Source organism: Vespa crabro, chromosome 21, assembly GCF_910589235.1.
Source record: "Vespa crabro chromosome 21, iyVesCrab1.2, whole genome shotgun sequence".
In the NCBI taxonomy this organism is placed as follows: Eukaryota; Metazoa; Arthropoda; class Insecta; order Hymenoptera; family Vespidae; genus Vespa; species Vespa crabro.
Window position 1 is genome coordinate 1,170,001 of NC_060975.1, and position 137,500 is coordinate 1,307,500.

The 137,500-nt window shown below is 32.7% G+C and overlaps 7 protein-coding genes, 4 long non-coding RNA genes and 2 other non-coding genes across 37 annotated transcripts; 3 read left to right on the plus strand and 10 right to left on the minus strand.

Moving 5' to 3' along the window:
* Window positions 1-16,086: 16,086 nt before the first annotated feature.
* On the minus strand, window positions 16,087-21,944 carry LOC124431301 (phenoloxidase 1-like). The gene is made up of 9 exons (XM_046979027.1): window positions 21,170-21,944; window positions 20,853-21,045; window positions 20,545-20,768; window positions 20,155-20,357; window positions 19,382-19,799; window positions 19,177-19,305; window positions 18,424-18,751; window positions 18,014-18,246; window positions 16,087-17,005 (listed from the first exon to the last, which is right to left on the minus strand). The coding sequence occupies exons 1-9, from the start codon at window positions 21,284-21,286 to the stop codon at window positions 16,760-16,762; spliced, it is 2,091 nt and encodes a 696-aa protein (XP_046834983.1). The 5' UTR covers window positions 21,287-21,944; the 3' UTR covers window positions 16,087-16,759.
* A 683-nt stretch (window positions 21,945-22,627) lies between these two features.
* On the minus strand, window positions 22,628-33,789 carry LOC124431302. 2 transcript variants are annotated; one of them, XM_046979028.1, is made up of 6 exons: window positions 32,500-33,789; window positions 31,952-32,364; window positions 28,161-28,364; window positions 27,787-27,865; window positions 24,922-24,995; window positions 22,628-23,520 (listed from the first exon to the last, which is right to left on the minus strand). In XM_046979028.1, exons 2-6 carry the CDS (start codon window positions 32,238-32,240, stop codon window positions 23,015-23,017), a joined length of 1,152 nt encoding a protein of 383 aa, XP_046834984.1. In that variant the 5' UTR covers window positions 32,241-32,364; window positions 32,500-33,789; the 3' UTR covers window positions 22,628-23,014. The 2 variants fall into 2 exon arrangements, with proteins under 2 accessions (XP_046834984.1, XP_046834985.1); XM_046979029.1 differs by having other exon boundaries at window positions 31,952-33,789.
* A 3,380-nt stretch (window positions 33,790-37,169) lies between these two features.
* LOC124431429 lies at window positions 37,170-37,859 on the minus strand. The gene is made up of 3 exons (XR_006944008.1): window positions 37,684-37,859; window positions 37,528-37,596; window positions 37,170-37,431 (listed from the first exon to the last, which is right to left on the minus strand). It is a non-coding gene; the product is annotated as an uncharacterized LOC124431429 (long non-coding RNA).
* A 2,705-nt stretch (window positions 37,860-40,564) lies between these two features.
* On the minus strand, window positions 40,565-40,727 carry LOC124431598. Its single transcript, XR_006944046.1, has one exon. It is a non-coding gene; the product is annotated as a U1 spliceosomal RNA (small nuclear RNA).
* Window positions 40,728-41,945: 1,218 nt separating this feature from the next.
* Window positions 41,946-44,464, minus strand: LOC124431381. 2 transcript variants are annotated; one of them, XR_006943981.1, is made up of 5 exons: window positions 44,230-44,464; window positions 44,050-44,141; window positions 43,148-43,811; window positions 42,765-43,030; window positions 41,946-42,444 (listed from the first exon to the last, which is right to left on the minus strand). It is a non-coding gene; the product is annotated as an uncharacterized LOC124431381 (long non-coding RNA). The 2 variants fall into 2 exon arrangements; XR_006943980.1 differs by having other exon boundaries at window positions 43,148-44,141.
* A 384-nt stretch (window positions 44,465-44,848) lies between these two features.
* Window positions 44,849-48,621, plus strand: LOC124431483 (protein FAM114A2). Of its 4 annotated transcripts, none has more exons than XM_046979458.1 (5): window positions 44,849-45,000; window positions 45,208-46,337; window positions 46,425-47,023; window positions 47,085-47,408; window positions 47,553-47,722. In XM_046979458.1, exons 2-5 carry the CDS (start codon window positions 45,323-45,325, stop codon window positions 47,625-47,627), a joined length of 2,013 nt encoding a protein of 670 aa, XP_046835414.1. In that variant the 5' UTR covers window positions 44,849-45,000; window positions 45,208-45,322; the 3' UTR covers window positions 47,628-47,722. The 4 variants fall into 4 exon arrangements, with proteins under 4 accessions (XP_046835414.1, XP_046835415.1, XP_046835413.1 ...); XM_046979459.1 differs by lacking the exon at window positions 44,849-45,000 and adding an exon at window positions 48,282-48,621 and having other exon boundaries at window positions 45,077-46,337; window positions 47,553-47,630; XM_046979457.1 differs by lacking the exon at window positions 44,849-45,000 and adding an exon at window positions 47,912-48,221 and having other exon boundaries at window positions 45,077-46,337; window positions 47,553-47,630.
* LOC124431486 (nucleoporin p58/p45-like) lies at window positions 48,235-51,231 on the minus strand. Of its 8 annotated transcripts, XM_046979467.1 has the most exons (9): window positions 51,002-51,230; window positions 50,566-50,882; window positions 50,281-50,488; window positions 49,827-50,200; window positions 49,525-49,749; window positions 49,381-49,455; window positions 49,231-49,253; window positions 49,025-49,057; window positions 48,235-48,427 (listed from the first exon to the last, which is right to left on the minus strand). In XM_046979467.1, the coding sequence occupies exons 1-7, from the start codon at window positions 51,070-51,072 to the stop codon at window positions 49,237-49,239; spliced, it is 1,287 nt and encodes a 428-aa protein (XP_046835423.1). In that variant the 5' UTR covers window positions 51,073-51,230; the 3' UTR covers window positions 48,235-48,427; window positions 49,025-49,057; window positions 49,231-49,236. The 8 variants fall into 8 exon arrangements, 7 of the variants coding, with proteins under 7 accessions (XP_046835423.1, XP_046835421.1, XP_046835425.1 ...); XR_006944018.1 differs by having other exon boundaries at window positions 48,496-49,253; window positions 51,002-51,229; XM_046979465.1 differs by having other exon boundaries at window positions 48,235-49,057.
* Window positions 51,232-51,648: 417 nt separating this feature from the next.
* Window positions 51,649-111,741, plus strand: LOC124431482 (RNA-binding protein 25). 10 transcript variants are annotated; one of them, XR_006944016.1, is made up of 13 exons: window positions 101,019-101,200; window positions 101,706-101,848; window positions 102,749-103,103; window positions 103,230-103,424; window positions 103,504-103,619; window positions 107,714-107,931; window positions 108,179-108,797; window positions 108,962-109,388; window positions 109,607-109,825; window positions 109,980-110,155; window positions 110,229-110,375; window positions 110,536-111,340; window positions 111,439-111,741. XR_006944016.1 is itself a non-coding variant. In XM_046979453.1 (12 exons), exons 2-12 carry the CDS (start codon window positions 101,741-101,743, stop codon window positions 110,626-110,628), a joined length of 2,673 nt encoding a protein of 890 aa, XP_046835409.1. In that variant the 5' UTR covers window positions 51,649-51,760; window positions 101,706-101,740; the 3' UTR covers window positions 110,629-111,741. The 10 variants fall into 10 exon arrangements, 7 of the variants coding, with proteins under 7 accessions (XP_046835409.1, XP_046835406.1, XP_046835407.1 ...); XR_006944015.1 differs by having other exon boundaries at window positions 110,536-110,913; window positions 111,030-111,741; XR_006944017.1 differs by having other exon boundaries at window positions 110,536-110,913; window positions 111,206-111,741.
* LOC124431481 (calpain-D-like) lies at window positions 58,460-66,606 on the minus strand. Of its 2 annotated transcripts, none has more exons than XM_046979446.1 (10): window positions 65,005-66,606; window positions 64,066-64,457; window positions 62,611-63,977; window positions 62,289-62,522; window positions 61,468-62,162; window positions 61,349-61,385; window positions 60,952-61,277; window positions 60,533-60,875; window positions 60,232-60,410; window positions 58,460-60,171 (listed from the first exon to the last, which is right to left on the minus strand). In XM_046979446.1, exons 1-10 carry the CDS (start codon window positions 65,541-65,543, stop codon window positions 59,991-59,993), a joined length of 4,293 nt encoding a protein of 1,430 aa, XP_046835402.1. In that variant the 5' UTR covers window positions 65,544-66,606; the 3' UTR covers window positions 58,460-59,990. The 2 variants fall into 2 exon arrangements, with proteins under 2 accessions (XP_046835402.1, XP_046835403.1); XM_046979447.1 differs by lacking the exon at window positions 65,005-66,606 and adding an exon at window positions 64,789-64,991.
* On the plus strand, window positions 67,077-67,149 carry Trnar-ucu. The gene has a single exon. It is a non-coding gene; the product is annotated as a tRNA-Arg (tRNA).
* LOC124431487 lies at window positions 72,360-78,610 on the minus strand. Of its 2 annotated transcripts, XR_006944020.1 has the most exons (3): window positions 78,218-78,610; window positions 77,928-78,124; window positions 72,360-72,927 (listed from the first exon to the last, which is right to left on the minus strand). It is a non-coding gene; the product is annotated as an uncharacterized LOC124431487 (long non-coding RNA). The 2 variants fall into 2 exon arrangements; XR_006944019.1 differs by having other exon boundaries at window positions 77,928-78,610.
* On the minus strand, window positions 76,696-77,577 carry LOC124431488. The gene is made up of 2 exons (XR_006944021.1): window positions 77,072-77,577; window positions 76,696-76,999 (listed from the first exon to the last, which is right to left on the minus strand). It is a non-coding gene; the product is annotated as an uncharacterized LOC124431488 (long non-coding RNA).
* Window positions 96,647-100,362, minus strand: LOC124431485 (serine/threonine-protein kinase VRK1-like). Of its 2 annotated transcripts, none has more exons than XM_046979460.1 (10): window positions 99,922-100,362; window positions 99,394-99,561; window positions 99,186-99,311; window positions 98,901-99,097; window positions 98,524-98,767; window positions 98,229-98,429; window positions 97,885-98,105; window positions 97,457-97,704; window positions 97,213-97,361; window positions 96,647-97,120 (listed from the first exon to the last, which is right to left on the minus strand). In XM_046979460.1, the coding sequence occupies exons 2-10, from the start codon at window positions 99,554-99,556 to the stop codon at window positions 97,044-97,046; spliced, it is 1,626 nt and encodes a 541-aa protein (XP_046835416.1). In that variant the 5' UTR covers window positions 99,557-99,561; window positions 99,922-100,362; the 3' UTR covers window positions 96,647-97,043. The 2 variants fall into 2 exon arrangements, with proteins under 2 accessions (XP_046835416.1, XP_046835417.1); XM_046979461.1 differs by having other exon boundaries at window positions 99,394-99,655; window positions 99,922-100,348.
* Window positions 111,742-137,500: the final 25,759 nt, after the last annotated feature.

Genomic DNA, 137,500 nt, shown 5'->3' on the forward strand with positions numbered 1-137,500 from the left:
GCAAACGAAATAACCGATATAAACCATCTTCTAGTCGAATGTAGGGCCAAGTTAGTGACCTCGAATTTTAATCGTATATGTTAGAACCCACTGTGAAAATATTTCAATCGATTCGCTTTCCACGTACCTGCAGTATGTATATGACTCGTGTCCTCGAACATCTTGCTAAATTATTTAAATGTAACTTTTTATATTCAACTTCGTATGCGTTCTTATACATTCATGTCGTTACATTACGTACATACGTATCGCCGGGATATGCAGAAAATAAAGATTAGCAATATCTTTCTCTCTATTTGATTTTCCCACATTTTCGTGCTTGGTCGAGCGCCCGGAAATATGCAACCGCACATACGGCTGGTGCATACAGACTTGCGTAAAGGGTTACATATCTGCAGGCGCAATATTTGCTTCATTTTCCACTGGTTCTCGCCGAACGAACTACAAAACTGGCTATTAATTTTCTGTAATAGAAAAGAGCAATAAAGATGAATCGATACTTCAAAAAAAAAAAAAAAAAAAAAAAAAAAAAGAAGAGGGAAAAAGGAAAAAAAAAGAAAACAAGAAGAAAAATAGAAAGAAAAAATAAAAAAAAGAAAAGGGGAAATAGCGATAAATAAAATATCACTAATTAAGATAATAAAAGATTATGCACGCATTTATGTACATATATTTTAAATATTGATTGGCTTGAATTCGAAGATGTTTTTATCGATTTCGCGAGAAAAAGCGAACGAGGTAGGTTCCTTCGAGTTTCCTGCGAGAATGAGAGATAAATTGGCAGATTCCCTGAATCACAGAACTCACCCGGAATAAAGCCTGGTCGATTCTCTTGTGGGAGTGAAAGAGAGAGAGAGAGAGAGAGAGAGAGAGAGAAAGAGATAGGAGAATGAAAGAGAGAAAGAAAGAAAGAAACGAAGCAGCGGACAATACGAGCGCTGACGCGCGTACCAACGAACGAATAAAAGGAGAGAAAGAATGGAAGAAAGAGAGAAAGGTGGTATCCTGTACATTCCTGCCTTTTTGCCGAGCGGTCGAACTGGCCGGTCAGTCTGCTCTATATAAGTATATATATATATATACACAGACATATATACAAGGTGTTCCTATTGATCGATTCACATAAACATTGAATTGTCAAATAAAAATCAAAATGATCAGCCATTTTCGTTTCGAATAAATGTCGACATACAAATCCTTCATTTTTAATAAAAACACTTTATTTCTTTTTAATGATATTCTTCTTGATCAATTAAAATGAACACCCTATATATAAGTATATATACATATATAGAACATTATATATATATATATATATATATATATATATATATATATATATATATATATATACGTGTCTCGATTCCCCTTCGTTCAATCACTCTTACTATTCTTTTTTATTCTTTACGTTTCGATCTCAAATCGAAAATGGACGAATTGTCTGTCGATCTTCGAAAGTCATTCGTAATTTACTTCGATCTAAAAGAATCTAAAATCTTTGACAGCCTTCTTTTGCGATATCCATTCGAAATACAATTATAATTTGAACGTACTATGATACATATATTCTCGTTATGGAGCTGAGAAGAATTAATTTTTTTCTTCTCAATGAAAAAATTGATTGTGATCTATAAAAACAAAACAATACAATTAATTATCTAAACAAAAAGTAATTTTTTCTTCATTATATATGCGAGTACATGTACGTGTACGTATGTACCTCTTTTTATACGTTCCTTTTTCATTATTATCAAGAAAAGATGGAGATCGATTGGTCGGTCCTATAAAAAAAAATGTACTATATTATGTGTGCGCGCGCGCGCGCGCGTGTGTGTGTGTGCGCGCGCGTGTACGAGGATTTTACTTAACTCCAGAGTGGAAACAACGAATACACGGTTCTTCTTCGATCGATTTTCACTTTCTTCAGAACGTCGTCGACGTAGTCTCAAGAGAATTTGCTAGCTTTTCTATAAGAGAGAGAGAGAGAGAGAGAAAGAGAGAGGGAACGAGGAAGAGAGAACACAAGCATTTGTTTTAATATTCATGCCGTTCGGTTGGCCCGAACTTTCCTAGAAGTTATTCGTTCATAAATATTGAAATGTAACAAGTGGCACATTGACTGACGGAAAAATTACGTATAATATGTAGTTTGTTTCGAAAATAATTGTAGTGGTTGTTGTAACCCCATCTTGCAAAGGGAAACTTTTCGATAACACGAATTCACAACGTACTATATGTATATACCTACTCGAAAATCGATCATTGTGTTCTCTTAGCTTTATTTCTATTGAAGAAACATTTCCGTGAGAATTCCCACCCCCCAGCCACCCACCCGCCGCTAGTGGTACTTCTCACGATGGATATTTGCTCGGTAAGAATCATTTTTCCGTTTGTTCCGAATGAACTTTGAAGAATCGTGTCGTACGAACTCTCGAAGATCTCGTAAATAGAGCGAAGAACCGCGGAAATTCTTCGCGAGTTGCGAACCACACGAGCAGATTTCTTCCGGCACATATTTCATGATAAAGCGTAAGCGAGAGGAAGAGAAGTAATAAGAGAAAGAGAGAACAGCTTGCACGAGAAAATTCGATGCGATCGTACGTCAATGTCGTTCCTCTTAAGATCACTATCGCAAAATCAGCGTTTAATATTCCAGGAACGAGGAAAAAAAGAAAAAGGACATTGAGGAAACGCATCACGCGATATGAATTGATGCGGTAACATGTCACGTTCCATCCTATTATCAGAGATATATTTTCCCTTAACATTATTATTGTTGTTGTTGTTATTGTTATTATGATTATCATCATTATGGTTCATCCTATTACTGACCACGTTTCTATCGTTAATTATAATATTAACTAATGTAGAATTGTGATATGTTAAGAAAAAGAAGAATAAAAGAAAGAAAGAAAGAAAGAAAGAAAGAAAGAAAAAGAAAATAAAAAGAAAAAACCGATAAAAATCTTGTTACTTCGGTTGAGTCGAGTAGTTGAATCGTAACAGGTCGTTTCATCCTCTCTCTATATCTATCGAAGTGCGACGACAGCTCGAAACTTCACCTTCGTGGAATTCGAAATCGGTGTTCGACATTGTTACTACCGAATTAACGATCCTCTATTTTTCGTACGTTTCTCAAAGTTCTCACGAAATATCTCGAGGGCCTGCTTGCTTGCTTGCTGCTGCCTAGTACTCTACTTACTCCTATCAATAGTTTTCGTCGTTCAAAGGAATGGACTAAAAGTAAAAGGAAAGAGAAAGAGAGAGTAAGAGAAAATTTCTAGAAATTCGTCCTACAAAAAGTTGGAGTTGTCCGTTTCGACTTTCGGCTATATGAAACTTAGTTAAGTTTGAAAAAGAAAAAAGACTTTAGAAAAAATAGACAAAGATGCAGATAATGTATATATATATATATATGTATGTGTGTGTGTGTGTGTGTGTGTGTATAAAAAGAAAAAGAAAAGTCACGTTTAATCCATGGGTCACTACGATAAATTTATGATCCATAGATAGGGCCGCCGGTCGACTCTAGCAGCATCGGTATAAATGCAAATCCTACGCCATGTTTTAACATCCCTTCCAATGGTTCCACGAGCGATGACCCGTGAGAAAATCCGATCGGCGAATCGCATTGTCGACGATGTAAATCGTAAAAGTACAATACTACTACCAGTACTACTATCTACCCACGACTACTATTACTACTGGTACTACCACTATTACTGGCGCAACTACGAACCATTTTCGAGGTATCGAGACCGAAGAAAAATATCCTGGAAATTCGATAACGCGGTATAACTGCTTCCTTCTCTCATTCTATTTTTCCTATCACATATTCAGTATGTGAATGTGTACATATATATATATATATATATATATATATATATATATATATATATATATATATATATATATATCAATGGATAGCTGTGTAAAGCAATAATTTCTTATGTCAATCGATGGTGAATATGTTAAACAGATACTTTCCTTAATCGAGTACCTCCATTCGAAAAAAGAAATAAATTCTGCAGAAAAGTAAAGCTATTTGATCTTATATACGGCGAGAAATTTCATTTCTCAAGAAATATTCATCGATAATCATTAAAAAAATTCCAATTAATTATTTTTTTTTTTTTTTTTTTTTTTTTTTTACAGAAATAGATATAAAAAAAGAAATAATTATCACTGACCTATTTGTATGGCTCTTTCTCTCTCTCTTTCTCTCTTTCTCTTTCTCTTTCTCTTTCTGTCTCTCTAAACTAAAATTCACTATTTCCATGTAACATAAGCTAGTAACATATGACACATTGCACATTATTAGATCACAAAACATATTAAACATATCGCTTACACGGAACGTTAATGTTCCTCCAATGTTAACGATAATTATTCTAATCGATCGAACGAGGAGAAACGTGTAATGCAAATAATTATTTCTTGCGATTAACTATTCAATTTCTTTCTTTCATTACTTTTTCGTTATTTATCGGCAAAACGAGAAATAAATAAAATACAAAATTTAGATAGAAAAGATCGTTCTAAAAGGGGATTCCTTTCATTGGAATAAGACTACTATGCTTTCTTTGATGATCAAACTCGAAGCCTCTATTTTCGTATCGTAAAATCCTCTCTTTCTCTCTCTTTCACTCTTTTCAGTAAGTTCTCCCTTTAAAGGAATGCAATGTTGCACTTTTCGGTGTATCATTATCATCGTAAGGCGTGATACCATCTATTTGGTCCTCGAAAAGAGGCAAGAGAGAGAGAGAGAGAGAAAGAGAGAAAAAGAGAGCGAGAGAGAGGGAGGGAAAGCTGCTATCCTCTTTTACTTTACCCTCGCTTTTGCCTCGTCCACGTCCTGATTCATTCCTTTGATCGTGAAGAAGGAGGCCAACGTTACGACAATGACGAAGGATGCTGCGTGACATCGCTTATAAAAGAGAGAAAAGTGAGATGCGAACCAAGGTACATATATATATATTATACATATACATAAGTTTATATGTATGTATGTATATATGTGTATGTATCTATGTATAATGTAGATACAACTTTTCTCATGGAGCTTTATAGAAAATTTATATACATTTATATACAGGACGACTTGGTATAATATTATCGTTCTACTAAACAACTTCATCTTGAATTTACCCGATGCAAAAGTATTTCTTTTTACGCATATAACATTTTTCTCCTATTTCTTCTCTTTATTGTTTTCATTCATTTTCTTTTTCTTTTTCTTTCTTATTATTACTTCGACTAAGATTGATTAATTCATAAATGTTCGATCGGAACGATCGGAAATAAATTTTTGTTTAAATCGAACCGAACTATAGTTTTCTAGTTTTCCTTTTTTCTTTTTTTCCTTTCGTTTTCTTCTTTTTCTTACCAATAATGAAATCTCACGAAATAGTATAATAAATTAGAGAAGACATTAAGAAATTCAAGAGAGGCATGAGAATCTTTCTGTAAAACTTTTCCTATGGCGAACAAAAGCATAGTCTTAGATAAAGATAAAAGAGAGCGTGAATGTTTCCGCTAAGATTTAGATCCGCAAAAAGGTATAAAAGGAATAATAAAAAGGGGCCACGAGCTCCAAAGGGAAAAGTGTGGAAAACTGTGCGATATGGTCGACGCTGTAAAAACTTGTCCGAAAGTAAATTCTCTCTTTCTCTCTCTCTCTCTCTCTCTTTTTCCTTTTTTCTCTCTCGAATACAATGTGCTACTCACCTTTTCCGGTCGCTTTAATTTTATCAACTTTTCATCATGTTTCCGTGAGTAACAACAGATATATAGGGTGAACCGATAACCTGAAACGATATTTTAGTTTTGTTATTTGAAGAAAAATTATCTTCATGATAAAAAACAATATTTCTATACAGACACATTTTCAACTTGACCACCTTCGTTCATTATATTCAACGTTTTAATATATACATTCTTTTTTTGCCTTTTTTATCTCATTTTGTTTTTTCTTTTTTTTTTTTTCTTTATTTGATTTTAAATGAAAACTCAAACTTTGTTTCAAATTTTCAGTAACTAATTAATAATTGAAAATTACTCTCATTCTATATATAAATGACTAAGTTAATTTATTTTATAGTAATTAATATTTCTCATATACAAGTGAAACGTTAATTAGAATTCAAATGATAATAATTGATTATAGTATCAAACATATGTGTATGTATATGTATGTATGTATGTATGTATGAATATATATATATATATTTTAGTAGATGTAAGAAATAATGTAAAAAAAGAAAAAAAAAAAGAAAAGAAAAAAAGAAGAAAGAAAGAAAAGAGAAGAGAAGAAAAAAGAAAAGAATAGAAAGGCAAAATAAATAAATTCCTCGGGTAGAATATTTATATGGTTGGTGGAAAAAGACATCTTTCGTAAAGAGACACAACCGTGTCGTGTAAAATATCGGGTGACGTACACGATTGTCTCCGCTTTCCGTCAAGCGTTAGAAAATGGAATGCGCACCCGTCGTCGTCGTGAGTTCCTACATCAATGCCAACCTGAAACACAGACATTGTTCTCGGCAACGTTTACGGCGTTATCACCGATGTTGGGCTCGTGTTGAAAAGAATAGAAAAGCTATGTGTATACGACGATGCAACGAGGGCCAAAGTTTTTCCATTATCCTCGCGAAAACTCGTCCTTGGTGACTCGTTTACGCGAACGAAGGGACAGGAAGGGAAGGAAAAAGGGAGAGAAGAGAAACGATCGTCAACAAATTGGAATGAATTAGAATGATTTAGTCGAGAATTCGATGAAAGGAATGAACAAAGAAAATCCAAAAGATATTTCTTCTTCCCTTTTACCTTCTTTCTTTCTCGTTTTCTTTTTCTTTTCTCTGTTTCAAAAATTCACAAGATTTTACATTTATTTTTCCTTTTCAACGGAACTTTTTCTTTACAAAAAAAAAAAAGAAAAACAAAAAAAAGAAAAGAAAAGAAAAGAAAAGAAAAGAAGAAGAAAAAGAAAAAAGAAGAAAGAGAAAAAGAAGAAAAGGAAAGAGAAAAAAAGAAGATCGTCTTAAATAAAAGGAAAAAGAGTTTCTGGCGGTCGATATAAATTTGAAAAGCGCCTTAAAGAAGAATGTGTTTGGATCGATAGTAAAAGCAACGTGGGAGGTACCAGCTCAGCTAACTTTCAAACGAGAACGATAAGGTGCTAAAGAAAAAGATGAAGAAACGTAGGCAGAACAAAGTAGAAGAAGAAGAAGAAGAAGAAGAAGAAAAAGGAAAAAGAAAAAAAAAGTACTGCAAGAAGTTGAAAAAGAAGAAGGTTAGCGAAAGAGCAGGAAGGAAGATTCTCGTTTTCTCCGCCCGTAACCGTCAGTACCGACGAGGTAATCGAATCGAAACTATAATAACTTTGTCCTGAACCGCGGTACCTGCGGACAAACTTGATTTATCTTCGACAGCATGACGACCGCAACGGAGTTCTTTTCTCTCCTTTTTCTTTTTCTTTTTTTTTGTTATACGATGGACGAAGAATAAAAAGTAAAAAAGAAAGAAAACAAAAAAAAAGAAAGAAGGAAGACGATCGGTGAACTTCGATCATGTCGAACTATTTTTCCTTCTTTTTAAAAGATTAATCGAAGATCAAAATCTTTCTAAAGAATTATTTGACGGTTGCGATTGCTCTTCAGCAAAAAAAAAAAAAAAAAAAGAAGAAAAAAAACAAAAAGAAAAGAAAAGAGGAGGAGGAGAAGAAAAATGTACTAAAAGAATTAGGTTGTTTTCAAAAAGAAAAGAAAAAAAGAAGAAGAAGAAGAAGAAGAAGAAAAAAAGAAGTAACCTATTCATCTCTATATTTTTCGTGCAAGTACTATGTCGAGTGAAAAAAACAAAAGTGCTGATAGACAAATTCTCACCGATTTTCCCTCCTCCCTACCCCTCTCTCTATCTTTTTTGAACTCCCACGAGAATCTTTTCCTTAGTAAGTACGAAGTCTTTTTCCTACTTTTGATTCGTTCCTCGTCCCAGGAGAAGGGTTGGGGAGTCCATGAAGAAGAAGAAGAAGAAGAAGAAGAAAAAATAAAAGGAAAAAGAAGAAAAGTCTGCTTGTACTACATCGAACGACCAATAAGCACGTCCACTCGAATCCAGAGTCACGTGGCTCAAGAGAGAGTGCTTTGACGTTTAGATATGATCTTTTCGAATGATCTCTCGATCCGTTCGACGATCCAATTTACGTTGAATCGCGGAAAGCTTTCCCCTTTGGTACATAGAAACTTCTAACTCTAACTCTAACTTCCTCCCTCCCTTTCTCTCTCTCCCTCTCTCTCTTTCTCCCCTATCATATATATATATCGTACCGTTTGTATGAGAGCTTGATTTATACTCATTCGGAATAAAGAAAAAGAAGAAAAAATATGGGATGGTAAAAATGGAAAGTCTTCAGAAGCATCACGAAATTGAAAGAAAAAAAAAATGAAAAAAAAAGTGGAAAGGAAAAAAAAATAAAAAAAAAAAAAAAAAAAGAAAGAAAGAGAAAAAGAAGAAAAAGGGAAATAGAAAAGTGAAGTGAATCGAGAGAGGACGTTTGACATGGATAACTTCTTTTCTATATATATATATCCTCACCGGTAATTACATACGCATGGCCCTCGTAACTCGTGGTAGCAAAGTTTATGCCTCTTTTATGGACTGTGAAAGATTAATTATCGTCCCCATTCGTTCCCATTCGTCGTCGTCGTCGTCGTCGTCGTCGTCGTCGTCGTCGTCGTCGTCGTCGTCGTCGTCTCTGCGTCTACGTTCGTCGTTATTTAAACGTCATCGTACACGTCGCGGAGCGTTTCGTTCGAGCACCTTTGCGCTTTAATTCCCTTTCCACCCTTTTGCAATTACGTTAATTAACGTAATTGGACAGGAAGTTGAACGTACGAGGACGAATCGAAGTCATGGAACGCGAACCGTTTTCTCCAAGGATGCTCTTATCTCTTGCGCGACTCCTCGGCAAATTATCCCATTAAAATTAGCATACCATCATCAACTCACCCCTCTTAACCCTATCATCCTCTAGCCACCATCCTTCATCACACCATCTTACTCGTTCTAGGAAAGCTATGAAAACGAAAAAGACTCACGACGTCACCAACTACTTCCTGCACCGAGAATCTTTCCTTTCGTTTGACCATTCGGCTCAAACATCCTCTCCTCCACCTTTTCCTCCACTAACTTTCACCCCTCTTGACCTCTCGCCCGTTAATCATTAAACTTATAAAGTTAAACTCAGCAGGTTATTTGCATAGTTTCTCACCACGAGACGCTCAATATAACTCGGGAATTTATCGTCATGCATACGTGTCGCGAGGCTATTAATTATGACGCCCGTTATTCAATACCGTGCCTGCTTTTTTGCTTCCCTTCTTTCTCTTTCTCTCTCCTCCCTCTCTTATTCTTTTCCTTTCTCCTTTTTTTTCCTCCATTTTTCTTTCGTTTTTATCCGGCGACCCCATGCCCGCAAGTTACGCGAGCTTTTACGGCGACCTTCGTTATTTCCTTTAACGTGGCTACGTTTATATACTATGTCTTTCTTTCTCTTTCTCTCTCTCTCTCTCTCTCTCTCTCTTTCTCACTCTCTCTTTCTTTCCTTTTCTTTCTCTTTGTCTCTCTATCCCTTCGTCCTTTACCTCCTACTCGTGCCAGAAAATTTCTTTCTGTCTCTCTTTCTTTTTCTCTTTCTCTACTTTAGTATCGATCCTGTGGTAGGCCGGAAGATCTCAATGATGACGACGAGATTGTCTTTATCGTGTCTATCCAAATAGTTTTCACTTTTTTCTTCTTCTTTTTTCTTCCTTTTTTTCTTTTTTTTCTTTTTTTTTTTCAAGGACGTTTCGGATAAAATATTTCGTAAAGGATGAAGAGTACAAGATTAGATTTTCAATGTTTCTCCGTTTTCTGTCGTTTATAGTCGATTCGTCGTTCGAAATAATTCAAGTAGGAATTCTTGAGGAGTCAAGGAAATGAATTAATTTTTAAATGGGCTGTTAAATTACACGGGGAGAAGAAGAAGAGGAAGGAGGTGGAGAAGGAGGAGAGGAAGGGTGTAAATCCCTTAAAATTCTAAATTAATTTCAAATAAGTTTAGCAGAAGTTCTTAGCTACTTCGACATTCTTTTCACACATACATACATATACATACACACACACACATATACTCTCTCTCTCTCTCTTTTTTCTTTTCATCTTTCCTTCTTTATCCTACTACGGCCCTTTGTGGACCACCCCTCCGTCCCCACCAACACAATCTTGAACGAACGAAGCAGCCATATTAAATTCTTGCTATTTAATTTGAAGACCCTTTTTTCCGCTTCCAGACTTTAGAAAGTCGTTGACCTAAGTAATTCGATTCTTTTGTCCTCGGGTTATCGAGCCTACGTTAGCGAGCGATATTGAAAAAGGTTTCCCATCGAGAAAGAAATTCTTTCACCACGAACTTCGACTTCTTACTTTAACTTTTTCACGATACCGAACCCTTACTCTGGTCCCTATCGTAAGATCTGACACGTATAAATGAATGAACGCGTTACTGCAATCGAAAGATCTCGCGCGTAGCTTTTATATATATATATATATATATATATATATATATATATATATATATATATATATATATATATAGGGTGTGCCTTTTATAAGATTCATTTCGAACATTACGTCAGAGGTAACAAAAAAAGAAAAGAAAAGAAAAGAAAAAACATGCCATAGAAAATATCGAAGTCTTCGAAATAGTCTTCTTAATTTCAATAAAACTTTGTTAGAAAAAAAATAAAGACAAAGAGAAAAACAGACTATGAGTCATTAATTTAATATATATGCATATATATATGCGAAGATGTACGGGAAGAAAAGAAGTTGCTCATTAAATTTTTAACAATTAAATATCGTCAGAGAATATATACGTAGCATGTTACTTACTCAAGCGCATAACTATATCAACATAGTATTATTACCAGTGAATAAAGATCAATATCTCTTTATATATATATTAGAATAACCAAAGAATATACTAATAACCTCGGGCTTTTAGAAATTACTAATAAAATTAATTGGAGTCAATAACTCGTACACGTCAATTACACATACATAATGTAACTAAATCGTGTTTTCCTTCGTTATCCTTATGTATGCAATAGTACAATTATATGTAACTATATACGTATGTATATATTTCAAATATAACACCATTATATAACAATAGACGTCGACTGTTCGTACTGTATTATTATACATAGATAATATAAACGGGCATGACCATTTATAATTGCTTCTAATTAGTAAAGGACTTCACTACTGATTTTCTCTTTCCCTTTCTTGCTTCATTCATCTTTCTCATTAATAATGAAAGAGAAATATTCCTCACCTTACGAAATTAAACGTATTAATGCAGTTATCAACCTTCGGTGAGCTTTCATTTACGAGAAACGAGTGACTCGAATGAACGCCCTGAATTGGGACGACACGAGAACATAAACGTCGTCATTGAATAATCGCCGCTAGAGAGAAAGGGAGATAAATAGAGCGAGAGAGAGAGAGAGAGAGAGAGAGAGAGAGAGAGAGAGAGAGAAAGAGTGAGAGGCTATAATATTCTTCTATGCTGAGGAAATAGATAGAGACAGAGAAAGAAAGAGAGAGAGAGAGAGAGAGAGAGAGAGAGAGAGAGAGAGAGAGAGAATGTGAATGCATATGTGTATGTACGAAAAAGAAAAGAATTACGAAACGGAAAGAAAGAAAGGAAATAAAAATAATTGAGAAAAGAAAAAAAAAAAGAAATGAAGGATTATTTCGCGAGGAAAATTTAAGTCGTGCTGCTGGTAACAAGGTATACCCATCATCGTCGTTGCGTCAAGTAGATCACATACATGCATAGATAGATATATATATATATATTTTTTTTTCTTTTTCTCTTCTCCTTCGGGCGTTAAATCCGTATTCGTCTGGTCGTCGTAGGACTTGCCGTAGAGAGAAACCAACGCGTGAGAATAAATGCAATCCGAAGGGAAGAAAACGTCGAGTAATGTTTCTCTGGATAACATCAGATATGTGCTTGGGATTATATTACGTCGTTATATCATGTTCTTACAAGAGGAAAAATGAAGGAAAATGGAACAATTTGTTTTTTCTTTTTAAACCATTAGGAAATAAAGAAAGAAAGAAAGAGAGAGAGAGAGAGAGAGCGAGAAAGAGAGATAGATAGATAGATAAAAATAGAACTCAAAAATTACGTCAAACAATCTGCATAATCATCACTGCTTTTATTTTATCATATTTCTTTTTTTTCATCTTATCATTTCTTTTTCTTTTTTCTTTTTCTTTTTTTTTTTTTTGTCTTTTTCCATTTGCTCAGTACAATCCAGTTCCCCGTGCAATAATGCAAGAAGGATGAGAAGCGAGAATGGAGATATCGTTACCACGAATAAACATAGAATAAAAAGATGATAACCGGCTAGGAAAGAGAAAAAGAGAGAGAGAGAGAGGGAGAGAGAGAGAGAGACGAAAAACGGATAACGTTTCGATTTTCTGCCCGGTTTCGATTTCCGTGTTTCTATCTAGTCCAACCGAGGATCTTTCAGTATTCTCCCTTAGAAAAATAAATCCAATACAATAAAATTTCCTATAATATCGAAAAGAGATTCGTGGATCGGATATACCAACTTTTAAACATACAATCATTGATTACGAAAGAAAAGAAAATTGTCTTCTTTTTTTACTTTTTTGTCTTCCTTACACATCGACTCGACTCTCTCGTACGATTACACGAACTAAAAACGAAAAAAAAAAACAAAAAAAAAAAAAACAAAAAACGTATAAAATCGGAAAGAAAAATGTACGAGGAATAATCATTTTTCCGTCTTCCCTTTGATTAGTTTCATCCCATGAAGATCGTGACGTCACGAATAACCCCATCCAATAACCCATAGAAACCAAAGTAGAACGAAAAGAAAATAATAACCGAAGGAGTCCAGTTTAAGTAAAGTTCCATGTGTTACTCAATGCTTACCGATTTAGTTTTTCTTTGGTACGATAATATCTTTGAAGTTTATGGTTATCGTAGTAGTAGCCATATCGACGCTAAGGAATGATTTCAAATAATTAACATCAGCATGTGCGTTGCGATCAAACAGGGCGTAGATCCGGATATTTTTTGTTCTTCTATCCGCTGTAATTCACGGCATCCTTGCAACTAGTAAGATCATCCTGTTCCACCTATAACGATCAAAGTAAATAAAATTTCTTTCAAATACAATCCTCCGATAGTATTTCAATAGAAACCGACTTAGCAAGAACGTTTCAACGTTAAGAGAGACAATTCAATCAAATTTTATTAAAGAAACGTGATCCAGAGATCCAAGTGATATAAAACTAGATTAAATTCATCAATAAAGTCGCTCTATAAACTTGTCCTATATTGCCATCAATTTAAAATGTTAAATATTTCAAATATAACTTAACGAAAGAGAAATAAAGAGAAAGAGATAGTGAGCATTTTACGAACGATTAAATATGCACGTTTGATGGAGCTGCACAAAGGGTTTTACCGTACTCCATCAATCAAAAGGATCAACGTAAACGTAGGGCTCTATTGTGCATGCAAAAGGTACGTTGTAATTCGGTTATTAATTCAATGATAATGATGCTGCGTTCGCTTGACCGCCTCTTATCGTTAAATAGCAATGGCTAAATATATACACACATACATAGATACATATATGATGATGTAACAATTATATATAATGTAACAATTAATTTACAATAAATGAATATTAACTTGGTAATTTTTCCATAATTATTACTGTTTAAATATATCGAAAATATTATCTATTCATTTGCGCAATAAATACGATTAATAAATGTTCGACGATAAGCATATTAAAAAAAAAAAAAAACCTACTGCATAACCAATCTCATCAGATATCATGATAAAAAGATCCATGGCGTATCTAGTTCTTCTTCCTTAGGTATAAGCAAATATTGTGGCCAGTCATAGCCACAGAAGATAATCTGACTTTTGACCATTTCATTCGGTTTAATGTTATTGTAAATGCTTTTGAAGAGAATCATTATCGAGGATTATGTCGAACTACGACCAATATTATTCTGGCCAGGTTGTATTACAAGCATACAATAGAATAATTAACAATAAAATACAATGTCTCATTAATATGTTAAGTGTTAAATACTAATGTATTCCATGATTTGATTTAAATAATATATTCATTGTTATACTTTTTATAATCAATATCTTCAATCGCGATAATTCAAAATATAAATAATAATAATTATTGTCTCTTACACATAACCGTGAATTTATTCATCTCTATCATCAAATTTTTTTCTTCGCTAAAATTGAATGGTATGTTGCCACGTAGTTCGTCTCTTTTATGTGAATATGCGAATGGTATCTGTTTTAGGTATATTATTGCTATTGATAAAAACGAACTTATAGGTGAATTCTGTATGATTGAGATAAGTGACGTTGACGGGGATTAGACCACTTGTCTTGAAATCGAGGCCATCAGTCAAATCGATATTGGTATTGTTCCAGAAGGTGTACAGATTATTTGGAGCATTATCCTCTGTAATCACTTGAATATCAGTGATATCTACTCCTGAAAAATCTAGCTAGAAAGAGTAAAAGAAAAAAGAGAACGTAAAAATCCATTGAAAAATGAAAAAATTTATTTCAATTGAAAATGTTCTCTAACTCGGGATATATTATTATACATATATTTGAAAAGTGTAAGAAAAAAGGATTTCAACCTCAGAAATATTATACCTTGATTTCTTAATATTTAACTATGTACTTGTAATTTTTAATGAACGCCAAATAAAAAGAGAGATATAAGTCGTGCGTGAAGAAGTAAATAATATTCTAAACTCGTTAATGAGCGTTCAATTTTACAACGATAGTGGAAACAAGACGATAAATATAAATATAAAAAAAATGATCAATAACTTTTGCTTGCTAGCGTAAATTGTAAGAATCGTGACTAAATCATGTAGGTTAATGGTGTGAACTGATTTTAAAAAATTTCTTTCTTCAGTTCCCCTTTAGGGCCTAAATTTTCTTAGGTATTATCCATCTTAAACATATCTATTGATTAGTATACGGTCTGCATTGGGACATAGAATCCAATTCGCATTGTTTAAGACGAGATTGTGACCACGAGCCCGACTCGTGATATTATACATTGGCATGAAATTACGATCACGAGTTCGACTCGTGATAATCATCGTTTGCTTCGAAATTTCATAAACGAGTCAAACTCGATAAAAGTAAAAGCAAGAAATTAAAAAGGATCTTGAATGATCCGTCGAAAGATTCATTGAAAATGAAATCTAATTAACGAATACTACATGCTAATTCAATAATAAAGTGTTACAGCATTTCTATTCATCTTCATGCTAGCTAATGCCTCATCTCGAAAGACAGAGAAAGAGTGTGTGTATGTGTATGTATGCGTATAAAGTGCATGTGTGTAAAAGAAAGAAACTACGAAACGAAAAGGAAGGAAAGGAATAAAAACGAGTGAGAAAAGGAAAAGGAAAAGAAAAAAAGAAATGAAGGATTATTCCGCGAGGAAAATTCAAGTCGGGTTGGTAACAGCGTATATCCATCTTCGTCGTCGCGGCACGTAGGTAGGTACATACATGCATACATATATAAGATAGATAGATATATTTTTCTTTTCTCCTTCGGGCGTAAATCCGCATTCGTCTGGTCGCCGCAGGACTTTCCGTAGAGAGAAACAAACGCGCGGGAATAAATGCATTCCGAAGGGAAGAAAATGTCGTATAATGTTCCTCTGTATAACATCAGATATGTACTTGGGATTATAATACATCGTTATATCATGTTGTTACAAGAGGAAAGATGAAGGAAGATGGGACAATTTATGTTTTCTTGAACCTTTACAAAAAAGAAAAAAAAAACAAAAAAAAGAGAGCGAGGGAGAGAGAGAGAGAGAGGAAGAGGACAAATAAGTGAATATGAAAAGAAAGGATAATGAGAGAGAAAGGGAAAGAGGGAAAGAAAAAGAGATAGAAACAGAACTCAAAAAGTACGTCAAATAATCTGCATAATCGTCTTTGCCTTTATTTCATCGTATTTCTTTTTTTTTTGTTTTCTTTTTTTTTTTTTTGTTTTTTCTTTTTTTTTGTCCTTTTTCATTTGCTTTCTACAATCTAGTTCCTCCAGTGCAATAATGCAAGAAGGATGAGAAATAAGAACGAGGATATCGTTACCACGAATAAACATAGAATAAAAGGATGATAACCGACTAGGAAGAAAAAAGAGAGAGAGAGACGGAAAATGGATAACGTTTCGATTTTCCACGCGGTTTCGATTTCCGTGTTTTCATCTTGCCAACCAAGGATCTTTCAGTGATCTCTCTTAGAAAAATAAATCCGAGATAATAGAAGATCCAGATAGTATCAAGAAAAGAGATTCCTAGATCGGATATACCAACTTCTAAGCTTACAATCATTGATTACGAAAGAAAATAAAATTGTATTCTTTTCTTTTTACTTTTTTTGTTTCCTATGAACGTCGACTCTCTCGTACGATTAAAACAAACAAACCAAAAAGTAAGAAAAATGTACGGGGAATATAATCGTTTCTCCGTTTTCCCTTTGGTTAATTTCATCCCATGAAGATCGTGAAGTCACGAGTATCCCCATCCAATAAGCCATAGAGACGAAAGTAGCGTGAAAAGAAAAAAAAAAATAATCGAAGAAGTCCAATTTAAGCGAAGTTCAATGTGTTACTCATGCTGCCCGATCTAGTCCTTGGTACGACCGAATCGGTGAAGTTTATGGTTACCGTAGTGACCGCCATATTTCCGGTAAGGAATTGTGTCAAATTATCAACGCCAGCACGTGGTCTACGATCAAACGGATAACCCATGGGACGTGCATCCGGATATTTGCGGTCCCTCAATCCGCAGAAACTCGCAGCATCCTTGCAACCGCTAGATTCTTCCTGTTCTACCTAAAACGATCAAAGTGAATAAAATTCAATTATGAGCGCTTTTTCCGTTGATCTCGTTATTCCTTTCAAATACAATCCTCCGATAATATTTCAATAAGTTCGATCTAGCAAGAATGTTTCAACATTAAAAGAGACAACCCCAATCAAATCTTATTAAACAAACGAGACACAGAGACCCAAGTAATATCCCCGGATAATACTAGTTTAAACAGGGTAACTCGCGTGACTATTCCAACGTTTCGATAACTACATATTCCCTTCGTGCACAACTCGGACAACGGAATGTTGTTGAATATCGGTTATCGAATACCCCGAGCGTAGCTTTCTCCTATAATATAGACATAGGAGGAGCAAACACAATAACTAAGATTCGAGCGATTATTAAAGCTGATCGAATTTTCGATGTATTCGTACAACTCCCAATTGTAATATCCATCAACTTTTCTCTTGATCGAAATGAGAACTGAATTAACCCTATCGGTAAATAAACTTATCTATACACCATATAAACTTGCGCTATATTGTCTACGATTTTAAATGTTAAATGTTTCAAATATAGCTTAACGAAAGAGAAATAAAGAGAAAGAGATAGAAGGCATTTTACGAACAATTAAATATGCACGTTTGATGAACTTGAACAAAGGATTTTGCCGTACTCCGTCAATCGAAAGGATCAACGTAAACGTGGAGCTCTATTGTGCACGCAAAAGGTACGTTGTAATTCGGTTATTAATTCAATGATAATGATGCTGCGTTCGCTTGACCACCTCTTATCGTTAAATAGCGATGGCTAGAGATATATATGCATATGTATATGTATATATATGTAGTGTCCCAAAAATCGAAATAATTACCTTACGATAAATGAATATTATCTTTGTAAATTTTGCATAATTGTCACTGTTCAAATATATCAAAAATATTATCGATTCGTTTGTGTAATAAATCCAATTAATAAATGTTCGACCATAAGTATATGTATATATATATATAAAAAAAGAGACCTACCGCATCACCAGTGTAATCAGATATCATGATAAAGAGATCCATAGGGTATCCAGCTTTGCTTCCTTTAGGTATAAGCAAATGTTGTGGCCACCCACAACCACAGAAGTTGAACTGTTCGAGACTGTCACCACTGATTGGTCTATTCTCATCAACGTTACGGAAGGTTCTTTCGAAGGGAATCGTTAGCGAGGATTGGTTCGAATTACGCTCAATATTATTCTGGCCAGGACGCACTATGAACATATAGCAGAATAATGAATAACAAAGTAAAAATTGTCTCATTAAGAACATGTTAATTGCTAAATATTAATGTTTTCCATTTGTTGTAAATAATGTATTCGTATTTTTACATTAAAATCTTCAATCACGTAAAATTCAAAGAATAAATCATAATAATTATTTTCACTTACGCATAACCGTGAATTTATCCATTTCCATCATCAAATTTTTCTGTTGTCTGAAAGTGAATGGCAAGCCGCGTTCGTCTACTTTAGGTGACATGAATATCCGAACGGTACCCCTTTTAGGTGAATTATTGCGATTGTTTGCAACGATCCTATAAGTGAAATCTGAATGGTTGAGATGAGTGAATCTGACGAGGACTGGACCACGTGGCGTGAAATCGAGGCCACGAGACAAATCGATATCGCTCTTGTTCCAGAAGGTGTATAGATTATTTGGAGGTTGATTTGCTGTAGTCACTCGAATATCAGTGATCTCTACTCCTGGAAAATCTAGCTACAAGGAGTAGAAAATAAAAGAACGTAAAAATACATTGAAAAATGAAAAAATTTATTTCAATTGAAAATGTTCTCTAACTCGGGATATATTATTATACATATATTTGAAAAGAAAAAGAATTTCAACCTCAGAAATATTAAATCTTGACTTCTTAATATTTAACTATGTACTTGTAATTTTTAATGAACGCCAAATAAAAAGAGAGATACAAGTCGTGCGTGAAGAAGTAAATAATATTCCAAACTAGTTAATGAGCGTTCAATTTTACAACGATAGTGGAAACAAGACGACAAATATAAATATAAGAAAATAAACTCGATCGAGAAATGATATCATCTATCATTTTCTTTTTCGAATAAAAGTTTGACGTACCAATTGGATATTAAATTAATGATATATATTGCAATGATAAGAAAACTTACTTGCTGTACGCTATACTCGGGCAAGGTATTTTTATGTTCTTGGAAGATATCATCACAGAATGCATGGAATCTATAAAATACTGGATCTCTCATAGCTGTAGCAGGTTCACCCATAACACTGAAAGATTCCTGAACAACGACAGACAATGTTCTAACTCATACTCATAGGCTAACATTCGTTCATTCAACAGGTTGTTGTCCTTACCAAATAACGATTATCCGGATCATGAACGTAAGAGATCAATACATGACCAAGATTATGAAGATCACCGTATAGATTCGAATTAGGAGTTAGTATACTAGACTCCATGATGTTTCCAAGAACGTCAATACCACTTTTTTCCGTAAGCGGTACTCTTTCTCCTTTGATATTGATAATCGATCCGGTATGAATGGCCTCATAAATGCGATCTCGCCATCTCTCCAAATCCTGAATGTCAAAGTCTAATTGATCGACCTGCCTGCTGATATCACGGAGAACGGCACCGGTAGGACGAGCTGGCCAGGTTCGACTTGCGGTCAATGAGTCCAACTTTGGGAAGTATCCTTCAGGAATAGGTTCTCGCCAATTTATCAATCGCGTAACGCGTCCCAATCGGTTGCACAGACGTTCGCAATTATATCTAGATAGATATATATGTATATATATATATCAATTCATTTACTATCTATAATTAGATTAATTTTCATAGACGCGTTTTTGCTATCTTTCCTTTTTCTATTATCTTTTTCGTTTTCTTCCTTTCTTCTCGAAAGTTAACGATCTTAGAAATCAATCGATCGATACAAATTTCTCGTATCATCGGACACAACCGATACATGCTCAATAAACCGAACAATCGGTTAGCAACGATCAAAGGGCTTTCATAGTGTAAGGGATGAAAAGTTAATTAGTTCAATGTGTAGAAGCTAGGGACGGTAGTAGTATACTATAGAGAACGTACGATCTATCCGGCTTATGACTAGCTACTGGCGCACCTGGCTTGGATCTGCTGATGCATATAGTAGAAGAGCTCCCCACGTCGATCCTTGTTAACGATCCTGACGTCGGCCTCGAATGGATATACCAGATGCCAGTGCCAGTGATGAAGATTGACCCCGATATCTTCCCTCCAGTAAGCGACTCTGTGCTCCTCATCGAGATCGGAAGCAGTATAATCCCGTGGGATTTCGATGGGAATCTAAATGCAAGGTAATACGAACTAAACGTATCTATGTATGTTGGAGCTTCGTCTTCTATCAAAATGAGATCAACTGAGATTACTATAGCTAATAAGAAACACGTTGCAGCTAATCTTCATGCTTCTCTCATTGATTGACCTTAACGATACAATTCGAAAAAAAAAGTCTAATTATTTTGATCCTTACCCTTTGACCAGCGGACGATATGTTTGCTTCTTCTCTAGCACGAGAAAAAATACCACCGTCTATATACTTATCAGGGAATACTTCGTGCAGTGGAGGAATCGGTAGATTCTTTGTATCCGGACGATGTAGTATAGCGACTGAGAGTGCGTAAATAAACATATTTGGATTCATTCGATCACGACAATAAACTGATACCGATAGGAAATCCTCGTAGGTCCTCATACCTAAAGTCCGTAAAGTACTACATGAATAAAACTACATCGATTCGTTCGATTTTATTGAAAAAGAAAGAAGGGAAACAAACAAACCCATGAATATATCAATCAGACGAGCAGCTACTTTACGATGAGCCGGAATGAACAAAGAAAAGGGTTCCCTACGTCCAAGTTGCAAGGGAATAGTAAGATCTGGTAAACTAATCTGCTTCACGGATATCTTCGAATCAGCTGTCTCGCCGAATCGATTGAATATGTCAACAGCAGCAGGGCGATATTGATCGGGCTATATGTGCGATATAAAAATGAAATATAGAAACACGTCGAGAAAAACACATGAAATAAAGATCGAATAAAATGAAAAAAAAATATATATATATATCATGTGATTTCTATCGGATTGTACGTACCAAATAATCAGGTGGTATGTCAAAAGCGACACGTTTGTCTCCTTTAGGCACATAAACTGGTTCGGCAGGCCGATCAAAAAGATAGAGAATTCCTGACTTAGAATCGTTGTCCGACATGTCGAAGCCGTGTAAAAGTCGAAATAAATTTTATATATAACAAGAAATAACGCTGACGGTACGTCGAAAATGATAATACTATCGGCAGAAATTTGAAGCAACTATTACTATATGTAAATCCTTCGATTCTTCGATTTCTTCTGAAGAAGTAGAACTCGGTTCTTTCCTTTTATATATCGTTCGTTGAGGAAAAAAGAAACCAACAGAATGGTACCGCACGGCACGTTGTGACCACAAAATCCTTTGTAAAAAATATTTTTCAAGCTTAAGAGCCGTGACGATTCTTATCCTATTTTTTCCTTTTTTCGTTCACTATCTCTTCCTGTTTTCAAGACTGTCCTGTTTCTATAATCGGTAACTTCTAAATTTGATAATACTGTGGTAATATTTTTTCCTTTTTCCAAAAATTAACATTCTAATTTCCTTAATAATCCGACAAATTGTAATTTCTAATAAGATTTTTCTCATTCTACATACTACCGCGCACATTTATTCGGAATAAAAAAAAAGCCTGAAATGCACGATCATTTTACAGATTCATTCATTATCAATCTTTTAGTTTCAAGATTAATGCATGATGTGTATACGACCGGATGAGGAAAAAAAGCAATTCAATCAAGGAGCAACCTCTTCGATGTAATGAGCTTTTGCTTTCAGTATCATCTCTATCCTCGCGGTTGTAGATGTATTGAGATCATGAGACGATTAAAAAATAAAAAGGAATAAGTATATATAGAAGAAAAAAGAGAGAAAAGTTTTCGTTACAGAAGTCGAATTAAAAGCGATACGAAAGTGGATATATATATATATATATATATATATATATATATATATATATATATATATAGAGAGAGAGAGAGAAAACTATGCGAAAGATTATAGAGAGAGAGAAAGAGAGAGAGAGGACATACACACGAGCTAGTTTCAAGAACATTTCAGTCGTCAAAATAATCTCGAAATGGTGCTTGCTGGTAAGTGCAAGTACTCTTTATTGACGGGATCTGCTTTTACATTTTGCTCATCTCGTCGTCGAGCTTTCTATCTATCTATCTATCTACCTATGTATCTATCTCTTTCGATAACGCGAGCTGGCGTGTATCGACAAATGTATATATAGTATCTAGTAACTTGGCTTACCCTTTCAAATTTTCCGAGAGTTCCTCTCTGGTCCAATCACCTAACCAAATTTCTAATCACTTTGTTCCATCTCTAAATTACAGACATCGTCTAAATCATTTCAACCTAATAAGAATTCATCACGCAACGATGTATTCGTTATCCCATAGTTTCATTAAAAAGAAGGAATACAAAGGAGAATGGTACTACGATGATACCTCTGTGTTTCAGGATCGTACATTCAATTATTTATTCATTTATTTATATACTCAATTTCTTCATAAATTTCCATATCGACAAAGAGATATCTTTATTTTAGTGTTCGTATCGTAAATAGTATTTTTTAGTTAATTAGAACGAAGGAAAACAATGACAATTAATTATTCTAAGGACAAAACTTCGTTTGGAATGGGAACTTTTAGGCATTCAACAAACACTGCTGGAGAGAATTAACGAGGAAAAATAAATATCACGAAGGGACGAAGAAGAAAGAACAGAAAGTGCGGAGGAAAGAAACGAAAATCACTTGGACAAAAAGAAAGAGAAATATCATAAAAAAAAAAAAAAAAGAAAAATAAAAAATCATCATCATCATCATCATCATTATCGTGATTAAGATTTAAGAAGTTCGTCGTTTCTTCTTCTTCTGCTCCTCTTTCGTCGTCTACTTCTCCTCCACCTTCTGAATCTTTCTCCGACTGGTTTGGTCCACCTAAAATCATCCTCCATGTCATCATAATCCTCATTTAGATCATCTCGAGTTTCCAAGCTTCTCCGTAGGCGTCTAGAAACTCGTAGACGCGTCGTCGTGGTTTCTCCACAACTTGGATCGTCGCAATCGATGAGGAGCCTTGAATCGCCTATCCATTTCCCGTGGCAGCTCGAATTCATCGCCGTTCTAGCAGCACTTCCGCCGTCGACGGACGTCGATAGTTTCCATCTGCCAATACCCACGAGCAAGTTCCCTCTTCTACCATCTCTTCCTCTTCTACCTCTACTAGTACTACTACTACTATCATCACCACCACCACCACCACCACCACCACCTTTTCCCTCCTCACTTTCCTCATCCTCATCCTCCTCGTCATCCTCGTGTTGTTCGACGCATATTCTCGTACCTGAAAAAGAAAAGAAAATAAAAAAAAAAAAAAAAGTAACAAAGGACAACGTATCCGACTATTTTACGATTGATAAGTAAATGAAATCGATAAAGAGAAATGTATAACTAAAATGTGATATCTCTTTGGAAAGATGAATTTATTAAGGGAAACAAAAAAAGAAAATTAAAAAAAGAAAAAAAGAGAAATAGAGAGAAATGAAAGAAAGAAAAAAATAAAAATAATAAATTGTTTTCAAGTCGAATTTTTTCACCATAGATTCGTTCTCTCTATATCCCGATGTGAGGCTTTACATTGATATACTAGCTTTTAAATCAACGTTTGTTATAGAATCAGCTAAAAGATCTCTCACGTAAAATAACATTTTTCATAAACAGAAAAAGGGAGAGAAAGGGAGAGAAAGAGAGAGAAAAAGAGAGAAAGAGAAAGAGAGAGAGAGAGAGAAACCAGTAAGAAACAAAAAGAATAATAAAAAATAAAATCATATCTCTCTGGTACAATCGTAATACACGATCAGCACTTTCGCGGTAAATCTATCGGAGAACGGGCGTACTGTTATACTATGTATGAAGAAAAAAAGATCGGTTATCTACGTTTCACCGCGTATCCGCAATATCCGGAAACACGACTCTGGTGTCCACGATTCTTCGATAAGGATAACGCCGCGTTCTAAATCGTCGTGGAGGGCCGATTTGGCCGAGATAAAAAAAAACAAAACTGTGATGTCGCTCGTTCATTCGACGGCTGTGATGAGAACGAGAACATACACCACCAGGACACACTACGTATATTGCGGGAGAGTAAAATAGAGATAGAAATAAAGAAGGAGATAGAAAGAGAGCGGGAGAGAAAGCGGGAGAGAGAGAGAGAGAGAACAAGTAGACGCAAGAGTTTATATTCAAATCGAGAAATCTTCCTGTTATTTCTCGTACGAGATTCGACGCGTTTTCCGTGACCGATATATTTTACACAAAGAAAAACATCATAGTGACATTGATGAAAAGTTTCGCTAAACAGAAATTTCACAAACAAACAAACCAAGAATAAACAAGAATACTCTATAAAAAATTCATCACGCCGATCGATTCAATTTCGATATTTTTTTTTTCGATCATTTTAATTTTTATTTAGTTTTTCTTTTCAGTTTTTTGTTTTGTTTTGTTTTATTTTTCACCTTTATTTTCTATTTTTCTCGTCGTAAACATTCGATTGCTTTGTTCTCCTTTTTTTTTTTTTCATTTGACGATAGTACATAATATGACGTCGTGTCACAAATACGTGGATTTTTATTTGTTTGTTCTCTTTTGTATCAATTTTTCTTACACATACACACACACATACACACATATATATACATACATACATACAACATACATACACGTCTACGATATCCATCCTCACCTTCGGCCAAGAAAGAAGATATCCGTTTGCAAGCTCTAGAGGCACGCACGATGGTGAAGGCGACACATCTCTGGCTGAAAGGTAGGAACGATTCGATTAGAAGTAACATCGTGATATCGTATCCGAGTTGACAGACGAGAAGGATCAGAAGTGAAAATGCAGAGAATGTGGTTTTCGAAATGGAGCTTTTAAAAATTTATAAACCTTTTACTATGACTCACTTCTTTTTCTGACAAATATATTATCAAATATTAGAAAATTTGAAATATTTTGAGAGAAAAGAAAATCTTTTTATTTCTTTTTTTTTCTTGTACATGCGAGAGAGAGAGAGAGAGAGAGAAAGAGAGAGAGAAAGAGAGAGAGGGAGAGAAAGATCTTTCAAGCTGTCAAATTTTAACCGAGTAAACTAACATTTGTATGTTAAAAAGAGAAGAAAAATTTTTTAAAATTAAACGAACGCGTTCGCATGAAAATTGTTAAAATATTTAATCATTAAGAGAAGAAAATGAATTCAAGAATTTCAAATGCAAACGAGCGACTATTTTCTATATATTTCGTATTAAATCATTAAAATTTAATATACGGAAAAAGAGAAAGAAAATATATGGGACAGAGGAAAATGATCTAGTCTGAATTTGCAAAAAAGAAAAAAAAAGAAAGAAAGAAAGAAAAAGAAAAAAAAAAAAAGAGAGAAAACGAACAAGAAAGTACAAATTCGCGGGAGTACTTGCGTACCATGAAGAATCATCGGTTTTTGTGTGACCCACATGTGTCATCGAAAGATCTTTTTAACTCTTTTAAAGGATGAATTTATTTCGATAGACGTCAATCACACCGATTTAAAAGTATTTCAATGACATGTATACAACTCGATCAACAACGAAATTATATATTTATACGTGTGTATGTAGATACATATTGCATGTCCATATCAATGTCGCTTATACAAACAACATTTTCCTCCTCATTCTCTCGAGCAATTTTTTTTTCTCTTTCCATCTACGTTCTGTCTGGAGAATGATTTTTTTTTCTTCTTTTTTTCCATTCTTCTTTTTTTTTTTTTTTTTTTTTTTTTATTTTCCGTTCACTACTTTCGTAGTTATGTATACACTTGAAAAATAATGTTTGCAATGTGTGTGACCGCGTATATTTCCAACCACTTTGAGAGTAAATTGCCGCCGGAGACACGCCCATTCACGTGTACCACAACCTTATTCGTTTATTATACGATGTGATATTTGAAATTGTTCTACCGTACGTCACGGAAAAATAAGAAAAAAGAAAAAAATGAGAGAGAGAGAGAGAGAGAGAGAGAGAAAGAAAGAAAAAAGAAAAGAAAAAGAGGTAAGAAAAAAATAAAAGAATTCATGTTATAACACAAAAAATTGATCATTCGTAAATGAATAACTATTACTGCTGTTCGCATTTGTCATAAAAAAGGAAAAGAGCTATTCTAAAATAAAAAGATTGAAAATAAAACGAACGAAAGGTAACATTTAACTTATAATGTATAAATTAATAGATAATGTATAAATAGGTAATATATTTCTATAAAACGAGTTCGATTCATTCGTGTTTAAGCTCGAATTAAAAACAATGTACAATCGATGAGCTTTATTAGTTATCAATAACTATAAACGTTTTGTTCACACCTCGTATCTCGGTCTGTCGATGGATTTTTCATGGAAAATTTTCCGGATGTGGTAGCTCGTATTTTCTATATGTATACATACATACATACATACATACATCTATACGTACATACATAGATAAATAGATAGATAGATATGTATATATAGATGAATATGTACATATGTATATGTTCGATCGATGGACTTGTAGATTTATCTCTCTCTCTCTCTCTTTCTCTCTCTCTTATTCTCTCGTTTACATCGATGTGGCGCGAAAATGTCCAAAAGCGTACGTACGTGCGTGCGACAATTTTCAGCGTGCTGTCAGCATCGAATTTCGTTTTGTCGACCTGTTAGACGACCATTGTAAAAAAAAAAAAAGGAGCGTATAAATTGGAAAAAAACAAGATTAAAAAAAAAAAAAAAAAAAGAAAGAAAAGGAAAAATAGAAATTGTCATCGGGAAATCTGATGAAATACCATGACGTGTAACCAAAGCAGAATTCGTTTCTTCTGACGTTTGAATAAAAAATGCAAGCGTAAATGAAACATTATTAAAAAATGTATATACGACGAAAGGGAATGTTAAGGACGATTTCATTGCATAAAAAAACGAATGACACGTGTCGGTTGATAATGATAAGATAAATTATTAACATCATTTCATTCAAGATTGCATTATTAAATTCATACAAGATAAATAGATATTGCTAATAGCAAAAAAATTTATGCTCGAAAATTATCATTCTAACGTATATACGTCATATTTATATACGTCGATTCTATTAATTGGGCAAATAAATAAATATGTTATCGCTTCGAAATCACGTAGAAAAAATTAATATAACGAAGGGAAATAAGTTTTCTCTCGAGATAAATCTACTTGCAAATGTTTGCGTTTGTATAAAGAGATAGGATTCTCGCAGCGAAAAGAGTCTCGTTTAACGGTATGCTCGTAATAAAAACGTAAGAGAGCGAGTGAACGAATGAACGAACGAATGAACGAACGAATGAACGAACGAATGAACGAACGAAAGAGTAGCTGTATAAATAAGCGCGTGAGTGCAAACAAGTGCGAGCAAATCGCATTTTGCAAAGAAGGTTAGAACGAGAAGGAAAAAAGAGAAAAGAAAAGCAACAAAAAAAGAAAAAAGTATATAAAGCAAAAGGGCGTATTTTTTCCTCTTTCTTTCTCTCTCTCTCTCGCTTTTTCTCTTGTTTTTTCTGTCTCTTACCTCATTCTGGATATTTCATTTCCAATGCCAACTTCTGTATCGTTGTAGTCGCCAGGTAAGAAGGAGAGTAGTGTCACACCTACGAAAGATCAATCGAAAATCGTCGATCGTCTGGAGCATGTTCGGCATAACCGAAAAAAAAAAGAAAAAATTAAAGAAAAAACAAAAAATAAACAAAAATCCCTTCTCCAGTCCATCCCATTCCAACAAACCTCCACCCACCCATTCAACCAACCAACCCACCAATCAAAAAAAAAAAAAAAAAAAGAGAACGATAAATCGAACGAGTATCGAGTAACGAGAGCAAGCGAGATGAAGCGAAAAAGCGAGCAAAACGAAAGCAATTTTCTCGTGGTACACACGTGATCACTCACTCCTGTCGTGAAGTAGAGGACGAAGAATGCCAGAGTGACAAGATTGAAAGCTTCGACAGCTCCTGATTTGATCCAGTCTAGGACAATGCTTCCCGCCGTTTTTCTCCGAGATCCGAACGCTGCGACTTCTTTTTTGCGTTCCACTACCGCATCCGGTGTTGCATGCCGACCACTCGCTCCATTCGTTCACTATGCAATCTACGACTGCAAGAGAGGAGAAATATCTACAATTTATATGCATACAGAAAATTCTCTATACAAGAAATTATGCGGAAATAATTTTATGTGAGTGGCCTGATTAAAATATTTGAAAAAAAAAAAAAAAAAAGAAAAAAGGATAATTGAGAAGAAAATATATTATTTTAAAATAGCAATAATAATAATAATACAAATTGTTATTATTCATTATAACGTTGATCTGCATTAGAATAACGTGAAACTGAAAAAAATAAAATATATAAACATATATATATATATTTATATTAGGCTATTTTCATTATGATTACCATCGTACACGTATGTGTCGAACGCAGATGAATCGAGATAAAAAAAAAAAAGGGAGAAGAAAAAAATGTTAAAATTTTAAATCTGAAACGAATATTGAATAGAAAAAAATCATGACTATAAAGATAGCTATACATAGATAGTTCGGCTATGTTACCGACAAAATGGCTATCGGCTTTTCGTATATCTTTTTCTCATTGTCGCTTGTGCAATATAATCTTCTTGGTGAAATGTAGCCGTTTTATCCCTTTATATAACTGACATTATTTATTGCATCGCGGTGCAACAACTCTTCCGAAAATACTCGCAGTTTATTTCATGGCATAAATGCATAGATGTATTTTTCCAAAAAGATTTGTTATTATCCGCATTTAAACGCTTTGAAATGAAGAACAATCAAACGATTTTTGTTTAAAAGAGGAACGTTGAAATATGCGTAAAGCTCATTTCACATGAATGCTTCGTAGATTTCTGTGTGATTTATAAATACAAAGAGAGACATTTAGATCGTTGGACTTGAAAAAAATAACGAGACAGAGGGGGGAGGGAGAAATAGAGAAAAAAAGAAAAAGGGATTATGAATACCAACTCAAGCCTATTTTTTTGACGTTGAATTCAATAGGAACTAATAGAAAAGCGTGTACATACATATGTACATACATATGTACGTATACGCGAGTAATACGATGCGTCGATTCATTCACGATGAATTTTTCGTTTCTTATTGTGAATGGATCCATCGAACTCGTATCATACGAGAATAATAGAAAGATTTCGCGAATATTCAAAGAGACCTATCCTTAATCAAATCGCTATCGAAATATATATATATATATATATATATAAAAGCTGAAAAGAAAAGAAAAAAATTGTAGCTATTGTTCAAAATTTAATAGAAAAATAAAAAAAGTAAACATATATATATTGAAATTCTATGATACGTGATATGTGAGAGAAAGATGTGTTGTGTTACGAACCCATCCATCCTTCGATAACCTATTCCCTTTATATTAACCTCGATCCCTAAACAGGGCGCGGTGATCGATCGATTCTGTATACGTCAAGCTAAATTATTTCATCCATTCGGGTTTTCAGAATTCGTTGTTAACAAAGAGACAAACACTATAGCGATAGCCACTAAAACTCTATTATATGTCGAAATATGAAGGTAATTTAAAAATCGTTTACCAGAACAATAAATAAATCGTTTCATTCATATGTATATATCTACATACGTACGTGCGTACATCGAGGTAAACAGTTTTTCACGTTGTTGTTTTCGAATTGTCACAAATTGAGAAGTAACTTTTGTGTGTTTGGAAAAAAAAAAAAAAAAAAAAAGAAAAAAGAAACAGTAATAATAAAATCAAATATAAATCGATAGATATCTTTTTTAAATAAAATGCAATTATATCTTGAAACATTATAGAATAAAAAGAGTAAAAAATGATAGATCCAATATTATAAGAATATAATCATTTTCGAAATAGATAAATGAAAAGAAGAATAAAAGAAAAGAAGTAAAAAGAAAAAAAAAAAGAACAAATCGAATCGATTTTTCTATTTAATACTCGATCTATCTTGGTTAACAGTAAGAACAAATAATACGAGGAACGTGATGGTAGCTTCTTATGTCTTGGAGATGACAGAAGACTCTTTACGTCCGGTCCGGAAGCAAGATAATCGTTTTCCGGCAGAGCTTCGCACCTCCTCGTTCCTTCGCAAATCACTATCGTTCCTTTTCCGTACTTATAGTCTCTCCCTTTCCCTCTTTCTATCTCTCTCCCTCTCTTACTTTATCAAATTCACCTCAGATAGTCGTAAAACGTCGTGATAAATCTTGAAGAAGAAAAATCCTCAATTCGGATTTTCCCTTTTGACGGAAACACGTCAACGAAAAGTAATAATAAACCTTTAGAGTAAAATTTTGAACTTTCAACTTTAATTATAATCGCTAGATGAAAAACCATTATCAGAATTACCTTATCACTTGTTCTTTCGTTTCTATTCTCATCAACTCGCTGGTTTAAAACGCGATTTCACGATTTTAATTAAACGATACAATTCTTTTTTCTTTATTTCTCCCTCTCTCTCTTTCTCTCTCTTCCTTCCTAAAAAAAAAAAAAAAAGAAAAAAAGAATAAAAAAAAAAATTAGGTCGAGCGAAATCAAATCCTATTAATTCGAAATATCGATTTCTCGTAGCTCTAACTCATTTCATAAGACACATCTGTACAATATAGACATATATCTAATAAAAAAAGTTTTATAGATCACTAGATGCATCATATTTTTACGTTATCTATTTTTTATGTATGTATATACATATATGCATACTATATATACAGTCGATCGTAAAAATCGTACGGAAAGCGTTAAAACTAGATTACGAATGAAACTTCGTACGCGTTGAAAACGTTCCACCACCAAATTGAATTTATCGCATTTGTCGTGTCAATTTCGAGCTTGAGTCTATCCATCCATTTGTTTGATGTCTATTTTATTATTTCTATTCCTCGACATCGTATGCCCTAAAGCAAATTAATGTGGTCGACGTTGAATCGAACATTGGAAATTATCTACTTTATTCTCTTACATCTTTTTTGCATTACGCTTTTATATTTCTAATATATATATATATATATTAGAAAAAGTTTATAACTTTCCTCTTTCATAAAAGAAAATCCAACAATTTTCTATAATTCATCGCTTTATACAGAATAAAACTTCCTAAGGTAACTACCTTTAAATTGCTTCGTAATTATACAACTTCGAAATAAAAAAATAAATTTACTCAAAATTAACCGGTATAATTTTATCTGAAAATTATTGGATATCGAAATAACTTTTATCGAAATAATTTACGAAGAATGGAAAATTTTCAAAGTGGTTCACGTTGGTTCATCAATGCATAACATACTATTGCTATATTTCATGGGGTTTTCATAATCCTTAAAGAAAAGGAAAAAAAATTTTTTTTTATATAGTCCATTTAAAAGTATAATAAAAATAAAAAAGCTCGTCGAAAGAAAAAAGTTTTAATTGGAGAGATCATATAAAGTTGCTACAAATTCGTCTTATCGTCTTATACTTCGTTAGTACCTATATCTATATTTAATGAATAAATACCTATAATTAAAAAAAAAAAAGAAAAAAAACACAGAAAAGAAAAAGCGAAGAAAATTCAAGAAGTCAAGAAGGAATCACGGAGAGAGAAAGAGAGAGAAAGAGAGAGAAAGAGAGAGAGAGAGAGAGAGAGAGAGAGAGAAAATTCTCGCAGAGACATACCGCCGCAAGTTTCCTTGAAATCGTCGCAACAATCAGCGAGTTTGAGACACGCGTGATCGCAATAACACGGTTTGTCTCGTGGACTCTCAATAATGGCATTAGGTGATTCCTTTTGTATGACACAACCGGAGTCTCTTCCTTGACAACAAAGCTTCGCAGCACTGCAACTTCCGGCCAGAGCTGTGTCCATATAAAAAATCAACGCAAATAGGACGAGCTTCAATTTAGGTTGAATCAGCTTCCTTAGGATATCCATCTTCACTGGTATCGTAATATTCTTTATCATCATCCCCTTGAATAATTTCAAAAATTCTAATCTACGCCGATTGATCAATGACTTTTCTTAATACTGTTTTCTCCGTTAATATCGTCTCCATCGAACGACAAGATAGATGATGATGATGATAATAATCCTGATAATGAAAAATATCTAATCAACATGATGGATTTTCCCTCGTATTATTGTATTTTCATTCGACGAAATACACTTTCACTGATAAAACGCGATCGCGAATTACGATATGAAAAAGGAATAATGTGTAGCCTACCGGTGTTTTTCATTCACCCTCGTGTCAAGAGAGTCGCGAATGAACTGAGGCGATTTCAACGAGAACGAGGGTACCACAGCATCGTATTGCGAGCACACAACTCCCTTTTAACACATCAGGGCTGCGCGCGCGTGCTTACTCGCTTTACTCTCGTCGTACTCCCGCCGCCGCCACCTTCTCGTCCTTGATTCTTCTTCCTTCGCCCTCTTGCGAAACCCTCACCAGGTTAAACCAGCCGCCACCTTACGAGCGCATGCCTGAATTACCAACGTACGACCACTTAGCGTTTAAACCTGCTTCTCATCCTCTCATTCCAAAGTCACCCCCTTCCCCCATCTCCCTTTTGCTCCATCTGATCCTAATCTTGTGATTATATGAAATGACGAACGAGTATTGTCTCAAGAATAAATGTCGCATGAAAAAGAAAAGAAAAAAAAGAAAAAAACCTAATTATTTTTACGACAACGCTTTCTACAATAAAATATTTCACATTTTATCGACTAAAAATTTTTTTTCTGCTTCTTCTAAAACCTAAACGAATTCATGGATAAACAGATAATCATCATAAATTCTTATAAGAATTAATCCCAACAGCCGTATAAAATGATAAGATTAATAATATAAAATATTGAATTCATATTTAATTAATTTATAAATAAAAATACCATTGTATTCTAATAAATTATAAAGTTTTGTTACAATAAAATGGCAATTATTTGTCAATCAAGCCAATAAATCAAACTTCGAAATATTGGCGATATGTATAAAGTGATTCGCAGAAATATAGATTGGATAAATATTCTATTAGGAAAAACGAATTTCTCTTCTCGGAACCGCCAAGCGATGATTAATAAAGATATAAAATCGGAGAATAAAAGCAGAGATTAATATTTCAGATGCGTAACTCACAGTTGTATATCTATTTCAAAGTTATCAATACGCTACAGAGGATTTCAATTTTATTGAAAACTTCCTATGCATTAGTAACAGCTGATAACCTTATCCCAATCCTATTTATTGCTATCACAATATAACTTTTGATGGAAATCATTGAAATTCTAATTATAAGATATCCAGTACGTTTAATTAAATAAGAAATTAACATTAACAATATGTGATAATTTAGAATTATAATTTTTGAATACAATTAAAAAGAAGAAAAAAGACAAACGTTTTAGAAACGCACTGAAATATGCAGCCATTCGCCCGGTAGTACTTGCGTCACATAATTTAGATTTAGATGATCGATGAATCGCAAGTAATACCGACCCAGATCTTACCACGTGGAGGTTGCTGCATCCGAAGATCCACGGGCTAAGAAAACATATTGATTAGTCAAGTTTAATGAACCTTCAGTCGAGCCGGTCGAAGTCGATTGAAGATGCATCAATCATGACTTTGTTGTCCTAACCTACCCGAGAAAAAAAGCGTGGACTTTTTTTTATTAAATGCCTATTTAAAAAATGATACAAAATTATCTCGACGTAATTGACGTCATTTTTACGTATAATTTGTATAACCTTGGTATATACAAAGTATATGCGTATCTTCTAATAATTACCATGAGGCTACACTTACTATCAATTTATTATATTTTTATATTTGTTATATTAACACAATTGAATTCAATTCGTTAAATTGAATTCAATGTTAAATTTAATTGAACAATTAAATTCACAATAATTAATACATTTCTAATAAGTTTTAATATATTACATTATTGCTGAATTAAAAGTTGGAGATTAATAAAAGTTAATGAAGCTAATCGGAAATATGATGAAAATAGTTCCACGCTTTATGAACTATCTTAATTACTAAACGGCAGACAATCGACCGAATTGCCTTTTTTATCTTAAATTAATCTTAAAAATAAATTAACCTTAAAAGTAGAATTCTTAATAGTACTATTAAGCTAAACATGCAAAAGCATAAAAATCTTAACATGCATCATGCCTTATAATTATATTCAAATAAATTAACATGCAATAGGAATAGGTAATGTTAAAACAATAAGTATCTATCATTATATTATATACATTATTATATACATATATATACATTATCAAAGATAAAACAATATTCACATTTTATATTAATTCTTACTGTGCAACTTTACATTTCATACATACAATCATACATTCTCATCGTTAAATATCTGGAAAATTCAAAATAGTATATTAACAAGAAATCACAAGAACAAGTGGAATAAAATTGCATTAATATGCTAAAATATGCAATTTTGTTCTGTTCCTATAAATATTAATAATAAATAAGCAAATCAAATTTATGTGCCAATTAAGGTCACACATCTGAAATATACATTTTCAATAATTAAATATTTTATTAATAAATATTATTATAGAGATAAATATAAAATTTATTATTACAGTAATAGGAAATGAATTTAATTAAATATAAATTAAACTACGATAGGAGGTTAAATAAATAATTCAATAGTATCAAATTTTTAAAACTTTTTAAATTCAAGAAATCTAATAAATTCTTCAATATATTTCCAATGAAATTATGTTCATCATAGAAAATAACGGTGAAGTCATTATATTTAATTTTCAATATTTCAAAAATTTCCCCTTTTCGGAAATGCATATATGCATATAACAGAATTTAAATAGCAGCCATTTCAGGCGCTTTAATACCCAAAAATCAGTCCTACTTATTTAAAATTAAGCAGACAATCGCACAGAAAAAGATATATATACTCTAATCAGTCTGCCTATAACCTATATTTGAAAAAATCACAAATTTGTACTTTCATTACTTTTACTTCCCTACAAATATATAATATATTAGATATTAGAAATTATTATGGGATATCACGAAAGTGTGAACTGTTAATACACTTAATATTAAATATCGAACATGTTGAAAAGTCTTATGCAAAGACTTTTAAACTGTTTAATACTGATATATCTCGCAATACAGAGTATCAGCAAAATATGGAAAAAGGCGGACATGTTGAAAAATTCTAAAATTTGCTGAAACTTTGTATAATATCCGGAGACGGAAATTTCCACTCTCGAGTGAAAATTATACCTTGCGCGTCTTATTCGGTCCTACCTGCTTAAAATTAAACGGACAATCACACAGAAAAAGATATGCTACCTGCCTGCCTATGACCTATATTTAAAAAATTGCAAAACATTCGTTCCAACACATACACTCCACGATTCTCTCACATACCGCCAGGGTGCAAAAGCCTACACTAGAGAGTATGCCCCGGGGCACCTCCGACACCCTAGCTCATACGCGTATAATTCATAATTAAGGGATACGTACCAATTGCTGTAATCGGCTGTCAAGGCTAATGATTATTAATTGCGTAAATGGTTAAAGCAAACAAAAAAAAAAAAAAAAAAAATACTAGTACATACCGGTATATCTCAACGGTATTAGTAATATATATGAGTATTTGAATATTTCAAGAAAATGTAGTAACTCTACTATGCAAAACGATATTAATAATGATATATTGAATTTATAGGATATGTAATTATTTAAAAGTTATCGCAAAACGATGTACAATCCACCACCTAACACGAGCAAGCACACACAGGTGAAAAGTATATCGTGCGCAAGCACTAACACATTGACAGCCGCCAATAAGGGAGAACTTAAAACTAAACCCATACTAACTCCGTTTCTCATCCATACGAGTACACCTGGGCACATGCATGGGTGAGAAACGCAGAAAGCATGAGGTGGAGGGGAGATAATTAGTTTGTTAGAAGCTGAAAATCCTGATCTAAAAATTGATTAATTTATTTTAGATTCTACGGGCTATGATTTTACAAGTCTCTTTTTTTTTTTTTTTTTTTTTTTTAACAATTACTCTACTCGACTTTTTTCTTTCAAAAACAATGACTCTATTGAGACTTTTCATTCATCAAGAAAATTCATTGAATATTTATTTAAATTTTTCATCAAAAAACCTCGGACGATTTCTTTTAACAAGTGGTTATTTTAATTATAGAGCAAGTATCATGAACATCTACCACTTGTTCTCCAGAATCTATCCGTCGCGATTGTCTTCTTGCTCATTTTTTGATACATTTATATCGATACATCGACGTGATAGACCGCGATTAAATAGATTAATAGTAAGTACGAAACAAGCAATGCATGTAATCTAAACCGTAATACATGTTTTTCTCTTGACGAAATCGGGTAAATGAATGCCCGATTTCATAATTAATATCGCGAAAGAAATAACTAATTTTATGCACTGATAATTAAACGGGTTGAACCGATTAAACAAGAAGACCCTATAGCCTAAGCTAATAAAAACAAACATGGACAATTGAAAGCAAATGGACGATTAAAAATAAATCTTTGTACTCGTGAGTAAATCCAAGAGGGAATTACTCTCGGTCATGCTCGTTAATAATTCATCTAAAAAAAATTACAACCAGTAACTCGTGCCGATTCGGACCATTCGTCCTCGGCATGATTGAGCACTGGAGGGACTTAAAATTTGTTCACTTACTACTTAAGAAGTTCTGCGATGGCTCCAAAACACTCGTCCGCGATTTAGGTCGAAATTGAGGGTGGATGATTTGTAGTTGGTTGAAAATGAGGTAGTAAGTCGACATCGAAGTTGGTCGAGATCCTCTTCAATGATGCACTGATTCTAAAACGCGATAGTTATTTTTTAACGAACGTTCACTGAAGTTAATGCGCGATATTCTACTGTCTTTTATAAATACAATCATGTGCGACTGTGAAAAAACTTCGAGAACAAACACTGATTCTAATGACTGCATTGCACGCAGTCGAGGCAAGAACACACACAAGTTTAAATCGCGAAACACGAACGAACAAACACACTGCTTCTACTTCGCGACTTTTTACTTTTTATTTTAGCGATACAACACTCGATTTATCCATTGCTTCGCGCACGATCGCAATGACGTTCTGAAAATAACAAAAACAAAATTATTACTATCATTGTTGTAATAAAAAAATCATTTAAATTATTGAGGAATTGTTTAATTAAAAAACTTTACTTACTTAAAGTCTTCATTGAGTCTTGCACGATGAGCATCCTGCCCCGTGATGATGATTCTTCTTTCATTTGAACTGAAAAAGAAACAAAAAACAAATTATTACTATCATTGTTATGTTAAAAAATTCATAAATTTATGGAGGAATAAAAAAGAAATTTACCGAAGCCCTTGTCAGTCCTTTGCACGATGAGCATCCTGCCCCAAGATAATGAAGAATGATGATGCTTTAATCCAAGTATGACTCTAATTCGCGAATTTCTATTGAATCTAATTATATTTGATCAGCTTATTTAACTATAAAAAAGTAAATTAAAACTGGTGCGAGCAAACACTGACTCTAAGACCGCTTTGCACACGATCACAAATTATTTCTAAAATCCAAAAAGCTGAAACATACAAAATGATAAACTTTATATACATATGTATATATATATATATATATATATATATATAAATATATATAAAATACAACATTTACAAAGCACATGACCTATGAATCATTTTTGATTTTGCACATTAAAAGGTATAATATATGAAAATATTAATGATATGTAATTAATGTATGAAATAAAATTATTCAAAGCTAAATAAAGTCTTTAGAGATAAATAAAATAATAATTGGACCAATAGACTAAATTATAAAGTATATAAATTTCTATAGTTTTTTGTGATATAATAAACTTTCTACGACATCAAATAAATAGAAATAAAACTAGAATTAAAATATTCTGGAATAAAATAAATTTAAGGAGGAAAATTGTAATCGACGTTCTTTTAATTACGTACGTACGTACATACCGAAAGATTCTATAAGACTAATGCTTGTACTATTGTCCTTGGACGAGCTCGAACGTTCGAATGTTTTCGTCACGCGCTCGATCGGGAACTTTCTTGGAAATTCGCAGATCTACGATTGTGTACTTTACCGAAAGCATTCTCTCTCTCTCTCTCTCTCTCTCTCTCTCTCTCTCTCTCTCTCTCTCTCTCTTTCTCATTCACTCTCGTTCTGTTTTTAAAAAGAAAAAGAGACTTACCTATACACAGGACGACGAGAAAGTATGTGTAGAAAAAGAAAAGCCAAAATATTCCGTCTGTTCAGTCCATAGAATTCTTGGAAACCTGGACAATACAAGATCGATTGGTAAAGAAAAAAATTCATTGTGTGTGTGTACATATATACATATATAAGTAAGGGGATATCCAAGGCATGCACGTACACATATATATATATATATATATATATATATATGAATATGCAATGATATATATGTTTATATATACATATATATATATAGAAACAAAAATCAAATATAACACGAAATACGATCAATGACGATTAATTAATGATAAATTATTATTAAAAGCATCATTAAAAAAGGAAAGAAATGTCGATATCGTAAAAATAAGGGCAGAAAATTCGAAAAAAAGGTATGACGTAATAACTTCCAAAAGGACGCCAAGACGCAGATTTTATTTTCGCGAATATCTTTTAAACGCGACAATGCCCCGACTTGCGAACATTCACCCGTGAAAATCGTGTTTTTCGCAATCGATTGATATATAGAAAGAGGGTGTACGTTAGAAAAAATGTACTAATTACCTGAAATTAATGAGGACGATACGGCTTCCCTGTCTAACTAGTGATCACCGAACACAAAATGGCGTCATATTCACCGGCAAGACGATTAAACAATTCGCGCCGCGCATGCGCAGATACGTTGCTAGTCAATTAATATGTAATTTTTCGATCTAATAATCGAAAATATAAAATTTTTATAAATACGATATAAAATTATACGAATCGTCGGAATAAATTACAAATATATTAGAATCAAATAATCGGAAGAGAAAAGTAAGATACGTAGAGAAATAATGCCAAAAAATACGAAAGAAAGAAAAGACGCTATATATACGGTTACCATTTTTATTTTCATTAATATTTCTTTTTCAGTCCCATTGTCACGATTTACGAATAATACACCATAAAAAGCACACTTTTAAGAATCGATTGATATATCGAAAGAAAATATATCTTAAAAAATAAATTCTAATTACTTGTAATTAAAAGAAGAACGATGCATATTCTGTCACTAGTTGATAACATTGACTTCGGTGGTAAAAAGATTCTCATCCTGCACGTACATTACGTCATTTTGATTAATGTTGTCTGGAATAAATGTAATTTCTCGATCTAATAATCGAAAATATACAATTTTTATAAATACGATATAAGATTATACGAATCATCGAAATACATCATAAATATATTAGAATCATATAATCAAAAGAGAAAAGGAAGATCTATAAATAAATAATGCCAAAAAGTATGAAAAAAAAAAAAGAAAAAACAATATACGATCACCACTTTTATTTTCATTGATATCTCTTTTTCAGTACCGTTGTCACGAATCACGAATAATATATCATAGAAAACACACTTTTAGGAATCGACTGATATATACTTAAAGAGAATCCACGTTAGAAAAATATATTAATTACCTGAAATGAATGAGAACGATATGAAATACGTGTCGAACTGATAACCATTGAATAGAAAATGTCATTACTTCCCTATTAGGAAGACATAAGAATGTAAATACGTAAAAGCGTAATATGTAAATAAATCCACCAATCAGAATCGATCATTTCCCTTTCTCGGTTAAAAGCGGTAAATAAGTCCCCGTTTGAAAAATTTCATAAGGATATAATTATTATCAATTTGTTTATTTATTTCTATTTTCTTAAAATGCATCAAAATAGAGAAATATTATTATAATATATAATACTTGTCTTTTAAACAAGAAAGGATATAAAATATAATATGAATAGAAAATCAGAGAGATCTTTTCATTAGCCTTTCCTCTTAATTTACATAAAAAATAAAATAAAAAGACTAAACTGGCAAATTAATATAAAGTCCAATATTTTTTTCGTTTTCTTCCTTCTGAACGATGTTTAATAAATATATATATATATATATATATATATATATATATATATATATTATCGTAATAAGAAATTAATTTTTGAAAATAAATTTATTTGGGATAGCGCGAACGCAGTCCCAACTATCAAAAATTTTACGCCCGAGATATCCGCATTAGGGATATTCGCAAGGGTCAGCTCAACCGAAGTGCAATGGAAGAGCCTCACCCTGGAGGAACCGCCTTTGTGATCACGGTAACCTCTGCGCCAGGTAAGTATGCTTTTTGCCGTCCCTGCAACATAGATAAAATCGTACCAGTGCCGTATCGCAAGCGGGAAACATCAAACCCCTATGCGTAAACTAGCGACGGTTTCTAGTACTAACAACTAATGTATCACGAGCAAATGATATATATACATACATATATATATATATATACACATATTCACATATGCACATCATACATATGTGATGTAACATAATTATAAAATCCTTTATGAAGTGACTATTATTATTATTATTATTATTATTATTATTAGATTATTTAATTAAACAATAAAGTACATTAGAATATTAAAACAAAAATTGCCAACGATGTTTTTCATTATTATATATATAATGATATATCTATGTGTTCATATGTATGTGTACGTATGTACATCTAAAGAAATTAAATTACATATGAATTAATTATATATGAATATAATAGGCGTAACGTTTCATCGGATTAAGTATGTTCCAAGTGTTACATTTTTAATAATATTTGGAGAAAGAGAACACAAAAGAGAAAGAAAAAGAAAGAAAGAGAGCCAAGCGTAGTAATGTCCATTGATAATTATACGAGTTAATTTCTTTTTGTCGAATAAATAAATGTTATTCCCATGAGTATACGTCCAATTATCATCTAGTAGACAATGAAAATGTGGAATGTCATGGGAGTTTAGAGCAATATTTCCTTGATATATTTGATATAAATGTGTATACTCAGTGAAAAATGTGTATATATATACTTTTTTATCTTATATATACATATATATATTTATATATTTATAAGTATATGTATAGAGGAAAGAAAAAGTTATTAGAAAGGAAAAAGAAAAAGGAAAAGTAAAAGAAAAAAGAAAGAAAGGAAGAAAGAAAGAAAAAGTTACAAACTAACATAGGACAATATTCTAAGAAGCTGGTTTGTAAGGCAGATATTGCAAAAGTTTCAGAGTACTTCATAATCACAAACGATATAATCTTACTTTTCCCTTCCTCCTCTAACCCGTCATGCTGTTATTTCGCAATTCTAATTTCTCATTGTTCAAGAGTAATTTGTTTCATTTTGCAATTTTTTCTATAGTTTTATTTACGAAACAATTAACAATCATTACTCATCAAATAGGATAAATTATATTAAAATTAATTTATATGTAATACGTGTTACGAGATATCTAATATTACGCGAATGTAATATTAGATTGTACTATTATTAAAATGGTAGTTTAGTATATTCCGTGTACTTATAGATTATTTGAATAATTATAAAATAATCAAAAGTATTATTTATTACAGCGTTTATTATAGCTAAGCAAAATGTCCTTGTCAACATAAAGTAAAACGAGGTATGAAAAATGACTTATGAAAGTTCCCTATCATTCCACACATTGGAATCGTTAAATTTTAACGAACTCTAAATGCCATGCTTCGTTACTTCGATCGATCAACGTACATATGTACGTACACGTTGACTAACGATCATTAAGAGAGATAACACGGGAATCGATAATCAAAATGTCGATTAAAGAGTTAAGAGAAAATTCGTTTGTCCTTTGATACTCGCCTATCGTACGAAATAGTTTCATAAATTTTCTACATGCTTTCAAAATCATAATAATAATACTAATAGTAATTTCCTGACGTTGTATGTGTGGTGGAAAAAGTTGCTCGTTATTCTCTACTTTCTTCTCATCCTCGTAATTGCATCGTCTATGTATATGGATATGTATATTCCTAAAAGTTAATTTTATTAATATCACGCGATTTTACTTCCAAAATTTCATTTCAAATATACAATAAAACTTTGAAACTCTTTCGTATATCTGTTACAACAACAAAAATAAAAGTAAAGTTATGAATTATTTAATTGAAATAATTTTATACAATAATTTCCAAGCGAAAATTGTTTCCAAAAATTTCTAATAATTAACAATGAAAAAAGTTAACGTGCCTTGGATGAAAACTTTAATGTTTTCTCACGAGTAATAAAGAGGAAATAATTTCAAAGTATTGCTCACTGTTAACGGAGAAACGATGGAAAAGATTATACGTACATATATATACATTGTCGCGAAATGAAAAAGACAGGTGCTTCCTTTGGAGAGATCTCATTAAGTTGTAACACGAAGTGGCAGGCTTACCAAGGACATCTTCCTAGTCGAAATTACATACGATATTTCATGAAACTAATCTCTCTCCCTTATTCATATATTTAACCAGAGATTCGTCTACTAAAGCCACATCGTTAAACAAACGCATTCTTTCTTCACCATTATTCTCTGAATATTCTTATTCACGAATCTCCTTCTTACTCGTTCAACTAAAAAAAAAAAATATATATATATATATATATATATATATATATATATATCAAAAATTCTCGTCTGTTCGTAATAATATATTAATATAATTTATTCATATTATTTCAAAATCATACTCATGTATTTACTCCGAACAAATTGCTCCAAAGCAATTTGAATTTTGCGTGCCATTGTTGGATAGTTCTGAGTAAATTCGTTGGTAGCTCGTAAAGGATTCGTCGAGGAGAAAATAGAAGGTTGGTGGGAAGAGTTATCTCCCTTGCGTGTGAATGCGAGGTGTAAACGAGAGAGAGAGAGAGAGAGGAAGTGAGTGAGTAGAGGTTGAGGAAGAAGAGGAAGAGAAAGAGAGGGAGAAAGAGAGGGAGAAAGAGAAAGAGAAAGAGACAGTGACAAAGACAAGACAAGTCGAATTGAATTCTTGCTCAACTCGGAACAACCGGATCGTTGGTATCGTTGATTAATCTTGCTTCTGTCAGAACAAGCAGTGTTTGTAATGTACCTCTTCCATATTGCTAACACACAGAAGCATTTCAAAGATTGAAGACAATCTGGCACCGAGGACGCAAACGACGAGGATGACGATGACGACGACGCATACAACAACGACGACGACGGCAATTAATTTACTCTATTCTAACTGTCCCAAGAGGTTTCACAGTTAGTCTATAACGATATTGACATGGTCCAATGGTTTCCGTTTAAAACTGCATTCATTTCTATCTACGCCATCTCGTTCCTCATTGGGGTTTTTCGTTATATTATCTTATCTTCGGTCTAACTCTAATCAAAATAATAATATTTGTGAAATTAATGGAACTATAACAATCGAATGCAAATTTCTTACTAATTATATTCGAATGTTTCCTTTTTAATTGATTATCGATCGTTGTATGACTCAATATAAGAAATTCAATTTACGTGGAATATAATAAAGTGTAGAATCGATTAATTCCACTATATACTTATGATGTATCCAACGATAATTATTAAAATAATCAGTTAAAAGAAAATAATTTACCTTTGATTAAAAATTTTCGATGTAAAAGATATTTGATCGTAGGGTCTCGAATCTGCTATCGCCATCCCTGATTTCAAGTGGCAAGTTTTTTTCTATAAAAGAAATAAATGTAATTAAAAAAAAATATTCTATTTTTGATTTGATTTTATATTCAAATAAAAGAGAATAAGTTTAACGTACATTCCTTTTTTTTTTTTCGAATATTTTTTAAACGTTGAATGGAAAATTTCCCGAATTAGATTCTGAAGAACGAAACAGTCGCAATGATGATCATTGGATTACACGTAAATTAGAATATAACATATGAATACAGATAAATCACCGTCTCTAACAATAGTTCAATCATATTTATAATTGCGAAAAGAGAAAACAATACAAAAATGAGATAATCATTTGTAAATTTGTTAAACTTGTCGAGTACATTGTCCCGCTTGATGAATTGCACGGCAACAACGAACGGCGGGAAGCCGAAACAAAAGACGAGCGCGCACGCATGCGCCCAACGATGTAATACCAACGTTTCATTAATACTTTTCTATAATGAATCATTTTCGACGATAATTAATATCAAAAGTAATAATACGTGTAATATTTCTTTGCTATTGTTAATAATAAGGATAATTAAGAGATGGTATAAAAGTTTATTGTGATAAATTTTCTTTTTCTTATAATATAAATCATCAAAGTGAAAATAGTTCGAGAAAGTATGTAATTGGTATTAATGCGCGAGGAAGACGTTGTTGATTGGCTGATTGAAGACTAACCTTAATATTAACTTCATACGATACGAAAAATATTTAATTGTACAATTTTGGGGAGAAAAAAAAAAGAAAAAAGGACAAGAAAGAAAGAAAAACCAATTATTTTCTACTTTTTATGTACTATTTATAAATAAATATATTAATCAATATGTTAAAGGACAATTAACGAAACTAACAAAATATGAAATAGGTAAGAATATGTTAAATGAACGAACTATTTTTCTCATTGGCTCTAATGGTGCTTGAATAATTTCCTTCTCGCATGCGCAGTTGAATTTAATGAACTTGTTACTGCCACGAAGACGTTATTTCGCGTTTTATGATCCTCTATATAGATATTTATGAAAATTTTCATTTGTCCACGTGATCAATTAAAAACTTAAATATTGCATTTCAGTATACGTGCACGTGTGTGTGTGTCTCTGCTGTGACGAGTATGTGATATCTAACGACAGATCAAATTAAGAGGATATATGAAAAATAAATAGTAAATGTCTCGATGAAAAATTAATATGGCAACGTCAGAAAGTGATGATTTTGAGAGTGCTGACGAGGAATTGGCTCATAATGTAACTTCGAAAACTAACGTAGAAGATACGAGGTGGTCTGGTATGCAATCGGTCGTTGATTCTGAATCGGACGACGATACCGAATGCATTCCACAGTTACCAAGAAAAAATATATTAATTTATGAGAAGCCTAGATTCCGTTCCTTTCGAGGAGAAGTTGCTAGCGATGAGGAAAAGCTTATTACCTTAAAGGATATATCTACTAAAGAGTGTAACGATGAAGAAAGTAAAGTATCTACTGAAAAAATTCAAGAAATTGTTCCCTCGACAGCAACAGCAACAGAAACGACAATAGTCAAAGACAATAAATTAGAAACTTCTACTATTAATCAAGAAAATTCTACCGAAGTTATTTCTAAAAGTATGAGAGCCATTGGTACTAAAGAGGAAAGATTGATTAGAGCTAAAAAATCAAGTGATGGTTCTAGAAAACTTGGTGCTCGAAAGCTAGGAACAAAGATAGAAAAAGAGTCTGAAATTACATCTAGTACGATTGATAATGTAAAAGAAAATATATCTACGAAGAATGTAATCTCTAAAGAATCTATAATGGAGATAGATGTTGCCCCTGATATATCTTCTAATGCAGATCTTTCAGAAGTTGATATGCCTGAAGAACTGAAATCAAATAAAAAATTTAAAGAGATATTTAAACCTCAAGGATGGGAAAAAATTGGTAATAATATAGAATTAGTTGAAGATCTAACGGAACAAAAAATACAACCAGTATTAGATAGATTATCCATAGACGATAAAGATACTGAAAATTCTTTGTGGGCCAATTGGGGTAGTTGGGGCGTAAGTTCCTTGATTAACACCGCTACTGCTGGAGTATCTACTTTGACAACTCATGTTAGTCAAGGATTATCGCTTTTGGAAGAGACAATAAATGTACCGGATAACTCACAGTTACAAATGATACAAGATACTACGCAGGAAGAAGAAGTTATAATTCCTGGTACTATATATTATTATTACATTACTTTTATATCACACGTATTATATTATAAGTTAATAAATTTCTAATGTATATTTGTGTTTATAGAAAAAGAGCTTACAGAAAATGTATCTAGTTTATCGCAAGGATCTTTTGGTTTAAGTAGTTTTCTACTTGGAGTTTCATCCATTACAAAACTAGTTGAATCAACTGGTAGCAAAGTTATGAGCGGTGGTTTGGATACTTTAGAAGCGATAGGTAAAAAGACCATGGAAGTTTTGCAAGAAGGTGATCCTGGTTTAAAAAAAAAGAGAGCATTTTTTATGCCAGAAGAAAATAAGCCAAATTTATCTCAAATACTTAGAGAAGCAAAAGATAAAGCTGAATCTGAAGAAAAAACGATCGAAGAGAAACAATTGGCAAGGAAGATCCATTTTGAATCTTTGTTTGATGATTATCAAGGCCTGGTTCATCTAGAAGCATTAGAAATGTTGTCAAAGCAGTGCAATATAAAGATTCAAGGGTGTCTGATAAATCTTGATGCAGAAGATTTGATTTCTCTGCAAGAAACATTAGAAGAAGTTAAAGAATTATGTGACTTGGATGATGAAGAAAATAAATCAGAAAATAAAAAAGATCTCAAAAGTCGTTTGGCTGATGCTTGCCAGGAATTAGAAATTATTATTACATATGAAAAACTCGAAGATGTAAGTATATATTATTATAATATAAAAATTGTTATTTACTTAGTAAGAATATCTTTTGTAGATTTGGAAAGAAGTTAGATCTAGTTCATTTGTTATCTCTCCCATGTCTCATACAAATCTGGAGATCTTTCAATGTGCTATTTCTACTATAGCAAAGTTTACTGCAGTTAGTATGGAAAGGTTTCATAAAACTGCAGAATTACTTTTAATTAAAGAAAGACGTAGTACCGCAAGTGAAGCAGAAGCACTTGTTCGTCTAACACATATCTTAACAGATGAAATTAGTTTATTAGCTACACATTTCTCCGACGTATTAAAAGAATTTATTAAAATGTCTAACAGTGCAGACGATATTAATGCTAATATAACAACAGTCTTTTTTGAAGTAAGTGTGTACATGTGTATATCTATACATATATATACATATATGTATATATTTATTTATTTATTTATTTATTTATTCACTTATTTATTATAAAATACTTAATTTTATATTATCATTATTAATATTTATTTTTTATTCGTTCAGGCTGAGAATGCAAGTTCGTACATTCAAGATGCTTTTAAATTACTAATTCCAATTTTACAAGTTGGTGCTCTTTAAATGGTAAATGCAGTATTTGTTACTAAATAAAAAATATGTAATAAAAGAGAACTATAAAGTACTCAAAGGATCAATAAATTAATGTAATGATTTTATCAAATAACATGGATCAAAATTATGAATTCATTTGTGAATTCTAAATTTGATCCTTTTTTTTTTTTTTTTCCATCTAATTTTCTAACTTTATAAATTGCATTGTGTTTAACCTATTAATGATTAATAAGTAGTAATGAGTTATTCTTATATATTACATTAAAAAGCAATAAAAATATTTTCATTTTCAGGATGATTATCTTGTGATAATGATTTGTTTAAATAAATCAATGCAGATTCGTATTTAAGCATTGATTTTTAATTGTAAATATGATATAATGAGAATTTATATAAAATATCTATTTCAATTATTTGATATATCAATCAGCATTAAGGTGATGGTTTATAAATATGTATATTATTTTTTAGATCTTCTTATGCACTTTGTATTCATTATTAACAAAGATAATCATGTATGAAACTCATATTCCAATAATGAAAAAGATATCTGAAAATTTATCTTATATTTAATATTTTTATGAACTATGAAAATAAAAAAGAAAAAATAAAAAAGTAAAATTAATGTTTCCCTCTTTTATTTCCGATCGGTGGTTTCTGCAGTTGGAAACTCGAATTTGATTCAATTGTTGACAAAGGTGCAGTAAGATTTGTCGGCGCGTTGAAGTTCAAGCTTGCTGTTGGTGGTTTGACAGACGAATCTATGGTTGCATTTATAGCAGAAGGGACTGGTGTTGTACTACCCCAAACTGCAACAACATAATTACTAATGAAAATGAATTCATTGAAAGATCATGGTAAACTTAAATGCACGTACATTAGTTGAAGCTGACGGATGTTTTCCATGAATTCATAGAATCATTAATGAGTGTTACACATTATCTGCAGCTTTAATCCATAATTGATATGTAATAGAAATAATCAGCAAAAATTGCTAATGTAACTACTACAATTTTTTCCTAGACTTGAATAATTCCTGAATGACATAAACTACATCTTACCCATAGTTGCACTTACGCTAAAGATTCTGCTAGCTAAAAGATACTAGCAGAAATATTATCTTTACATACAAATTTTACCACCACTTCTTGAATAATGCAAGTATTATTATATCAACTTCGATGATAAAGCAGGAGCACTCAAAGCATACATAAAATACACAGCCATTCCTTAAGAAGCAAAAGACAAAACTTTTCATTTCTTTCATTTAGTTAATATATATATATATACCCAAATATAATATTTTATATTTGACAAACACAAGTTTGCTCCCAAAATATTAAATAGAAAAGCTCCATAATTTTTCCCATAGTTTATAACACAAAAAAGAAAGTAAAATTCAATACCTCAATAACTAAAATACAGCCTCTACTTTTCCCCTGCAAACGCAAAATTAAAATCAAATAATAAAAATAATATGTAGAAACAAACAAAAAAAATATATATATATATGTATCATATATAAATAAGACAAATCACAGAGCAGATTCATGTCTTTTATACATTACTTCTACAGTACTTAATAAGGACGTTAAATGTTAGTAATTTCTACCTTACACTAGATCCACGCAAGACCTGAAGGTAGGACATGTTTATGGGAAAGTTGTAACAACGAGAACACACGTTGTCTTGGGAGTTTGTCTTTAGCGTGAAATTAAATTAGTATTGCAATATATTATAAATCAATCATTTAATTAGTTACCTAGAGGATTTCGCGCGTCATAACTGGTTGCTTGAGTAGAATTCAATGCTGTTGAAGATAGGAAACTTCTATTGCCTATTAAAATTAAATCATTAAAATTTCTAATATAATACGTATTTCTTATTATAGAAATGACATTCTAACCTGGACTAAAAGGTGTTGGCCCACTAGTAATTCTCCCTATAGTATTTCGCAATGATTTTTCATTTGTTTTAACATCATCAAAAACATTTGTATTATCTTTTAACACGTATTTTCTAAAATTTAAATATTGTTCCTTTTGTTGTTGTACTTTTGAATGTACACCTTGTAATTTTCCAGCAACAGCAACTAAAGACTCATGAAGTTTACTCATAGCCATAGTTAATTCTACAAAGTAATTGTATGATTTTTATCTTGTATTATAATCAATGTTATTTTTAAACTATTAATAAATATTATTATACCTTGCGGAGTTAAGGTCTTTGGTGTCATCATAGTTTGTATATGTTTTTCTGTTGTTTCAATTTGAGATCTAAATAACATTAAGTCGTGTTCAAAATTTTCAGTTAATTCCATGAAAAATAAAAGCGGCGCATTATTTTCATATTGCAAGCCAGGTGGTGTGTCGTTTGTTCTCTGAGCTATTTCCGCATTTTGTAATGCCTTTGCCGTATCTTGTTTTAACTTATCGGCAAAAGCACGATCTCGTTGAACGGATCCCGCTAATGTAGTTAAAATTTCCATTAATGATGCAGTATCCTCTGCACAACGGTTTAATGGTCTTGCAGAACCCCTTGCTATATCAGAAGATAAAACCTTCTGGGTTTTTACAAATTCTCTGATTAAAATAGAAAAATTTAAGGTTATACATATTTCCCTATAATAATATAATCAATCAGATAATTCATTTCTAATTACTTGAATTTATCTATGGTTTGCATCAGTTCATTTGGTAATAAATTTTCCTTTGCAGCTGTTGGACTATTGCTTCCTTGGGAAAGACCTTTATTATTAACAGAAACATCTAATCCACCTAATCCTCTACTTGTGGTCGAGGTTGTAGTCGTAGTGGTTGTTAATTTTGTACCAGCTAAACCACCACTACTAATAGAACCAAACAAGGATGCTGTAAATATTATTCGCCAATAAAGTACAGTTATTTTTTGTTTAATTATTATGCCCTAATTTATTATGCAATATTACGTGTACTGGTAGGATTCCCAAACATTAAACCTCCCGTTGCAGGTGTGGTATTTAAAGGTCCCTTTAATGTTGTATTTTGAGCAGGTGTTCCAAAATTACGCCCTGTAAATAAAGGGGCAGAAGTGGTTGGAGTTGAAAATAGATTAGGTGCTGCCGTTGTTGTAGCTGTTCCAGTTCCTAACAAAGTGGTAGCTGGTTGACTAGGTGCAGAAGTTGCTGGTGTTGCCCCAAAACCAAAGTTTAGGCCAGTAGTAGTAGCTGGAGTTGATGCTCCAAATGTTAACCCGGTTGCTGGAGTCGTTGAAGTAAAGGACGTGCTATTTAAGCCAACATCATCACCGATATAAATTGTAATATCATTAATTTATATGATAATACATAAGAATTTCAATGTAAAAAAAGGTTATAATATTAAGAGGTTAATTAAATCATATACCTCTGAGTTCCTAATCCAAAACCTGAACTGCTCGACGTTATAGTAGGCGTTCCAAATGTAAACGAAGACATTTTAAAATATTAAACTTACATATAATGTATAAATAATTAATCTTTCTTATAAATCTATAATATAAAACACTTTGTCACTTTGAGTAGTTTGAATTCTTTGAAAACATGTGTGCTTTCATTAATCTACAGTATTGCCCTCTACAGGAAATTCATAGAAATAAAATTTTAAATGTTACTACACACTAAATACGTATTATCAGCGATTTTAAAGAAAGGATTAATTATAATAAATTATTTGTATATATGGAAACAATACGATTACAATAATTTCAAAATAATATGATTATTATCTATATTTTTGCTTGTTATTCGCGAAAGTTTGCAAAGAGCCAATCAGCTTTTTTCTTTTGCGCAATAATACAATTTTATCAAGGAACTATTTTCAATTCGAGAATCAGTTGAGTCGTTTAATACGTACGGAAAACATACAGGTGAATGATTTTAATTTTTTCTTCTCCCGATTGTAAAAGGTATAAAAAGATTATCCCACATAATATTTCTATATAATAAATAAATGCATAATACTAGTCTCAATGAAGTATAAAAAAAGTAAAATAAACGTAACAACGATTACAGAAGCGAACGATCATCAGATCTTTTGGCGGTTTGTCCTGGACGCCATTATTACGCAGTTAGATACAACAAATTATAAAGCAGTTACAAGTTAATGTTTTCATCATAATTAGAGGTAATTAAAATAATCTAATATACCTATCTACCTTTCTTCGACATTATATACAATGATTTGAAAGAGAAAAAAACGATTTATAATAATTATAATTAGTTAGATACATATATATACATATATATGTACATGTATGTACACAATTTTATATATATATATATATATATAGTATACCGTTAAGAGTTGATTAAACGTAAGGGAGACATACGATAATATAAAAAAATATAGATAATATTTCGATTTATTATTAAACGTGCCTACGTGATACAAATCAGGGGACAACACAATTTCATATTATCATCTTTAAATGTATTAAATATGTTTTTTTTTTCTTTTCCTTTTTTTTTTTTTTTCTTTCTTGCGTGTACGTGACAAAGTTCTAATTAATTATACAGCTTATCTATAGGAAATGGGGTTATTTCAACGAAGTTTACCAGATCGGTACATAGTAGACTATCACAAAGTTGATTGCTGGTTCGATTTCGTACGTGGCGTTGAGTTCGTACGTGGGCGTTTCTAAAATGATCACAGTCGTGTGTTGAACAAGACTAAAAGAGCTCTCTCTTTCTCTCTCTCTCTCTCTCTCTTTCTTTTTATTTCTTTCTATTCCTCTTTTCTTTATTCTTTTCGAAAAGAATTTCGCCAGATTATATCCGATGGATTTTTTTTTTTTTTTTTTTTTTTTTTGACTTATACATTATTGTAACATTCCGGGCTCTCTGACCACTAATAAAATCGTTTCCAACTTGTTTATATTATACAATCTACAGTACAAACCATTATAAATCACTTTCATTCAACACGTCTCGCACATAACTCTTTCTCTTTCCTTTCTCTCTTTCATTATGCTTTTTCATTTCTTTCTTTTTTTTCTTTCCTTTATCGTACCCCAAGAAATAAAAGCGTATAATACGATCCCGTTTGAAAGAAACAAAAAGCAGGAAAGATTTTTACGCAGTTTTAGAAGACACCCGGTATAATGTTTACGCTGTAAAACATTTTTACAGAGTAAAATGAGTCGCTCCGGTGATCACGAAATATGATTGATACGACAATATTATTCTCTCTATCATACAAATACAATGAGACAGCGTGTGCGCGAATTTTATGTATGTATTAATATTAATGTATGTTATATGTTTATGCATGTCCTGTTTTTTTTTTTTTTTTTATGTACTTGTGTCCTTTTTTTATGGGGTTCATTTCTCTCTCTCTCTCTCTCTCTCTCTCTCTCTCATATATATTAAAGAATATATTATTCCTAGGTACTTTTGCGATGCCGTGCGATTATTCTAAATATTCAATTGGATGTAAAGATATCAACAATGCCGTGCTAATATTAATACCAACGATATAGGCTTATAATATTTTTACGTTTAAGTTTCGATTTTTTTCCAACAAATTATTTTCCTTCTCTCTCTCTCTCTCTCTCTCTCTCTCATTCTCTCTTTCTCTTTCCCTCCCCCCTCTATCTATCTCTAACTTTCCTTTCGATTGACGAATAATAACGATGCAGTATTGTTTTTTTTTTTTCTTAATTATCACTGCATATTGAAAATAATTTTGAAAAAGGAGATTTATAGAAATAATTTTAATTCGCACGTCACCGTCGTATGTAGACGATATATATATAAATTTTTCATATATATACACCACGTATATATACAGCGTATATATATCGACGTCTGTAATATATATATCACTGCGTGCTCTCTGCATTTTATACGTTATTGAACGTCGTCGTAAAACTGCAAATAAAAATAACGGGGTTTAATTAAAGCGCATACAAATAAACATTCGTACGCATACATATGTACGTGTGTGCGAAAACGCAAGCTGTATAAATATTAACTTTTTTTTTGCTTCTTTATATCGAATTTTCATCTCCTCTCGTTTCCTTCTTTCGCTTCGCGAAATAGAATAAATACCTTTTCTTTTTTCTTTTCGTAATTTTTTTTTTTGTTTTTGTTTTCTTCTTTTAGTTCTTTTTTCTTCTTTTTTTTTTTTTTTTTATATTTTCTTCGACGTATAATTACATACAGAATTTGTTCTTTCCTAAAATGTTTAAATCCGTTCGAACGTTAAGATAATTTGTCGAGGATTATATCCAGCAAATGCACGCGTTCTTTTAATTATTCATTTATTTATTTATTTAATTTCTTTTCTTTTTCTGCCTTTCACGCCCACCTCTTTTTTATATTTATTTATTTTTTTTTTATCCCTCTCTCTCTCTCTCTCTCTCACTTTTTTCTCTTAATATTATTTACGAATCTTAATAAATTACGTCTGCCAAAGAATGTTTTTTTTTTTTTCATTTTTTGTTGTTTTTTAATATTTTCGAGAAAAACGAACAACGTCGACTTTTCTTCTCTGTCAGTTGGATCGTTATTATTATTATTATTATTATTATTATTATTATTATTATTATTATTATTATTGTTATTATTAATATTATTATTATTATTATTATTATTTTATTATTCATTTTTTTGTTGTTGTAATGAATTATCGAGAATCTACGTACAATATCGTCGCTCGATACTATATGCAATATGTAAAATATATAGTATATCTTTTCTTCATTTTCTTTCGCTCGTTAGAAAAAGAAAAATCGTCATTAGAAAATATTATACCATGACAGATTGGTGGGTGCGATTGTAATATTAAAAATCGCTCTCATTTTATTTGTTTATTACTTTCTCCCCCTTTTGTTTTTTTTTCTTTTTTTTTTTTTTCTTTTTTTATGAATCTTCCGCCCTCTTCTTCCTCCTCATTATTCTCAGTAACATCATCTTCAATCGCGATTTAATTCATGGCACTAAAGGTCAGCTTTTACAATAGCGAAACGAAAGAATCAGATCTATTATCGTATTTTTGTTACTTTGTTTAAAAATCGTATTATCTGTTACTGGATTAAAGTTTCATACTTCTGCTCCTCTCTATGTGTAATATGTGTGTCTGTGTTTGCATGCTCTTATGTATATATTTTGTGTGTATATGCAATAAAACAGCTGTACACTTCGGTGGAACGAGCCTATGATTATTTCTTTTTTTGTTTTTGCAACTTTAACTTTTTAATTTAAAACGTCTAGCTCCAATTATAATATTGTTTATTATTTATTCATATTATGTTAATAATTAAATGTCTTTTGATAATTCATATACATATACATACATATATATATGTATGTATGTATTTTACATGAATCAATTATGAAAGTAGATTAAAGCATATACTTTTTTAAAAATTTTCTTCATTATAATTTAGATCTATATAATCGAATTATTGAATTTTTATAAATTCATATTCGCTCTCTTTTAGGCCACTCTTATAATATATGCTTTAATTATCTACTATTACCTTTGCACTCAATTTATTCATTTTTTTCTTGCTTCTTTTTATCACACACGTTTTTTAGAAATTAGAATTGCAGTGTTCTTTATAATTTAATAATAAATCGTGCGATATATATGGTGTTAGAGAGAGAGATCACGTGTTAAAAACAAAGATTTTCATGAATATATAAAGAAAAAAAAAAAAAAATAAATAATAAAATAATAAAAAGAAATTTTGGTCGTTGTCAACTCCATTTTTACATATAATTAACACTCCAACTCTAAGGCCAATTATAATATCGTATGGTATATTCCATTGAATTTTTTTCACATTCACAAATAATTAAATAATCATTAATTGTTAGGCCAGTTTAGGATCCATTTGATTCACACCTTTGAGATCATTAATTCAGATAAAACATTTCTCCTTGTTTTTTTTTTTTTTTTTTTTTTTTTTTTTCCCCCTATAAACATCGGCCAAAATAGTATGTATTTATATGACAATTGGAGTATACACGTGTGTAAACGAGCCTATAATTAATTAATTTTATTTAGCACCGGAATTCTACCGAAGTATACAACAAAGACATTTATTTATTAAACTATTTTTTGTAATTCGAGCTCATCATTCTTTTCGCTACATACACTCTAATAATCTGGGTACTTGGAAAAGACTTGGCAATTAGAAATAATTCTAAGATGTTCGACATTTTTCCAAATCGCTTATTAACATTCATTATTATCATCATCATCATCATCATCATCATATTTTATCTTGAAATGTATTCCTCGTTCGCGGTAAAAAAAAAAAGTTTAAGCGAATTTCTGCATAGCAAGTTAGCATTTTGTACTATTTTTTTTCTTTTCTTTTTTAATTATTTTTATTTAATTTCTTTTCTTTTTGTTTTTTTTTTTTTTTGTTTTTATATTTTTCCTTCTATTTTTTTTTCTTTTTTTAATTTTTCGGAAGAACTGCTGCCTGTTTTTCGTCGAAGATCCCTCGTTTAGACACATTCTTTCGGAACTAAATCGTCGTCGTCGTCGTCGTCGACGTTTGATCACAGCGATTACTATATTGTCACATTCACTAAGTTAGAGAGAGCTTTTGACAATTTTTCTACATTCGAAGTACGTACATACATACATACATACATACATAAATGCACAGATGCATACATACGTACATACATTTATACATATGTATATATGTATGTAGAAAAAAAAACGTTCTTTATTTCAATTGATCTATTATTTATCTATCATCGGTCGTCTATCGAAAAAGACAAAGAATTTGATAATGGCAGTTTGACCAATCGAAACCATAAAACGCACTCGAGTTTACCATAGAAAAATCTCGCCATTTTTATCGCCTGTACAGAGTCAACAACAACAATAACAACAATAACAACGACGACGACGACGCAATCAAAATAATTAAAAAAATAAAAAATAAAAAAAAAATAAAAAAGAAAAGAAAGAAACTACGTATTCGGACTTTTCAATAAATATTTCTCCTTAGACACGTTACATGAAATTATTATTATAACGTTTGAATATTATCGAAAACGATTCTTACATTTATTCTTCCCATCTCATACTTTTACAGAAAATTCATGGTGTTCTATTTATTTATTTATTTATTTATTTATTTATTTTCCCATTGTTTTTCCTTCTTCTTTTCCTTTCTTTTACTCTTTTCTTCTCTTTGCTTTTTTATGTGTGTATGTTTGCGTGCGTTTGCATACGTGAACCTCGGTGAAAATACGTATCAATTTGACGATGTATCTCAACAACAATTCTTAAGAAGCTAATATAATCGATTGATAGTAATCGAACATAGAGGAGAATATTATTCGCATATCGTTATTGCAATTAATTTTTATCCGCGATACAAAAGGCAATGTCATCTTAAAATTTTAATGATTCTCTATTGGAAAAAGAGAGAAGCCTCTACGAGGATGGAAACTTCAACTTGTCGAAGATCACAAAATGCTTTTTTTTCTTCGGTAAATACATACGTATATATCTATGTATGTTTGCATGTATGAATGTATGTATGTATATATATATATATATATATATATATATATATGTATATATATATATATATATATATATATAGATATATGTACGTATGTGTATTGTGTATACATACAAAGCAAAACATATTTTCAATTTATGATCAACGAAAAATAATTCATTAAGTGTGCTCTAATTCTTGGTTTGTTCGTTCTCTTTTCTGTCCCATCTTTTTCTTTCTGTTGTGAATTACAGCGGCACTGTTGATTCTTTAAAGAAAAAAGAAAAGAAAGAAAGAAAGAAAAAGAGAAGTAAAATAAAATAAAAAAAAAAAAAAAAAAAAAAGGAGAAAAGAGAAAACCACATGAATAGGGATTGCTGATTCACGCGCAAATTAGCTTAAATTCGGCTTGTGTCTATGTGTGTGTTTGTGTATTTATGCATGTACATACGCGAATATATGTGTGAAATCACTAAAGAGACATACATACATATAAACACAGTCGTAAAATTCATAGGACTTTACAAAATTAAAATGATCGTCTGGATTATAATGATACGCAAGAATTTCATTTGTTTATTATTGACCTAAATAAATCGTAAAAATTTGATATAATAAAATAAATAAAATAATAAAAGTAAGATAGAGAGAGAGAGAGAGAGAGAGAGAGAGAGCGAGTGAGTTTTGTGTGTATGAGATAGAGACAGAGATAGGCAGAGAGAAATAGAGAGAGAGAGAGCGAGAGGGAAAAAAACAAAACACAAAATAAATAAAATAGAATAAAATAAAATAAAATAAAATAAAATAAAATAAAATAAAATAATATGAAAGAGAAACACATTTCTATATAAATTGCATAAAATGGCAGTGAACGCGTTAATAATGTATATAATATCGTTAAGACTTCTGAAATGGGTCTTTGGTTCTGTAGCAATGTGCTACGTCAACTTTCAAAAAGAAGCACTGCATCCACTTGCGAGATGGAAGCAAAATAATTCTGGACAAGGAAACGACACGCTATAATAATTAACATCATTTGAAAAACACTTCCTTCGGAGGTTCATCTCCTTGGTACATTTGTACATGTCAAATGAGCCTCGATCATCATCATCATCATCATCATCATCATCATCAATATCATCATTATCATCATCAATATCATCATTATCATCATCATCATCAATATCATCAGCATCATCATCATCATCGTCATCGTCATCTCATCATCATCAGTATTATCAGTATCATCATCACGCTTATGTAATGTAAGAGCGTTGTCAGCGATAGGATGCACGAAGCAAAAAGTGAAAATGAGAAACCGTAAAATTATATTTATATGATGTTCCATTAAGCAAATTTAAGCAATTCCAAAAAAAAAAAAAAAAAAAAAAACAAAAAAAAAATAATTAAATAAATAAAAAAAAAAAGAAAGAAACAAGCAATGTTTTATCGTATCGTGCTCTCGCAAATTCCTTAATGACTCCTAGAGATATCGCAATTTACATTATATTATTTTATATTTTCATTTAGGTTTTGTCATTTCTTATGAATGATGCTTAAATGTTAAGTTGAGAAAATAATTCTTCTTTTTTTCTTCTTCTTCATCTTCTTCATCTTTTTATTCTTTTTCTTCTAATTCTTCTTTCTCTTTCATATTTTTTTTTTTTCGTTTTTTCTTTTCATATATATATAAAACAAGCAAAGTGTGTATGTGTATGTCGTTACACAAGCCGTTTCGTTGATACAAATGCACACCATCACTTTCGGAAGTTTTCGGAAACGAAACAATAGAAGAGAATAATAATTAATTGATAAACGTGCAAACATTGTTATCTATTTCATATATTATTTAGAAGATAATTAATTCCTCATTTTTTCGAAATAACATATCAAGAATGTGTGTGATATATCGTGAAACGTTAAGATATATAAGTTATTATACTTAAACAAGAGACATCCCCTTTTCATTCAAACAGTTTTTCATTTTAAATGCACGTCCAGTTTATTATCTCTTTGTACCTCTGGCAGTAATCGGAAAGATAGCGTGCATCGATTTCAACGCAACAACCTATATATTAAAACTTGTCTCTTCACATATATATTTTTCATTTCCTTAAGTCTTTTTTAATTTTTTTTTTTTTTTATTGTTTTTTTTTTATTTTTTTTATTTTTTTTTATTGTTTTTTTCTTTTTTATTATTATTTTTCATTTTATCTTTTACTTTTATTTTACGGATCAATGGTTCCAGCAGAGATATCTAATGATAGATATTTTCTTTTTTGTCCTTTTTTTTTTACTTGTTTTTTCATTTGTTTATGTTCTTTTAAAGTATGTGCTTTCTCGTTAGAACGCGAATCGAGAGAATCATAAAAGAATGTAAAGAAGAAAATATTACAAATTTTTAACCTCCGAGAACCATCATATTATTAATCTCTCTTTCTTTCTCTTTTTCCCTTTTTAATTTTATTTGTATTTTTTTTTCCTTTTTCTTTTTAACTTTTTTTTTTTTTTAAATTATTGTATCCTGTTCTTTGCGCTGAGCGTATTGCAACTCTAAGAATTTTCGTGAAATATCGTCGATTAGAAAGCACAAAAAGTATCATTTTTAATTACTTTGGGATGATGTACTATGCATTGCAATCTTCCTACGTTGTTTCGCTTTCTTTTCTTTTTTCTCTTCGTTTGTTTTTTTTTTTTTTTTTTTTTCTTTACGCTGTTTTCAATCGAAATCTTTCAACTTTTTGCTATTATAATAAAAGTTTTTCGAGCAATATGGGCACTTTTTACTGTTTTTTCTTTTTTCTTTTTTGTTTTCTTTTTTTTTCTTAAACGTCGCCCCTGTGTGTTCAACGAAAGTCAGTCGTAACACGTAAATTTTCACGTGATTAAACGAGGACTGTGTAAACCTTCGACCTGAGTATCTATTTGAGGATGATGTTGGGTATCGGGTGGTCCCCAATCGTGCAAATTTCCACTGTTCGCTAATCGGTGAGTGAGTCGATGTGCTATTGAAAAACCTCCACTACCTTCCAATTGCGTTAGGACTATGATAACTTGTCTGGAAAAATAAATATCGTAAGGATTCCAATTTTATAATAATATAACGAGTAAAGTGTACCTGTGAAGTGGGGGAACACTATCGGCAGTTCTGAGCTGTCCTCTTGTGGACACAACGTTATAGCTTTCATGGCAGTCACATTTTACGTGTATCCATTTATTAACATGACGATTTTCTACCATTACCACCAAACCAGCCCATCCTTTGGTTAAATAATACGCCGTCATACCTTCTCTTCCCTAAAAAAAAAAAAGAAAAACAAGAAAAAGAAAAAACAAAAGAAAAAAAAAATATTTCTCTTACTTTCGATCAATGTTATAAAATTGAAATCGATAATAAATCAACAAAGTTTCTTTTTTACCTCGTGTCGCTGTCCTTTCGCTAAAGTTAAACTTATAATCGCATCGGCCAATACGAATGCAGGAGGAGAAATTTGTTCTACCAAAAGTCTCTTAGAGCTATGTATTGCGAGAACATACTCCGGATAACTGGATGTATCCTCCATACCGGTATGCCAATGATTAAATGCCAAACATACGACTATATACAAGTCCCTTTCTAACATTTTGTGACATCCAACGAATCCTCGTACCTGCCGCTTACTATGCTCTACCAATCTCCCCACTTCTGGTGCCGCTGGTGATCGCGTGCGAAATACAACCACACATAGATCTAACTGAGAACGTTGTGACTTTTCAGAATTCCTACGTATTTTTCAAACAAACAAATTCTTAAGGTCTTACTTTTACTCGACCGTCAAGTTAATAGAAAAATGCATACCTTTGACCCTCTTGGAATAATGTGAATTCAGTCTCAGTTGGTTCTAATACTGTTAACAATACGCACGATAAATGCCTGAGAGATGATAAAGGCGGTAGCGTACCACGTAATCTAACTTCGCTCCAACCAACTCTAGTTTTGCATATATCTATGCAATCGAAATATTTTAAAACGTCGTCAAAGGAAATCCAAAACACACCGTCCGAAGCACCGTGTGGCATTAACATTTCTCGCAATTGCGGAGTCCATATAGGACTGTCGTCTGACCAATCTCCTTTCCAGCTGTAATGACCCCAGGGGTTTCGTAATCTTAACAAACGTATTCCCTAAAAAGAGATATTTCATTGTAGTTCGATCGTATCGTCGAATGTTATTACAATGTTTCGTTATAACTTACCTGAACGTCACGTACATCAAGTACGGAATAAGCGTGCCTGAAACAATTGTTTAAGTTATAAAAATTCGTAGAATGTATTTTATTGAGCGTTGTTGGGATTTATTAAGTTTGAAGTCTACCTTGGCCTTAAACCTTTTCTTTGATACTCTTCTTCGTCGACTTTCATATTACCACCGCCACAGCTAGCACCCATCAAAAACATAGCTTGTCTCGATGACAAAAGTTGTGCCCAAATTAGATCCTTATCAAGTTCATCTTCACTTGGTAATGCCGAAGGTTGCAAAGGTACACTTTCGCATGGTGCACCGGTTAACGTAGCCAAACCTTCTATAGCTCTGCCCGATACTAAAGCTTCGTAACAACCATGAATTTTAGCAACGGCCTTTTCGATTAACGGTACCCAAAGTTGTTTTCTTTTTGCCTGTGAATATACTAAGTGACCTCTTTTGTCACAAGGCAAGAGATCATCGACCAATACCGTTGTCCATTTTCCATCTTTACAAAGTCTAACTTGATAAGCCCCTTCAGGACACGTTTCTCTCATCACGAGAACCCTTCTTACGAGTTCGTCGCTTTCCGCCAATACGGCCAAAGCTGAAAGTAACCAGCAATTTCCTAAGACTCCTTGCGAAATATCTGAGGGCAACGGTGTTCTAAAAACGGCCCATGGCAGTTTAGAGTCGACGCTCGAGTCAACATTAATTTGATGAGGTCTTCTCCATTGAACTACGTGATTATCTTTCGTATCCGCGGGATTATAGTACAAAGATTTTGGAGCTGGTGGAAATGAATCGTCGACAAAGGGCTCGTTCGTCTTGAAAAGAAAAAAGAAAAAAAAAAAAAAAGAAAAGAAAAGAAAATGTGAAATGTACTTCAGTCGATTATTATAAAATGAAAACTTAGTATCGTGCGGTTTTAATTTAGTTCAACATTGTATTACCTCTTTACAATAACGTACTATACGCTCCCATTTTTCTAATGCTTCTCTTTCCTCCAATTGTCTTAAATTTTCCATTACCACACTTTCCTGACGTTGCATCGTAAGTGTACTAGTACCAGCTTCGATAAGTCTTGGTCTATCCCCCGATGCTTCGGATAAGGTCTTCGAGCTTTGGCACATCTCGCAAGTTCTGTTTGTACTCTTATTTTCATAAGTACACAACTTACATTGCCACTGTAAAGAGCAAAGAAAAAAAAAAAAAAAAAAGTCTATATGAGATTATCACAGGGAGAAAGAGCATAAATAGAAAAAAAGTTCTTACTTGAGTATGACTTGGATCTTTAGATCGTGAATGTCTTTTGTCAGCTATCGAAGAACCGTTTCTTCGTACGGAATTTCTATATTTTTGGGCAACAACTTTTGAATTTGCTGGGTGACAAAGTCTTGGACTTGGACTTCTTTGTCCTTGAATTCTATTGTCCTTGGGCACTTCTAAAAAGTCTGCTAACGTTTTACAGGCATTACAAGTTTGTGCTGACAGCGGATTCCTTAATGTACACGAGGGGCATACCCAACTCTCCCCTTTTCTTAATGTAGCATCCTCTAAGTGCATTATGCTTTTAAGTTTGGAGCCACCACATGCTTCGCACGTAGTTCGCGAAACAGCATTAAGTAATGTACACTTCTTACAAGTCCAAACCGGAGAAGGAGGAGGATCCAATTGATCGTCCAAATCAGACTCTGCCGTAGCCAAGGTAGCCGATTTTGGTGGGATATATCTGACACTGTCTCGTGACACTATAATGGGAGACTGCACTCGCATAGGACAACTAGCTCCATCCTTCGTCACAGTTATTAAACTAGGTTGTGTGAGAGAAGGTGGTGATCTAGGGGAACCACAAATATCGCAAGCCACAGACCACAGAGGATTGTAGGCATAAGAACACTTTTGACACGTCCACATACGTTTTAAAGGACTCACACTGGCTACATCACTAACAGGGCTGGTAGCTTCGCTATGTGCCTTGGTGGCTAGTAAACCTAATTTGCTGCTTTGCTTCTTTGGCAATGGTGGTGGAACATCAGGCTCGCTGATACCTATATATGAATACTTTGGTTTTGAGGTGAAACCAATGGAATGTGGAGGTACCGCTGGTGGTTCTTCGTCGTTTAGACTCCTACGATTTATTGTCTTCCTTTGAGTCACATTTGTAATAGAATTGACATCAGAGAAAGATCGTCTATAAGACAATGGACCTGCCGAGGACAGTGCACGTGTTTCCCAAGCAGGAACACTGATAACAACACCACTGCATGGTGCTGGGCTTCTAGGTGCTTCGCACGCTTCACATTGCTCCAATCCCGGTGCATTATCGAGCGTACAATTATCGCAACTCCACAAGGCATCATCCTGATGGGCTTCAGACACTACTAAGCTGGTGGGTCTTTGAATGACGAGTTCAGAGAGCTTTTGTACGACGGAGCCATTAGATAAAGAACGACTCACTTTGGATTTAACTCTTTCATACATAGAAGGACTGTGACGCTTAGGAGAACGTTGAGAAGTTTCCGCATTATCTGAGTAGGGAAGCGACGTTGGATCCATTGTTTCGAGCGTAGGTAATGTCCACTCCTCGCGAACGTTTCTTCCTCTTTCACTGCGACTTATACTTGTCAATTGTGCCATACCTATCCAATCAAAATAATGATCATAATCTAAATATCTTATGTCGTATACGTAACATCATAAAAACATAAATTCTTTAATACAAATTACCTTTGTTATAAACTCTTTTGGCATTAGATGGAGTATATGTTATACTATAACCAGCATTCAAATTTTTGGTCAGATGTCCAAATACTGCATTTTTTAACAACTCTACTTTAGGTTCTTGTTTGGCTTTACATTGATTAAGTTTCTTCCCCTTCCTCGCTCCTATCTGTCTTTCATCGAGCTGGGCTATAGAAAAACTGGCATCGCAGGCTGCACAAACCAATGTGGAGCTACAACTATTATCCAATAAACAACGAATGCAGGTCCACCGTGTCACTAAGGAAGGTACAGAAGTGGATCGTTTAAGTGGCTCTCTGTCAGAGATACTCCCACACCACGAACCATAACGTGGTCTCTTCTTAAGAACATTGGTTACAGATGAATTCTTATCAACGCTAGAAAACAAATACAAGGAAAATATCTATTAACATTAACAAATAATAGAGAAACGTTTATTAAGAGATCTATGGAAAAAAAAGAAGGAAAAAAAAAAAAAAACAAACAACATAACATGTCGTCGAAATGACATGACAATGAATACAATGTAAATGCCAAGATAAACATAACAAAAATAATGTGTGTCATAGGTACAATGAATTATGTTATTCCTATGACAAAGGAAATAATTGATATTTCTCTTAGGAAGATACTTCTAATATCACAAAGAAAGAAAGAACATACACGTCTTACTATATACATATAATTTCATTTTGAAACGCTTGGCACCTTTTCGCATGGATCATAACAAGGATATGATTCTCGTTCTTGTACTTTCTGCTAGAAAAACATAAACTGGACACTGCAATGTGCAACGATCGAAGGTAGGATCTTCGATCGAGTTAATGGAGATATACCGTACAAAGGGATAACAGCAAGGAAAGGATATGTGGAAGAAGAGAGAAGAGGAGAATAGTGGTGGGTGAGAGGACGAGATCTCCTCACCGTTGAAAAAACTGTAGTGCGAGGGATTTGGTGGGCTCGCGAGTAGTGGTAATCGTATCCTCGTGGACGTCAACCTGTGGATGATTTTCAGTGGTATTGTTATCGAGCCTATGAATGTTGAGTCTCGGTGGTGGCGTCGGCGGTAATGATCCCGACGACGATGACGACGACGGCGACGTCGCAGACGATGATGATGATGGTGACGACGACGACGACGACGACGACGACGACGATGACGATGACGACGACGACGAAGAAGAAGCACCTTCCTCTTCGTCGAGTTCTTCTCCACCCTCCTCCCCCACCTCCTCCTCCTCCTCCTCCGCGTCTTTCCCCTCTTTCTTACGACGTAACTGTCTCATCCGGCGCGGAGGAGGTTCCCCGCGCTTTGTGCTCAACTCTTGGCTGAGTCTGTTCGCCCTCTCGTCATCGCTCCTGATTCGTGCCAGGCCGCACCTGGCGCATCTGGCGCTCTCCGTTGGATTTATCAGAGCGCACTCCGAGCAATGCCATTGCAACACCGATGCGATCGAGCCCATTCTCCACGCGTAGTCATGGCTCCTTCGGTCACAGGATCACCGACTCTCTTGGCAGTCACGATCCCCCCTTTCTTTTCTCTTTCCTTCCTCCCTCCCTCCCTCCCTCCCTCTCTCTCTCTCTCTCTATCTATCTTTTCTTCCACCCTTTCTATCCTTCTCGCTCTCTCTCTCTCTCTCTCTCACTCTTTCTTTCTCTCCCTTCTTTATATAAAGAACCCCCTTTGAAAAGAACACCACAACCAGTGCCAAAAAACACCTATTCCTCTCTCGAAAACGAATTAGGATCAGCAATACCGAGAGACGAGGAACCGAGCGAACGTCGCCCTCGGCCACGGCGGTAGCTCGTCGTTCTTTGTCATATGTTTCTGGCCGGCCATCTTGTTCGTTCCCTCTCTTTCTCTCTCTTTCTCCTTCTCTTTCCTTCTCTCTCTCTCTCTCTCTCTCTTCCTCTTCCGCGCGCACAGAAATCACAACACACGCGTCTCTTTTTCTCTCTCTCTCTCTCTCTCTCTTCTTTTTCTTTTTTGTTTTCTTCCACTCGATCCCTCCCTCCCTCACTCACTCTCTCTCCCTCTCTCTATTTCCCATAAGATATTTCATTTTCGTTTTCGTCATTTTCCTTCCCATTTTGTTTGTCTTCTCCTCCTCCTCCTCCTTCTTCTTCTTCTTCTTCTTCTTCTTCTTCTTCTTCTCCTCCTTTTCCTTCTTTTTCTTCTTCACCAGCAACGTTCGATCAACGTCCGAACACTCCTCCTCGTCCTTCTCCTCTCCTCCTCTTCCTCCTTTCTATTTCTCCTTATCACAGGACACTGAAAATGACAATGACGCTCCTCGTTACTAGCACGCACTTTGTTTATGCTTCGACGAGCGCCCCACCGACTAAATAGATCAATCGTTTGGAAAAGTTGATAGATAGAGGGAGAGAGAGAGAGAGAGAGACGTAGTAACACAGAACACGTCGAGTCTACTTCACTTTACTTCCCTGCGTGTTGATCGTCGTTCTCTATACGTATTGCAACTTGCAACGCAGGGACGTAACATTAATGGCGCACGCTAGGGACTATTGTACGTTACGATAAAAAAAAGAAAAGAAAAAAAAAAAAAGAAACAAAAACAAAAAAAAATGATCCAAACAAAGTGGAAAAAAGAAAAGAAAAAGAAAGAAAAGGGTTTTACTTTTAAAGATATTCTCGAATAGAGGAGAAACAATAGTATCTTTTTTTTCAAATAAATAACGAAATAAATAAATGTCACCTTAGATATCGATCTATTAATCGTAACGTTATGTAACACGAGAGAAGATAATAAAAAATACAGCTACGAGTATTATCGAAGCAATATTAATTTATCATTATATATATTAATTATGGAGAAAAGAAAGAGTCAAAGAAAATGTCGTTTACGTTGTTATCAATCGCTCGACAATATACGCTACTGTATTACGTTGCATAGGAATAGTAGTGACATCTACTAGTTAAGAATTGGAATAAACTGACGTTTGTAAGATAGTCGGTACGCACCTCACATCACCAAGTCCCTGTGGCGCAGAGGATAGCGCGTTGGACTTCTAATCCAAAGGTCGTGGGTTCGATCCCCACCAGGGATGTGTCGCGGCGGTTGGGTTTGCAACACAACGGAACAAACAACAACCAACCATCCGCCAATTTTTTTTTATACTTCGCGTTTCTATTTTATACATGATGCTCGCGATCGAATCCACGCGTTTGCATAAAAAATTAATTGATTAAATTTATATATTAAAAAAAAAAGAAAAAAAATATAATGAAAAAAAAAAAAAAAAAAAAAACAATAACAAATCGTAATGTCCACGAAGTTGATCTAAAAATTGATAAACGTTTCACTTTGACATTTGTTTTTCCAAGTTGAAATAATTCGCCGTTTGATTACACCAACGAATGATTTATAGATCGAACGTGTTCAACGTTGCAATAGAAATTCGTTTACGTTTTCATTTGATCGTTTCGTTTTAGTTAACCGATTGTTAGAAGAACGCATCTGTCTCCTTTTGGACACGCGAATTGCTCCGAGCTCGCAAAATGTATTTAGAGAAACGTCTCTTTCTTCGCTTCTTACTCGGAATTCTACGAGCTTCTCTTTGCCCCTCTTTAAAATCATTTTCGTTTTGTTGGGCTTTCAGCTTAAAACGAGAATAATACTTGAAAGGGAAGAACCCGAAGAAAGAAACGAGCTGCATCATGCGCCTCATTCTTCTTCTTCTTCTTCTTTATTTTTTTTTCTAATATTCCCCTTCTAATATTCTAATTATTTTATATATATATATATATATATATATATATATATATATATATAAAAGAAAAGAAAAAATAAACATATGAAACTCGCTATCGATGATTTGATCCTCCCCCCTCCGCATAGAAAAGAGAAAAAAAAAGTAAATAAAGAATAATAATAATAATAAACGACGAATAAATTCCTACAAGTTTAATACAGGGTGAGTCAAGATTTAATAATCAATTCTTAAGTTATCCCTTCATTGAGATTATTCAAACTAATTTTTACCTTTCTTTTCTTTTACTATCAGATTGTAAAACTAAAAGCATAGATACTTTTGGTTCATCCTATGTAAAACTATTATTATTGTCGCGTTCAACGTATTGAGATAATTTTTTTTTTGTTTTTTTTTTTTTTTTTTCATCTCTTTTTTTATTCAAGTAAATTACGTGACTGATTGAGAGACTCTTACTCGCTCTTTGGACGACAGCCAGTGCGAGATTTGCTTGCCCAGACAGTTAGACGCCTCCGATACGATTTCACCTCGTAATCATAGAACGCACATCGTAGTAAAATGTAAATAATATTTCATTTCTTTTTGTACCTTTCTTTTTTTTTTCCTTTTTCATTTCTCACATTCCCTTCTCTATTTCTCTCTCTCTCTCTCTCTTTCTCTCTTTTCTTTTTTTTCTTTCTTTTTTTTTTCACATTGACAAATCCTTTTACAATAAAAGACGATCTAATCGTAAAGAAGAAACTTATTATAAATCAGAATGATCGAGGTTAACCTTGACTGACCGAGTTTTCCTTCTTTTTTTTCTTATTTTCTCTCTCTATTTTTGTTTTTTTTTTCTTTTTTATTTTTTTATGTTTCTTATTAGTTATGAACGAATTCATTGTCTCTCGTGTACGAAAGAACGTAAATAAAGATGATAAATAAAGATGAAGTGGAAATGAATGGAGATAGGTTTTTCTTTCTCTCTCTCTCTCTCTCTCTCTCTCTCTCTCTCTCTCTCTTTTCCTATTTTTTTCTTTTTTTTTTCTTTTCGTTAGCCTTCACGACAGAAACGTCACCAACATTGGCACTAGTCGGAACAAGAGAACCGATCTAAGATTAAACGGGCATACGATTTTATTTCAATCGAGTTACGAGAATGATTTTAAAAGACAACCTTGTATCATTCTAACGCTTTATCAACGTTTGCTCAAACCTAACGAACTTGATGGGACTCAATCTAATGAACTTAATCCCTATCTGATTCTTTTGATTTACGAAGGTGTCCTCCAATTTCATACCATTCCTCCTATCATCATCCTCTTGTTTACAGCGTTTATACGTGGAAAATTTTTAATGCCTCACACGTGGCAACGTACTATATTTTTCCTCGAAATGGACCAAAGCCAACAATACGCGATATTACGCTTTGTAAATTTGTAATAGAATGTAACAGGAAAAATATTTTAAATCTTTCCGCGAAATCAAATTTCACGTTGTGATTTCTATTTCTTTTCTCTCTTTCTCTCTTTCTTTCTCTTTAACAAGTTCGTAGTATCAATACGTGGGAGGAAGGAGTGCGAAGGGATGTGATGATGGAGGGGAAAAGCCAATAATTATTTCTTAAAATAAGTCCTGTTCGACGTGAGTCAATAACAAAAAAAAAAAAAAAAAAGAAAAAAAGAAGAAAAGAAAGAAAAATAAAAAGACCTACAGGCACGCACACATATTGAAATAAGCGCGTCGTTACATTGAGTAAGTTCAAGCCTTGAAACGTGACTTAATCCTCTCCTATGTGAGTAGAATCCAAATTTCAATAACTTGTAGCAGCTAGCTCGTTCGAAAGTATCTACATTCTCCACGACTTAATTAACTTCGTCACCGATGCTACGAGAAAGTAATTATGAATATTCTTATGTTACCGCGAGATAGAAAGAGAGAGTGAGAGAGAGAGAGAGAGAGAATTTTTTGTTCTTTTTTTTTCTTTTTTTTTTTAATTATGCGCATAATACCAAGGAGCATATATTACTTTGGGTATTATGTAAATTTTTCAAGCTTTCCCATACTCATATTTTCCTATATATAGGTATATATATATATATATATATATAATATGTATATTCGTATGTATATGGATAGATAATACAAAAAAAAGACTATCTATCAGAAAATTTCGAATGAGCATTACAAGTTAGCCAAAAATAGTATTTACGAATTATACTCGTCGAAAATGAACAGGAAAGCGTTATGAAGAAATAAACTTTCTCTCTCTCTCTCTCTCTCTCTCTCTCTCTCTCTCTCTATCTCTTTCTTTTTCTTAGTCGTGACCTTTAAGCATTCACATTTGAAAAAAATATGTTCGTCTGCATGAAAATATAGCATACATAAATACGTATGTATATATTATTCATGCATATATACGTACATATAAACATGCCTTTAACGCGTGAGGTAAACACGTCGTCGTGTCTTTTTGAAAATAAAAAGAACAGAAATGAAAAAAAAAAAAAAAGAAAAAAAAATTGTCTGGCTATCGTAAAATTGTTTACGATGTTCTTATTATCTACGATAAGAAGTTATTTATGTCGGATATGTAATAAAATACAAGTATATAATATATATATATTATTATTATTATTATTTTTAATATCATTTCTTTTTTAATTAATGTCAATGTAACATATTTTTTATTGAATTAATTAAACAAAAAAATAATATTATATAATTACAACGTTTCGTCAACTAACTCCGATACGTCATTTATATCGAATATCGTTTTGTTTTGTTTCTTTTTTCTTCGCATTTTATTTTTTTTTCTTTCTCTTTTTTTTCATTCCTTTCGTCAAACGAATTGAATAATATCTAATAAAATCGGACAAGTCCAATTATTATCCTTTAATTGATTTAATTGGATATCGTTTTTATTAATGATATGAATTTTTCGGTCATGCCGAAAGCGTAGCGTAAAGCGATAAACGACGTAAACAAGGCATAGGTTACATTGGAACACGATCGTAGGGTAGAAAAAGTGAGAGAGTGCGATGGAAGGAGGATAGGAGGACGTTAGAGGGAGATGGGAGGAGAGGGATAGTAGGTTATCGAACTGGACCTCTCGATGAGAGAGAGAGAGACGTATGATACATGCAGACACTTTTCTACGATTCGTCTTTATTTTTTTTATCCCTTCTAATTATAATTATATGTAAATCGATATCCCCGTCCCCATCCGTTTGTACGCGGGTCAATGGCATCCTGTAGAAAATCCGATTAGCGCAATAAAACCATGCCCGAGAATAACTTGTCCGTTTATCTTTGATTTTTATCCTCATTATTTTTTACTATCAAAGAAATAAGAAAGGAAAGATAATGATAAAAAAAGAAAAAGAAAAAACGAGATACATATGTACTTACTGTTATTTTTCTTCTTATCGATCATCGTGAAGAAAGTAAGTAAGTAATTAAGTAAGTAAGTAAGAGGGAAAAGGAAAACGTCATTTAGCACGAGGCTTATCAACGCGATCAACAATACATTATCGTCATTTTAAAATGACTCATAGGCTTGCAAAATAATTTATTTTTAGTATTAAGTTAGCTCATCTTTTGATTCAATGACTTTTCGAAGGAGAAAAGAAAAAGGGAAATAATTATATGCATAGATACATAGATATATGTATATATAGACATACACACTTGTATATATGTATTTGCATATGTATACGTACACGTGTATGCTCTTTTCTAATGTCTGCCTGGATCATTTGCATAATGATAACGAGCAATGTGTATATATATATATATATATATATATGCAAGACCTATATGCGTCTATCTTTATCTTCTCTTTCCCTTTCTCTCTCTCTCTCTCTCTCTCTCTCTCTCTCTGTCTCTCTCGCATGTCCTTTCTTTTTCTTTCTTTGAAATCTTTCCTTCTCGCTTAATCCCACGTAATTTCAACACGATTCGATCCACCAGTTTGCCACCCACCCGAGACGTCAACATCAAGCTGCTAACATACTCTCAGCACGCGGAAACGAGTTCTGCGTTCTTGTCTCTTGGTATATACATGTATATATGTATATATGTATTTATATACCTACCGCAGCGCGCGAGAGCTTAGATTCTTATCTCTCCTTCGAATCAGATGTTTCCAACGTGGCAATGGAAACTTTTGCTTGCTAAGAAAATGTTAAGAATATGTATGTAAGCATAGAATTTTCTTCGATCGATCGATCGATCAATAGATCGTTGAATCTATTATGACATATATATATATATATATATATATATATATATATATATATATATCTAATTCATTCTGTAGGCATCGTTCCCTATTAAGAGACTTATCGAAATATATTGTCATTAATAATCAATGAACGTCACTCTCGTACGGTTTTGACTCTGTACCGTTTAAGGTGCGTCTCTCTCTCTCTCTCTCTCTCTCTCTCTCTGTTTCTTTTACCCACGCAAAGAATATGTGGGTGCAAGAAGTAGTTAATTAAATAACCTTTATCCTTAATAGGTAATCACAATCGTCCTCTCGATTCGTACATGCACAGGACGTCTCATTTTAATCGATCCTTTTATATCTTTTTATTACTCTACCACTACATATATACATATATATATATATATATTTATTTATTTATTTATCGAAAGAAATAAATCAATTCTATTTGTTTCGAAAACCGATTATAAATCGATAAGCAATCACGGATTAATTGAAAAATCAATCACGTATATGTATATATAGATGCATATGTATGCAAGTGAAACATTGTTAGCGTAGGACTTGACGATAAAGAAACTTCTAACCGGTTTAGAGCTAGTCGCTTTCGATCTATCGGTAGGTATGACGAAACAACAAGTTGCTTCCAGATGAGACGGGATAAAATCGAATAAGCGAATCCGTTCGTCCGTCTCTCTTCTCTTCTCTTCTCTTCTCCTGATCACCCTTCTTCCTATTACGTTTAAACGATGACCCACTCCTGGTAGCTCTTCGTTTATATCCGCTTGACTCACGCAAACCAGCATCCCTCGAATCAATTATTTTATTATCCATTACGGTAATCCCAAAACGAGTCGTCGTTTATTTACCAATTTCATTAAATCTAAAATGTATGGCTCAGGATCGTTCTAGATCATCGATAAAATTCAATAATAATTTTTAATTAATCTTTTGATAATTAATTAAATACAGGCTTGATCGGGGGAGGTAGTGGATAGTGGAAGTGGAGGAGGGATCAAAAGTTTATCAATCATTTTAAATATCAATTATGTTAAAATTATTGTTAATGCTATAATCGTTAATGTGCTAGGCTCGTTGTTTTGTGATTGGTTGGGACAAAGCAAAAAAAAAAAAAAAAAGAAAAAGAAAAAGAAAAAGAAAAAAGAAAATGAATTAAAAGAGTCTCTCGAGAAAGTGTTTGAAAAGCATCGATTATTGATTTTGAAAAATCATATCTAAAAGAAAAGAAACAAACTATTCTTTCCACCGTTTGTTCAACTTATTATAGAAAATTTTTCGCAAGTCAAATAAAATCTAAAAATCTGAAACACGTAATTATAATCGATACGAATTATTTCTGTTTTTTTCTTTTCCTTTCCTCTCTCTCTCTCTCTCTCTCTCTTTTCGTTGTAATTCAGATAAAATATTTTCTTTGATAAAATCGTATATGTAGTTATGTTAGGTATGTATCTTCGTGCGTTCGAATATTTGGAATTTAATTATTGTCTCTCTGATCACGCGTTTAACGATGGCTTCTGTTGTTTCTGCACACAACATTTATTCCGTGCATACATATGTATGCACATACACGTACACAGACATACTCCCACAGATCTTATGTAACGATTACTCCAAGTAATATCAGAATTTTCCGTGTAGTAAATTATCGGTACGAGCTTGTACGAAGAGATACCTATCTCGTCAGTGACAATTATTTGTTTTATTATCTTAATCTTTCTTTCGCTATTTTTTTTCTGTCTGTTTCTCTCTCTCTCTCTCTCTCTCTCTCTCTCTCTCTCTCTCTCTCTTTCTCTCTCTCTCTTTCTCTCTCCCCTATAAAAAAAATAACGTGTGCATTATAATAATTGTTAGTATTACGACGTTATATTCGATCCATGTAAAAGGATCTCCGTCTTTTTCTTCTTTCATTGTCTGCTCTCCTTTCCTTTGCAAAGAACTTTCCTTTCGCTTGGCCTTTTCCGTTCTTATAAGTTGTAGGTAGTAGTTACTACTACGAAACAACCACACGTGAATTATCCATTCGGTCGAACGTGCCGACATTAAAAGAGCAAACGATTCACGTTTATTTATCATTGATTTCTAGTAACTTGTTACCGACGACATTATCGTGAATATTTTTTCTCCCCTTCTCTTTGGATTTTCTTTTTTGGTTTTTTTTTTTTTTTTTTTTTTTTTTTTTTTGATGGCACGCGTGGAGAAAAAAAAAGGAAGTAAGGAAGTAAGAAAAAATAAGAAAATCGAGGAAAGTCGTATTATTCTTGAGAAAAAAAAATATTGTAGGAAAAATAAAAATAAAAATAAAAATACGAGGAAACAGTGGTCGAACTGAAAGTTCCCAGAGACTCGTAATTTTACAATCTGAGAAAGAAAGAAAGATTAAAACAAATTAGCCTGTGTAAAAGTTTCTCGGAAAGAGATTAAATTGATCGTTTTTTTTTCTTTTTCTTCTTTTTCTTTTCTTTTTTTTTTTTTTTTTTTTTTTTTAAATCAATTATTGCCACCTCGAGACAATCTTGGTATTCTAAACAAAATCGAAGAATATATCTTAGAAGATCTTTTTTTTTGTTTTCGAGCAAAACACTTGCTTTATCATTAATTCTCTTTACGTAGAAATTGTTATCTCTTAATGAACTTCATTTAGAAAATATACATTCGAATTTGCTTTTTTTAGCAATTTTAGCAATCAATATTTGCTTATATCCCACTCAACCATCTTGGGGTTTTTTTTTTTAATTTCTTATTATTTTATCTCGCGAAACTGATTCGATCGAGTTATTTTATCGTGTAGAAAAGAGACAAAAAAAAGTTGTTTTCACAGAACACTTGAGAATACATTTAAAACGCATACACGTAATTAAGTGCGTGCACATATATATGTATATATATATACATATAGAAAATGCATATATATATATATATATATATATATATATATATGTTCGTCGATGACATGTCTCTGATTAAATGATTTCCCATTGAGAGTTTTTCATTCGTTATCCAATGGTATAATCTTTCGAGTGTTACCGTGTGACACGTAATCGATCGATACTCATACCTATGACATCATTATTTATACGATTAGATTGTTTATGATATATATGTGTATATATATATATATATATATATATTATTTTTTAACTATTTAACATTCTTCTAATACCAACTACGTGTATATGAAAGAAAAAAATGAAAAAGTTTAAAGAAAGAAAAACAAAAAGAGAAAAACCGAGGACGAATACGTTGCGTTCTTTCGTTATTTTACATAAAAAAAAAAAAAAAAAAAAGAAAAAGAAAAAAAAATTGACAAGAAAAATTGTAAATAAATATGGACGATAAAGTACGTCATAATGTTAGAACAAAATATGTATGTTCGATGTTTGGTGTAACGTTTAGCGTGTTTGCTTGTTGAATCCAACATCGTAGGTTCAAATCTCCTCCTCCCATTTTCTTTATAAAAGATATTTTTATTTCAGAAATAGTCTCTTGATACGTCGTCGTTTTCTCTTAATCTGTCCTTTATTTCTCTTCTCCTAATTCTCTCTCTCTCTCTCTCTCTCTCTTTGTGTTATAACAAATTTTGTTGTTTGTTGTGCGTTATCTGCTCTGTGAGAATTTTTATAAAAAAGTTTCTCTGTCTTTTCTTCTCTTTCCTTTCCCTATATAAGTCACTAATGTGTTGTCTGTGCGCGAGATATTGTTAATAACGCACAGTCGTCAAGAGTGACTAATATTAAATGATATTTTATTATCAGACCGAAATCCAAAGCCAGTATTCTTTGCCTTTTCAATGGTACGAGTATTGGATACCTCGGTCACAAATATATTTTTATATTTATTAACATATATAATATTTTTCTTTTCTTTTTTTTCCTTCTTCTTTTTTCTTTCTCTTGTCTCGCTTGAATTTATTTGCTTGAATTTATCAGAGTAGAAAATAAGTAATTAATAATGATGAATAATAATTAAAAAAAAAAAAAAGAAAAAGAAAAAGAAAAACAGAAAAAAACTAATAAAACAAGGAAAAGACAAATAAAAATGAAAAAAAAAAAAATAGAAAGAAAACGACTACGAGAAGATTTCTTCTTATCGAAGAGAAAAATAAATAAATAAATAATTAAAAGAGGAAGTGTAAAAGGGAAAGAAAAATAAATAAACGAAGAAGAAAGAGAACAAAACGAGAGAAGATCTCTGTGACGAGCGATTATTGATAAGAAACTCGTCTAAAAAAAAAGAATACGTCATTTTAATTTGTTCTCATTCGTACATATAAGGAAGAATGATTAAGCAACGAACAATAATCAACGCACTCATTGTAAAGCCTGATATCGTTGATACCGTAATAATGCGTCAATAAATAAAAACGTATCTCGTTTTAATGTAGTAATTTTTTTTGGTCGACATGAATATAATCTTGAGAAGACAAGAAGAAAAAAAAAAGAATGAATAAATAGAACAAAAAAAAAAAGAAAACAAATACGAAAGTTGATTTATAAGTTTCTCTCGAGAGACAAACAAAAGAGAAAGAGAGAGAGAAAAGTAACATTTATAATTTGTTAATAGACGTATAAATGAATATACACACACACATATATATATATATATATATATATATATATATATATATATGTAAATAATTAATTAATCGAAGAAACAAATAAGAAGGAAAAAAGGAAAAAACAATTCCAATTATTTTAATAAGCGTACAAAAAGAAAAAAGAATAGCTATTATTATGTTAGTTCGGTTCTGCGAAAAGATGTTCATAGAAAAACATGTGCACTTTGTGTTATGCACTAATCCACTTGATTTGATAATCGATGCGAGTCGTACGAGCGCGTATCACCATTATCATCGTCGTCATCATCATCATCAATGTCGTCATTAAAGAACCCGGTCGTGTGACTAAGCAACCATTGTTACGTATATACATTTACGTATATATATATATATCCTGTATATACCTAGAAATCTGTCTTTTACAATCTGCTCCAAAAATAAAAGTTATATCTTACGTTAGCTCGGGAGCTGCTCACCAAAATATAAACCTATGAAAGATTTATTTATAGATGAACTATTCATTGTCGATCAGCTGTTTCGAAAATCCATCTATCTATCTATCTATTTAATTTATTTTAAGGAAGCTCTTACGATTCTCATGAATGAATTCAAGGTTTTTTTTTTTTAATTGATACACCACACGCACGAATGCGCACACACGCAGATATATTTGCGATTAAAAATTCATTTCGCCAATCGTTTTTATAATTTTCTTTTTCTCTTTTCTTTTCTTTTTTTTTTTTTTTTCTTTTCCTTGGTTCTATTTTTTCCTTTTTTCCCCTATGAATTTTCGTATATCCACGTTCTCACAGGTGTAACATGAACGATCGAAACGACGAAACTCGACGGAGCTTTGCAAAAGGATCCACGTCATCGTTTTACGGTTCTCTGCTCGCGGTGAAAGTGTCGAGCTCGCTACGAAACGGAGCAGAAACTCGTCGTTTAAATGTTCGTTCGTGTTATTCGCGAACGTACTATGGCTCAACTCTCGAAATATAAATATATATATATATATATATATATATATATATATATATATATACATACACATTTATCTATCTACCTACCAACCTACCTATATAAATATTTTCATTATCGCATAATTCCTACAAAATGGGAATAAAGAGAGAGATTTATGTATTATCGATATCGCGAATGGTATTAAATACTATTATATAGCGAATGAATGTACGTACATATATATATATATATATATATATAAAATAGAAAAGTACGCTTTATAGGTTTCAACATTTTCTTAAAATTATCTCCATCTCGTTGTGTATATGTCTGTGTGTGTGGTACGTTTCGAATATACTTTGAAATTCTTACTAATCATTTTGTTGACTCCATCTAAATGCTCTAATGAACGTCACGCTTCTTTCGTTTCGTTTGTGCGAATGACCAAGAACGACTAACGTGCCTCGTTCGTATAATCAGGACTCTTCGTCGTCAAATTTCAAATGACTCTTTCGTACTCTCCTTCCCCTTCTCCTCTTTCTTTTTCTTCTTGTAATTTGTTAGTTAACCTATTACGGAACACAGAATGAAAACACACGGATATACATATACATATATACATATACAAACACGTCTCGTTCTATTATGAATTGTATACATACATATCTATAACCTTACTATTATCGACTACGATTTCCTTACGTCCTATTATTTGCTCGTATCAATCGACGAACTTCTCTGTATCAACTGTAAACACATATATCGTTAACATACAATATGTCCTGATATTCTGACATACGTTGTTTGTAATAGTAGAGAAAGAGAGAAAGAGAAAAAGAGAGAGAGAGAGAGAGAGAGAGAGAGAGAGAGAGAGACGTAATGCAACACCGGAATCACGTGTTTAAAACGAGCACGAGTCTAATGTGTGTTAGAGTTAAACTTCTAAAGCCACGATCAAAGCGAGAATTCGTTTCATGTGAATTGTTGAAAAGTATATGAGAGAAAAATTTTCAAGAGTATTTAAATAATTCGTTTGTAAATACGACAATTCATTATTTCATTTATATACACGAAATGAATTAATTTTATATTTTATATTAATGTATATACATACATATATAAATATCTATGTACGTGTATGATCGCAATGAGATGAATCCAGTGATCGTGTAAACGATCCAAGTCGTTCAATTATATTTTTTCTCCTATCGAGGAATTTATCGATAGATCAATACAAATTAAGGAAATCATATTTCTTTCTTTTTTTTCTTCTTCTTTTTTTTTTATATAACGAAATGACTCATTAGAACTCTCTTTTGCAATCAAATATTATTTCTAATTGAATATCAATCAATGTTTAAGAATGCAGGTGTTCCTTTGTAACGTTATGTAAATGTCTTTATGCAACTACATATGCATTTAAATATTTATATATATATATATATATATATATATATATATATATTTATATACATATTTATATACATATACGTGGAGTTATCGTTTAATCAAAACGTATGTTCGTCAGACAAGCTGGCAGACCGATATTACAATGCGCCTTCTCTCCATTTAGAGGGCATTTAAATCATTGCTTCAATTAAGCTAATATAACAGAAGGAAAGACCCCCTACGAGGTTCATCGATATGCATGCGCATATCACGCGATTCGTTTAGTAGTATATAGAAGAAATTCTTTAGCTTCATGACGAAACGAATAAATTGAAAGAGAATCTTTACCGTAATAACGTTCAAACGTTTCAAACGATATAATGATTATTTATATATATATATATATATATATATATATGATATGTACGTTTAATACTTGATATTGTTATGTGATTGTATGTAACGAATGTGCCAAAGTAATTGAATTTCACGACATCGAAAGAGATTAGATTAGATTAGATGTTTTATATATTGCTTTATCTAGATCAAAAGACTTTCTACAATTTGTCTTCCTTTTATATATTTTTTCTCTTTTAATTTGCAAATATTAAGAAGAATTTTATTTCGTTTATTTCCTTTGTCTATTTCATTTTCTTCTTTCACTTGCATTCTATAGAAAAGAAAAAAAGTGACAATAAGAAAAAAAATTATGATAAATGATAAACCTGGCAAGATTTACACATGTTAGTACTTATTTATATACGTATGTACGTACATACGTTAGTTCGTTCGTTCGTTCGTTCGTTCGTTCGTTCTTACTATCGTTCTAAAAAACGAAGCAACGTGTTCGTTATCGCTTATTACAAAGTGCGTAAATATCTTCAGCGAGCAAAGTCGAAGAAAGTTATTATCTTTAATGTTAGTTTAACTTAATAAATGTCTCAGTATAAGATGACTTTTCAATTCATCTATCATCAATATTTATTTGGTTTGTATGAAATTCATACGAATATATATATATATATATATATATATATATATATATATATATATATATATATATATATAATAATTATTTCTCAAATCGAGAAGTTATATGACCTCGAGATTTTAGTCGGTCAATTTTATTCAAAAAGAAAAGAAAAAATAAATAAAATTGATTGGAAAGACATTGAATATACATATGTAGGAAGAATCAAAAGGAGGTTTCGTTATTTCTAAAGATCGAAAAATTCCTTTTCCTGACGTCAAAATTCCGATCTAATAAATAACAAATCTAATCAATCGTTTTTTCATTCGACTTATCGAAAGATTTAACCCATTAGATTGATACAAAAATGATATTATCTTTCATTACCAGATTTCACAAATAAAATATAGATTAATTTTATAATCTATTATGTATGTAATATCGTACGATCGTTTTGCAATATCGATTTACATTTTCTACCGGTCGTATAAATTGTTGGAAATTTCAAATAAAGATAAAATAATACAATAAAAAAAAAAAAAAAAAAAAAAAATCAAAGAAAAATTAAGATAGATATTATAAAGCGAATCGAAATTATTGACACAAATTTACGATGCGCCAAATAAGTGAATGATTATTATATTGTGTATATATGTATTTATGTACACGAATAATACCTACACGTATATTTTTTGATTTGATCTTGTTGCGTATCGAGCTTTACGAGGACGAATAAAAAGTCGTCAATTCAAGCAGAGTAAAATTCCAACACGCAAAAGTGTTTGACGTATTCGCCGTTTCTACCATTAGATTTTCTTGTATTACTTTATCCTTTTTTTTTCTTTTTCTTTTTTTCTTTTTTTCTTTTTTCCCTTTTTTCTTTTTCGTTGCTCGCTGCAACTCTTCGAAAATTGTGCCGCAAAGAGAAGTATCCGATAATTTAACACCATTGAGAAATGGTTTCTCTTAGTTGACACGTTCAATTGATTGATCTGCTGATTTAACGAAATTCTAATTAGCATTGGGTTGCGATGAAGGAAAGAAAAAAAAGAAGAAATATTCTAGTGTTAGATAAGATATGATGATAAAATGCGGCGCCTTTCGGGTATACGAATAAAACGCTGATATCGAATAACGTTTATTTATATAAAAATATACTCATCCCTTCTATATATATATATATATTTTTACTATAAAATATTTTTCTTCAGTCTAATTCCTCGATTACCATTTCGATCAAACGTTATCGATGTTATTCGGATCGAGTCGTTCATCATTTTTCGAAAACAAGTCCAAGGTGCAAAAAGCTTGAAAAAGGTACATTATATATTACGAGTATATAAAGTTATATATGTGTATATATATATATATATATATATACATATATCAAGAGAGTATCTCGTTAATATGGTGCCGAGCTTTAGGGGAGAAAACAGAACCTCGTACTATTTATTATAAAAATAAGAAGAAAATAACAATATTACATAAATGTAGGTCGTTAAATTGTTTACTTTCGAATATCTTCAAGAGAGAATGCAGATAAAATTATTCCGTAATGATAATTAAATTTTGTTAAAGAAATTTTACATCGAGAATCGTAACGATAATTTTTACAATTTTTGCAAAACATATTTTTAATGATATAAATAAAAATGGCTTATTATTACTGTTAAATAATATTGTTGAATTATATTTGGATCAATTATTATAAAACAAATAACTTATTATTTTCAATTAAAAGGAATAATATCTAAGATAGATAAGGGAAACACGTACATTGTTATTGAATCGATCGATCACGCGAAACCATCGTATCACTTAACGCTGTTATTTTCGAACTCGATATTTTATTCCCAACGGAGATTAGGCGTGTTGCGATCGATTTGGCTTTTCGCCGATGCATGCACGTTCACATCGTCATCGAAGATCACCGAGAGATTTAATCGCTTCGCTTGGCTTGGCTACGACGACACAGGCTGAATACATAAATATGTATGTATTCGTTTGAGTTGGGTTGGCTTGGGGCTGAAGCGAGGGGGTCAGGAGACCACTAGTTCACGTTGTCATGACGACCCGAAGGGTCCCTATTCTTCCTCTCTTGCATTCCTAAGAGGAGCTTTCGCGAGGAGAACGCCCTTCAAAAAGTCGTCTTTCGATCATTTCTAGATCCTCCAACTCTATTTTTTTCATCAACTCTTTCAAAATTATTTCGAATATTTTAACACATTAATTTACATTAATATTCATTTTTTTTTAACGTTAAATCTTCTCGAAATAACAAATTACATAAGATTATATCTTGAAATAATTATACATATATATATATATATATATATATTGTATGTATACAGGGTATGTATTTATGTATGTATTTTAAATTGCAAATAAAGATCGAATGAAAAAAGTAAAGCGATCGATAATACATGGAACTTTCGCACGAAGATAAAACTCGATCACTTCGATGCATTCGTTGCACCTGGCGTTTCCTCATCCCTTCCTTCCTTTTTCCTCTCCCTCTTTCCCACCTTCTTCCTCTCTTTCTATGTCCCTCCCTTGCTCTTTTTCTTTCTCTACATTGTCCGCGTTCACATTTCATTTTTCAACATACAATAAGATTCAGGAAGCGTAACCTCGTAACTATCGCAGGGCCGTGGAAAGCGTTTCTTCGTTGGCTTAAAAGAAGAACGAACGTTCTCTTTTCTTTTCTTTTCTTTTCTTTTTCTTTCCTTTCCTTTTCTTTTCCATTCTTTTCTATTTTATTCCATGACCTAGAAATAGAAAAAGAGAACATTACCGACAGAAGCTTGAAAAAATTTTTTAAATAATTTATTTTTCTTTATCTATCTTTATACATGTAGGTGTATATATATATATATATATATATATATATATATATATCATAAAAAATCTAAAAAAATCTTTTTCTTTATCTATCTTTATATATATATATATATCTATTTGGCAAGGATCGTTGCCCAATGGTTCCTCTTTCTATCTTCTCGTTCGAATAAAATTCTTCGTATTTCTATGGAAAAGAGAGAGAGAGAGAGAGAGAGAGAGAAAGAGAGAGAAAATTTGAGACATTGATCTAGCTAGATTGAGGAAAATTTTCTTGGACCAACAACGATAGAGAATATACGATTTGAGTCAACGGAACTCCCGTCGAATCATCCTACAGTCCGCAAATATCTTATTTCGAGAGTTACGCTTTGTATACCTCTATGGGAAATTTCGAATCTCATATATATATATATATATATATATATATATATGTGTGTGTGTTATACAAATTTTTTCGAAATATTAAATCCTTGTCGTAAGTCAATAATTAGTAAATAAGTAATTATTAATGATTCAGTAAAGAAAGAAAAAACAAAAAAGAAATATTGAGGCTTCACAGTCAAGAAATTATGATAGTATATTGTAACAATATATCAGGATCATCTTATAAAAATATTGGAATAATTTAAAATACATACATTTAAATGTATTAACTTGGCGAATAACTAATTTGTCAGAATATGTCGTAAAGAGGAAAAAAATAAATATTGAATATATTTTTCTTCCAAAAAAAAAAAAATATATATATATATATATATAAACACTTTACTATGCCAATAATATAAAACTAATTAATTAATTAAACAAATTTTGAATCGATTTACGTATAAAATAACGAATGATGTATTATCTATAATATCATATGCATATATGTATTTTTGAATCAACATGATTTCAAAATTTTTATTTTTAACATTTGTAATTTTAAATTATTTTAATTTTAAGAGACAGAAAGACAGAGAGAAAGAGAGAAAGAGAATGAGGGAATAGAAATGAAAAGAGAATCAACCAGAGGAGAATCCAAATGCAAATAGAGAATTTCGAAGCTTTCAATAGGAATGTCTTCCTCGAACGCATAATCAGAGTGAAACGAGAGAACGAGAGAGAGAAAGAGAGAGAAGTAGGATATTCCCGGATGAATCAGTCTTTCGTTTCCAACTGACGACTAGAGAAGGGCCAACAAGAGGTGCTTTCCCTTCGTAGCGAGCTTACAAAACGCTCGTGCATACACATACATACATACGTGCACATGCACATGCACATGCATATAAACGCATACATACACAAGTGAACCCTTCTAATTCGAGCGAAGCCTGCCTTACGAATACGTTCTTTGAAAACGTATTTGCGAGTCCAACGTTCGCGAGTTAAATTTATTCCTACCGTGGATAGCGGTGAGGTGGGGTAAGAGGGATAGGAGGGATAAGAGAAGTGGGGCGAGGTGAGGTGGTAAAGAAAGAGAGAGAGAGAGAGAGAGTGAGTGAGTGAGAGGAAGGGTAAGAGAGATTCGTAGGGGAAAATTCTTTATAAAAAAAAGTTGTGACTAATCAATTGTATCGAGTACATTTTCAATGAGAATCTACCCGTATAATATATCCGTGAGAAATAATTTCTTTAAAATAATTAATACATCCTTATCAATGATAAAACCTAATATCAATTCGATATGGATCTTAAGTAATATCCATTATCACATTGCAACTTTTTAGTCGTTGTTCCTTTCATATTTTTTTTTTCTTTTTTTTTTCTTTTTATCTTACTCGATATTCTTTATCATCTATATTCTAGTATTATTGGACACGCGATCGTTATCGTAGAACTATTTAGATATACATGTATATTTTTAGTAATATAAAATAATAGCCATTATTAAAGGACCGATAATATCGAGATCAATCGTTAGAACTATTATTTGAAACATTTTTATTTGAGCGAAACTTTTTAGCAAAAAAATCTATTATACGTATATATTAAAGAAATCGTACGAATGTATTCTAACATAAACGTAAAATAATTTGGATAATGAAGGTATAAATCGTAAATGGGGGAATGGTTTGCTCCTGGACACTCTCGTGTAATTTGCATGAAACGATCGATCGAGTGGAATACGAAATGGACGGGGGGTGGGTGGTGGTTAGGACGGTGGGTGGATGAGAGGGTGGGTGATTGGTTAGATAGAAGAGGGAAATGTATAAGAGGGAGAAAGACCGTAGAAAAGAGAGAGAGAGAGAGAGAGAGAGAGAACCGAAATTATTATCGGTTAAGAATATTGAGCTTGCGCGTTTGTAAATTTATTATAGGCAACCATAGAACGTGTAATTTAAGATCCTCTTTTCTTTTCGTATTTTACGTCAGTTTGATTATTAACAGACATTGGTTACAAATTGGTGCTGATATAAGAAAGAAAATGTTACGTATCGTGACGTAAACGTTCATAAAAACATTCGCTTCTGCGATTACATAAAAAGCTTGGGTATATTACGAAAGAAACAAATCGGACAGATATAAAATGGTGTAAGCGAGACGATTAAATTCGTAAGGAAAAATGTGTCTTTGACAAGTATTACGCTAACGGTGATGATGACGATGATGTTACCGACGTTACTACGTAACGTGCTTTTGTTTCTACTCTTTTTATCTTTTTGTTTCTTTTTCTCTTTTTCTTCTCTTCTTCAATTTATCCAAAGTGTTACACAATCGACAACGACAAACTATACAAATCGAATATTCTAATAAATACATATATATTTATATGTATGAGATATACAGGATGAAACAAAAAGTTTCTATTTGATATTAAAAATATATCTTTTCTTTAACCTAATATTATTATTAGATCGTACAAATGAAAAAATGGAAAAAGAAGAAAATAAATAAATAATAAATTGATCTAGAAACAATATTGGCTTGTACTTGTATAAAACGATGAAAAAAAAAAAACTTATAATTCGATTGCATAATTCTAATTTCACGCTTTCATTCCTTTGACTTGTTATTTAATTTATTTATTTTTTTTTTTTCTTCTTTCTTTTGATATCCCTTTTTCCAATCGTTTTGCTATCTCTTATTTATATGTATGCGTATAGCTCGTAAGTTTCATTCTTCTCTTTTTTTTCTAATTTTTCATTAAGATTAAATGTTATCGAAAGCAAATGACAATAGCGTATAATTTTATTTTTTTTATCTCTCATTTTGTTATCCGAAATGAATCTTGTTTGTTCGTTCTTTCTTTTTTTTTTCCGTGAAATGCGAAACAATACAAATGAAATTGCTTCGCATATACGAAATACTGCATTCGCGCGTTATTTCTGAAGAGAGAGAAAGAGAGAGAGAGGGAGAGAGAGAGAGAGAGAGAGAGAGAGAGAGAGAGAGAGCAAATATCAGCTGCTGTTTGCCCTGACGTTCTACGTCAGATCGAAGATCGATCGATCTTTCACCACTCTCACTTATTTTCTGATCGATTTACAAACGTTGTTTGCCGTTTCTAGTATTTCTCGATGACTTATACTGTCGACCGACTTATGGCCTTTGACCTCTGCTGACTCACATTCTCGCGGAGTCTTTCGTTGTAAACGTCCTACACCTTCTTGCAATATTATCTCACCATTTCAATGTAAAAGAAAGAGGGAGAGAGAGAAAAAAAAAGTGTGTGTATGTGAGAGAGAGAGAGAGAGAGAAAGAGAGAAAGAGAGAGGAGTTATGACGTCAACGAACGAGGGAAATAAAAATCATTGACGTGTATACACGTGAGTGCTTGATCGGTCAAAAAGAAATAAGAGAAAAGAAAAAGAAAAAAAAAAAAAAAGAAAAAGAAAAAAAGATAAAAGAGATCATTTGAAATATAAATCGTAGTACTGGTATAACAATTTTCAAGATTGTTTCTTTCTCCTTCTTCCTTTTTTCTTGCTTCTTCTTCTTTTTCGAAAAACAGAAACTCGAGAGAAATATAAATCGAAATTTGTCTTTCTAATAAGGAAACTCATGAATCTTTGATTTTATAGTTCTTGACGATTCTTCTGTAAAACACAAATAGAGAGAAAGAGCGAGAGAGAGAGAGAGAGAGAGAGAGAGAGATAGAGAGAGAGAGAGAAAGAAAAAGAGAAAGAGAAAGAAAATAACACATCAAATTAAGTTATCGATAGAGATAACTGTATGAATAAAAATCGACGATTTTTCGTAAGCGGCTGATATTCTTTCAGTAAAAAAAAAAAAAAAGAAAAAAAAAAAAGAAAAAAAAACTAATATAAGAAAAAGAGATACGACATTGCGACGAAAAAAAAAAAGAGAAAAAAGAAAAAAAGAAATTCACATTCGTTTAGGATGTCGGGAAAATTTACAAGAAAAAGAAGAAGAAGAAAAAAAAGGAAATATAGTTCAAGGAAATACAATAGAAAGAGAGTAAAAGATGAAAGACTTATAGCAAATAAAAAAAAAAAAAAATTCCCAAGTGAGTGACTACGACAACCAATTACGACAAAGGAAAATATAATAGATAGAAGACATGGAAGAGGAAAAAGTTTTCTCTCGGGTACGTTGACACTTAAAAGGTAACATAATTGAAATAGGAAAAAGGAAGTAACATAATGTACTTTCAAATCTTTTAATAGACCTTTTACACGAAATTATCTCGAGCTAATATAATATAATTTAATGAAGGTATCCCATCAACGAGATTTGTCTCCTCGTCGTCGTCCTCTTCGTCGTCGTCGTCGTCGTTGTCATTGTCATTGTCGTTATCGTTGCCGTCGATCGAAAGTACGTACATAAATACATACATGTCGGCCTTTTTAACATCGAGAATAGCTCGAAAAAGCATTGGCCGCACCTCTTTCGCGACGTCGCGTCGTTGAATGGATAGGCATCGACGAGACAAAAGAATTAACTCGTTATGAAAGCTAGTTTAGCGAGCAAGCGAACGCAAATGAACGAATACCAACGGACTAGCTTATGCTAACACGTGCATATATATATATATATATATATATATATATATATATATATATGTTAGTTCATAGCTAACTAGATTATACTAGGAAGGAGACACGGATGAATTCCACAACCTGTATCTATAAGAGATTTAGAGACTGTTCAATGTCCAACGTTGAGAGGGTCGATAAAGTTTAAAGGTGAGAAACACTTTATTATATCGTCATTTATAAATATCGCTTGATCGGCAAAAAAAAAAACGTTTAGCTACGCGACTTTTTACCTCGACGAAATGAAATATATCTTTGCTTTTTTTTCTTCTCTTTCTTTATTTTTTTTTCTCCTTTTTCTATCTCATTTCTTTATATTCTTTTTTCTTTTTTTATAATTTAATTCAATATCTTGACTTTAAATGTCTGATCAAACGTGTCTTCGTAATGCACGATAAAAAAAAAAAAGGGCTCCTGATATAAATAATAAGATGCGATAATGAAACGATTCGTTCATAAATTAATTGAATTTAAAATGAAAATATGATTATAATTTCGTTTAAATGGAAATATTGAATTTATTGATTAGAAAAAATTCCTTTTGACATTCTATATAATATAATGTTACTATTTATGATATATAATAAGATGTTCTTTTAAAAAAGAGCACGAATATTGATTTCTTCATCCATCAATCAAAGAAAACGTCACAGTAGATAGATAAAAAAATATTAACATTTATACGAGAATCAAGATAAAGTATCTTCTCTTCTTTTTTTTCTTTTCTCTCTCTCTCTCTCTCTCTCTCTTTCTCTTTCTTTCTTTCTTTCTATAAAATTATGGATCCCTGTGAGCCTGTAATCAAGCGCGGATTTATGTAATCTCGTGATTCCGAGCATGATATTATTCTTCTTCCGTGACCTAAGTGACGTAAAAGAAGAAGAACACGTAGATTAATATTCCATAGTTCGATACATATTTATCGTTTAAAACATGTTACTATAATAAATGAGATCGCTTCGATCGTTTATATATATATATATATATTACGTTAATGAATTTTATTTTACAAAAAGAAGAATGAAAATGATTTTATATACTTTTTGTGCTTCACAAAAAAAAAGAAAGAAAGAAAGAACGAAAAAAAAAAGAAGTTATTGCAAATCCTGAAAGAAAGAAGTGAGATAGTATTCTTCGAAAAGTATAAAATAAGAAAAAAAAGGGGGAAAAAAAAAAGAACAAAAGAAAAATATTGAGAACACATTTAACGTATCACACAGAGATCAAGTTTTCTACGTAGAACTTTTCCAAGAGATTCCCCCTTTTGTTATCACTTATATAAAGAATACAAATTCTTCGAAGTAGGGTGCATTTCTTTGAAGACAACGAACAAAAGCTATAGATATACCTATACCCTGTACCTTTTTTATAATTCAATCCAAAGTAGTCCTGCAGATGGGCAAAAACCGTTGATATCTTAAACGGATGAACTCGTTGAACAACCATTGAAACTACCCTTCTTATAAATTTTCGTTTATATATATATACATACTCGTCCTTTTTTCTCACACATATATATATATATATGTAATGTTAAGATATATAAAATCGATATATAAAACGTGTTTAACTCGTCTTAAAATAGAGAAAACGAATGCAACTCGTACGTTATTTTTTTCTTTCTTTTTCTCTAGAGACCAGTCTCTTCATTCTTCTTCTTCTTCTTCTTCTACTACTACTACTACTACTACTACTACTACTACTACTACTTCTTCTTCTTTTTTTCTTTCTTTCTTCCTTTTATTTAGCAGACGAGCTGGTAAACGTAAAGCGGAAACGGCAAAGTCAACGGCCGCGATCTTCTCTGTCTGTGTAGCGATGTGGCTGGCCGACATAATGAGAGAAACTCCTCGTGATTTCATAATGTCAGAGTTCCTCTTAATCTTAGGATTAAGATGAACAGACAATCAAACAAACAAACAAAAAAAAAGCAATAATATATATAAGAGAGTACAGGGAAAAAAAAGAAAAGAAAAGAAAATATATATATATGTATATACATATATGTATTATTTGTTGAAGGTACAAGAGAATAGAGAAAAGAAAATGTTAAAGGTCTTTAGGAATGACTATCGTGGCTGTTTTATTACTATGAAACTGATAATTCGAGCGTAAAACTCGAGAGAAAAAAAAAACAAAAAAAAGAAGAAAAAGAAAATTTCCTCGACTATTATTTTAGCGCCTGCATGTAATTATGTTAAAACCACCCATGTGTATATTTATATATATATAATACAATCTAAATAAAAATTTATTATAAAAGGTAAGAAAATTCTGATCGGAAAAAATCGCGAGTGATTAATTTCGGCATAAACATAAAGCTTTTTTTATTTGCATGATTATTTTGTCTAGCGACAAAAAGCCACAGCAGAGAGTAGAAGTCAATATGCAAGGAACGGACTCGTTTCACTCGTTATGTAACTTATGTCTTTTCTTTTTCGAACGTATATAGGGCAAGTTTGTTTGTTTATATATGCGTGTGCGTGTGTGCGTATATGTATCTGAGTGTAATGCTACCAGGAAACTTCCGAGTGATAATACGAACGGACTTGCAAGATCTATCCTTTCTGTTCATTTTCAATCAGAAAAGATTCTATGGTATTTATATGTATATTATTTTTCTTTCTCTCTCTCTCTCTCTCTCTCTCTCTCTTTCTATCCATTTTTTTCATTTTTTATAACATTAATTTCTAATATCTGCAAAGGAATGTGTTAGGATTTAAATGTAAATACAATACTAGCTTGTATATTTATCATGACATGAACGACGTTTATTTTGGTGATATATATATATATATATATTTATATATATATAATATAATATATAATATATATATGTGTGTATATGTATGTATATACAAAGAATATTATCATCGATATGCGTGTGTCGATTAAACGTACGCTAACAGGATCGAGAAAGACTACGATGTTAGTACGATTATTATATAGAGATAAACTGCTTTTTTCCTTATTTATTTATTTATTTACTTATTCATTTACTTCTTTTTTTGTATCGTTTCTTATTGGAAAAGATAGCTGGAAGTATGATTGTGGATATTTTTTTTATCAAAAGTTCGAGTAGAGCTACGAGTATAGCTTCCGTGATCCAAAAATAATGTATCGAAGGGATCAATATTTTTCTTTTTTTTTTCTTTTGGATCATCGAAAGCATTGAAATGCTTGACAGTCCTTTGCGATAAGAAGGCTTGTCTCTCTCTCTCTCTCTCTCTCTCTCTTTCTCTCTCTCTCTAACTAATATTTACAAAGATTCTTGGAAAGGTTTCGAGCCCGATCAAGCCCGTTTACTTTCTCTCTCTTTTACTCTTTCTTCGTTGACATTTTTTATCTCTTGTTTCTATCTCTTTCTTTCTTTCAATTTTTCGATCAAATGACAAGGGCTACGACAATGACGAGAATGAAGAAGTAGAAGAGAACGACGTAATCGGTTGATGTTTCCAACGGGCAACGATCCAATTCTCGTTAATCGAAAAATAGATATCGAGACGTAAGTATAATAATAAGTACATTAGATCGGGCTCGAACATAACGACTCTTCGAAATCGTTTCGTTTCGTTACGATTTCAATCTGTTCGTTTCTATATATTGTATGTATGTATTTATGTATGTATGTATGTATGTATCTATAATTTATGCATGTGTAACGTGTATACGTAAGGATGTTCGATCGATGTTAAATCGTATTAAATGAATTTCTTTTATTAATCTGTAGGTAGATAATTCAAGAAAAAAAAAAACAAAAAAAAAAAAACAAAAAAAAAAGAAGAAAAAAAGAAAAAGAAATAAATATTTAATGTATATTTTTGTATCTACAAAGTAGAAGATATGAAAGAAACAAAAAGAAATAAAATGAAATTAAAATAAAATAAAATAAAATAAATAAATAAAAAAAAAAAAAAAAAAAGATAAAAAAAATCGATTGATTTTCGTTCGATCGTAGACATTTGATCGAACAACCTTGTACATAACTTACTCGATGTATGTATATGTATTGTATTGTATAATATGTATAATAATTCTAATAATTACGGGATATCTCTCAATGCCTAATATAGCAATCGCCGGCATCGTTCATCTACGTAATATCACAGACAAATCTTAAATTAAGTTTACCACAAACGCGATGGGTATAATGCGACGATAAATAAACTATATCTATCGCTTGTATTTCTTCTTCTTTCTTTTTTTTCTTTTTCTTTTTTTTTCTTTTTTACAATTTTTCTGACAGCTTCATCCTTACGAAAAATTTTGCGCCATATTATTCTTTCTCTTTCTCTCTTTCTCTCTCTCTCTCACTTTTCTCTCTCTCTCTTTATCTATCTATCTCTTATTATCACTGTTCGATAGATCATTAAGCTTCGAAATTATTCGACTCACGTATCTCGTTAGAATGAGACACGACAATGACAAAAGTCCCGAAAGAATATGTCGTCGAAACTTTAAATGGTATTGGTGTGTCCTAACTGCACGAACGATAACGTGCAACGAATTAGAAATAATCGAAGAGAGTTCACATTTAGTATAGAGATGAAACTTCTCTCACGTGCTCTTAAGATCACACGATTTGCAACGATATAGATATATGTATGCATGTATGTATGTATGTATGTATGTATGTATGTATATATTATATACGTAAGTACATATTCTCGTGCCAATTTTGAATAGGATCGAGAATCGAAAAAGACGAGTCACGATTACAAAGCTGATTTGTCGAAGAGAAGAGAGATTACTTTTTTGCCTTGAAATCCCTTCCATAAGCTTATACATCTCTCTCCCTCTCTCTCTCTCTCTCTCTCTCTCTCTCTCTCTCTCTCTCTCTCTCTCTCTCTGTCTGTCTTTTGCCTTTGATCCTATCACACGAAAGGACAAGAAGATGCTCTCCTTTCACAAGACAGAATGGAGAACGGCTTCACCATGCGGTTGCCAGGTCGAACTTAACGGTTGTTTGTTCTTTTTATCGAGAAAAGATGAGAGAATGAGAGAGAAAAATATAGACAGACAGATAGATAGATAGATAGATAGATAGATAGATAGATAGATAGAGAGAGAGAGAGAGATAGAAAGAGAACTTATAAAATGTAAGAGTTGGAAAAATTAGCGAAGAAAATCTTGCCATCTTCGTTTCTTTCTTTCTTTCTTTCTTCCTTCCATCCATTTCACTTGTTTTTCTTCTTTGAATGGTAGGTAAGCTGCGATTGGCTGCAGCAGGTTGGGATCGATGATGCTGCTGGTCGGTCCGTAGGAAAGAGTGCCAACATGGCCTCGGCGTTCCCTCGAGAGAGGTGAAAACTGCGCGCACGCGTTTCTGTTCGTATCTCTCTAGTCAGAGAGAGAGAAAGAGAGAGAGAGATAGAAAGAGAGAGGGAGAGAGAGAGGGGAAAAAGAGAGAGATAAAAGGACGAAATGATCGATCCTACTTATGGTTTATCCTTCGATCTCTCAACGCGATCTCTCTCTCTCTCTCTCTCTTTCTCTCTCCCTTTCTCTTTCCCTTCTCTTCACATTTTTTCTCTTGTTTCTTTCTTCGGAACGTCCTTGAATATTACTCAAGGGAAGAGTACACGATGGTTCTCTTTTCCCTTGTTTTTCAACGATTCCTGGAACCCGGAAGAGCTTGAATGAATTCTCGGGGAGTGGCAAACACCTTTCTTCTCCTCTCCTCTCCTCTCCTCTCCTCTTCTCTTCACCTCTTCTCCTTTCTCCTTCTCTCTGCTCCTTTTTTCATATATCATGGTCCTCCCTTATCTCATTCTCGTTTAAGCCAGGATAGCAAGTAGACAGTTATGCGTGCGAATACGCATCGCATACGTACACGCTCACACATACGCACACACAGAAAAAGAGAAAGAGAGAGAGACGGTGGTCGATCGGCGGCTGTCTTTCGGCCATGCGTCCTCTAAGGAGAGAAGCGGAGGCCATCCCTCTTTTATCTAACCCGAGTCTACGACTCGATCAGGAGATGACACGATCGTTTATACGTTAAATCGTTTAGGATCGGATCTTCTTCTCTCGTCAATTAGATTTCTTCTTCCTCGACTATGGGCAGGCTACTTTGATGTACCAAAGGACTCGTTCTCGCTGTAAACGCCATTATCCAATAATCCAATTCTTTTTTGTTCTCCATTAGAAAGGTCAACGCTATGGGTGAGTCAAAACCCTTTTGGCGTACGAGAAAACCTTCCTCGCCGTATCTCTCGATCGTTGTATTTCTCAAATTAAGTACACCCAATGGTCGACAGACCTTTTTTTGCGGATAAATTACGGCAAAGTGTTCGACGCTCGTACGATAGACCTTCACCTGCACGCCCTGCCGATGACCGTTCGGACCAACCAAGGTCATATAACCGCTCATGTTCTCCGTATTCCAACAGGAATCAACGTTCGATTCCTTCAAGCTCGATTGGTTGAACTGAAGGAAGTTGGTGTGCATAGCTACGTCGGCCGGCATCTTGATTCCTAAATTTTCTTCTTTTTTCACTAATTTCTTCCTATCGTTGTCCTCTACGAAATTTTCCTCTTCCTCTTCGATCGCCTCGAGCGAAAAACTATCGGCTAGTACCATACGTACTATGATATATTTATATTATATATAAATAGACGTTTGTGCGTGTGTGCGAATATATATTTATATATATATATATATATATATATATTTAAAAAAAAAAAGAAATTGCGTATAGAGATGCAATTTGTTAATTTGCGCTTATTTTTTTCCTTTATGTCGGCGAACAAACCACCTTCTATCAATGCGCGCAAGCAACTACCCGCGAAAACTTTCGGCACCGATATTTATACAGTGCATCGAACTACGTTGCGCATGCGCATCTCGCGGGACATTGCCGTGTCGCGCTCTGACGATGTTTAGACGAAAGATTCGCGCGCAGTGCATTGACGCGTTTCATTTCGAACGTGCTTAAATAACAAGCATGTTTTCATTTTCTTTTTCTTTTTTGTCTTTTTTCCTAACGTCCCCTTTCGTTTTGTTCGTCTAATTTTCGTTTATTTATCATAATTCTTCCATCTAATCGTTTCGAAATAAAGGAAACAACAACTTTGTTTTGTTGTTCCTCCATCTGTTTTCTTTTTCCCCCCTTTTTTTTTTTTTGAACAAATTTTCAATTCTTTTTTATTTTCGTTTAATGATTCGATTTGTAAAAAACAAAAAAAAATTCATAGAGTTTTTACGAAGTTTGTTAAAGTAATGAAAGAAAATTCTTTCGTTGACTTAAAAACAAAAAAAAAAAAAAAAGGAAAAAGAAAAGGGAGAAAAGAAAAAAGGAAAAGAAAAAAATATACAAAACGAATAAAAAAAGAAAAGAAAAAATGAGAAATGTTTTTACAAGTGAATTAAAAGAAAAACGAGATGGAAAAATATAATAATGCAGCAGTGGAAGAAACTTTTCAAGAGGACACAGCTGACGGTCAATAAATACCGATGAATCTACCGTGGCCGACTATTTGGCAAGAAGGACATGGTGCGTGCTCTGTGATTCACCCTAAACCTCGCCTGATGGCTCGCTAAATTCGAGTAGTACGTGGCAAAAAGGAAATTAGAGGGAGACGAAACTCGGCCGTCGGCCAAATTCGTGATTCTAGGAAAGCTTCTAGCGGTGACAAACGATGGAAAAAGGCACGAGAGAACGCTATGTCACAGTAGTATAAAATTTAACGAATTGCTAGAAATGAGTACAATGAACTCGATAAAATGTTTTTTCCTTTTTTTTTTTTTTTTTTTTCCCCTTCAACCAAAACGACTCCAATAACGTATGAATTAATATAATTAAAAAATTTTGAACGATTCTATGAATTAGCATTGCACTTTGGATGGCTTTGTCAATTTTCTCTTTTTGTTTTTTTTTTCCCCTCTGATCATAAATATTTTTCTTTGACCTTGTATAACTTTGATAAAAGAATAATAAAATATGACTTGTTTATTCGATACTCCATTGTTTATCGTTTTCAAAAGAGATAACCAATGTCCGGTTGAGTTTTCCCAGAGGGGAGAAATTCACACGATAAATACATATACATTTATATATGTATATGTATATATATATATATATATATATATATATATATATATATATATATATAGGACATTTCTACATTACAAAACAACACGAGTTTTCTCTAATACGATAAACAAGTACATAAACTAACATAATGAATGATTTTGTTTCTTTCGAAGGAATCGATTATCATGAACGTGTATGTTTATTTAAAAGACAATAATTATGCCAGCGCTACACAATTTTTATCAGAGATTAACAAGCATTTTATTCGGAGGAATATTTGTCTCTTTTTTTTTTCTTTAGATCCTTGTTCTTTCTTATTATATATATATATATAAGTATATATATATAGATATATATACTTCTTGTTTTTCTTTTTTTTTTTTTATTATTATTATTAGTATTTTTACAGGATCGTACGCTACTACGAGAATTATATATTTTCTTTTCTTTTTTTTTCAGTTCTACGTTTGTCTCGATGCAATTATTAATCGCTAAATTAACAGAAGTTTTCTTTGATTCCTTCTTTGCTTAGAGAGATATTATAATGACGTTATACATATTCTCCAAAATCATTTTTATCTCTACTTATACTCTATGCGTGTATATATATATACATATACATATACATATAATCATTTATTCGCTATGTAAGCACTTAAAAAGATTTTACATTCATTATAATTTTGTTAAGCAACAAAAAAGAAAAAGAAAAAAGAAAAATCTTTTAAAATTACAAAAAAAAAAAAAACATTAATAAAAAAAAAAAAAAAAAAGAAAAAAAAATAAGAACGATATTTTTAACAGTCTTTTACGTGACGATACGATAATTTCGTTCCTTATACAATTTCGTTAAATCAAAAATCACGATACACAGAGAAGTGTAGTTTTTGTTTTATTCGTCGATTAACGCGGAACTGTCTCGACGGTACACATTTTTGTTGTTTTTTCTCGTTTTTTGTTTTGTTTGCTTTTTTTGTCGTTTTTTTTTGTTTTTTTGTTTTTTTGTTTTTTGTTTTTTTTTTTTTTTTTAATAACATTGTACAGTGAACTATAACAGTAATGATGTTAATAATAATAGATCAAATTTTTATCCTTTCGCGTGAGGAACGTCGAACATTAATTATTATATAAATCTAAGTATAAGCTAAAAAAAATTATATAATACTTATTAAGTATATGTCTGATAATAAAATAATCGGAGAGGCAAATATATTGTTCGATAACAACAGACATTTGAGATTGATCGACAAAATTTTTAGCTTAATAGCATAATGTTTTATTTTTTTCTTTGTGCGCCTCTGTTATTACTGGAGCTTTTCAATACTTGATCGAACTTGTCGTGTTTTCCCAGACCTATAAGAGAGATGAAGGAATTTTTTTTTTTTATATTAATAAAGATATACGTATACAAGAGGAAAAAAAAGTAAAGGTCTATTAATTCTTACGTTTTAATTTTGCCACTCGAGAACGCGTTACACGTGCCGTACCAGAGGTATTGTTATTAATGGAAGAAACCAAAGTTTCCGAAGATCTCTTTTTTAAACGTACAACTTCTTCCATCGCCGGAGTCATCCATTTTGCTTTAAAGTCAATGCTATTACGAGAAAATGCGTATTCGTTTAATACCTTTACAAATTAACATTTAAATTATATCGTATATCAATAAAAAGAAAAAGCATAAATGCTTACTCTACTAATCGTGATCTATGTTTATATGCTCCTGATTGTCTCTCTTTCATCCTACGAATAACATCTAACATCGCATAAGTTGGTAGTGATGGAATTGGCGATGGTGGCGGGGACGGTGGTGGTGTCAATGGAGTTGGCGGCGTTTGTACACTAATTTTTGCTAGTCTGTCTGGATGAAATGCCAATACTTCCTCCCAACAGAATTTTTTTGGTTGACTTTTCAATTGTGTATTTCTTGTTATTCGAATCTGAAATATATTTATAATATCGTGCGATTAATATATATTATATTATATACTTTACTTTGTCTAATACCTATATAAGTTGAAAAAACAGCAATAGTTGGAAAAACAGCTAACAAGAAATATAAATATTAGTAAATTTAATAGTATGATGCTTTATAAAATAATTCATAACTCTTAAATTACCTCGCCATTTACGGGTCTGCATGGCTTTCGTTCTCGTAAATAAGGTCGCCTAATCGACGTGGCACAAGTGTTCTCATTCGACTCATGGATGTTGAAGAGGCATGTAGGAACTTTACTTTCTTGATTGGTGCCAGGTTGAAATAGACTTCTTAGATAAGAATAATTTGGTTTGCTTTCAAAGTCTAATTCTGTGATATACTTCATATATTCCACGAGAGCAGCTATGTAAAAAAAAGAAAAAAGAAAAAAAAAACATATACATAGATATATTTACATAACAGAATATTTGTAAGGAGATGTATCAATTATTATATTATCAATGGAATAAAGTAAAGATTATTTACATGGATAATTCTTTCTGTTAGGAAAACATTTTTCCATAAGTAAGGGTAAATTTGATAATAAAGCTTCCTTTTCAGCATGAACTTCTTCCGGATCTATTGCTTCGGACAAATCGTTACTATCTTTTTCCCATGGTAATTTACCACACATCCATTGTAATAAATTATACCCTAATGTTTCAAGATCTCCTCTTCTCGAGTGTGCTGAAAAAAAAAAATATATATATATATATATATATAAAAATTAATTCCACGTTATAAATTATAAAATACAATTGATGGATAGATATATGCTTACTTCCATGATGTGCATCACGAGATGTAAATTCCAAGGTTCCCTCGTGTGCTCTTCTTTCATCATGAACAAATGGTTTATGATTACCTGCTGTTGTTCTAAAGCGATAAGCCAATCCATAATCTACCAAATAAGCTTGAGATCTTTCTCTTACTACACTTTCTTCGTAAGGGGCTAATAAAATATTTGGGCCTTTAATATCTGCATGAGCATAACCGTGACTGTGAATGTACTCTAATGCATCTAGCTGTAAGATTAAATTAAATAAAACAGGAGAGAGTGAGAAAGAGAGAGAAAGAGAGAGAGAAAGAGAAAAAAGAGATTTAACTTTTTTTTTGTCATGTTAATAATAATTATAAAATATAAATATATTATCTCACCATTTGTACAGCTAAATTATTAACAAGCCTAGTTGGTAATTTTCTGTTATTTGATATAAACAGTTTACCAATATCTATACCGTATCTTGGTATAACTAAAAATCTGTAACGTTGTCCTTGATAAATATGAGACCCAGATCCCTCATAAGTTGGAACCCCTATTCTTCTTTTTCTTTGTGTTTTACACCAACTTTCAACTATAATAATTATTTCCAAGTAAAATATTAGAGTTTTCATTTGAGGATAATTTCAAATATGCATAATTTATCTATATCGGTCACTTACTCATATGTTTTCTAGATACTCGAATGTAAAAGTTCATCTCAACGAACAAAGGTCCATTATTATGTGGTTCAATTTTAATAACATATTGTGCATCATCACCTACTGGAGATGTGATATCTTTGGAAGCTAAAGATATATGTTTATTTTATTAATTAGTTAAGATCTTGAATTTATTTTTAATTAAAGATACTTTTTATAAATCCCTTACCTAAATATATATCACCAAATCCACCATATCCAATGCTATTGCCAAGTCTCCATTTATTCTGAGTAATATCTGTAAGAATCTCATTTGCTGGTAATTTTGCTGGCAACTTACAACCTGGTGCTGCTATTCTTTTAACAGGAACTTCTTCTCGTCCTGGTGCCATTCTTACTGGTTGATCGCAGACAGAACATAATATTTTATTATTAAATTAATGCTTTATATAAAGCTTAATATTTAAAAATACAGTTGTATGTAGATGCTACTGTAATTACAAAAAGACTAACGTCATATTAAAGAAATATATATATATATATATATGTGTATATATATATATATATATATACATATACATGTATACATATTACTTATATATTTAAGAAATACAAAAATATAAAGTAGTATAAATTAAACATTTGTTTAATATTGAAGCTCTACAATCATTATATCAATAAATTATTGATAGAAAATATATCTATATATTATTAATTAATACAATCAAATTCATATTACAAATTCGATTACACTTACATTGTTTACTTTTTTTCAATTATATATTTTGTATTGAGAACATAAACTAACGTCACTGTGAATTACGTTTATCTATTTAATAAAAAAATTGACATACAAGGGCAAATTATATCCTAATATCATATGCAGCACAAAAATTATTATAATAATCAATATTATAATATTTAATGTGTTAGTAGTTAAATATAAATGAACGTAATATTGAAATGGAAAGTTAGAGTGAGATATTCACTCTGATTGTTTGATAATAAATGACAAATAAATAATTTCTCTTTTATCTCGCCAACGATATTAAGTTAAATATCATTTATAAAAATTATAAGAGATATTTTCCAGTTAAAATAATTATTACTGAACAATGAATAATTATACACTTTGTTTTCTTTCAACTGTAACGGTTTTGCGTGAAAAGTACGCCATTCAACTTTATAATGCATTGCACTGCCATTTCATGAACCAAAGTAGAAAGTATTAAATAGAGAGGAATGCAGGTATACGATTGTTAGAATACTAACAGCGCCATCTTGCGAAAATTAATTTACCACATTAAAGAATACTATTATTAACAAATATTTACTTTTTTTCTCTAATGTCTTAACGATATGATATAAAGTAATATTATTAATAGTTCAAATAATGATATGACGAGAATAAAATTGATATTTTTATAATCACATGACGACATTACATGACGACAGTAACCAATCAGAATCAACCAATCAGAATCAACCAATCAAAATCAATCGAATCTATAATATTTTTTAATAACGAGCTCGTAATTTTTTTACGAAATCTAATTAATAATTCATTAAGATTTTTCTATTTGTAACGTGTTAAGTTATAATTAAATCGTATTAATTAAGTTTTGTGTAACGTTAATCGTTTGTGAAAAATTGAAATATTTACGATGAATGAAGTTGGATGAAAATTAGAAAATTTCAAGCGCGTAAGTGAAGCTTCGTTAAATATTATTATTAGTTATTATGTTTTGAGAGAAGGAAATGTATTCTTTCTTTTCTTTTTTTTTATTAATATCCGTTAATATATAAGAAAATTCCCTACAGTTATGTTAGCTATTCTGATTCTGAAGCAACTTTCACAATGGTAGAATATGAAGCTTTAATGGAGGAAGTGTACGACGTGATTATTCTGTATGACCGTTGAAATTTAATTTGCGCAATAATATTTTTCCTTTTATTTTATCGTTATATTTAATAATATGACGCGAACTTGTGCAAAACAATGATAGACGTTATTTTTATGTTAAAAAGTTTCTTGTGTAAGTACGAAGAAAAATAAATGTCTCTGTGTGTTTCCGCGCTTCGCCACTTTAATGGTTAGGATCTGAAGGCATCCATTATTCTTCTTTGATCTGGCATCAAAACGCGATCGGTAGTGAAAATATAACTTTGTCAAATTTTCGTTTGTTCTCGTCTTTAATGAGAATGTTTTAATCGATTTATCATTAAAATTTTCCATTTCCTCGTTCATTTTCCATTGTTACTAATACATTATGTACATTGATATATGATTATAAGAGGATACAAAAGTTTTTACATATTAAAAAATGTGTTGAACAAATTTTTTTAATCTTTTCAGGTATTTATTAATATTTGCAAATGCAGAACTATCGTATAATCAATTTTTTTTTCCTACTATAAATATGTATATTGTTAATGTATGATGGTTATAGATTTTTTTTTTCCCTCTCCAAGCACATCGTGTATGCATACTCTGTATTTACAATTTGTTACGTTTAATATTTCATATTAATTCTTTTGCAGCAAAAGCACTGCCATAATTTAAGTTAAAGTACACTATGTCTTATCCTGGACAACCACCCATGGGGATACCAGGCATGCCTCCCATGCCATATATGGTTGGTGCTCCACCACCAATTATTGGGGGTGTAATGTCTATGGCTCATGTAAGTATATACATTTAATTAATTTTCATTTATTGTATTTATGCATGATTGTTTTTATCAGTGTTAGTTATATATTTTCATGCCATATTCTTTTGAAACTTTACTTTTTGATGTTGTTATTACTATAACGTAGAATTTCATTGCTTTCTGTATTATTCTGTTATATATTCTCTTTGATATTTATGCTATATCCTTTGTAACAAATAAATATCTTATTGCTTACAATATCATCATTTTAATAATATAATAGGATTGATTAATTTTTCCTATACTTATTTTCTATCTAATCAAACTATTTATATGAGTAATGATGACAATATAGAGATAGATAGATAATTAATATTATAAATTTCTTGTGTATATGAAAAATGATGCATTTCCTACAGTGAACATATAATCTTGGGTTAAATGCAAATAACAGATATATATTTACCTTAGCATGCATATATTTCAATTAAATGTCATCTTTATTTTATCTTAGTTAGATAGAGCTTAGGTTAATCCATAATTACTAATGAGTTTGCTTATGGAACTTTCTATATGTTGCAATAATAATAATATATTTATCAAAAATAAAACTCTCTTTCTCTCTTTCACTTTCTCTTTTTATGAAGTATCTTTTTGAGAACTATCTAATAATAAAAAAAAATATATATATATATATATACTAAAAGTATTATAAAAATACTGTTCAAATGAAATATTTAGCATGTGAATGTCTCTTAAATTAATTTTCATTTGCACGAGCAAAACAATGTAGGAACAATTTTTAGTACCTGATGTTCAAGTGTACAGCAAGAGATAGAACGCAAACTAATGCACAATTAATGGGAGGGGACATTATGCAGTGCATGAGTAGAAATGTGCATTATTAAGAAAGCTACCATTTATAAAACATAGATGATTCCAACACCCGTATCTGCGATGCAGACCTCAGCACCAGCCGTACGTTATGCACGCAATCAAAATCGGCACGATAACAATCGCCGTCGTGAGAGAGAATCTGGACCACCAGTAACAGTCTTTATTGGCAATATAATGGACAGAGCACCCGATGTAATGATACGACATATTTTGGGAGCATGTGGCCATGTTCTTTCATGGAAAAGGGTACAAGCTTTTGGATTTTGTGAATATGCCGGTCCAGATGCAGGATTAAGAGCAGTAAGATTGTTACATGATATGGAAATAGGGACAAAGAAACTTGTTGTTAAAGTGGATGCTAAAGCTAAAGTTGTACTGGATCAATTTAAAGGTATTTTAAAACAATGTGTTTATTATTGATGTACGTATATTGTATCATTAATAAATAATTGAATATATGAACAATTAATTATTTAAATTTTAATATTTTTACATTATGATTATATTGATTTTTTAGCAGAGAGACGGAAGAAACTTAGAGGAGGTCAGTCACCTTTACAAGATGAAACATCAACTGAAGGTACAGAGGGAGAGGAAGGCGAAGATTACATGGACGAAGGAATGAGAGTGGTAGATGCAGATGCGTTAGCACGTATTAATCAAATTATTACTGAACATGCAGCAGATTTAGAAATGGCTCAAGTTGCGCCAGGTATATTAATTAATAATTTATTAATTTTAATTAAATACGGTAGAATATCTATTATAAATGTTTGCTTTATCATTAATAGAAGAACATCAAACCAAAATGGTCGCCAAGTCTTTAAATTTGGATGATGCAGAAATTGAAGAGAGTAAAAGAGACTTGATAACTCGAGAAATCGGCAAATTCCGGGAAGTAATGAAGGTAATTATTTTGATATATGTAATATGACATTTCTCTTGATTTAATTCCTATTTCTTTGCTCCTGTTTTTGAATATATCAAATATGAAGGCGCTATGAAATACGGCATGTTGATTGGGGTACAGAATAACTGAAAGAATTTTAAAGCACACAATTTATTATTATTTATGCATAATTCTCATCTGTGAAGCTTAAAAAAATTTAATATCACAAATGTTTTTTCTTTTTTTTTTTTATCTTTTTTTCTTCTTTCTCTCTTTCTCTCTCTCTCTCTCTTTTTTTTTTTCTTTCCTTTTAACTGATAAGGATATTTGTGTTTCTAGTATTAAATTACAACATTTCTGATTTTTTTATTTGAATCGATTTTATTTATTTATTTTTTTTTTGTTTAAATCATGGAGTTAATTATATAAAATTTTATCCATTTATTTTCGAAAATAATCAGTAAAAATATTGAGAATTCCTTGAATGATTAGTTAGCTATATCTTGTTTGAATCTTGTATGAATTTTTAAAAAGAAGGATAACTGTATCAAACATCATTTCTTTCCATACATATAAAATATAAATCTAATCTAAATGTAAATTTTTTAATTGTTCCATGAGTTTGTTTGATTAATTTAATTTAATGTAATTTGCTCACATGTATATGAGAGCAACATACATACTTATAATTGAGTAATTTAAAGAAATTGGAGTAATTTAGTAATTACATTTTATTTAATGCAAAGAGAATCCATTTAAATATTTTCTTTACGATAAATTGAACAAACTTACAATCCTAATACTCTGTATAAAGAGATTCTGTATGCCCGATTACGTTTATATTTCATACCAGTTGATGATGAAATTAAAGCTCACAGCATATGCATAAATTTATATATGTATATATATATATATATATATTATATATATATATTATATATTTTATATATATATATATATATATATATATATATATATATAATGCATTTGGATATACAAGATGGACAATAAGTATTTAGAAATAAAGTATAGTTTTTAAGTACTTTGTGGTAAAAAGCGCGTGTGTGCTATCTTAGCTCTAAATAATTGGAGCCGTGACTCGTTGCTATAATTATAATAACAGGCAGCGTGCGTCGCACACAGCAAACGCACACGCCTAGGAATGCTGTGTGTGGGGACCACCCTTTCACTCACTCATTGGCTCTGAAGGGAGTCAATCACAGCACAACCCTCGTATTTTCGCAGGCAGCTGCAGGCTCGTCGGTAAGTCAGAGTATATCCAACCAACAAAACATGAAAACAAGAAAAATGAGTAAAATTCAGGCAGGAGAATTTTAAATCTCCTCGACACGCTGACATCACATAATTGATATGTGTTTTGTTTCCATCAAGAAAAAATCATATTGATTCCTCAGAAATAGTTTTCTACTATTTTGTAGTCATTACATTTAGAATGTATGGAAACCTGCACTTCTCATTTGACAAAAATATCATTTTATCTAACTTCTTTCTATTTATATATAGATACATCAGGCTGTGATACTAATAATATTGTTCATACGATTACGGGCATGTCTAATAGGGAGTTAGTTATCTTAGGGAATTATTAAATATTCAGTATCATTAGTATAGTAAATTTGTAATTATTTCTTACTCCATAATATTATTGTCTCTCTATCCATTTAATATGAACATACATACATTCTAGATGATATCAAAGTTGAGGAGTGGAGATGAGATCATTCAAGGAAAACTGATATACATGGCAGTAGATCAATATTTTGAGATTTTTTCTTGTATTAGAATACGATCAAGTGAAAGGGAATTGTTAATATTGGAAATTATCTTGTGCGTCTATATTAACATGTAGTTCATCCCAATTTTATTAATGGCAGAGAGTATAGGCTATCACATACATTGGACAAGTAATAGTTACTGTTAATGTGGAAAAAAAAGAAAAAGAAAAAAAAAGAGAACAAAAAAAAAAAGAAAAGTAAAACAGTTAGACGCTGACAACTTAATGTCTCTTTAGATAGAACATTAATAGGACCGAGAGTTTGCGAACGTTTTACACAATGAAATGATTTTATCATCACAATGGCGACTGTTCAGTTGTTGTCTTTATTTTGTGTAAACAGCTTCTGTCAGCGTCTCGATCAGACATGTACGTAGTACCTAGGTGCGCGCTCCTCCATTCTCCGGTACCACCACACTGACTGACCAAGTCAACTTCACACCGTGAGTAAACTCCACAACCATGAGCAAACACAGCCATTCGGTTCTTGTAGTTTTGCTAGTCAACTGCCCGTCTGAATCCCTTTGGTCATTGACATATTCCGTATTTCAAGAATCTATTTTCTCCTCACATGTGCATCTATTTTTATGCACTCAGTTCCATTATAATTAATAGCTTATAACTGTAGATTACTGTGTGGAGATTATAACAAGTTTCTAATTTATATAATTGTTTTTGAATTTCTACACGTTTATTTTAGAATCAATTCTAACTTCTTTCTTTCCTATCTTTTCTTTTCATTTTTTTTTTCTCTTTTCTTTTCTATTTTTTTTCTCCTTTTTTCCCCTTCTCTCTCTCTCTCTCTCTCTCTCTCTCTCTCTCTCTCTCTCTCTCTCTCTCGATTTTCTTTGCTCTGTTCATTATTTTTATTTTATACAAACACAATGAAGAATATAATTATGTATTAAACAGTTAGATACTAAATTATATGACTTCTATTATTTATAATAATTTTTGTTTTGTAATAATAGTAATAATTAATGATGATCACTCTCCAAACAGTAATCTATTAGTGTTATCAGTACTAGTGTATCAAATAAGGGTGAAGCATACTAATCTATTTCTAAGTCGATTTGTGGGTAACACGGAAAGATAAGGGTGAGCAAACTATTGTGCATTTGATATCCAACAGTTTGCTGCATCAGCTGCCGCGTATAACCATAACCAGAGGAAAACAATGTTGACAGACGTGTGACTACATATTTCTTGGCAAATGCAAATGATGTTTTGATGGATACCCTTCTCCATGATGACTTCGCTTCTGATTGGTATAATATTTTCTAATAATTATTGAATTTGGACAAGAATTCTTATTATTCACCCCTTTCAACTATATTTTATTCCTATACATATATTAGTATTAGAGAATCTGTTTACAGGCACATTTGCAATGTTGTAAGTACATTGGGTGGCCTCTCTACGATGCGTCTGTTAGTTTTTAAGGTATTTAGGGTTAAGTAGAATATAAGAAAAATTACATGCTTGTTCCAAAATTTGTACCTGCACTTAGGTAATTGATATGTAAACGAGATTACGTGTAAGATGCTGCTGAACGAGCATGCTCCAGTGGAGTGAGTATACATCATTGACACGAACAGTTTTATAAAATAATGTTCAACAATGAATCATTGTCCACAACTAGTAATCGTTTGTTATTGGAAAACAGAAACAAAAACAAATAAAAAAAAAGACAATTACATTTAATATTCACTTTCTAAATTTCTAATATCCAAGCAGATGCATCTATATATATGTATATATATATAACATATATATATATATATATATGTGTGTGTATATATATATGCATCTATATATATATATATAGCATCGTTTTGCTGGACAGTGAGATAATACCGATAAATATGCTATTTTTCAAACGTATTTTATTATTCATTTTTTTTTTTTTTATATATATATATATATATATATATATATATATATATATATATATATATATATATATATTAATTGACGATACATCCACGAAGATTTATAAATAAAGAATTTCTTATTAGTTATTAAAAGCTTCATTTACATGTTTTTTATACTCTACACCTGATTGCGGCAATAGAACGACTCATCTTACCCACACATTTCTTTTCTTTATATGTCAATATACGATTGCTAGTTTTTTTTTTCTTCTTCTTTTTTTTCTCTCTTCTTTTTTACTTTCTTTCTTTTTTTTTTTTTTTTTTTTTTTTTTTTTTTTTTTTTTTTTTGGTTCTTTTTCAATTAAATTACAATTATACATCAAGCCCGATAAGCTTGTTTCGACTATCCGATCTCATCTTTCTCGCGTTCTTGTGTTTTATAGAAGCAGGAAGAGGAGAAGGCCCAAGTAAAACGTAAAAAAGAAGCTGTCGAAAAGGAGGAACGAGAGAAACGTGAAAAGGAACGGAGAGATAGGCGAGAGGAGGATGGAGCTAGCAAAGATGATCAGGAAGGCGAGCCTGGTAGTAGCCCTACGTCTCACAAAGGACGAAGTAGTAGTACAGGTAGCAGTAGAAGAGATAAGCGTCGTTCTAAATCCAGGTAAGAAGGAGATCGATAATATATGTAAATCTTTTTAAATGTCTGTCTGTCTCTCTGTATATTTTTACATATACATATTTATATACACACACACACACACACACACACACATATATATATATATATATATACATACATTTGTATGTATTTATGTATGCATTTATGAACGAAAGAAAGAACGAACGAACGATACATATGCATATCCTTCTATTGATTGAAATTTATATTTATATTTATATTCTTGAAGATCAAAAGAACGCGAGAGAGATCGGCAAAGGAGCGAGAGGGATCGTGATAGGGACAGAGATCGCGAGAGAGATCGCGAGAGGGATCGAGAGAGGGATCGTGACCGTGAGAGAGAACGAGAGAGAGAAAGGGAAAGGGATAGGGAGAGGGAGAGAGACAGGGAGAGGGAGAGAGAAAGGGAAAGAGAGGAGGCACGAAAAACTGAGAGAGAAATAATGAGAGAAAGGGAGGAAGAAGAGGAGGCCAAGGAGAGGAAGAAAAATGAGAGGAGAGCTAGGGAAAAGGAGGCGGCTTATCAGGAACGTTTACGAGCATGGGAAACTCGGGAACGTCGTAAACAAAAGGAATACGAAAAGGAAACCGAAAAACGTAGGGCGAAACGAGAGGCGAGAGAACGAGAGGCAAAAAGATTAAAGGAATTTTTGGAGGATTATGATGATGATCGCGATGACGCTAAATATTACAAGGGTAAGGAATTGTCTCGACGTTTGGAGGAACGTGCTTTAGAGGCCGAAGCTGATTCGAGAGATCGTTGTGCCGAAAGACAGGAGCTGCAAAGATTACGTGACAAACTTTATGCCGATGCCTCGCATCCTGATCCTGCTGCTGAATTCGAAAGGGTAAATTTTGAATTTCATTCGGTCATCATTGATAAAATATATCTATATATAAGTAATATAAGAGGACGTCATTGAGGGTTTAACTTTATCTTCTTTTTCTTTTTTTCTTTTTGATTTTTTTTTTTTTTTCCTTTTTTTTTTCTTTCACTCCTTATCTCCTTTAGCTAAAAGCAGAAAGAGAAGAACAATATAAGCCTAAACCAGTGATTACTATTATCGACGAGGAGGATGAAAAGGTTGTGAAGAAAGAGAAGGAAGTGGTAATGCCACCTATTGAAACCGAGCCAATTGAAAGTGATAGCGACGATGGTGTTCAATTCGATGATGCATCTCAACCGGAGGTACCATCGAGAACACCACCTCGTCATCATCATCATCATCGTAGGCATCATCGTCATCATCAAAATCATCATCGTGATGGCGCCGAAGAAAATGAGGAAGTTGTCGTCGAGACCGATCATGAGAATCAAAAGGATATTAGATCCTCGCCGATGCATCAATCGGTTGGTACACCGGCCCAATCGATTCCGCCCTCGTTGGACGAGGATTCGCGTATGTCTCTTGTCAGTGAACCGGAGAAAACAAGCGGCAGTAGGTTTACAATTTGTGAGATCTTGCTTATTTATAAAATATTAATAGTCCATTTTTTGATTTTTGTTTTTTTTTTTTTTTTTCTTTTTTTTTTTCTTTTTCTTCTTTTCTGGGGAGGGTTTACCTGAATGCGACTCCATAAGTATATTTATTATATATTAAGGAACATACGCCTTTGTTAATTCTTCATTATCTATCCTATGTATCCTATTGTTTAGGTAATTTTGTTCCTTTTGCGATGGGAAGTGGTGGCACACGGGGAGAACATGCAGTTGGTAATAAAACTCCTGCAAGTCCTGGTACGGCCGTCAGTACGAATTCTCAGCAAGCTAATCAGACTAGAAAAAAAGGTCGCATCGATGTGAAGGATGTTTTTAATAATGACGATGACGATGATGGTACTAATAATGCGAAGAAACGGAAATTAGTTCCTCTAGGTAGTAAATACACGTTAATGATATAATTAAATAAATAATATATTTTTCATTAATATAATTAATAAATGATCTACCCTTTTTCTTTTCTTTCTTTCTTTTTTTTTTTTTTTCTTTTCTTTTCTTTCTTTCTTTCTTTTTATACATACTTACGCAGATTATGGCGATGAGAAAAAGAAAAAGGCAAACGAGGAGACTCCGAAGCCTGGTAAAGAAGAAAGTACAAAGAGCCAAGAAGAAAAACGAAAACATATAAAGTCTCTCATTGATAAAATTCCTACTGATAAGAACGCACTGTTCGGATATCAGCTTGATTGGGCTGTAATAGATAATGTTAGTATCGGAAGAAATCTATTTAGTTATATTTATTCAGTTAAATTTTCTTATATCATTAATATATTTTTAGACATTAATGGAAAAAAGAATAAGACCGTGGATTAATAAAAAAATCATTGAATACATTGGAGAACCGGAACCGACTTTGGTCGATTTTATATGCAGCAAAGTTATGGCTGGTAGTTCTCCGCAAGGTATACTCGATGATGTACAAATGGTACGTTTATATTCTTCTTCATACAAATGGATTTTCAATGCATTCCTTCCATAGAAAAAAAAGAAAAAAGAAAAAAAAAAAAAAAAGAAAAAAAAATGAATGCCATTGAAAAGATTTACCTACGCCCCCCTTTTTCTTTTTCTTTTTCTTTCTTTTATAGGTATTAGACGAAGAGGCCGAAGTGTTTGTAGTTAAAATGTGGAGGTTATTAATTTACGAAGTGGAAGCGAAAAAGATGGGTTTAGTTAAATAAATGTTGTAATATCTACAACGTTAATCGATTTACAATTTATATTATACATAAAAATACCTTTGGTTACAATATAATCCGTAGAGGCAGCGAATCCCACGCACGTTAATAATGTATCATTTGTAGGAATCTACGCTAGAACAAGAAAAATATGACGTATTGCTTAATTAAATAGGCAAGATCTACGTGTGTAGCAGTTATAATGTTAAATACAACTTGTAATTACGATTTGTAAATTTTGAGTTCTCTTCAAGTTTGCTTCGTCAATCGATCATCAATAATGGAAAGGTAAGTATTTTTCGTCGTTGAAAAATTAAAAAAAGAATATATATAGATATATATATACATACATACATACATATATATATGCATATATATATATATATATATTTGTGTTTTCGTAGTTATTGAAAATAATATTTAGAAGGGAAAAAGAAATAAATATTTAATAATCACAAGGCAATTAATCTATAGAAATAGACAGAGAATCGATTCTTATAATATACATATATATATATATATATTTAATATAATTTGACCGTGCCATATGGGCATTACGTATAACATGTATACGTTGTAGATATATATATCTTTTATAAATTTTTAAAATACGTACATACATATATGAAAAGGAATTAATCGTATATGTCAAATTAAATGTATATGTCTATTGAGTAAAAGTTCGTTTGAACTGAATGAACGACGAAAGTGAATCGTGAGTGTAATAATAATAATAATAATAATAATAATAGTAATAATAATAATATTTACGTACTAATTTAATCAATGACACATGCGCGTATGTTTACACAGAAATTTTTTTTCCTCGTCGATACACTATATTCCATGTGTCTATTACTCTACTACGTGCGTAAATAATACACATGTATAATAATTCATGAATGAAATTTTCCATCTATGAAGAAGCGATATTGATCAAGAAAATCATTCACTTATATCGCACAACTACTACATACGTAATATAAGAAATTAAAAACAAATGATCGGAGGTTGGTTGGTCGTCGTCCAAAAATAATTTTTATCCACGTACAAGTTCGTCAAATGTAAATAAAAGAAAGGAAACTCGAATAAAATCAATTTTACATTATCGACAAATTTCTTGATATATATATGTGTATATATATATATATATATCTTTTTCTGTTTCTTCTATATTCTTTTTCTATTAATCGCAATGAAAATGAACATTCGATAGGGTATAGTATCCCTCTTTTTTCGTTCTTTTATTTTATTATTTCTTTTTTTTTTTGGTCATACATTTATCATCTTTCTTCAACGTTCAACCCCCTAAGCGAAGAAAGTTAGACGCATTCGTCCAAGGGGGTTAACGAGTGGGCAATAAAAGGAGAATAAGAGAAGGAGAGAAAAAGAAAGAAAGAAAGAGAGAAAGAGAGAGAGAGATTTCCGTATCAAACTGAGCGCATATACGAGGAGCGTATCATCGTAAATAACATTTCGAATAGAGGTGCGAAACGTATACATGGATGCATAATACGTGAGGGAGAAAGAGACGACGATAATAGAAAAGCTTTGGGAACAGTTCGAAAGAGAAATAGGAAAAGAAAAAAAGAAAGGGTAGTGATCTTGGGGGTGGTACGCAATCGCACCGGTACAAAGAACCCATAAAAGGTGGTTGGGGAGACGTTTCTCCTGTAGTACCGAAAAAGTAGGAGACACTTTGGGTAAGGCGACTGTACCCCTTTCTCTTTCTCTCTCGTTCTACCAGCGAACACAATAACGCCCTGCTATTACCGGAGAGCTTGTATTAAGTCCTCGAAAAAAAGCTTTTATGCACTTAACAACAAATAATACGAGAAGTGCCGTTAACGCTTGAGATATATATAGACTACGGAGACCACGAGCACGACGTCGTCGACATCTACTCTCTTTCTCTCTTTGTTTTTCTCTATCTCTATCCCACTTTTCGTTCTTTCTGAAAAAGAATTTTTTTGCTAGAGACAACAACAGCGACAGTAGTAGTAATAGCAGCAATAGCAGCAGCAGCAGCAGCAGCAGCAGTAGTAGTAGTAGCAACAGCAACAGTAGCGGCAGAGTAGCTGTAGTATAGCAATAGCAATAGCAATAGCAACAGCAGGAGTAGCAGCAGCAGTAGTAGAACAGCAAGGTACATTGCTCGGCCGAGCACACCGTCTGATAATTTCTAGGGATCTTGAAAGTCCGGGCCAACGAGTGAAACGACCGTTTCGACGCCATCAGCGTCGACTATTGAAAGAGAGAGAAAGAAAAAGAGAGAGAGAGAGAGAGAGAATGAAAGAAATGGGGGTGAGTGGTACAAGTCAACCCCCCTCGAAACGTGTAACTTTCTTCCGGCGTCGTCTACACTCTTATACTAGTTGGATGGAGTCGCCAGGGTTCGCGGATACGAACTTTCCGAAGATAAAGTAATATTATTTCTGCTCGAGTTAACGAGCGAGTCGATGTAGACGACCGTCGTCTCTCTCTTAGGTATCGAAGGGTAACTGAAAGACGTACAAAGAGAGAGAGAGAGAGAGAGAGAGAGAGAAAGGAGACGTCTCGCGTTTTGCATTTTACAGGTGAAACGTGCTCGAGATGTCGATCAGCGAGAAAGGAATATACTTTGAGGAGGAGGATGAGAAGGACTCAAGGAATCGTCGCACGTACATGGCGAAAGGAGATGAAACGGTAACGAGTACGGTCCACGGTAACTAAATATTCGCACAAGAGCTTGCAAAGGTCGTGGAAGAGAGAGAGAGAGAGAGAGAGAGAGAATGAGAAGTGAATGGGATGATATATGGAGCTCGGTACCACCATCACGCAATTTACCCTACGAGCCTAACGAGAATCATCGAATCTTCGAGAGGTCTCTTACTACGCATTCTGAAAATCGCACTTCACGCGACATTTACCACGAAGGACTCTTATACAGGACCCTCGTCCTTCTCCTCCTTCTCCTCCTCCTTTCCCTTTCTCCTTTTTCTTCTTCTTTGCGATCGTGAGAGAGTTTGATCTTTGAATGCGAATGAGTGTCGAGCACTTTTATTTTTCATTTCTTTTCTTTTAATTTTATCTTTCCTTCTCCTTTTCCTTTTTTTTTTCTTTTCTTATCTTTTCTTATCTTTAGTGTTATTCTTTCTTTTTTTTTTTCATTCCTCCTTCCTCCTTTCTTCCTTTTGTTCTCTTTCTCTTTCTCTCTCTTGTCCGTTTCTCTTCCTTATTATTATTTATTCCGACATCTCGTGAACGTAATATAGTTGATGATGTAATTTATTAGATACGAAGTATATCCCATAATCGAGTTTCTAATAATATCATTAGAAGGCGTAAAGCGAAATGATAAGGATGAGGATAATGACATTCGTTATGGGGATATAATCGATTTCGATCGTGATCCCCCAGTGGCATTGGACTTATTCGTAATGTTCGTTATATTGTTACGTTGGAAAAGCGAGTTTATCGTTTTAGAAATGTTTGGTTCGTCTTCCTGATGGAAACTAAGGTGAAAAGAAAAGATCTCCGAAGAATGGATATGGAAACATAAAAAGAGAAAGAAAGAAAGAAAGAAAGAAAGAAAGAAAGAAAGATAGATAGATAGAAAGATAGATAGATAGATAGATAGATGAAAGAATGAGAGAGAGAGAGAGAGAGAGTAAGAGAAAGATAGAGTCAGTGAGACACGATGCACATGCGGAACGAGATGCGGTTGAATGAAACAACGAGACGATGTGCCGGGGATTGAGAAGATGAGAAGGTATAAGAGTAGGAGGAGGAGGAAGAGGAGGAGGTGCCGGTGGAGCAAGAGGTAGAAGAGGAGGAGAAGAAGAAGGAGATAGGGTTGGAGGGTTGGATGGATCGTTTCTACGTCGCGAAAGCGAGCGCAGCAACCGCGTAAGCGCGAAGATGAAGAAGCAATTATTCTAATGGAGGCTTAGGGAGGATTGTGGCCGAGACAAGTGAGGTAATCCATGAATAATACCTGTACCTTTCTACCTACTCTCTCCTTCTCTTTTCCTCCTCCTTCCTTTCTCTCTCTCTCTCTCTTTCTCTTTCCTATGGAAGACCTATACCTCCTCACACCTCAACGTGTGTTGTCCCTCCTGCTTGCTAATATTATGCTAAACTCCTTTAATCCTTAAATGCCACCTCCAAGCCCGATGTGGGTACAGTTTGAATATCTTGAATAACACGACCGAATTGTCCTTCCTCACCTCTCCTTCGTTCCCTCTTTCTCTCTCTCTCTCTCTCTCTCTCTCTCTCTCTCTCTCTCTCTCTTCCTTTCTTTCTCTCTGTCTTTCTTCTAACTATGGTTAGTTCCTTCAGTTTGTCTCGTACATCTTACTCTCATTCCTTCTACCAAACTCAAACGCCTTCCCGATCCATTCAAATCTTGTTGATCTTTCTTCGACAACTGGACTTTGTTTGAAAATTTCGTAAATTTCCAAGATTTTCAATTCGAAGGATTGTCGTTATCCTTATGTTAAACATAGTAGTAAGTTGTCATCGATGATTATAATGCACTCGTTGCATCTTACTATTAATAACATCTGGATTCTCTTTCTCTCTCTCTCTCTCTTTCTCTCATTCTTTTTCTTTTTAGATAAAATAGTCTCTCAGACTTTACGACCCTTTCAGTTTTATCATTTTGATGATCTTTACGCATTAACGTTATTCCCTTTTGTCGGAGTGTCATTTTTTTTTTTCTTTCTTTTTTATATATGTACTTCAAATAACAATCGGAAGTAATCTAGACAAGTGAAAATTGTTCTTTCTTTTTTTTTTTTTTTTCATTTAGATTTACTTTTATTTTTCTATAGAAGAAAAAGAGAAAGAGCATCGAAATGGAAAAGAGAGAAGAAAAGAAAAGGAAAGAAAAGTCGATAGCGAGAGTATTATATTTCGGTGAAGGTAGATAAAGCTTCCCGTTTGAGTGATACGATAGACGACATAGGTAGAAATATATATATATATATATATATATATATATATATATATATATATATATATAGAGAGAGAGAGAGAGAGAGAGAGAGAGAGAAAGGGAGAGAGATAGAGAGATAGAGAAGGAGCCGCAGGGTGCATCGTAGCGGAACTCGTGCAAGACCGCACGAAGCGGCTGACGATGCACTTAGGGATATTAGTAAAGCCTATAGAACGCAAAACCGCTGTGCGTCCACGTTCTCCACCTCCACTTTCGACTTCTCAAACGTTTCGTTTGATTGTAAGTCGACGTACCATCAAAAAAAAAAAAAAAAAAAAGAGAGAAAAAAAAAGAAAAAGAAGAAGGAAAAAAGAAAAGAAAAAAAAGGGAAAAAGCAAGGGGGGGAGAAAAAAAGAGAAAACAAAGAGGAAAAAAAGAAGAATGAAAAAGGAAGAGGAGAGATGAGGAAGAGCACAGGTGAAAAAGAGAAGAAGGAAAGAGGAAGAGAAAAAAAGGAAAAAAGAATGACGTAGCATTGCCTCTGCGTTGATTTTGAAAATCAATTTGCATTCTTCGTTCATATTCGTTTTATTAATAATATAATCTCTTATATGTACATACCTATGTATATATATATATATATATATATATATATATATGTGGTAGATATTAATGTCTCTTATCTAATGTCAGCGACAAAGGATTGAGATTAGATATATATATATATATATATTTGTAAGATAGATATCTATGTATTAATATATTAATATAATCCGTATTATATAGTGATATCTTTGATGTATAGTGAACCGGTAGGTTACTCTTAGACCCATGGCGGCTCCTCATTACGTAGATTAAATTCTAGAGATGGTCTAGTCATAGACCGGGCACCAACGTTGGACGTCCCAACGCTAATTACATTTGATACACGATCGTGCTGTAAAGTTTCACCCTGCCCTGTTGGATCCCGAAGCGTGTAATTATGAGCTCAGGATTTTCCACGCTATTAGAATAATCAATGGTACGTGCGTATCTATTTACGAATATAAATGCTCTTTCGTTACGTTAAAACAATTTAAAAGATAAAACATTGTATACATCGACAAATATTTATATATATATATGTATGTATCGTACGAAACGATTTAATTTTTACAATGACGTCATATTAATAATTAATAATTATCTCATTTACTTTGTTTACGTTCGTGAAAAAGAAGAAAATTGTTGTCCTTTCTTTCTTCTTCTTTTATTCTTTCATTGCGCTCAGAGTTACTACAAGAAAAAAAGAAGAAAAAGAAAAAAAAAGAAAGAAAAAAAATAAAAACAAGAAGGAGAAAAAATTTGATTGTTAAGTCCGCCTGAAAAGTTATTAGTTTGAAGAGTTAATGCACAACGAAATACAGGCCTTTTATATTCGAAGCGATGAAGGAAACCGAGCCACTACGGAGCTCGAGGTCCAGTACCTGTTGCTACCGTGGACAGTAAGTACCTATAGAGGGAGAGTTACCGAATGAGGTTTAAAGCGACGGACTGTCTTTTAATGAAACTATTTTCTAAAACAAAAAACAAAAAAAGAAGAAGAAGAAAAAAAAGAAGGAAAAAAAAGGGCGAGAAAAGAGAAAAGAAATAGGAGAAAAAAAATATTAGTAAAGAGGAGGATAAAAAGGGAGACAGAGAGACAGAGAGAGAGAGAGAGAGAGAGAGAGAGAGTAGTATTAAGTATCGTTAAGCTAATGCGCTATTTCTTTCGTAAAATCTCATTTGTCGACTCTTTGAATGTCTCTTTAAAACTAATTTACAATCTTTTCTTCTTTCTTTTCTTTTGTTATTCTTCTTTTTCTTCTTCTTCTTCTTCTTCTTCTTCTTCCTCTTCGTCAAATATTTCAACGTTAACATTTCCTCATAGGGGAAATGGTTATCACTGGCAAGTTTCGAAAGTGTGGTTTCATAATTTCGAATATATATATATATATATATATATATATATATATATATATATATATATATATATATATTCGACTTCTCCAGAAATTATATGAATTTCTCTCAAGTACGATCAAGTCACATTCGGAATTCGTAATATAGTAGGAGACTCTTGAACATCCAGACGAAGTAAGGGTCTCTCTTTGCGTTTTCGATCTTTAATAACGAGTGAGTTCGCGATTGGATACTTCGATACTTTTTCTCTCGATTCCCTTATCGAGATAACTTGAGAAACTTTTTCTATACGATGGGCTAGTGTTGGAGGAGAGAGAGAAATGGGGGATGGACGGGTGGGGGTGAAAGAAATCATAGCTAAGTATATAGCGCCTCTCTCTCTCTCTCTGTCTGTCTCTCTAGAAAATGCCAATAACTTGCTATTATTTATATTAAACTTTTAGGAAAACTTCCATTTATTGCATCCAAGTCTTCGAGACTCATAGTAAATAGGATCTTATAACTTGGATTCTATCTTTTTACGCGACTTGCTCGTTTTCCACATCCTTTGTCAAGAAATACGTAGATATCTATTAAACGTAGATATGTATTTCGATTCAATTAAGAAAAAAAAAAAAATAAATAAATAAATAAATAAACAAAAAAAAAAATAAAAAAGAATTATAACAATTGTTCCGTTTACCATGTCGTTTCTTCCAAAATATGTAAATATCTAATTATAGTAAATCAGAAAATTTTTGAATGCGAAAAAAAGAAAAAAAGAAAAAGAATCATAACAATATATTGAATTAACGAAATCACGTTGGATATAGTTCATATTGGGAAAAAAAAAAAACATTCTATTACCCTTTATCAAACACTATTATTATACAAACTTGAGATTCGTTCATTTGTTTGTTTGTTTGTTCGTTGGTTTTTTTTTTTTTTCAATTGCCCACATCGAATTAACGAACGACTTATTGAAAAAGACTTAAGGCGGTAATTTAACTGTTAATAAGATCCTTAGATTTGTAATAAGAGAGTCGGCTATTTTTCTTATCTCTTCTTTTTCTCTCTTTCCTTTTCTTTTCTCTTTTTTCTCTTTTCTTTATAAATTTAATTACAAAATTACACGAAGGTAAGAGCGATACCAATTAGAGAGAAACATTGTAGTTAACGACAAGCTAAAGAGAGGAAGGTAGAAAGGAAGAAAGAAAAAAAGAAAGAAAGAAAGAAAGAAAGACAGGAAGGAAGGAAAGAAGGGAAGAAAAAAATAAATAAAGAAAGAAAAAGAGAGAGAGAGAGAGAGAGAGAGAAAGCGAAAGAAAGAAATAGATTTCTATCGAAATCTCTACGAAGGAAAAGTGGAAATTCTTGGAGGAGAGAAAATGATTTACGAGAGAGATGGAAAATAAAATATAAAGAAAAGAAAAAATCGCAAAAAAAAAGAAGACAAAAAAGGGAAAAGAAAAAAGAAGAAAGAGAAGAGAAAAGAAAAGAAATAACAAACTAAGAAACGTGATTGCATCGGTACGAAGACTCCACAATGAGTTTTACCCAATGGTATCCGCGCCCTCGTTACCGGAAATACGAAACGTTATTTCCTTTTATTGCATCGTAGAAGGTTTCGTCCGTTCGTTCGTTCGTTCGTTCGTTCGTTCGTCCGTTCGTTCGTTTATCAATTAATATTCCTCGCGAAAATTCATGCTTTTGTAGGAGAAGTCCAACGATATAGGATAGCAAGCCACTTTTGAAATTCCACGAGCGTTCGTCGGTAGATTAATATTGACGGTTTCGTTGGAGATTGGAGAGAAAGAGGATACGCAGATAGATAGAGAGAGAGAGAGGGGGGGGGGGAGGGATATATGTGAGAGGAGGAGACGTGGAAAATTTCATTTTCGTATCTTGAAACATGTATTGACAGCAATAATGGTCGAACTTGACCATTTTTATGAAAATAAAATGAGATATATTTATAATAATAATAATAATAATAATAATAATAATAATAATAATAATAATAATAATAATATAATAGTCGATAAAGAGAAAACTTTTGAATTAAGTATTTTAAAATGATTTCTGGATTGATCGATTCTTCTTTCTTACATATTATTATAGTTTCATATGTATATATATATATATATATATGTATATGTATATATGTATATAACTATATAAATAAATATAAAGATATTATATAACCGAGAAAGGAAAGAAGCTCGGTGGTGCAAATTGGAAGCTGCAAATATGCATTGTGCCGACCGTTTGTCATGCAAATGCGCTTTGCGGCTTGCGCGGGAACGGAATGGTGATTCGAAAGAAAGAGAAAAAGAAAGGAAGATAGAAGAAAGGGGGAATGAAGGAGAGGGAAGGACAAGGAAGAAAAAAGAGACGGAGAGAAGGAGGAGGAGGAAGAAGAAGAAGAAGAGGAAGAAAAAAAAGAAGATGGAATATGGGGGATGGAGTAGAGAAGAAGGAGAGAAGAAAAGAGAAAGAGAGAGAGAGAGATGCGAAACCGAGGTCTTCTAATTTATCTGGAATGCGAGTAGACGTCCTGCGAAAGTCAGCTGGTGGTGGCTGGGGCAAGAGTAAGAGCAATATCCATTAGCGAATGGTGGATGACTAGATGCCTGCTACTGTCTCGACGAGATAGAAGAAAGAGAAAAGAAGAGAAGAGAAACGAAAGAGAGAAACTCAGACCGAGTTGTTTCTGTATTCCTGTCCTTCTCTATTTAGCGCCAAAAAACACTAACACATACATACGTACATATATACATATATAAAGAGTGGACGAAATATTTGCAATGTTAGGGGGAAAAGAAAAAAAACAAAGAAGAAGAAGAAGAAGAAGAAGAAAATTGGCTTAAAGCCAAAGGTGTAAAGGTAATTGATTTTTCAAAATAAACCTTTTTTAACCAATGTAAATCTGATTCCTCTCTCTCTCTCTCTCTCTTTCTTTTTTTTTCTATACTCAGATTTTCTAAACCGTTCCAGTCGACATGCTATTTTTTCTTTTTTTTTTTTTTCTTTTTTTTCCCCTTTTATTTCCATCTTATCGTCTGTTCTTTTTTTTTTCTTTTTCGTTTAACATGATGCTCCTCCCTCCCTCTCATCCCCACCCCCATCTTTCTTACTTACGTATTACTTTGTTATTTCATCGAGCATTTGCTCAAGATCCAAGGGAAACAGATAATTTATATATATATATATATATATATATATATATATATATATATATATATATGTAATATTTGAGCCATTGTTGTTCTCTCTTAATGGATAGAATTTTATCTATGTATGTATGTATTAATCATATTTAATGGCATCGGTATTATATCTCTAGATCGTTCGTCATCCCGTTTTTAGATGACATTTCTCTCACATTGTTTCGAGTTTCTATCCTTTATCCATTTATTCTAACTCCGTGTCTCTATCCTTTATAAATTATTTATTTATTTATTTTCTTGTTTACTTATACTCAATTACCATTCATTATGGAAATATAACGTACGTGATATAAGTGTTAAATGTTTCAACGATTGATATAATAATTTAAAAGAAGACGAAAATAAAAAAGAAATTACTCGCATCAAATAAACGACAGAGGCATATTATTTTCTACTTTTTCTGTTGGGTTTTTTTCTTTTTTCTTTTTTTTTTTTTTTTTCTTTTCTTTTCTTATCGAATAAAATACACTATCGTAGCGTATTATTACTAAACGTCGAAAATAAAAAGTAAATGACCATAAGAGAAAATTTTGAAGGGATCGATGGGAGGAAAAGCATCGTAAAAAGGAAAAAAGTGAGAAAAGAAAAGAAAAGAAAAGAAAAGAAAAGAAAAGAAAAGAAAGGAAAAGAAGAGAAGAGAAAAAAGAAAAAAGAAAAGAAAAGAAATCCGATCGAAAAAGTGTACGCATTTTATGGCGTGATTTTCTTTCTTTTCTCTTTTTTCTTTTTTTCCTCTCCTTTTCTCTTTCTTCCTTTTTTTTCTTCCTTTTTCTTCTTCTTTTCCGTAGTAAACGATGCTCTCGTAAAAAAGAAAAAAAAAGTGAATGCGAGAGGCCTCTTTCAGGATCGGTGTGGACGATAACGTTTCTCGATATCACGATATCCCATCCCTCCTGCCCCTCCCACCCTTCCTTCCTTCCTTTTCTCTCACTTATCCATCGACTTATGCTAGAGTATCGAGAGAGTGAGTTTTTAGTCTCCTCCCAACCCCCCGGACCACGCGAGCGATGAAAGTGCAAGCCTTTCTCTCTCTTTTGCTTTTTTTCCATTCTATCCAAGGGTCGAAGGGCCAAGATGGATATGAGGGTAAGTCATGCCAAGAATGGACGACGCGTTTTTTCCTCCTCCTCCTCCTCCTCCTCCTCTTCCTCTTTCTTCTTCTTCTTCTTTTTCGAAAATTTACATAACGTGTGAGGATTCAGGAGTCGATACTTCCAACGATATATTTATATGACTTTTGAAAGAGTTTAAATTTGAAACACGATAATTATTATGGAGAAAGGACAGAGAGAGAAAGAGAGAGAGAGAGAGAGAGGGAGGGAGGAAGGGAGGAAAATAAAAATGAATGGAAAAAAAAATTCATCGTATTTTAGTCAACTCTTCTTTATTATCCAAATTGAAATTGTAGAGATATTAAAGCGATTTTACCAATCAAAAGTTCATCTCCCGACTGGAAACGTGATTATCTCCATCAGTTCGATTATTTTCGATATATCGATTTGTAACTTAAAACCGGATGAAATAGTAGAGGTAAAGGAAGAAGAAAATGAAGGAATGGAAAGAAATAAAAAAAAAAAAGGAAAGAGAGATTAAAAAAGAAATAAAGAGAAACAAAAAGGAGGAGGGATATAAAGTAAGAAAAGGAAATATAAGGAATAAAACGAATGAAACAATAATACGTTTATTATCTGGAGTGACGTGTTAGGCTGACGTTGTTGATAAATGTCATTATGTAAATAACGTTAAAGAAATCGGAAAGATTCGATTTGTATCGAATGGATACATCGAATAAATTAAATCTCTCTTGTATTTTGCTTTTTATTTTTGTTTTTATTTTCTCTTTGTTTTTTCCATTTTCTTTCTTTTCCTCTTTTTCTTTTTCTTTTTTTTCTTTTTTTCTTATTTTTTTATTTCATTTTATCTTATTTTCCTTCTCTCCCTCGGGAGGATATCCCCAGTGTGAAAATTCTCTCGTCGATTTGCATTTGGAAAAAGAGATAGGCGTAAAAAGAGAGAGAGAGAGAGAGAGGGAGAGAGAGGGAGAGAGAGAGAGAGACAGAGAGAGATAATAGACAGAGATGGAAAGCATCGATTCGCTTGATAATGTAAACTCGAAGGTACGCGACTTTTTGTCCCGGATTATCGTAGAAGCCTTCTCTCCTGGTCCGTCGATTCAACCTCTCGACGCTTGGAAAAAGGGTTGGAAAACTCCCTGGTCAAAATTGGGAGTGGGGTTGTGAATTCGTTGGGGTAGAATACGAACGAATAGCTCGGCTAGGGCACAACACGAAAGGGGCGGTAAACTCTGCCTGAAGAGACAGTTACGCTACTAATATGCAAATCTTATCATCCGATTTATTCGGCAGCCCTACCCTTTCCTATAACTCTCTCTCTCTCTCTCTCTCTCTCTCTTTCTGTCTCTCTGTCTCTTTCTATCTATTTTACATATACACACATGCGGCTCATATTAACAATTAGTTCTTCCTTTTTCCTCTTTTTTCTACTCTTTTCTTTATTTTGTTCTTTTTTATCCCTATCGACATAATCGACGAATTTCACAATGATACTGACCAACTTTCCAATCATCCCTTCTCCTTTTCTTTCCTTTTTCTTTTGTTCTTCTTTCTTTTCCCTGGTTTTTTTTTTTTTCTTTTTTTAATTTCGTAGATCGATTTGTTAAGGACTAATCTGTATTTGTGATTTATTTCCGTTGAGTAACGTTTCTTTCTTTTTTCCCAATGTAAAAAAAAGAGTTAAAGAAAAACAAAAAAAAAAGTCAAAAAACAAAATAAAAGAAAAAGCGAGAGAGAGAGGACACAAAGGAAAATGAATCATACAGGAGACGTAAAAATACGTGATATTAGTTTCATACGAGTATCGAGATCAATATAATCGTAAATAGTGGAACCTCGAATGATTCCCTATGAGATGAGAAATCAAACGTATTCAAGCTAAAACGGTATATGGAGGTCAATTGTCTCGTAAAATTCAAAAATTGACATACGAGTAAGATTATTTTAACCAGTAAAAATCTCGAAACAATTTTTTCTTTTTGCTGATAGAAGAAATATGAAGCGAGAAATTTATGAAACAAAACGAAACAAAAAAAATCTTATATATATATATATATACACAAGTATATAAATCGTTTACAAATCTTTCGTTTAATAACGAGAAGAAACATATCGCCGAAGTATTTCACGAAATAGCGTGTTCTGTTCGATAAGAGTTCGAAGAGGATTTGGAATGAGGAAAGTGGAAGTGATTTTGTTCGTGGAGGACCGTGAAGATCCAGGAGACATTGATATCACAAGGAAAAAAAAAGAGAAAGAGAGAGAGAGAGAGAGAGAGAGTGAGAGAAAAAAAAAAGAAAAGAAAAAAGAAAAGGAGAAAAGGAAGAAAGAGGCGGACTAAGACAGAATCGTCCCGCAGAGACGTTAGCGCTTGGTGTTCACCCTCAAGTTCCCTCTCGTAAGAGGGACGACTGATGGGAAAGAAAGGAGAATGAAAGATAGGATAAGCGTTGCCTTTTTCTTTCTCTGGAGGGTTCCAAAGGACCAGTCCACATTTCATGCGAATGCGTTTGCCGATGAGACGACGTTAAATTTCGCCGTAGGAAGCGAAACGATCTTCTACGATTGCACTTTTCTTTTTTTTTTCTCTCTCTCTTTTTTCTTTCCTTCCCTTTTCTCTCCTTTGATGAAGAAGGAAGAAGAAGAGGAAGAAGAAGAAAAAAGAAGAAGGAAAGAAAGAAAAATAGCTACCTATCTATATAATAATAATAATAACAATAATAATAATAGTAATAATAATAATAATAATAATAATAATAATAATAATAATAATAATAATAAAAAGGGAAATGTATTCTTACCGATGGAATATTTCTTTCTTTCTCTTTTTCTCTTTTAATTATCGCCGACTCTTTAGAAGCACGGTGTCGACGATCATAGCCAAAAGAAAAAGAAATAAAGAAAGGGAAAAAGAAGGAAGCAAAAATTAATCGATCTTCTAAATTACTATTGAAGGAAAATTATTTTCATTTTGAATAGAAAAAGAAAGTGGAATTATTGTGAAGGAAAAAAAAAGAGCAATAAAAAAAAAAGAAAGGAAAAAAAAAATGCGCGTCTATTCGAACGCATGTAAGTTGTTCCGGTTTCTTTTTTTTTTTTTTTTTTTTTTTTTATTCCTTTTTTATTTCTTTTGTTTTCTCTTTCTTCCTTTTTTTTTCTGCTTACGTCAGATAAAATCGCCGAGACGACAGGGATAAGTTCGTAAGTGTATATAGATGGCCAGAGAAGATGGTAGAGAAGTAAGAGCAAAGTGGGTGGTGGATTGTGGGTGGTGGTAGTGGTAGTGGTGGGGGTAGGGGGATAGTACTACCGGTAGAAGCAAGTCTCGGTATCCTGGAGAATTAGACCATGTAAGGAATGGTTGATGGGCGTCTCGGTAACCGGCGAACTAGCTGGTTTTATGGGACGATGGTTTTACGAGCGCATCTGGCTCATACACCATCCCCCGTTGCCGTTCGCTTAGTGCTAACCTTCGTGTAAGAGTGAGTGAGAAAGAGGTGCGCAGATATAGTATATCTATATCTATATGTACACACATAAAGAAAAAGAAAAAGAGAAAGAGAGAGAAAGAAGGAGAAAGTATGTGTGTACGAGAGAAAGAGAGAGAGAGAGAGAGAGAGAAAAGGATAGTATACGTACACGTAGCACTTTTACCTGGATCGAACGATCTTCGACGAATCCAAGAACGTTGGACTCAGGTCATGCTTCGAAAGACGAGCGATTTCTTCGACTTAGGCTTTGCGAATGTTACGAGCTTTTTCTCTACAATCACCCTGAAAGCATCCTATATATATATATATATATATATATATAGAGGGTGATTCAAAAGATTTCTGATATAATATCTCGTGTCTAATAAAATTAATCCGCGAAAAGGAATGTCATTTGCAATGATAAAACGTATGTAATTGATTTGTTTTTCCCTTCATCTTTAAATAATCTAAGAACGTTCGACCAAAATTTCAAAAAGTTTTGAGACAACCTAATATATTAGATCTACCTCCTAAATTTCTTATATATAATATAGGACGTTACAAAAGGATTTTAATTTAATAATGAGAAGGTTCCTTATTCTTAATAATTTAGATTCTCCGACAGCTTTCTATCCCCCGTAACCCCTTTTGCAAAATTCACTTTTGTTCGAGTCCAATGTTAATAACTTCACCCTTCGATCCCACGAGCAAATGTTAAGGGACGAAGACTCGTCGTGAATAGTGTGACGTTACAACCGAGAGAGTATCCTTCTTAATGAATGAGAAGACACGAAATCCTTCTCTCTGTCTCTTTCTCTCTCTCTTTCTCACTCTATTTCTTATTCTCATGATTTTTTTATTTTATGAATCTTCCCTATGTCTTTCCAATTGTTAGGCAATGAAAGTGTGGGTACGTCGATGTGTTTGATGCATAGATGCCAGAAGGAAATGAGATATTTAACGATTCATTTCAATTCATAATATATATAATCGATCACGTAATTAGTTATTAATCAATCAAACAGGGAAATCAAGCACGGTCTTGTGCATGGAATCAATCGAAATTGGGAAATGCGAGTTGATAGAGGGAGAGGGAGAAGGAGAGAGAGAGAGAGAGAGAGAGAGAGAGAAAGAATAAAAGAAATCATCAGATTTTATTGTAGATTAATATTTGTCACTAAAAGGTTTCTCTCTCTCTCACTTTCTATCTCTCTCTTAATTAAATCATGCTTACATCAGTTATAATGCGCATACGGCAATTTACATTAAACGTCTCTTTGATACGAAATGCCGTTTATCAAAACTTGTATATAACAACAACAACAACAAAAAAAGGAATATATATATATATATATATATATATATATATATATTTTTAATAATTCAAATTAAATGGTAGATGCAGGATGAATGAGTCGGTAGGTAAAGCGTTGAGCGGAAAATTACAAACAATATTTCTATCATCGAGTCGATATTTAATAATTATCAATAATTATTACAATTAGTACGTATCTCTAAAAATTGTCCGATATTGAGTCGCGTGTATATGAACGATTAAAAAAAAAAAAAAAAAAAAAAGAAAAGAAAAAAGTGAACGATCTGGCTGTTAATATAAAATAGAAAAAAAAAAAAATGAAAAAGAAGAAAAAGAAAGAAAGAAAAGAGATTTCAGAAACGTGAATTTAAAGACTCAAGAAAGGAAGGAAGGAAGGAAATGCTCTCTCTCTCTCTCTCTCTCTCTCTTTTTTCTTTTCGTTTTCGATGGCAACGTGAGTATGGATATCGATTGACAAGGCGAGGCAGTTGTAGAAACTGGAAGGACATAAAGGAGATTGGACGAGGGCGGACGATACTCGCGTAAACCCTGTAGGTACCCATATTCACCCCATTGCCAGAGAACGTTCTCTCTAACAGGAGTTTGCTTCCCTCGTTTCACAAGGATTTTTTTTCTCTCTCTCTCTCTCTCTCTCTCTCACTCTCTCTGTCTCTCTCTATCTCCATCCCTATACCTCTCTCCGTCTGTCACGTGGATCGTCATATATAATAAACAAGCTTAAGAAATATTATTATACGTTTTACGACTTATAGATCGAATAGATTTGAAATGTGAAAAAGGTCAAGTTTTCACTTTTTAAATCGTTCATCGATGATACGAGAAAATATTAGAACGATCGATCTAATGGCAAATTTTCTTTTTCTTTTCTTTCTTTCTTTCTTTCTTTTTTTTTTTTTTGTTTTTTTTTTGTTTTTTTTTTTTTCCTTTTTTCTTTTTCCTTTTCCCCTTCAATCATATCCATTCCCGACGAATCCTCTCGAACAAGAAATAAAATAATGTTTATCTAATTAGGTATAAACAACAAGATACACGGGAAGGGTTGATAAACGCGGAGAGGGAAAATAGGAAGTATTGGATGGAATGGGAAAATAGTTTTTCGAACGATCGTTTAAATACTCGTTAATTAATGACGATAACCCACTCACTCCCTATCCCCTCCCCGTACTCCGCTTTACCCCTTTAGCCCCTCTCCCGCCTCCCTCATTTTCCCCCTCAGTTTCCTCGATTGCGCGAAAGCGATTTAAACGACTTCGATATCGCGTTACACCTCGAATATTTAATGATATCGCCGTTAATTACAATCTCTCTATCTATCTATCTATCTCTCTCCCTCTCTCTTTCTCTCTCTCTCTCTCTCTCTCTCTCTCCCTCCCCCTCCCTCCCTCTCTCTCTCTCTCTCGATCCTAATCGACATCGTACAATTTCCGCGCATCGCCGAGCTAATTAGCCTCTCCCGATGAGTCCGCCTGCTGTTGCTCCTATCGCTGCTGCTGCTGCTGCTGCTGCTGCTGCTGCTGCTACTGCTGCTACTGCTACTGCTGCTGCTACCGCTGCTGCTGCTACTGCTGCTGCTGCATTATACCTCCGTGCAACGATATCGTTTCTTCTATTTCTCCTTTTTTTTTCTTTTTGTTTCTTTTTTTTTCTTTTTTTTTTTTTTTTGTTAATTTTTATTTCCACTTTTGTTTTTCGTTTTTCGAAAAAAAGTAATTTTTCCTTATCGACGTAAACGCGATATCCGATAATTCGGGATAATATCGTTGATACGAAGTCGTGCATCGTATTAATAAGATTTGTTAAGATATTAAAAATGAAAGGAAAAGAAAGGAAGGAATGAAAAAGGAAGGAGAGAGAGAGAGAGAGAGAAAATTTATATTCACAATTTAGGGCGAAAGAAAAGAAAATAAATCGAATTGAATCTTGTTGATAAAGGAAGAAAGAAAAAAGGGAGAGAAGGGAGAGAGGAAAAAAAGAAAAATTGAAAAACGGACGATTCCGATGACGCGGAAGACATGCGTAACATGGAGATTTGGCTCGTGTCAGAGAGAAACACGTCGGTGTTGTCTGACGGATATGATATTGCCGGATATGGGAACGCGATTTCCCGTGCTACCTACCCTATGTATATCCCCTCGCGTCCTTCTCCATTTCGTAATACACAGAATACAAATGGGATATAGATACGCACGCGTAACCGTGGCCGAAACTAAATTAGGTATACGTTGAATTCTCGGGACATATATAGTGCCAGAGAGTGTAGTCCTCGATTTAACGATTCGTAAGGGAAATCGCGTGTGTTCATCTAAAATACAAATCAATCGATTAAAATATATTATGAACATTTACGAACGTTTTACTTTATTTCTTTCTTTATTCATTTATTTTAATTTTCTTTATTTCTTCTTCTTCTTTTTCTTTTTTTTTTCTTTTCTTTTTTCTTTTTTTTTTTTTTTTTCTTAGCTTTCGATTGATCTTAAACGCGTCCATCGATAGACTTTTCTTCCGCTCCACTTTTTTTTTCTACAGATTTCTTTTCGTTCTTTTTTCTTTTATTTTCTTTTGTTTTCTCTCTCTCTCTCTCACTCTCTCTCTCTCTCTTCATTATCCTTTCCCGATTATAATTGCTGTAATATCAGCGATCAGAGTTCCATCGAAAAATAATAAACGACGATATATATAATAAACATCATATTCTTTAAATATTAATTACAAAAGAATTTTCATTTTATCTATTTCCAACAAATTAACTTCTTTTTAATATGAATTTTGATATCAATGAATTTGATTTTGAAGTAATACAAATTCTGATATTAGACGAAGCCAAGTCGTTACAATGATCATCAGAATCGATTTTCAAGCGTATACGTATAATACAACGACGTATTCTAATATAATTGAGGATAGAGAATGTAATGATTATAACAAATAAAAGGAAAAAAATATTATATAAAGAAAAGAAAATTTGTCATTGATATTTCTTATGATTGTTTTTTTTTTTTTTTTTTTTTTCTAATAGATCTTGGAAATTTTCTACATAGATTTGAGATGGTAGTCGAACGATTATCGTATCTTCTCGTTGACAGTAATTATAAAATTCGATTGCTCGTAGCAAATTATTAGCCCGTAGAATTTTGTGCGACCGAGAAATATCTGCTAAATCGTTTGTGTACCACTTTGTTTGTTCTTAATTTCTCTCTCTCTCTCTCTCTCTCTCTCTCTCTCTTTATTACATTTTTTTCTCTCTGTTCAATATTTTTCTCTATTTTCCTGAAAGTAACGCGTATGCAACGAACAAACGTGCGCGCCTATATACACACACACAGAGAGAGAGAGAGAGAGAGATGCATACACGCACAAACGCACACTCTGCTGTTTTTCGATCGGAGGATAATATTTAAATTGGATTTGTTGGAAAAGCGCAATCAACGGCACGATGTCGCCGCGCACGGGTCATTCATCCGGGCTGTGCGGCCTAGTCGAAATATATTGACGGATCGATGCTCTCGATGAGTCTGAAGGAACTTCTAGACTACTGATATATCGTGGCTATCGATCGATCGATCGAGACTATTGATTTATCGATCGATACGATCGATACGATGTAACCTACGATCTGTGTGGTTCGATTTTAAACTTATCCGACCGGAGTTCGTCACTTCAACTATTTATAAATATTTCGTCCAAACGATACGGACAATTTTTAACTATTAAAAAGTTTGCTCGGGTTTTAGTGCCAGGAAGAAAAAAAAGAAAGAAAGAAAGAAAGAAAGAGAGAGAGAGAGAGAGAGAAGATGAAAGAAGGTTTGACATCGTTAATATTAAAGTGCTTTTGGATTTCGAGATTTTTGTCGGAATATCAAAGATCTGTTAATTTTTTTCCTTTTTTTTCTTTCTTTCTTTTTTTTATTTTATTTCTTTTATTTTTCGTACGCAAAGATGCGAAATTCTTTTCCATTCTTTTTTTTCTTTTTCTAATTTAATTAAGTAATATCTACGAATATCGAAACAATTCCGTAGAATAAATTGTCACAGAAGAAACGTGCGTGTGTGAAATGAAAAATTTGACGAAATTCTCCGGTAAGTAGTCATTGAGAAAAAAAAAAAAACAAAAAAAAAAAAAAAAGGAGAAACTCGTCGGAGAAAAGAGCGAGTATTATTACTTTAGAAAATTTTTACCTTAATGTCCGACCCGGTGACTACTCGAATTAGACATTTTTTAGAAATTAATCAAAATCAAATCGAAATATTTTTTTTTCTTCCTTTTCTTTTTCTTTTTCATCGAATTTATTTTATTTTCTCCTATTTCAAGGGTTTGACGTATAAGGGGAATAGTCGATTTACGTTTCATGCCTGTTGTTTCTCTTTCTATCATTCTTTCTCTCTCTCTCTCTCTCTCTCTCTCAGATATATATATATATATATATATATATATATATATATATATATACCACATGTTATGTTCCATTATCGTTTTGATGCCGAGTGCAGAGTCCGCGTGGTCGCTACGTATCCACACATATACATAGACATTGCGTAGTATATAGGGAAGGGTAGGAGCGACATTACCTACGACGAAGCTTCAAAGGCGTAGAGAACCTGGCATTGTAACAGTGAATACGTCAAAGACAGCCTAGGCAGACGTATACCAGTATTGGTCGTCACTCAGCTTCGTGTGACCATGTAAATGTCTAATTGTATGTGTATACAAGCTTATATGAGAGAGAGAGAGAGAGAGGGAGAGAGAATCATATTCTCTCTCTCACTCTCTCGTTCGAGTACAGAGAGCAAGCAATGCCGTAGTTTGTCGGTCACAGGATACGATCATAGCGAACAAAGGATCCTTTGTCGGCATGTGAGCCACGCGGGTAGCCTTCGAAGATCTATCCGCGAATCCCCGCGTCTAAATACAAGTGTTTAAACGTCGTTTCTATTTTATTTTAATGCTCTCAACGTTCTATAATGAAGCAAATTGATTGTTTTTTTTTTTTTGTTTTTCGATGAGACAACAAATTCATCGATCGAAATTTTCCTCCTTCAATATACGATTAAACAATTTTCTTATTATGTTTCATCTTTGTTTTTTACCTTTTCTATCTTTCTTTTTTCTCCCTTTTACCTTTTCCCTCCTCCTCCTCCTCCTCCTCCTCCTCCTCCTCCTCCTCCTCTTCCTCATCCTTCTCTTTCTCCTCCTCTTTAGTACTTACTTCGCTTGAAATAATGTTACAACGTTCCTTAGACAATGTTAGTTCTCTTTTTTTTTATATATATATATATATAAATGTTTGTGTATGCTTGTGTGTTTGTGTTTATGTATATGTATAGAAGAGAAACCTTTTGTTGTGAACGATAGAGAGGCGTCTTTATCATCGTTACTCGATCGAACTCTCATCGGGAGCGTTTCGACGAGAAGAGAAAATTTTATTAAAAGCTCAACAGAGTAATTTTCTCAGAGAGAGAGAGAGAGAGAGAGAGAGAGAAGAGGAGGGGTGATGGGATGGTATATCATAATTAAAATCGATACTCTACGGTAATATCAATTCTCGTACAAGTGCTATGAAAGTTTCTAATCGAAACGTTCGTTCGTTTTGTTATCGTAAACGTATTAGTATAAGCCAAAGAAACTAATTGAAGATCTTGGAAGAAACATATGGGAGAAAGTAAAAAAGGAAAAGGAAAAATAAAATAACATTGTATTTTATTTATGTTAATATATTATGAATCATGTATTCTATTCTTTGTAGATATATTTCTATTTTTATTATCTTGCAAAATGTTTTTTTTACTATCTCTCTCTCTCTCTCTCTCTCTCTCTGGCACCAATTTTTCAAATTATTGCGACGAATAATTAAACGTTAATATTATCGAATAAATCATGTTTTCAAGATTAATTTTAAAGATCAAAAGGGTCGAAAGATCAACAACGTTTTTTTCTCTAATTTCCTAATTCTTTTTTTTTTTTTTTTATTTCTTTCTCTTTTATTTTTTTTTCTTTTTTTTTTTTTTTTTTTTTTAATATAAAAACTAACATGCCTGTGGTTTTAGCATGTAAAAAAAATTTTACCCATTCGAAACATTTTATTGAAGGAAATATTTTTTATTAAAAATTCATGAATATATACTAAATATACGCACATACATACACACAAATATATATACAATATGTTATGATGCTTACAGTCTACAGTTTTCAAAGTTTAACAAATTTTTCAACAATACGTTCATATTTTCTTTGTCTCTCTTTCTCTCTCTCTCTCTCTCTCTCTTCCCGCTCCTCTCTCTCTCTCTATCTATCTCTCTCTCTCTCTCTCTCCATCTCTCTAGCTATGTCTCTTTTATGAGCGTTCCAATTTCCTTGAATCGTTTATCGACTCACGGAATCAGAGTTAAGATATAATCAATATGCATATATACATATATACATATAATATATAATACATAAATATATAATATATAATATATATGTTAGTCATGTAAAGGTCAGATTCAAGATCTTGCAATTGAATACGATTGAAAATTGTTCTCTAAACGTTCTCTCTCTCTCTCTCTCTCTCTCTCTCTCTCTCTGTCGTTTAAATAACGTTCGTGAATGTATTAGCAGTTTGCTTTGCGTGCCGCAATTGGTTCGAAGTTGCTTTCTATCTTTCTCTCTCTCCCTCTCTCTCTCTCTCTTTCTCGCTCAGGTTGGAAGAACGCAAAGCGAATGTAAACGGAAGGGACCAGTGTCAAGTTTGCGTCGTTGCAGAGACCACCGAGCTAAACCAAGCGGAACGCGTGCGATTTAATACGCACCAGTTACGCTAACTTCTCTTAGGATTGTCTCTCTCTTCCTCTCTCTCTCTCTCTCTCTCTCTCTTTCTTTCTGTCTCTTTTTCTCTTTCTCTCTCTCCCTTTCGTTTTATTCGACGAAGGAAAATAGAACAAATTTTCTCGAGAAAATTTTCAATCCCCTGTCGTTTCTCTACCATCGAATAAAAGTTTCCATCCCAATCCCAGCTATGCATACCTACCATACCTACTTTTATTTTTTTTTTTGTGTTTTACAAAAAGAAAAAATAAAAAGAGAAAAAAAAGTTATAACGGAATTTCGTGCAACACAACACCCAGACGCCCGTCGATGATGTTGCTAAAGAGCTCTAATTATTTCATTCTCTCTCTCTCTCTCTCTCTCTCTCTCTCTCTCCCCCTTCTTCTTTCTATAGTCCTTCCTTTCTCTCATCAACATTCGAATTTCCCGCTTATGACAGTTTCGAATTTCCTGTCTGTCGTAACATTATATATAAACTTTGTATCGTTATTCCTTCAAATATAATTTATATCGGACAATGGACCAAAAAAAAAAAATGTCGATTTTTATTTTCAACGGGATAAATCCGATTGATGAAAAAATTATTGCATTTTAAAAGCCGACCTATAAAAGAAAAAAAAAAAAGAAAAGAAAAGAAAAGAGAAGAGAAGAGAAGAGAAGAGAAGAAGAAGAAGAAGAAGAAAAAAAAGAAAACAGAAAGGAAGGTTGGAAGGAGGAAAGAAAAAAAAAAAATAACGAAAGAACGAGCGTCGAAAGGTTAAAAGAAAAAAGTCTTGTTACTATCGAAAAAAGTGGTGGTTCATGAATGACGTGAAAAAAAAAAGAAAAAAGAAGAAAAAGAAGAGAGAGAGAGAGAGAGAGAGAGAGAGAGAGAGAGAGAGAGAGAAAAGAGGGAGGAAAGAAGAAAGGAAAGGAAGAGGAAAAAGGAAGAAAAGAAACAGAAAGAATCGAATGATCGAATCCCCATCGAATGATCGAAGTGAAGCTTTTAATCGAGAAGAATCAGAGAGGAGGTAGCAATAAAGGTAGGTGATATCTCTCTCTCTCTCTCTCTCTCTTTCTTTCTCTTCTTGTCCCTCTCTTTCTCTCTTTCTTTCTTTTTGGATAGTAAAGGATGGTCGGGGGTTTGGAAAGAAGGAGTCACAGCCGGATTTAATAAACATTCCCGGGTGGTAATCGGGTACAGACGGTGGAAGGAAATGAGTGTCTCGCGAAAGAGAGACAGAAAGAGAGAGAGAGAGAGAGAGAGAGAGAGAGAAAGAAAGAGATGACTATACCTCGAAGGAAACCTAGATTCCAAGGTAGATTAAACTCGGCGGAGATATGCCGTCGTCGATAAGTGCCTTTAACTTTCAGCAAACTGTTCATAGTTCGGTGCGTACGCAATGAAGTCTCCGAAGATAGCGCGTTCGGGCAAAGCCAACGAATCCTTTCGTCGATCAATTACCGAAAGCACCCAGGGATTATGTGCCTTCTAAACCATTTTCTTCTTCTTCTTCTTCTTCTTCTTCTTCTTTTGCTTCTTCTTCTTCTTCTTTTGCTTCTTCCACCTCTTCTTCTTCTTCTTCTACTTCCTCCTCTTCTTATTTTTCTTCTTCCCCTTCTTCTTCCTCCTCCTCTTCCTCTATCCTTCTTTTCCTTCTTGTTTTTCTTCTAGCTATTCACAGTTCTCTACTTTGTTTCAGAGTTTTCCCGCATTATCGTACTACTAAAACTGGAGCGAATGTAAATTATTCAAAGAAGAATCTTGGGTAAATGTATGTAGTAACTAAGATAGTATCTACCCATTTATATGTCTATCTGTCTATCTATCTATCTATCTATCTATCTATCTATCTATTTTTCTATCTACTTATATACCCAGACTCAAACTTTTTTACGAATCGAAAAAAATTCTCTTGAAATTATTCAAATTCAGTCTATTATTATATATCGATAAATAATATAGTTAAGGGTATATATATATATATAAATATATATGTATATATGTACATATTTTTAGTTTTATTCGAATAAGATATTTCTTAAAAATCTACACTGAGATTCAATCGTATTTATTAAAAGGTTCATACATGAATTTAACTTCTTTTCATGTCTAACAAGAAAAAAAAATCAAAAAAAAAAAAAAACAAAAAAACAAAAAAAAAATCTATATCAAACGACAATCTTAGACGGTTTAAAAAAATTAAAAGATTTTATATTCGTATATTCGACTTTATATTCGACATTTTCTTCAAGGTAGGGTTAGCGTCAGAAAGGTGAATAGGTGAGTGAAGGGATTGGAGATATGAAAGAAACGAGAAAAACAAAGAGTAAAAGAAAAAAAAAATAGAAAGAAATCAGTACTAATTGCCAAAAAGAGAGAGATAGAGAGAGAGAGAGAGAGAGAGAGAGAGAGAGAGTAGAAAAGAAATAGAAAAATGATCGAGGGGTTTCGACAGACGGATGAGATAAAATACGTTTCTAAAATTCCATCTACATTTCAGAGTTGGGTCGTCGTTTCCGACTGGAAATCGAGCTTCTCTCTCTCTCTCTCTCTCTCTCTCTCTCTCTCTCTCTCTCTCTCTCTATCTCTTGGATTTGAATGAGTAGTAGTAGTAGTAGCAGTAGTAGTAGTAGTAGTAGTAGTAGTAGTGGTAGCAGGAATCAAATCGAGTCAATTCGAGTTGAGTCCAGTCAATTCGATTCGAATTCTCGTCAAGTCAAAAAGGTCAAGCTGGGCCAGTGAGTCGAATATTAGGTAGACAGAGATAAAATGAGATAAAACGAGAGAGGACAAGAAAGAGAGATAGAGAGAGAGAAACAGAGAGAGAGCGAGAGAGAGAGAGAGAGAGAGAGAGAGAGAGAGAGAGAGTCAATAGTCAGTTGGAACGATTACGCGATCCGCGAAAGCGCCCGAGAAACGTTGGAATTTCATTAGCATCGAACGTTGCCGGTCGAACTGTCCAAGTCTACTACTTGTCCAAGTCTACTGCTACTACACACGTTCTACGACAAGACTCCCCTCTCTCCTATGATCGGTTCCTCTTCTTGTGGTATATACGGCCCTGGTCCTATTCGTTCCTGAACAATGTGTGGATAGAAACCGTGATAGGGTTGAAGAAGTACGAAATGGGAGGGACAAGTTGGAGAGGGTAGAGAGGGGAGGAGGTTAGTTGTTACCTACATACGTGCCTGACTGCTGCATCTCTCTCTCTCTCTCTCTCTCTCTCTCTCTCTCTCTCTCTGTCTCTCCCTTTCTCTCTCCCTCTCATTGTCTATCTATCTATCTATGTATCTCCCTCTCTTTCTCTTTTACTCTCACGTTTGTTGTCTCTTCGAACGAGGAAACCTCGCTAACGAGCGAGACCAGACAAACTTCGGAAAGCTGATTTTCAAACGTCTCTTCCTATAACATCGTTTTCCTTTTCTTTTTCTTTTTTTTTTTTTTGGTTTTTCTTTTTTCTTTCTTTCTTTTCTTCTTTCTTTCTTTTTTTAATCTATCTTTCTCCTTTGTCTCTTTCCGTCTCTGTTCGTCTCTCTTTCTCTCTCTCTCTCTCTCTCTTTTTCTCTCTTTTTAATACATCTTTATTTTCTAAAAATAATTAGTCAGAGTATTTATCGTATTTAACGTATCTTAATCGTTGGCATTTTATCTCCGATAAAATAGTATACCTAAATACGTACATACGTGTTACGAGGCAACACCGAAAACCGACCCCGGCCGATCTTTCGCGGTCAGATTTTCTCTACGATTGGTAAATCTATTGCGTTAAGCCCTTTAAAGTTGGTCAACGTTGGGAAGATCTAATTTGCCGTGCAACTAAAGGGAGAGGTGGGGAGAGTGGGGGGGGGCAGGGCGGGAGGAACGGAGATGAGGTTACTATATGTACGTGTGTCTACGAAAGAGAAATAGAAAGAGAAAGAAGGATAGATAGATAGATAGATAGATAGATAGAGAGAGAGAGAGAGAGAGAAGGAGAGATGGCGAATAGATGGCAGAGAGACAGAGGACAATAGTGTGCCGTAGGATCGGTGGTGTAAAAGCGGAAGGCACTCTCACCCTCTTTCACCCCTCTCTTTCGTAGGGTGCGAGGTGGGTGTTGCTAGCCCCAGCGTTCACTAACGTCCCACCCATTCC

What these genes read in the sequence shown, in the direction of transcription:
- LOC124431481 (XM_046979446.1), bottom strand. Translation starts at nt 65,543, where the DNA reads ATGGGCTCGATCGCATCGGTGTTGCAATGGCATTGCTCGGAGTGCGCT. An exon ending in AGAAAAGGTTTAAGGCCAAG is followed by an intron (nt 61,386 to 61,467) that starts GTAGACTTCAAA and finishes CAATTGTTTCAG; the next exon opens with GCACGCTTATTCCGTACTTG. An exon ending in CGAAAGGACAGCGACACGAG is followed by an intron (nt 60,411 to 60,532) that starts GTAAAAAAGAAA and finishes TTTTTTTTTTAG; the next exon opens with GGAAGAGAAGGTATGACGGC.
- LOC124431482 (XM_046979453.1), top strand. Translation starts at nt 101,741, where the DNA reads ATGTCTTATCCTGGACAACCACCCATGGGGATACCAGGCATGCCTCCC. An exon ending in AATTCCGGGAAGTAATGAAG is followed by an intron (nt 103,620 to 107,713) that starts GTAATTATTTTG and finishes TGTGTTTTATAG; the next exon opens with AAGCAGGAAGAGGAGAAGGC. An exon ending in ATTGGGCTGTAATAGATAAT is followed by an intron (nt 110,156 to 110,228) that starts GTTAGTATCGGA and finishes ATATATTTTTAG; the next exon opens with ACATTAATGGAAAAAAGAAT.
- LOC124431485 (XM_046979460.1), bottom strand. Translation starts at nt 99,556, where the DNA reads ATGGCACCAGGACGAGAAGAAGTTCCTGTTAAAAGAATAGCAGCACCA. An exon ending in ATTTGGTGATATATATTTAG is followed by an intron (nt 99,312 to 99,393) that starts GTAAGGGATTTA and finishes ATATATCTTTAG; the next exon opens with CTTCCAAAGATATCACATCT. An exon ending in GCAGACCCGTAAATGGCGAG is followed by an intron (nt 97,705 to 97,884) that starts GTAATTTAAGAG and finishes AATATATTTCAG; the next exon opens with ATTCGAATAACAAGAAATAC.
- LOC124431302 (XM_046979028.1), bottom strand. Translation starts at nt 32,240, where the DNA reads ATGATGATAAAGAATATTACGATACCAGTGAAGATGGATATCCTAAGG. An exon ending in AATGAAATATCCAGAATGAG is followed by an intron (nt 24,996 to 27,786) that starts GTAAGAGACAGA and finishes CCTACCTTTCAG; the next exon opens with CCAGAGATGTGTCGCCTTCA. An exon ending in ATCTTCTTTCTTGGCCGAAG is followed by an intron (nt 23,521 to 24,921) that starts GTGAGGATGGAT and finishes TTTCTTTTTCAG; the next exon opens with GTACGAGAATATGCGTCGAA.
- LOC124431483 (XM_046979458.1), top strand. Translation starts at nt 45,323, where the DNA reads ATGGCAACGTCAGAAAGTGATGATTTTGAGAGTGCTGACGAGGAATTG. An exon ending in CATATGAAAAACTCGAAGAT is followed by an intron (nt 47,024 to 47,084) that starts GTAAGTATATAT and finishes TATCTTTTGTAG; the next exon opens with ATTTGGAAAGAAGTTAGATC. An exon ending in TAACAACAGTCTTTTTTGAA is followed by an intron (nt 47,409 to 47,552) that starts GTAAGTGTGTAC and finishes TTATTCGTTCAG; the next exon opens with GCTGAGAATGCAAGTTCGTA.
- LOC124431301 (XM_046979027.1), bottom strand. Translation starts at nt 21,286, where the DNA reads ATGTCGGACAACGATTCTAAGTCAGGAATTCTCTATCTTTTTGATCGG. An exon ending in ACATACCACCTGATTATTTG is followed by an intron (nt 21,046 to 21,169) that starts GTACGTACAATC and finishes TCGCACATATAG; the next exon opens with CCCGATCAATATCGCCCTGC. An exon ending in GGATAAATTCACGGTTATGC is followed by an intron (nt 18,247 to 18,423) that starts GTAAGTGAAAAT and finishes ATATGTTCATAG; the next exon opens with TGCGTCCTGGCCAGAATAAT.
- LOC124431486 (XM_046979463.1), bottom strand. Translation starts at nt 51,072, where the DNA reads ATGTCTTCGTTTACATTTGGAACGCCTACTATAACGTCGAGCAGTTCA. An exon ending in AAAGACCTTAACTCCGCAAG is followed by an intron (nt 49,750 to 49,826) that starts GTATAATAATAT and finishes ATTACTTTGTAG; the next exon opens with AATTAACTATGGCTATGAGT. An exon ending in TGACGCGCGAAATCCTCTAG is followed by an intron (nt 48,428 to 49,380) that starts GTAACTAATTAA and finishes ATGTTGTTGCAG; the next exon opens with TTTGGGGTAGTACAACACCA.